This window comes from Crotalus tigris, unplaced genomic scaffold (assembly GCF_016545835.1).
Source record: "Crotalus tigris isolate CLP2741 ecotype Arizona unplaced genomic scaffold, ASM1654583v1 scf7180000017611.44802233496:7321179, whole genome shotgun sequence".
In the NCBI taxonomy this organism is placed as follows: Eukaryota; Metazoa; Chordata; class Lepidosauria; order Squamata; family Viperidae; genus Crotalus; species Crotalus tigris.
Window position 1 is genome coordinate 1,832,805 of NW_024096511.1, and position 144,179 is coordinate 1,976,983.

Consider the following 144,179-nt stretch of genomic DNA (forward strand, 5'->3'; position numbering starts at 1 on the left):
GAGAAATAAGAAACATTGTAGATGCATGCTGGAAGACCTGAAGGACCAACTTGGAGAGACAGATCATCCTGGAGAAAGCCTATCTAAAGTCGTCATTAAAAGTGGACACAGTTTAAAGGCATGTTATTAATCAAATATAATACAGCAATTACAGGGTAGCTACCCAATGTTTTGATTTAGTGCCAATAAAGATTGCCTTAGTAACTTGGTAATAAGAAATATGAACTTATCTAGAATTCAGTGAATAGTTAATACTATCAATCTGTTGTGCTTGATATACTGGATATATTCTGCAATACTAAACTAAACCATGTTTATCTAAATTGGGCTGCATTTGGTGCATCAGCCTAGACTGATGAAAGATGATGGCTAGTGGGACCTTTGTTAAATTATCCTACATATCTTTTTTTAAAGAGAAAGCAAATGTTCAAGCATCATTGATCTCAGCCACTCTAAAATACATATACCTGGGAATATTGCTACAGAATACATAGTCAGTATCCCCTAAAAATATAAGAAAGTTGAAGGCAATAACATATCCAAACCATCTGAATTCTATCTCTGGCTATGTATTCTAAAATAAGGATTTTTCAATGATGTTCCAAATAACATGAGAAATTTTTCTCTCTCTTCAAGCTGGCTGATTGAAAGGATAACCTAGTGTGTGTTTGTCTGTTTGTAAGAAACACATAGCCAAATGACATTTCTATCGGGTATTTTTGGCACTGTTACAATCTTTGCATATTTCTGCCTTCTAAAAAGCAGCATGGGAACAAGAAAGTCAGACAGAATGAGAAATTACAAAAAGAACTCTAGTCTTGATGACAGAACAAACTTCAAATACTGAAATCGCAACTGTCGGTCAGATTTCATCTCCTTGTTTAATGCATGCAAAAGAAAGGATTTTCCAAGGAGGTAACTTTGGTCTCGGTAATCCAATTTGTAAGAAACTGGCAAAAAAATAATAATTCTTTTTCCCTGTTTTTGTCAAGCTCTGGACCTTAAGCTCAAAAGAATATGCTGGGCTGACAAAAACAAAAAAGGTTGAAAGACAAAGGAATTGGGGCAGAAGTAGCAGTGAATAAAAATATACTGTATATATTGTATTGTCTGAGACGTAACAGGAGCAAAGGGGAAGACCAATGATTCCTTTCAAGGATAAAAATTGGAAGATTCTGCTCATAAAGGAAAAACAAGAAATATGCTATGTAGAGAATTTCAAAGAGGTACAAAATCAACGATGGTCAGCCACGATATATTTTAGTGTATCCAGTCCTATATGTAGACCTGGCCATGATCAAAGCAAAACTAAGCAAGCAATAAGAACATTAAAGAATGACAAAGTCTCTCATTTACCCCAGATCACAACAGAACTACTGAAACCTAGTGGGAACAGCAAGGAATAAGATTAACAAGACTGCTCAATGAATGTTCGGCAAAAATAGTGTGTCTCAGGCAAGTGGAAAAATTGAGTCATTATCAAATGGCTAAAAGGGGAATGCCACCAACTGTTACAACTGGAGAAGCATCATATTCCTTTCAGCTCCTAATGAAGTTTTTTTGTTTTATTCCATTAAGGCAGCTTCTAGATGCAGTGGACAATACATAATAGAAGTAGTTTTAGATCTTAGTCAACACCGTTGACCAAGTGTTTGTGCTGTGCAACATCACTGAACAAAGTGTTGAATTCCAACATCTATTCTCAATCAATTACATTGATTTCAAAAGCCACTTGACACCATACACAGAGAATCACCATGGAACATCATAAGAATGTATTTGTTATTGTTACTTATCTAGAATATAGCTTCTGCTTGAATTCCAGGTGCTGTGTGAAGACTGATAATAATATCAACTGTTTTTCAACATTAATACTACATTATAGCAATGGTGCATAATCTTGCAATTATTCCTTCTGACTGTAGAATTTGTCATGAGAAAGGCTGAATGAGACATATGTAAATATCCAGTGGTGGGATTCAAATATGTGAACAACTGGTTCTCTGTGTGGATGCCCCTTCTGGGAGTCCATTCTGGGCCTGGGCAACAAAAAATTAGCTACCAGTTCTGCCAAACTGGTGCAAACTGGTTGAATCTCACCACTGTAAACATCCCATGGAAAAATTATTACAGGTTTACAGATTTGAACTTCATGGATTAAACTGTACTATTAAAAAAATGGATGAATTTTCACAGGACCTGCCTGGCAATGTAGAAGTAGCCGGTGGGGATAAATCCTTACAAAACAACAACAAAAAACTGCATCTTGGAAATGCAGAAAGGAACAAATAGTTGGATGTTGAATGCCAACCCATCATGAATGTGCAGAGGTTCACCTATCTAGGTAGCATACATCAGATCATGTAGACACTGAGCCAGACAACCTTACTTCAAATTTGAAAAAGACATCAGTATACTGAGGGTAGTCTTCTTAGAACTGCTTTAATGATTGTTCAAGGTTATGATGGACTTCAAAAAAGCAACTTATGACCTGTCCTCAAAGTTACGACTGCCCCCCATAGTCACATGGTTGTATTTCAGGCAGCACTGGTTCCATTTATGACCAGTTGCAGTGTCCAGTGTCCAGCAAAAAACACCCATTTAAAAACTATGTGATTTGCTTAACAACCATAGTGATTTGCTTAACAACCATAGTGACTCACTATATGTCCATTGTAAAAAAGGTGGTAAAATCGAGTCTGTTCATGTGGTGCCTCAACTTATGACTGCAACAACTTATGACTACAATTCCAGTCCCAAATGCGGTTGTGAGTCACAGAATACTGGTAGTATGACTACCTCAGTATTGCTGGCACTGCAAAAAACATCCAGCTTTACAGTGTTATTTTATGAGCAAGTGAAACTTGGAAATTACCATATCAACAGCACAAAAGCTCAAAATATTCTACAAGCATTGCTTATGAAACATGTTACCATATTTCTAAAATCATATTTCTAAAAATGAGATTTTAAAAAGAAGTTGCTCATACCAAGTATTTTGAGGGTAATATACGGTATGTTTTGCTGGGCCTATCCTATATCTGCAAGATAAGTATTATCCAAAGGCTGCCATGTAATGCAAAGCAACTGGAGGGAAAAAAGAGAGGCAGTCCTAAAAAACATTTAAAGTCTTAAAAAAATTGGAATCTTAGGGGAAGAAACAAAACATTGTACCTGATTAAAATCATTGAAAAAAATCTTGTTATCAGAAAGTCCAGGTTTCAATTTCTAGAAAAAATTCAGGAAATCCACAGGAAATTAGTGTGGACAATGATGTTCTCTTTTTATTTCTCTGGGATCATTTTAAAAAACATTACCACTGTGTAAGATCCACAAAGACGTTTGAAGTTCACAAGTGACGTGCAGTGTTAGTGAAGTGGAGATGTAATTTCCATATTGATACTCATAACTTCAGAGTTAGATAATTAGAAACGTATATACAGTAGTGGGCAGATAACTGTAATCTGCTTATGAAAGGCCTGGATACAGTATTTGTTATATGCTCAAGTCTTTGTAATATTGGCTTTCATACTTGTGTGAACAGATTGCTTGCATAATTTATGCAACTTTGTAGCTTCTTTTAAATTCCTATACAATTGCAGTATGCATTGCATTTTCTTACATGATGCTATATGTGTCTCTACAGTATAGGCAGTATGACAATCTTGTGTATGTGTTCTCTGTGTATTTATTTGTAAAATTGGTAGTTTGTTTGTAAAAGTGCATATTCACTTCAATTTAAGCCCTAGGTTCAGTGGAATTCATAGAATTATAGGCCAAGAGGTAGTGCTGGGTTTTATCTGTACCAGTAATCCTCGGTTTGCGACCACAGTTAAGTCCAAAATTTCCGTTGTTAAGCAGGATAGTTGTTAAGTGAGTTTTGCCCCATCTTACGACCTGCAGCTGTTAAATTAGTAACATGGTTGTTAAGTGAACCTGGCTTCCCCATTGATTTTACTAGTCAGAAGTTCGCAAAAGATGATCACATGATCCCCGGACACTGCAACTGTTATAAATACATGCCAGTTACTAAGCATCCAAATTTTGATCATGTGGCCACTTTTTTCAGTGCCATTGTAACTACAAATGGTCATTAAATGAATGGTTATAAATAGAAGACTCTGTATAGGAGCCTTCATTCTACATAAGAATTGGATAATTCAATTTTTGCATAATCTTATTCATATATGACCCTCCACAAAATATTCCTGTTGGATTTTTAAGACTTTGGGAACTTTAAAAGCTTAAAAAAAGATTGCCGTGATAGAAAGAAAAATGGCTATTTTGTTTGATTTTGTATAATAATTCTATTAGATTTTTATGCTTATTTTCTGTACGTGTGATTTCTGTACCTTTTACTGTCATTGTAAGAAAGTACCTGATATATTTATCCAAAAACATCTTAAAATATAGAAATGAGTCACATTTTGAAATACATCAAATATTTAAATTTCTCAAGGAAAACTACTTATTAAATTTATACTGTTTTTGGCTTTTTTTGTTTAAATGTACGTATGTGTGTGTTCCTATGAAATCAGTAAGATTTCCTATGTAGTAAATGTGTTTAGGACTGACTCTCATGAAATTAGTGGGTATAAAATGCTTGTTAAATGACGATGCTATCAAGGCTGAATATGGGGTCTGAAGTGCAGCTACACAGAATGAACAAGTAAATCCATAAATACGGTATGGCTGACTTACATGTTAGCAATTCCTCATAAGAAATGAGGAAATGCATGTATTCAAGCATATGGAAAAATGTTTTAAAAATACTGAGCATCATAGAAGACTCTGCAAATAAATAAACAAATGGAATAAGAATAATGTACAATTCGTTAACCTGAAGCTGAAATCAGACTCAGCTCTGATTTAAAATACTAATTACCGAATGCAGTTATCAAGCATAGTAGTCAGAAACAGAATTCCTTTGAAAGAAACTTTATAAAATACAGAATTTCTGTAAAGAAACAATATATAATCTATATATAGTTTGCCATGTATAGCAGTTCTGGTCATAGGATTTCCCTTGTGGGCACATGTGTGGGAAGTCATGGTTTTCAGCTTCCTAGCATGTGTGTAGTTCATGTACTATTATGTACTAGCAGCAAACTCCAAGCATATGGGGTGTGATACAATTTATAGAGTACATTACAATCAAGTTGCATGAGTTTCACCCTAATGAAATGGTGCAGAATGTAGTGTAGCTAGAACACACAAGTTTTAGTGGAATTCACTTCCATTCAGTGTGCTTAATATTGGACTGTGAGGCTCAATCAATTCTGCAAGTTTTGCATTTGTTACACAAAACTTCACAGCCCAATGCAGTACAGTACATGGAAGTGAATTCCACTAAGGTTCGTGTGTTCTATTAATGCATGGTTTAGAATTGTACACAAGTGCACAATCCATGCTTACAGTTCTTGGCCTATTAACTCAAAAACAAGTGTGGTCACAATATTATGAAATATTCTTTGCATTCGGCTTTGGAATTCACTCTAAATATCCAATGATTAGAAAAGAGGATTGGAAGCCACAGGTTTAATCACAGAAAAGGAAATGGGGCAACTTTTTACCTTGCATAATTTCAGTAGCCAGTGCTGTGGTCAGATACTGATTGCAGAGGCGGTAAGATATTCACGTGAACCTCCCATTCTATTGCCATCCATAACAATTTTACTGATTTTCTATTGTTTTGGGAAGAAATAGTACATTCCTGTGTCTCATTTGCTAGGATATCATTGCTAGGAATTTTTCTTCGTATCTGCCGGGATACCCGCAATGTATTGCCATTTTCCAGGGCATCTGGTTTTGTTTCAATTATTTCTCTTCAGTGGTTTGGAAATCTCCACAAGATGTTCACAGATTCAGTTTGTGAACATGAGGGTAAACATCAAAATATAATAATACGAAAGTAGAAAACTGATAGTAGCTTCCCCCATAGTCTATCATTTTTCTTCATTCACCTGCTTAGAAACAATTTTCTTCAGATTCACTAGTTTGTGTCATCTCTATACCTTTTAAATAGGTTATGAACGCCTTTCATATATTTAATAAAAGGGTGTGTCGTAAACAATATTGATTAAAACAATAGCAGCAGAGTTTATTTGCTACACTTGATCATAAGGTATAGTTTAGAAACCACAGTGGCTTTCTATTAAGCAAAATAAATAAATCCACTGTATCGTGTAATATGTTCATGTGAATCTGGTTGTAGGTTGGATGACTCCACATCAAGCCTCAAAATCCAATAACTAACAAAAAAAATCACTACTTCCACAAACCCTGTGGAATTTACACTCTTCTACTTTAATCAATGAATTATTTGAAGAGTGTTTAATGGCGTTAAAATCCAATTGTTTACAATATGCTGTAGAATATTTTACTGGATACCTTTAATCTGTATTCATGTTTTAATTATAAGATGTAATTTATAAGTAATATAACCTGGTGATATAAATAATAAAGGTTTTGTGGCCTTTGAATAAGCATATTCAAAAAGTTGCATATTTGGCCATGCCTAACAAAATTAAAAAAGGTAACAGGATTTTATCTCTTAGTTAACAGTCGTCTTTTCAATTTATTAACGTTCATTCAAATTCCAGTACTTCACTGATTGATCAGATTTAAGAATTAAAGACTGTGGATTGGATACCCCAATTACTGACAGCAATTTCAAAAAGAGAAATTATTGTTAACATATATACTTAGAGAAATTGCAGGTGAAGCACCCAGCTTAGAAGAAACATGTTGTGACATATATAAGACAAAACTCTATGCTTTCAACTTCAAAACAATGTTTCTTTACAAATTCACTCTGCATAATGAAAATGCCAAGATACCTTGTACTATAATCAATTAACTTTTCTTTACCTAGGTATCTACTCCAAAATATGTGTTTTATTATATATTACAGTGTAAACAATTGGTCAGAGATCAAATCCATAGCCTTACCTTTAGATATTATTTAGGGTTAATATTTCTTTCTCTGTGGATACTATCTGGGCATTCAGCTGAATTCACTAAGCAGTGATGAACCTAATAATAGGCATGCATAGGCCAGACAAGCGAAATACAAATGTTATTCCTTTATATTATTCACATGTTCCTAGAGTATGAACGGTCTATATTCAGTACTGTGCAGGTTCTGCTTTTGACCTTCAGATGGCTATTGTAAGGTCTGAGAAGATACTTTCAGATATGTAGAAGAATGCAACCACTGTAGATAAAGAGTGCAATATGACTAGCTTAAATGAGTCTATGCAATCATTCTGTACAGCTGAAAAAAATGTGTGATGGTTCAGCTGTGCTTATTTTTGAAGCGTATTCACCTTGAATGTTATAGTGATATAATATTATAATGATATACTGTTATGACTCTTAAACTAATAGAGCAGTAGTACATATAAAACTGCAACAGTGAAAGAAGGAGCAATGCACTTAAAAGTTAATATAAAAGTAATACAAGAATTATTTTATCTTTTAACATAGTGGAATATAAAGCAGAAAGCTGTAGCATGCAATGCAGCATGCATTTTTGCAATGACCAAAATGGGAAAATTCAATTTTCCACACACTACTGGATACAATGTCGGGATCTCCATCAGCCTGGTACCTTGCTGGCGTCCTGCCATCAAAGGGGAAAAGGAGGAGGCATTTGGGGCAATCCACACCTGTGTATCTAAGGGTGGAAAATGGGGAGGGGGAGCTGACATGTGAGGAAGACCAGAGCTGTTTGTATTGGTTACACCAGGTATCTTCAAGGCTGCTTGCCCTGGGTGTGAAATTCTAGCAGTCTAAACAGCCCAGTGATCCCGGATTGGGTGGCAACAGACTGGACATTGGGGGGAGGGGTGGGGAACAATGGTTTGGCTCTTTGTATCAGTAAGCGGGAAACTTCAGATTCCACCTCATCTTCCTGCAAACAATATCTTTAGTAAAAGTTCTTTTCAATTCAATCAATTGGAGTCAAGCGTCTGCTTTCCTAAATGATTGTTTTGGGGCAGGTCTGACATTATTGCTATTTTATTAATGGATTTTAGCTTGGAAGAATTTGTGTCCATAAAAGTAATATAATAATACAGCTTAAAGCAGCAAGAAAAAGCATTGATAAATTTATTTCCTTAGGGGTAAATCATGTTAATCTGTTGCAATTCAAGCAACTCAAGCGTGACATTTTCATGTATCTCACAAATCAAATTCAGTCCATGGTTATAAAACAAATGGGCCATGAATAGTTCAGTCAATTTTGCTATTGATTTTAGTTCTGTTAATCCATCAGACAAAATTAGGTGAAAACAAGTTGTAATTTAAACAGCGTAACCCAGTTCATACTTAATGCCATGACACAAAACCTTTGCAAAATAAATAGTTATATTGACAGTATTTACCATCATGTTGATTAACATTTCTTTTATTTGTTAACTGAGATACCCTCACATCACATATATGTGATCTATAATTTAAATGCTATTTTAGTACTACTGTTCTCCAAAGAGCCATCCAAGGTGTACTCCCAACTGCAATGCAACAATATAGTAACAAGAGAGCCATTAACAGCAGAAACTGAGCAGTACTGGAAGAACATATGGGAGAAAGAGAAGACGCGTGATACCAGTGAAAAGTGGCTGCAGGACTTGAGAGCAAACCACAGCAATTTCCCAAAACAGGAACCAGTCACCATCACAATAGCAGACATCCAACAGTGGGTCAAGAACATGAAGAGCTGGACAGCATCTGGCCCATACATGATCCACACTTACTAGCTAAAAAAACTAATACCAGTGCATGAACGACTAAGCAGCACAGATGAACCATCTGTTAGTATCAGACTTCCACCTTGTCTGGCTAACTTAAGGAATGACATTGCTGATCATGAAAGACCCTCCACACAAGGGAATAGCACCCGTCCAACTATTGACCAATAACCTGCCTCCTAACAACATGGAAAGTCCTATCAGGCATCATAGCTACCAGACTACAGGATCATATGGCCCAGTATATGAACACAGCTCAGAAGGGCATTGGGAACAACACCAGAAGCTCAAAACATCAGTTTCTCATAGATAGAGCAGTTGCCCAAGACTCAAGATCTAGACAGACCAGTCTGAGCACAACCTGGATTGACTACAGGAAAGCCTACAACTTAATGCCATGTGCATAGATCTGTGAATGCCTGGCATTATACAAAGTCAACAAGATATTAAGGGCCTTGCACAAAACCTGCGTTGGTCTGTGGAAGACAACACTGGAAGTCAAGTCAAGATAGCTCATGCATGTGGCCATCAAGTTCAGCAGATACCAAGGTAATGGTAGAATTGCCACTAGTATTCCTGTTGGAAATAAATGTGAAATGGAATGCTTTGAAGCTGGGTTAGAGGCACCATTGATTTTTACCTGATTCATTTTGTTCTTGTAATAGGGTCTCGGGAAGGAGGAGGAGGAGGAGCACATGCACCCATCCTGCCTCATCAATAAAGTCGTCCTATCTTTCAAGTGAGATTGTTCTATTACTTTGAAAAGTCACAAAGTAGTATAAAACAAGAGGAAGGAAAATTATCCATTGCCACTCTATTCCACATGGCAATTACAATAGCTCCTAGTCATGCTAGCTGGAAGAACGGCTTCTGTGCTTTTTCTTGGGGACAAACTGTGCTTTGAAGAGACAGCAAGTATAGTATCTCCACAACACAAACTCAATAATAATAATAATAAAAAGCCTGGATTCAGTGCAGCAATCAATGCATAATGTACAACTGTACGTTTTGTAATGCACTTAATGCAAACATGCAAGTGGAGAGCTATTTGTCTTCTAGATTTGCAAAGGACAATTGGCAGGGAGAAGTTTGAAAGTGATTTCCCCATCATATTCTGGTAACTCTTTAAGATTCACCACCCACCTTTGTGTCTGTGACAGTGAAGGGGAATCCCTAATGGAAGACTTGATTCTCGTGCTACTTTTCACTAATGACCTATTTCTGACCTTCCTTTTACATGTCAAGCACATACACATATAATCTGCTTATTTACTTTTATCCTGCTACTTGTTTGTAGAAAAATAATATGATATGAATGAAGTGAATAAAGTTTTCTGCAAATTGGAAGATTCAGCAAATTTTTCTAAACAACGGACCAATGTGTTTTTCAAATGTCTACTTTTCATGTTAATTTCCCCTGGCCTAATATATGTGTTAACATGGTGCTGATTATTTCTAGCTTCTTCAATTACTTGAGGTAGAGACTGATTTAGAAGAGGCAAAAAGAATCATATTCCCATTTCATTGTGAAGTTTATTAAAATACTTTATGTGGAGAATCTCTAATGTATATATTCATTATATAGTCACAGTGGGCATTCCTCAACATTTGAGAATCCTTTTGGTGCGCAGAATAAATTTAATCATTAAAGTTATTAAAAGTTAGTAACATATTTACTTCTTGCCCCACCCTGATCAAATTATTATTTCTATTTGAAGGAGGGAGGACCAGTCAATTTTATTATTCTTTTTAGAGAGTTGCAATATTGCAGTTTGAGAACGACTACAGTAATGAAATGAGAATAGGAATAGGAATGTTTGATTTATTTTAAAAACAATACAATTCTATGCACATGTAACTGCATGCAGTAAAATTGTATGGCTGTCCCATGCCACAGTTCTGTTGGTGTTTTTAGAAGGTCTAGTCCAGGGGTAGGCAACCCAAAACACTCAAAGAGCCACTTGAACCCGTTTCCCACCAAAAACAAAACACCGGGAGCCGCAAAACCCTTTTGATATCTAAAATGAAGATAACACTGCATATATCCTTTTTTATCTTTATTATAGGTGTGTGTGTGTGTGTGTGTGTGAGAGAGAGAGAGAGAGTGTTTGTGTATGTGTGTGTGTGTATACACACACACACACACACACATACACACACACACACGTTAAAAATAAAAGTAAAAATATGACTCTTGGGAATATCCATACTATTAAAACAATGATCACTGAGAGAATGCTTTAAGAGAATAAAATTACATACACACACAGGTAAAAAAAGGATATATGCAGTGTTATCTTCATTTTAGATGTCAAAAGGGTCTCTCTCTCTCTGTCTCTCTCCCTCCCTCCCTCTCTGCCCTTGGTCTGCCACTCCTCTTCCCCCACTCTCTTTCTTTCTCTCTCTTTCCTCTCTCTCCCCCTCCCTCTCTCTCTGTCTCTCTTTCTCCCCCCCCCTCCTATCTGCTGCTCACCTGGCAAGCTTCAAGTTGTTCTCCAACAATCTCAGGGGTAGGCAACCTCGTCTCTTTTATGACTCATGGACTTCAACTCCCAGAATTCCTGAGTTAGCCTAGCTGGGCTAGCTAGCTCTCTTCTGCCCTTCCTGCTGAGACGCAGCAAAGGGAGGAGCTCCGCCCAGAAAGCTTTTCAGCTCCTCGGAGAACAATGTGAGTGCATATACATACATACATACATACATACATACATACACACATACACACACACAGAGAGAGAGAGAGAGAGAGAGAGAGAAGCAGGGAAGCGCAATTGCCTCTCTCTGTCTCTGTCTCTCTCTGCAAAGGCAGAGGAGGCTGGGAGCCACAGGGGAAGGCTCAAAGAGCCGCATGCGGCTCCCGAGCCGCAGGTTGCCGACTTGTGGTCTAGTCATACAAGCAGGGGATTTTAAAGCAAAATTAAAAAGAAAATATAAAAAAAATGACACCCTTGTCACACATTTCACAAAGGAAAGGGCACACTGTTAATGGTCACTTATTTGCAGATACAGAATATAAAACTTTTGGGAAAATCCAAAGTAAATTAAAAATGAAAAAAAGTCCAATAGATCACACCAAAGGCTTTCTCAGTTTCTAAATTATAGCTGGGGATCTTATCTATTTTGTTAGAGCAAGAATGCTGAGTAAAATGTGATATTATCATAAAGTCGATAACTTCATGTAAACCCAGCTGGTTCTGTGGGCATAACAGAAAGATATGCAAGTTGTAATTTCTGGATCAGAACAGCTGTTTAAAAGATAACATCAGCACCAGTCAAGGTAAAGTTATATAATTAGAATACATAGTAGGAACCTTGACTTAAGGTATTTGTTTCATTAAAGTTAAACAACGGATTTATTTGAAAATACCATATATCTCCACTTAAATAAGAGATACGTATCTAGTGTCTTTTTTGTAGTAATTCATTAGAAAATCATCATGTCCAGGAGCCTTTCCCAATTGCATAGATTTGATTAAAATACAATTTCTTGAAGTGAAGGAAGTCTAGTAGCATTAGTAATCTGGTCCCATTATATGGCAAATTCTTCTGCCAAGCAGTGTTTCTTCTTGTGCTGAACATTTGAATGTGTTGAACTTCCTTGAAATAATTTGGGGAAAACACATCAAATCTTTAAATTTCTCTTTTAATTATTGGAGTTGAATGGGCCTGCAGTAAAATTTATTAGTCATACAGGGTCATATTTAAGCTATAGCCAAGTAAGCCCAAGCCTTGGATGCCAAAGTTTATAGGGTACTAATACTACCCCTCTTTTTGAATCATTCTAAAAATGCAAATCTTCACATCAGTGGGACGTGGTGCCGTTAGTCACTGTGGCCTTGGGACACCACATGCCCTTGAGCTGTGTGAGCAAGAGAAGCTGTAATGTGAAGAATCCTCTCAATACTGAACAGATAATCATCAGGCAAAGCAAACATTTCCTACATTAGAGTTTTCCTACAGAAAACTGGGTAGTCTTTCTTAGTTTCTTTTGGAATATCAATCCTGCATAATTTGGCCTAGTGAGAGTGAAATTCCAGATATTTTATTTTGGCCAGAAACATCTTAATGTAATAGAAAGTTAATATAGTCCACTGACTTCTAATTTTCAGCTGAGATATTCCATTTTCTATCATCACATCACTATTAAATGTAATTGTCCTGTTAATGGGTAAAGGGTGGTAGAACTTCCATGGACACTAGCCAAACAAGCCATCTCTACCATGGTGACATGTCCATCCTACTGTTCTTGATCTCTCAGTAGATTTTGATATTCTGCACCATAGTATCTTTCTAGGCTGGTTACAGAGGTTAAGAGTGGAGACATTATGCCTTAGTGGTTCACATCCCTTTTTAGCAGTTGTTCCCAGTCAGTGTTGATGGAGGTGGGTGGGAGAGATCATGTCCATGGCCCCTCAAGGCTTGACACTTTTTTGTCTCCTGTTCAACATCTACATGAAACTACTGGAAGAGGTTACCCTCCAGTTCAGATTTTGGTATCATCAGGATCCTGATGATACCCAGTTCTGTGCCTCAAGCCTGAGTGACACAAGTGAAGCTGTCCTTGTTATTGACCCAGTGTCTGACAGCTATTTGGTTGGGAAAGACTTCAGTTCAATACTAACAAGACTGAATGGCTGTGGCTATTTGATATATCAATGCATTATAGTACTGTATATCTGTGGCCCCTGTTTTGTTTGATTTTTGTTCTTTATAAGATTGCTTTAGTCTTGGCTGTCCATTTGGATTTTGTTCATTGCTTTTATGGATTTTCCAGTTTTGTACACCACCTACTGGAGTTGAGTGCCTAATAAATCTCAATAAATAATCAAATAATGTATGTAACCAACTTGTTTCTGTTCATTTCTTTATGAAGCAATTAAGTGATTATTGTGATGAAAATATTATAGGGGAGCCAAAAGATACTAACACCCATCACTGTCTGCTTTACCAGAACATTATTATTTTGAAGAATCTTCCAAAGCCCTTTTTAAACAGCCAAGAATTTTGAGTTAAGAGGGAGAAAAAAAGACTTTAAAAAGGAAGTTAGTCTTTTTCCACTCTAATATTCTCCAGCTATGTTAGACTACAGTTCCCATCCACCCAGCCAAATAAATATTTCTAGGTTAATAATTTTGTGTTCCCACCCTTGTTACTTGTAGTGATGTTATATTCTAGACTATTCGGGCTTTGGTATCCCTCTTAATGGTTTATGACTACTTATTACCCATATCTTTCAGGAAGAAATTATCTCATTTTTTTTTCTAATCATGTTTTCACTTGTCCTCAAAAACATGTATCTGCCAACATCTGTGTTTGATGAAAGCTCTTTCTATATGTTTCTTTTCCTTAAAGTGTTATGTAGATTTCGCTATAATCTTCATTGTGTGAAAAGTAGGCCATCTACTGCTGGTTTTAAGTATGAACTTTAAAATGAGTTTGCAACAGCAGTCAGCAAGCTGAGTATCCATATTTACAGTATTATTATATGTCATCGTATATATTAATATGAATAGATTGTTCCTGGTTTTTATTTTATCCATGTTTTTTCTTAAGGGGTGCAATGTAGTCTAGCCGCTTCATTATGCACCCCGGGCAATGTGACTTGGGCAGGGCTAAATGTTGGTTGCTGGATCGCACAAGGATTTCTCAGCAAGAAGCAGCAGCATGAATACCGTACTGGTACTAATAGTAGGTAGTACTTCTATTAACTCTTCCACTTGGAAAAACAATCTTTGACAACATAGGAGGTTTGTCTACTTATTTCAGACTAATCCATATGGATTCTTTCCCATTTTGATGCAATGAATAATTCATATTGAATAACAAATAATACACTGATGTACAAATTCTTGACTTAGCCCAGACTCACTAAAGAATGATGGGGCTTGTGTCTTCATTTTATTGATAGCTGGTGGTCCGTCAGGAAGCTCATCTAAGAATTTTCATTGAAATTTTGGTGGTATAGCCACCAAGTTCCTCAGAGTATGCAGCTCTGCTCTATGGGAAATGTATATTAAAAGTTTTCTCATTTGATCAAATATAAAATAGCTAGGCCAGCACTGAAAAAATAATCCCGTACTTTTGCCAAAATGTTGCAGTGGTTGCAGATGAATGATCTTTACAATGAATAGGTAGTTCTTCCATATAAATATTTTTAATATAATCCCCTTTATTTATATTTAAATATTTATGTATTTCAGTGGTTCTCAACCTTTTTAATGCCGCGACCCCCAAACGGTCGTAAGTCGAGGACTACTCAACCGGTCATAAGTCGAGGACTACTCAACTGGTGCAGCACCGTTTGCAGAATGGGACTTTTGGCGGGCTCAGCAGGGCAGAGACAGCCTGGACAATTCCTATTGGCTTTTGAAAGCCAATAGAATTAGACTCTATTCAAGAAAGTCTATTCTATTGGCTTTCAAAAGCCAATAGAATAAAAGGAGTAGCACAGCTAAGGAAAAGGGGAAAAAAATGGCGGACTGCATTGTTTGGTGACCCCCGTGAAATGGTCATTCGACCCCAAATGGGGTCCCGACCCACAGGTTGAGAACCACTGATGTATTTGTTTAAACAGTTTAAATGTCTCCCCATCTCCATAACAGTGACTCTGGGTGTTGCTTAGAAGAGTAAAACAGATCTAATAGAAAGTGATGATGATGACGACCATGAATATTTTATTCCAAAAATGATGGCAAGTATCCGTCTTAATTTCGGGGTATAATTGCATTGAATATAGTGTTCTTGATGCAAAAGCAATAGAATGCTCTTCTTTGTCAACCCTGAAATATCAAATAACAGTTTCAGCATCATTTGTTGAGACATATCATGCTGACCTCAATGGTTTATTTAGGTCATTATATGCAAGCCACGTGATTTGCTCTCTGAAAAGCATTTTCACATTTTGCTCTCCATTTCCATTGGACAGTTTCCTGCAACAACTCATGTAGTGGTTACAGAAATGTGGCTAGGATGACAAGATTTGTCCATAGTAATTTAACAAGTCTGAAATAAATAGGTGACAATGTATTCACAACTGTGTTGCATCAGCCATATTTCAGTAGGATTGAGGTCATGCCAATATTGTACAGTAAGTACTCTACTGCCTGTTGAAGAAAGTAACTCTTGAATAATTAGAACACCGGTTATCACATCTAGTAGTGCTAAATGTTCATCCATAAAGCAAGCAGGGATTAAAGTATTATCCAGGATGCACACTGTACAACCTAAGCTTTGCAATACTTGATCCATTGTTTTGTATGCTGAAAAACTGCAGGAATGTTGAAATCCCCAAAGGAAGTCTTTGATACTGATACAGGCTTTTGTTGAGTGTTTAGGTACTGCTCTAAGACAGAGACCAAATCTAACTGCTGATGGCACGAGAAATCAGTTTTTCCTTTACTGGATTTGCCTCCAGTCATTGGGACAATAATATCCTGTGTATTTGGTACTGGTTCTGATTCCAGATGATAAAAGTTTACATTGTAATCCCCAATCTTCTTTAGAAGAATTAGAGTTAGAACTGCTCAATTGCTATGTTTGACGCATGACACAGTGCCATGATACTCCATTCAGTCCAGTTCTCTTTCTACAGAGAAGGTAAAAACAAAAAATGTTATTTACAAAAAAATGATCTTGGCACCAGGATATAGCTTTGAGCTTTTTTATGATGCCATAAACTTCTTCCTTAAAATAGGCAGATGTATGGTCAAAGATGCCTGTGGTGGCGGTGGGGGGGTGGAATGACTAAAGGAACATTGCCCATCACAGGGCTGCAAGCTCCAGCCTTTTATATGTGGTAATTTAGGAAATGAGTGAAGTTGAGTTGTGATGTCATAAAACTTGTTTTATCAGATTAAACAGATTCTGTGGATGCCTCACACATGTCTGATGTGGGTGTTTATAACAAGCCTTATGGATACTTTGAAATTGGGTGTTCAGCAAAGTATTTATTTAATGCATCTACCATCACTTCTAACACTGCTAATACTCACAGAATATAGGTTTGGCTCCCTGGTCTTTGAAAAAGCAAGGAAAGAAATACCATACAAACACATTGTACCCTTGGAAAGTGTGACATTGTATAATGTGGTCCTGCCTCCCACAGTGTGACAAGTAACTAATTTAAAGTGGCAAGTGTACTTTAAATGTGTGCCCCATCGCAATACATTTTTTTTTTTACTTTTAATGAGGCACTGTACATTTGTCTATGGTGTGTGATGCTCTCCATCCAGCCTACTGGGGAGATGCTATTATATTACGTACATAAACAAATATGATTTGCATCTCTCAAATCTTTCTAAATAAGAATCAAAATCCTCAGCTACGGTAGAAATTTCTGTAACTTGACCAAGAGCCGCACTTGTGGCCATTAATCCTTCACATAAAATGTCCTGCAACTTCCCACTTGCATTGTAAAGCAAGCCAATGGATAAAAATCACTCTTGTGGACAATGCAATAATTTTAAGATCTTCTTAAATGTCATCCTAAGCTTGTGCTCTGTGCTCTTATGAGTACGCTTCTAAAACAGTAACAAGACTCTTGATGGGAGTAACTTTATTCTGAAATGTGATACAATTTAATTAAAATGAATTCTGCTTGCAAACGTCTGATTAACCCCACTTCCAGACCTAAAATGGCCACAAGGTCATCTTGCATACCAAATGATGTCTAGAAATGAACAAAATGCTGTCCTTTACAAAAATGGCTGCACAAGCCACAGTTGGTGGAACTTGGAATTTTGCATTTTTGATTCTTACTCTTCTTCTGAGTCATATCTGGACAGTGAGCTGAGAAAAAAAAATTCAGGCTTGGTAATGTTAGTGTTAAACAGCTATGAGAAGACAAATATTCTTCCCCTTGCTTCAGCTGTTATGAATCAACCAGTTCTGACTCTGTGAAGTCTTAATCTATTGACAGTATCCCAGCAAGATCAACCCAGTGAGGTTTTCTAATTCCTGTACCAGAGTTTCATAGCTTTCTTCTGAGTGCTAGATATGCTCATCGTGATAAAAATAATGCATAGTACATGGTACACTATTTTTCCACTGAAATGCAAATAGAAAGCTTCAGGGTTTTATATCTCTAGGTAGGTAATTTTGCTTTGAATTCAAGGCAAGCTCCTGAAAGATCACCAACTAGGAAAAAATATTCAGAAATATTAAATTCAGGAAATATAATATTGATTTATTCATTAAAGATTTGCAGAATATATTTCTTGTTATCTGAATGGTTCAGCAAAAACACATCTAACTGAAGACTACACAAAGAAGTAATAAATAATGTTTGGGTGGTGGTGATTGTGTCTAAAAGCATGCTTCTTCCCAGTGCTTTTTTTGTAAAAAAAAAAAAAAAAAAAGTGCCAGAACTCACACATGTCATACAACCCGCCTTACCTATCCTACAAGGTTTACCTTTGTAGTTGAAAAAAAAACCCTTCAATTTTTAGCGTATCTAAAAGACTAGGATTTTGTTCAAGGTAAGTTAATACTATTAATGTTACCATGCACTATGTGGCTTTAAATTACAAGAAGGCATTTTATTAATCTTTTGGGACATTTACCATTGGCATACCCATTTAGTTTAATGAGTGGAAATGTCAGCTTTCTATGTGGAATGAAATTGGCTCAATAAAAGAAATGGGTTGCTTGTAAAAGATTGAATTATTTTTAAGAAGTTGTCATACAAGGTGGGAAAAATTACATTTGAAGTTTAATATGGATATTGACTTGAAACAAATTAAAATGGAAACTTTGTCAGTGAACAGATTACTTTTAATTTACCTTTAAGTTAAACCCAATAAATAAATATATACTGTAGGTCTACCTTTACATCTGACCAATACATAATTAATATATATTATTATTAATAATAATACCTCCAAATCAGAAGACATTGACTTTATTCTTATTCTTCCCCTCTGCAGTTTGAATATAAAGTATAAAAGACTAAAAAGAGATTTTCGTAGACATCCCAGCCTTTGAACTACCCAAGGAACTGAAACAGCAAAGTTTCGCTGTCAGGCAAGCTTCCACGCCAGCCGCCTTTCTTTCCTCTCACTTTGCCCTCTTTTTAACCTCACACCCCACCTTCTGTAAGGGAAAGCAAAAGGCTCATTCACCCTCTCATTAAAGATGGCCTCCATGTTTATGTGTCTCCCACCGCCACCATTGGTTTCCACATGACATGTCTGACTCAGCCAATCAAGCCACCCTCTGACTGTAGTGCTCCGGCGCTCCATGGCTCCTTCTAGTGGAATCAGACAGTGCCGGAAGGGACCCACTCGCACCGTACCACCAGCAGGGCATTTTCAAAAACAGAAGAAGGGAAACAATAGGAAAAGAATGCAACTCTGGAAAATCCATCGGAAAAAGGTGCTGGAACTCCGTTCTGGTGCATTCTATGACAAAAAAAGCCCTGCTCCTTCCTGTCCACAAAACAGAAGAGAAAAGAACAGAACAGAACAAACCAAACCAAACCATCATAATATGGAAGAGAATCACACATTTATCTGGATATTTTATTTGCCCAGGCTGGACAAATAAACAATTAAGCTCAAATTTTCTGTTACTAAATGAGACAGTTCCCCATTGACTTTGCTTGTCAGAAGTTCGAAAAGGTGATCACATGACCCCGGGAAACTGCAACCGTCATAAATATGAAGGAGCTGTCAAGCAACTGAAATTTGATCATGTGATTATGGGGATGCTGCGGTGGTCGTAAATGTGAAAAATGGCCATAAGTCACTTTATTCAGTGCTGTTGTAACTTTAGTCACTAAACGAACGGTTGCAAATTGTAATTCCTACTGCTGAAAAAAACAAACTGCTGTTCTATTTAAAATAAAGCATATATTTTCAGAGTCGAAATTGCTGTATTTAAAAGAACATGCAACATTTTGGTTGGGGGCTCTTTCATGCATATTTGTTTCTCTTGGGGTAATAACCATTCTGCTTTGAATTATTCAAATTCAAGAGGACTAGGGGCTTGGATCTTGCTTTTTCCAATTTTTCTAGTATTGTTGTCCTATATAATAGTACTGTTGTAGAATAGCAGGTTTCAGGTGCACTTCATGAATGCTATAAGGGGCAGTGAGGATCAAATCAACAAGAAAGCAGTCAAAAAGAGTAATAAATAAAATAATGTCACAAGGAAAAAGTGAATCTGGTTATAAGCTACAATACAGATTAATATCAATCAGCTTTGAAATTATTTAAATGGTTTCACAGAAATTTGACTTTGGTTTCATTATTCAGTAATGAATAATTACTACATTTTGAATCTTAAAAACCAAAGAGAATGGTGTATTGTTTCGCTGTAATCAACTGTTCAACAGAACTGATGTCTTTTTAAATGCAAAGCTACATAGTGAAATCTCTTTAGAATAAGAATGAATATGGAATCATGCCAACTATACACAAAGACACGTATTTAAAAAAATCTCTTTTAGCATTATCACATCACACAAGGTCTGCCAGCTATTTCCAAGTTAATCTTACTGCTGAGCTGTTCCCTGCCCGCAATCCCATATCAGAGAACCAAGATTTTGTTCACCAACTAGCACAATTTTGCTGTCAAAATATAAGCAATCTGATCCTTGGCAGCCAACATAACAGGTGTATTCCCAATTCCAAAGAACAGTCTCTGGAATCAGGAAAAATTATACTTGCTTGCATTCATTCATTCAGCTTTTTAGGCCCTGCAGAATTTCAGTCCTGAGCTCAAAGGAAAGGCAAAAATAAGTGTAATTGGCATGTGGAAGACAGGTTATTTGTTTATTTATTTTTATCCTGTATTTATTTTTATAAATAACTCAAGATGGCAAACATACCTAATACTCCCTTCTCCTTTTTTTCCTTTCAACAAAGCACTGTGAGGTGGGTTAAGCTGGGAGAAATGACGGTTGTCTCCAAATTCCTGAAAAACTTCATATGGATACTAAATTAGGATGATCAGAACAGGGCTGCAAAAATTTGGATAGCAGCAAAGAAATAAAGGCAGCTAAAATATGTACCGTACTCTAATGTTTGTACAGATCTTTGCAGTATCTGCTGTGAGGCCAGAAGGAAACAGCTGAAGACCTGACAGACCAAGTGACTTCCATATGTCACAAAGCAAATGGTGAGAAGTCCATTACTATGTAAGGATCAGTGGATGAGATGAAGTTTTAAATCCTGGGCCTATTTTAAAAAGAAGGTTAATTGCTTGCTTCTTTAGTAGTTTATCTTCATTGTTAGATCTTTCTGTATTTATAGTAAGAGTAACTTCTTTAGCCAAGTCATGCCCTGGAGTCATTGCTGCTTGCTCCTGAGTTTGTGGATTTTTAAAGAAAGTTCTGTTGCAGAGCTCTGGGTGAAACTCTGCCATCTATTAGCCCTAATTAGGTAACAGGGCAGATAAAACAGAACCCTATAGGATTCCTCAGTACAATTCCTAGAAAACTAAGCCAAATACCTACAGTGCTATCTTTGGTGTTTCTGGAAGGAGAGTCATAGAGCCACCACAAAGCTTCAACCTTAAAGTTCTCTGCAAGTTACTGTGGTCAATGATATCAGAAGCAGTGGTGGGATTCAGCCAGTTTGCACCACTTCGGCAGAATTGGTAGCTAATTTTTTGTTACCCAGGCCCAGAATGGACTTCCGGATGCGGCATCCACATAGAAAACCGGTTGTTCACATATTTGAATCCCACCATTGATCAGAAGCCAGGATAGGTAATGCTCTCCCAAGTTGTTTCCAGCATAGATCATCCATTCAGAAAATCAAATTTGCTTCTATGCCAAATCTGGATCATAGCATTTGCTGGAAAGGCTCTTATCAGCAGTTTCATTAAAAGCACTACTTTCTTATTTACCAATAGAGCCTAATGTGGAATGTTAAAATGTTCCAGGTTGAAAGATTTTCTTAAACAAGCCCACATCACCAATCTCCTTTAAGGTATTAGAAGACTCAGTCTGTAATGAACATTGGCAAAACTGGAGCTTTAGAGTCCAGGAAGGAGCCAACATACAAAGAGTGGAGCTGAAATCTAAGAACCTGATCCACCTTCTCAGGAAACAAAACTATAAAACAAACTCAGACTATAGTATTAGGCCGTGTGGTGGACCCTCTATGTTTTTGTTCAAAGTAACATCAAACTTGGCATGAATATAAGCCATTTGGTAATGGAGGTCAGATGGGGCCATCTGCCTTACAGGTGAAGAGAGTTCCCTTGGGTGATTCTCTGCAGATGCAGAGGGAAATGAGATCTCTTTTCTCACTACTGCATAGGTCTCATGTTAATGCCTAATTACTCATTCTTGGAGCACTGCCACACTTGTTTTGCCCTTAGTACTTCATTACTCAGAACTATTCATTTTTCAAAAATACTTTTGGTGTACTACATGCAATGAGAGAGAGGCACTTAAACAACACCATCTTGGCATCTAGAAGAACTTTGTGCGTGCATGCGTGCATGTGTGTGTGTGTGAAAACTTACCTGGAATAAAGCAGGAATGGCATCAAGGCCTGTGATAGCTCCTAGATCCTTGGGTAGCTAAAGGAGGTGAAAAGAGGAACATTTACAGCAGAAAGGATCCTACCGCCTCTCTTTCAGCAATGTCAGCCTTTATCCATATTATTGAAATAGAAGCACTAATGCTCCTGGAAGAAAATTAAAAACTCACACTGAGGCCATAAATACAGATGCACACAATGGGCACTTTTTGGTAAAGGTAGGTAAGAGAAATAACACCCCCACCCCCACCAAATACAACAATATTGAATGTTATTGAATAACTATGTATTAAGAGAAGTAATTCCAGGTCTCCTTAATTAGCTCCAGGCCTTAACATTCTAGCCTGCTAAATTTCCTATTTAGCCAGTTCAATCATGCCCACTTCTCAGAGACTGCCAGGACATGCGCCTGTAGTTCTTTCTTGGCAGGGATTTTCAGCAGTGGTTTGCCACTGCCTCTTTCTTAGGTCTGTAGGAGCAAAGGCCATGTGTATTGAAAACCACTTTTCTTCTTTCTTACTTTCTCTGCAGCTGGTCAAAGATTGGCTAATTCTTGGAAATAGCCCTGAGAATTTCAAGGACGTGCTTCGGTAGGAATGACCATTGCTTGGGTGAATGGAAGAACAAGCCAAACAGTAACTATCATCTTTCTTAACGTTATATAATTGAGATGAGATTTCGGAACTTTTATAGTAGGCATCTTGTTGCTTTCAGGAGGCTGTTCATCTCTTTACGTTGCGGCAATTGCTTGGGTAAACAGGAGGTTTCTCAAGTATTGTAAATCATATCTTACCATACAGCTGTGGAAATTCAAGTCTGCAAAGGCCTGCCCATTTTTTGCTGCCATTCTTTTGGAATTTTCCCATTAAAAGCCTTTCCTTTCTTTCTCCACTCATTCATTAGGCGTATGTATTATTAACAAGTGCAAGTCAGAGTAACAGCTATTTTATTTTCAGCATCAGTCTCCCGTTTGCTTGAGATTTACACATGCACACCTGCCTTCCAGCTCCCACTAAAAAGAAATTTTCTAATCCCACCCCACCCGCACTTTTTGGCACCCTGTATTGGCAGACCTTTTAGATTCTCAGGAGTCTATTCTATGCCATCTGCTTTCCCATCTTCTCTATAGTTCCTAGTACCCTGAGGGCCACCCTATACTTTATTTACCGTTTCCTTTTGGTGTTTAAAGGATTGTGTGATCCTATTCTCTTCTTGGACAGCAATAAGAATTATAAAATGTTTTCATTTTTTTTCTTCTTTTTTGGAAGAAACTAACAGTGGGTTACCATACTGTACTATTATTTTTTTTCCATTTTTTTTTACCCTTGCTTTGGAACCTCAGCTTCCTGCAGCAATCCTATATAAATAATGATCAAAATAGCATTAAAAAACCTTGCTTGGAGAAAGGATCCTCAGCTAGAGTTGGCTCCAATTAAACTATAATGTGCAGCTTCAGTTTTCTTCCTGGCTGATGAACTTAATAAGTAGAACTGTTGTCTCCTGGCTGGCACAATCCCAGACAGAGCAGTTGCATTATTTGATATATAATAGAGTATATGGCCAAGCATTTAGTATAAAACAATCACAACATTAAATAACAACAACAACAACAACGATGATGATGGGACCTTGGAGGTCTTCTAGTCCAACCCTCTGCTTAGGTGGGAAACCCTATACCATTTCAGACAAATGGCTGTCCAGTCTCTTCTTTAAAACTTCCAGTGTTGAAGCATTCACAGCTTCTGGAGGCAGGTTGTTCCACTGGTTAATTGTTCTGTCCGGAAATTTCTCCTTAGTTCTAGGTTGCTTCTCTCTTTGACCAGTTTCCATCCATTGTTTCTTGCCCTGCCTTCGGGTTCTTTGGAGAATAGCTTGACTCCCTCTTCTTTGTGGCAGCCCCTGAGATATTGGAAGACTGCTATCATGTCCTTCTAGTCCTTCTCTTCATTAAACTACTAGACACACCGAATTCCAGCAACCGTTCTTTATATGTTTAATATAAAGATGTTTAATTATCTTTGTTGCTCTTCTCTATACTGTTTCTAGAGTCTCAACATCTTTTTTACATTGTGATGACCAAAACTGGATGTAGTATTCCAAGTGTGGCCTTACCAAAGCATTATAAAGTGGTATTAACACTTCACGTGATCTTGATTCTATCCATTAATGCAGCCTAACACTATGTTGGCTTTTTTGGCAGCTGCAGCACACTGCTGGCTCATATTTAATAACAACAACAACAACAACAACAACAACAACTTCATAGTTACTACTCTTGAGCAAGGTACCCCTTATACTGTACCTGTGCATTTGGTTTTTCTTGCCTAGATGTAGAACCTTACTTTTTTCACCACTGAATTTCATTTTGTTAGATAGTGCCCAATGTTCAAGTCTGTCAAGAGCCTTCTATATCTTAAGCCTGTCTTCTGGAGTATTGGCTATTCCTTGCTTGAATTGCTTGAATTTACTTTGGGCAAGGATTAATACTGAACAGTTAGGCATCTGGTCATGCAGTGTCTCTTAGTGTTGCTGTCTTTTTCTGTGCTTTATGCATATCTATTCTAAGGATCCTGTTGCAATGTGTATAAAACACAGTGAAAGGAGAGAATCTGTGTCACTGATTCACAAATGGGTAGACACAATTGGGTAAAATCCTATAAAGACCCAAGTGAAAAGTCTGATTGACCAAAGCCAAAATAGTCAGTATCTGTGGGTCAATCAGGTGATGACTATGGAACATAAAAAATTGTGACTTGGAATATAAAAGAAGGAAATAGATGAATTAACAGTTATTTTCCATACTCTGCTTTCAAAGTGGTAGATTGTATTATATTGTATTATAGTAGTAGCAATAGATGTAGGACCTAGTATGCTTATAGATTTTGGCAAATAATAAATCATTTTGATTGCTTTGATAGCTTCTATGAAGTTGGCGCAGTGAAGCTTGTTTTATAAATCAAAATTAAATTAATTATCTATCTATCTATCTATCTATCTATCTATCTATCTATCTATCTATCTATCTATCTATCTATAATTGATTTTCAATTTATTTGTCCTTATTTTCTGAAAAAACTTTCTCATCCCCTGGTTAACCACCTTCCAGATTAAAACATTTCTATCCTATCTCAAGTTCAACCAAATAAATAAATGAAGAAATAGAACAGATTAAAACTTGTGTAGACCTAAATAAAATGTTGTTATTTCAGCATCATTTTCAGATCGCAAAAGGACATGAATTAATGGAATAGAATGGAGGGATAAATTGTGCATTTCTGAAATCAAGATAAAGGGGAAGTATTTATTAGATAGTCTGTAGAATGGAGTCAATAAATACATGCATAAAATAAAATTGTAAATTTAATTATGATGCAAAGGTTACCATTTATGTCAGAAAGCATGAACCTATGCAATCTAGGTTGTTATCCGAGTGAACGAAAGTGAAAATCCATATATGACGGTTGCTGCATGTTATGCTTGAATGAATAGTAAAAATGGAAGAACCTGGGAAGAATTTTGGAAAAAATTCCCAGTGAATCTAATCTATGCTTTTTTTTTCCTGCAAGGTGACAGGCAAATTCAGAAAAAAAAAAGTAGCTGACTATTTGAAGCCCTAAGAATCATTGTTCATGGTGACTGGTGAATATCTTATTTAAAGAAAGCTTGTTTGTTTCATAGAATCATATAGCTATAAGAGCATTATAGGTCATCAGTCAAAATGGTCTATTTGAAGATCTTCAGTGACAGATAACTCATTTCTTCATGTAGCAATTTGTTATTTCAATAACCATGTATGAATTCCAAAATGACATCTGTTTTTTTTCTTTGTCGAAAAGAAGAAAACGTAGAAGATAGAAAGGTTTTTGGCTGTGTAGACCACAGCAAATTTTGGTGAGTTCTTAAAAGTTTGGGTACACTGGGAAACCTCACTAGTCTATTTAAGCATTTGTATGATGACCAGGTATCAGGGGTTAGGGCACTCTTACATATTTCAAAGTTTGGAAGCACATAATCAAATTAGTAGATCTTATTTGTGGCAAGGTCTGTGATGAGTATCTTTCAAGATGTTGTTAAATCCTCATTAATTTTACTCAGCATACTAGTGATGAGAGATGATAGTTTTAGTCAGTCACATCTGGAGGGGTGATCTGTCCCATAATAATATAACTTGACTCATAGACGTAGCTTTCCTTACTTGAGCAAAATTTAAAGAATTCAGATAATTGAAATAGTAGATGCTATGTAGAATTGGTAGAAAAACATTGTTTGGGAGAGAAGAAGATGGAGAAAAATTAAGAGAAGAAGGATTTCTTCCAAGATTATTACTACCTCCATAATTAGTGGTGACTTCTGTGTTATTCTAAGGCATTTGAGTAATCTAAATCTATAACATTTCTCCAAAAGAATATAAATACTGTTATCTAACTCCTAATTAGGAAATAAGGCTTCATTGGCAACATAGAGATTGTTTTATATTGAATTATACTATTGAACAATTTAGTATTCCATTCTGGCACAGAACTCCAAGGCTTCTTGGTACAGATTTTTTTCTTGGTAGAGATGTATCTGAAAATACTAAAAACTAAGTCAGCAATTCAAAACATACTTTCCAGGCCACTGAGTATTGAAGAAGCTAATTGTCTATTCATGCTTCCTAATAAAAGATATAAGTTCTAGTATAATAAACAAAGTTCTGAAAGATTGAAGAAAGTGTTTGGAGGAGCTGAAGAAATATAATGACAAGAAAATTAGGACTATGTTCAAAGAAAGTATAACCTAAAATAATATTTAGGAGAAATAAATAGGTGTAGACAGAACTCTAACCTGATTATTCTATTTGAAATATGTATCCACCTATTTGGTTAAACATTTTTAAAAATAAATTCTATTTGGAATGCGTTTCCATAAACTACTGACTGAAGAAAGATAATTTTAAATTGGTATATTTATATTTTCAATGTATATCCATGATTTAGAATATTTACTCCTGTCGGTACTGGAATTTCTGCCAGTTTCAGAACCAGGAATTTTCTAAGGATCAGGGTAAAAAAATATGGACCATCAGAAAATATTCCAAGCCATTGTTTTTGTCAGAGGAAAGGAATTTTTTGAACTGATTGTGCATTGTTCAACACCTTCTCTCAACAACAGATGTCATGCTAGTATGTGGCTGCATAATGTTAGAAGTTATTTTTGTTAAATATCACACAGTCAACATGTCAAGGAGCATCAACAGGAGAAAGTGATATCTTATACTTCTGATACTGAAAAAAGTAAAACCTGCAAGGCACTCTTTAATCCATGCAAGGAAGGGAGTGATGGATCACAATGGAAGAATGCTTTATTTGAGTTTAATAATCCACCCTTACAATAAAACTTTTAAAAAGGTTTATTAAAATTTGAGAGAAAAGAGATGGTAACAAGAACAATTCTGTGACCACAATTCCACACAGAGTTGTACATTAATAGCTGGTGCTTAATTCTGCTCTGAATTTCTGTTTCTATATTTATAACAGGGATAGTAAACCTTGGATTCCCCTTTACCTTCTTGCATTGCATGACAGATGAGATGAACCGCAGATAGTCCTCGACTTATGACCACTATTGAGCCCAAAATTTATGTTGCTAAGCAAGACAGCTATTAAGCCAATTTCCCCCCTTTTTACAACCTTTCTTGCCACAGTTGTTAAGTGAATGGCCGTAGTTGTTAAGTTAATAACATGGTTGTTAAGTGAACCTGGCTTCCCCATTGAGTTTGCTTGTCAGAAGGTCACAAAAGATGATCACTTGACCTCCAGGACACTATCATAAATATGAGTCAGTTGCCAAGTGTCTGAACTTTGATCATGTGACCCTGGGGATGCTGCAATGGTCGTAAGTGTGAAAAACGGTCATAAATCACTTTTTTCAGTGCCGTTGTAACTTCAAATAGTCACTAAATGAACTGTTGTAAGTTGAGGACTACTGGTAATTAGTCAGGGGCATAGATTAGGGAAGGTGCCAGCTCTATACCTAGAGTGGAGTAAAATACCTATTAGTCTTCACAGTCCGCACATTATGACAGATGAAGGTCAAAATTAGTTGGATCTCTGTTTTTATTCAAATGTTTTTTTAATCATTCTAATTCTTATACCTGTCAAGATCACTTTAGTAAACCTAACCATTTCCCAATAAATTTTGATTTGGAAGAGGTGTTGAAACGATATTTTGGCTGGATCAGAGTAAAAATCATCCCTGTGTTTTTCATCCCAGTAGCAAAAATAATCAGTTTTCCAGGATGGAGGAATCTCTTCTGTTCACCCCTTATTAATTTGCTTGAGTTGTTTCCTATCAAACATAGGACCCTATTTTTCTCAATTTTTTAAATGGGTGATTTGATAATTAGAGTTACATGGAATTATAGAAATAATATACACTTTTGTTTACTTTAGAGTTAGAATTTAATGTTGTTTTTTAAATCTATACCAAAGGAAGTTGGAAGTCATTCTTTTTCTATTTTCTTTACTTTTTCTTTCTTTTTTTCTTTTGGCACTTTTATCTTGCTTTCTTCCTGATTTTTCATTTATTTTTTTCTAGCTCATTTATCTTTTGTTTTTTTGAAATTCAGGAAAGACACATACACATACATAAAATTTTAAGGGACAACTATTAGCAAATGCTGATCTTCATAAAAACAATAGCAACAAAGAGCTCTGTTGCCACTTAATAGCATATTTATTAAAGGATTCTTTTATACAGATCACAATTTACTTCATGCAACTTATGCAATCAAGTGGGCTGTGATCTATGAACTTTTATGCATTAGCTTTCAAAATGCCACAGGTTTCTGTGGCTTTGCTGCAGAAGAGACATTGCTTTCCAGCTGAAAGCAAATATACCAAACAGAATTCTATTCCCAGTCTGCATCTCGGTGGGTTACTTAAAAGTGGGATTTTTTAAAAGTTTACAAGAACTTAGAAAGAGAATACCACTATATGGCTGTTGTGACAATTGTTTTCAGCATCTTATAACCAGATGAAGTGCCATGGAATCTACAATTTTTAGATTAATATTCTCTTATTTCTCCTGAAGGTTAGGGCCAGGCACAGTAAATTTTGGTAAACAATGCTCTGATACTAAATAAGGCCTGCTGGGATCGATAAACACTTGGTTATGTCAAGTCTACTTTTAAATTAACTAAACTGTACTATTAGATAGAAATTGAATCTTGTAGGATATTCAGTCCTCATCAAATGAAGACATTGAAGTTAGTCACTGACAATGTTCTTCCTCAGTAGCTCATTAAGCGCTATTTCATCTGTGGGGCCTGTCCTCTGGCACTATATTGTCAATAATTTCCTATTGTCTATCCATGTGGTTTCTTGGTAAAAATACAACAATGATTTACAGATTCCTTCTCCCATGCAAGATGAAATGATACCTTTGTCTTCATTACTAAAGTGATTATCTGCTTTCAGGATTTTCCTATATTGCTGCCCCTTGATACAGGTACTTTCTTGCTTTAGCTAGGCAGTTGGGATAACCTTCATGCCTGGGTGACCTGTGGGAATATCTATTCTTAATATGGAACACTGCCTTTTGAAAAACATCTTTGGGACATGGGTTCTTTGTTCATCCCTCCCAGCAACCTGCCGACCTTCTGTTACAGGTATTACTCACCAGTCATCATGCTGGTATGTCAATAAATTACATAAATTAAGTGTGCCTTGTATTGAAAAGTATTTCTCTTTTGTTACGCCTTAGTTGATTGGATTCTCACATCATACTAAGCTGTAATGTAGTTTGATTTTGACTTAGGAAATTCGTGAATCCAATTGCATCGTATTCACAAACCATGGTTAAAACATGCCTGGCATAATATGTGACACGGGCAATTTGTATCAAATATGGATCTAGTACATGTGTTTGAATTTACTTTTTCAGTTCTTAACAATCATTCTAATATCCCCCCCTTAGATACTTTTCTTTTTCTGAACAAAATTCAAAAATACTGTAGCCTTTCATTAGGAAGAAAATGCTCCAGTTTCTTAATTATTTGGCTTTTTTTAATGATTCAGGTTCTTTATGTATATAAAAAATCCCTTCACAAAACTTTTGTGCTCCAGTTTTTTATCTACTACATTCCGAAAAGGACGCTGCTGAGTGAAAATGTGTGCAGGGGAAGGGAACTCCTGTTGCAATAATAATAATATAAGGGTGTTGGGTGTGGTAACTATTAAAGTATATCACAAAAATGTCACATTTGAGAGGTAGACAATAAATCAAAGACTGAAGCCAGGAGGTAAAAATCAGAAAGTGATGGAAGTAATTTTCAATGTTTGTCTAAACACCCAAATAGTCCAATCATGTTAAGACCTGAACTAGTGGGAAATTACAGTTTTGTGCCATCATATGAGTGTGAGTATTCTTTCAGACAGACACACACACATACACAAATACATACATACACACACATATGCCATTGTTACAGTAACAGAAAAGAGAGTGGGGTTTTTCAAAATGAAAATATTCCAAAAAGTTAAAGCAAGTCTTGGAACAGGAAGCAAATACTATGCCAATTTAGGACTAATATTTACCTTTTACATCTGGCTTTCCTTCCTTTGCCTCAGAGATGGAAAATCACTCCCACCCCCTTTCACCTTTCAAATAAAACATGGAATTATGAAGACAGGCCTATTCTGTTGCTTATTGACTTCTAAAGCTATCTGATTCCACAAAATACCCTGATATTAACTGAGTCAAACTGATTTGAGTTGCAGATCCAGTAGTCTGGCTAGTGCTAATCAAAAAATAAACCTGAGGTGATTCAGAGTTTGTCGTGTTTTCTCTAGGATAGCCTCTTTTTTTGTTCTCAAAGTGTAAGTGATTTCAAGGCTTTGTATATTACGGAGTGATCTTTCTGAACCTCTACCTTTCGATTTTCAAACAGTCCATTTATGGCACAGTTTACTTTGAATATTTGGAGGCTTTTGTTCTTTAGTACATTGAAGGCACTCTACCTCAGGTTGTTCTAGCTGGCAGCCACATTCAGATTGTATGGATCAAATTCTGAAACTTTCAGCAGTAAGTTCAGATTGAAACCCTCATCCTCCAAGAACGTCCTCTTTCATCTGTTAGACCTTTCATATCTATCTATAGATTGTTTCCTTGTCTATCACCAAATTGTTATCATTTGTTTTGAGGAAACACATGGCAGTTGATTTCCTTTTAGGGTGACTGAAGATAAAATGCTATGTTATTAACATCACTATATGAATTTGTGCTAAAATGCACTCATAGGATATATGCTGTTAGAAAACTTAAAAATGGATATGTTAGGTTTTTCTATCTTTTAATAGTAATTTGAAGTAATAATTTTAAGTACTCTACATTTTCTACATTTCTACATTCTTGGATTGATGGCCCGGGTGATAAAGGTGTGGTGCCATCATTCTCTACTTTTCATGGACATTGATGAACAACTCTTGGGTCCTCAACCAGCAGTAAGCATAGAAATTTAATAAAGAAACAAATAAATGCCTAACAAACAATCCTTTTCTTCACATACTCAAACAGCATGCACTGCACTTTCCTCAGTACTGTAAACTTAGCTAAAAAATATTGGCAAGTCATAGCAGATTGACTTTTCTTGATATTCATCTTTAAATCCAGTTTTTACTTCTAGATTTTTGCATTTGAATGTAGCCTAAAACCTATTTTCATATGATTGGCTTCACATTTGTCTTCTGCTCTATGGTCAGTTATTTTGGGGGTTCTCTGGGCTCATTATATCCACTTAATCATTCAATTGTTCCTTTGAATTCTCTCTTGGTATAATTACATTCATCCAGTTCATGGAAAACTTTGAAGCTTTGGAATCTGAATCAGAATCTGTCCTCATCTTATGAGATAAGAGACTGACTTAATGACATGGGATGCATCAAAAACTTCACAGTACAAGCAAATGGGCTCTAAAAATGAGGCCCAAACCAAATATACATATATATATTTATGCTAGTGGTGTTTGGTATTTTAAAAGTTAATTAACACGCCTTGTATTAAAAAGTACTGTTTCAAAATAAACTTTGTGATGAGCCACTTTCTGGGACTTCAAAATGCTTTATTTTAATTACATTGTGCCTCTTTCCTTTACAAGCTACAACTTTATAGTTATTTCATGAAAAAGTTACTTTCCTTTTCTTGCCTTTCATCTCCTTACTTCTGATGGAACAAGTGTCATAATCTCATTGCCCTTCACCAACTCCCATAGCTTTTGAAACTGTATCTCTGCAAGTGGATTCCACTGTAGATAAACTATATTTAAGCCTTCTTGTTTCCTGTTGCCTAGTATATGCTTTAGTTAAAAAATTCAGTACACTTGAACGAACTCGTGTTTATCTGAGCACTATTCTTATCATTCAGTGGTGGTAAGTCCTAGACCTAGGTTGAATCCCTGGAACTGACACAATACAAGAGATCCCAGTTGTGGACCAGATGTTAAATGAATTGGAGATGCTATCTGTTCGAATGGGAAGCACTGGGCTAGATGGCATAAAAAACCCTGTGTCTGTTGGTCCATCCATCCACCCACCCACCCATCCACCCACCCTGTATCTAATTTATCTATTTCAGAGTTAAGCAATGTCCCTTCTTCCCATTCCTTACCAGATACTATTATAACATTATACCTCCTGGCAGGTTTTGTAACAAGTTGTTTACAAAAACAGAAACGTTCCTCTTTGGGTTTACATAAAAATGTCTGTTTTCTGAAAAGTCTGCAGTTAATTAGCTTGCGTTTTATGTGTTATTCAGATTATAGTCACAATAAATTTTACTGACATATATTTGGAGTGCAATCAGTCAATGTTATCCAAGAACCTATGAAAATATGATTTCAGTGATATTGTTCTTTCCATCATGCTCTGTGTGTTAGTTCTACAAACAGGTTTGTTCTGTGCTTTTCTTTCCTCATAGTTTTATATTGTCTGTGATCCCACAGCAAGCAAAGTGATAGAGTTATAGAATGTGAATCAGTATCTTCACTCGCTCTTATTTGGGAAGGATTGCATGAAGCTGCCTTTAGGAATGGATACATTGATAGAGCACGCATGATCTCTGAAGCCAAATGCCTATGTATCCTTATCTATTGGTAAAAAGGACGTAACAGTAATACCACACAATCTCTTGATATTGGCATAGTCCAAGGAGTTGTTGCATATGGTTCTTTCATAGAACATTCCATATTCCAATCTACTGGAGGAGAAGACACCCTCACCCAAATGGATGTAAACTCTATGATGCATCTTGTTTGAGAAGAATTGACATCTGGGGTTGCTTTCACAAGTTTATTTATCACACTGTTATTCTAATCTTCCTTCAAAGAGCTCATGATCTACACATGGTTACTCTTTTCAGTGCAGCATAGCAATTAGGTAACAATATGTACAAAGCCACCTAATGCAATCCACAAGTGAGCTGAGGTATGAAATTACTGTAGGGTTTTTGATAAAAAGCTGGACTTCTATAACCATTTATCGAAAAGTATTAAACTCATTGGAACACCGGCCTCTTACCCATTGTAAATTATTTTGAGAATAAAAAGGTAAAGGCAATGGTTTCTCTGTCTAGTCATATCTGACTCATGCTCATCTCTATTTCTTGGCTAAGGGAGCCAGCATTGTCCAAAGATATTTTCCATGTTGTGTGGCCAGCATGGCTATATGCCAAAGGTGCATGGAATGCTGTTACCTTCCCACGGAAGTGGTACCTATTAATCTACTCACATTTGCATGCTTTCAAACTGCTAGGTGGGCAGGAGCTGGAGCAAGTAACAGGAGCTCACCTCATTGTGCAGGGTTTTTAAGAATAACTATAGTGTAAATGCCATACTTGGGAACATTATTTGATGTAAGAAAAGAACTCTGATGAAATCCAACAAACATTATAGTCAATACCATACTAGACAGTAATCCTTACTCTACTTATAGGAAAATCTTATTCATTATTTAAAATAATGGAATGTACTATCTTTTTGAAAATATGGCTAACATTGCCAGAGTACTTTCTTTTGAATCTAGTTTGCTTGAAGAATCAAATATCTTTTACTCTACCATACTGGTCGAAAACACAAGATACCCTTTTGTGGCCTTCTGGGTGACTCCACAGGGAAAGAAGGGGAAAGTCTGATGAGAATATCACAGGCCAGGTGGAAAGTTTACACCTAAAAGTGCAAAGGATGACATTAGGGGCCTTGTAAGGCCCCATCACCTCTTTGAATTCTGACTCAAAATATCTTAGAACCTCCAAAGCCATGGAAATAGTATTATTGCTAAGAGGTGGAGCATTGCAGAGAGCACAATGTAAGCTGGGTTCCTTGGAAGTAAATGTTTTCTCAGAAATTTCTTCAAAATGGCTATTTAACAAGCACATGTGGAATATAGATGTGACATGGGATATAAGAATTGGAAGCAACATCTGTTGCAGCTTTCCTGATCCTTGCTCTAATAGATCACTTGGATTCCTGATCTTTACTCTTCATTTAAAGTATTTTTTATGCCTGTTCTTCAGAAATATTAGTATTTCTTTTGGGTCCTGAGAGTTTGATTGAACCAGATTGGCCTGGACTGATCTAACTGATTTCTCCTTGGAATCTCTGACTTTGGCTTATCAAGTTGCGCTGCTTAGCAGGACACACATATTAAAGCAGGAAGTTATTACAAGGAGAAGACCACTCATGTTTAGGTTTTTAAAGAACCATATTCTTGTGGTGAGATGGGCACCAAACAAATATATATACATATATGCATCTCTCTCTCTCTCTCTCTCTCTCTCTCTCTCTCTCTCTCTCTCTCTCTCTCAATATAAATAAATAGATAAACAAATAAATAAATATTCTCCAGCAGAGAGCTAGAGTTAGGAAAAGAAAGAGTGGAAATTGGGAAGTGAATAAATTTCTCATTTGGAGCTTTCCATGGTGCTTAAGGACCAATCTTATTTCTCTCATGAGTGCCTGCCAATGGATGAGTTCAAATGCCACAGACGTTGATGGGTGAAAAAGATCCTTGCACTGGTTCTTGGCTTGGTTAAAAAAGTGCTCCATGAGTTGAAGCATAATCATGGACTAAAACAGCCTGAAATAATATGAGCCTTTCCATGCTGCCCACAACACTTTGTTGTCTTAGTTGTTATGCTGGTGTATCTAGACAATTCTTCCACATATTATATTGGCAATGTCTCTCAAGTTCTGCTGATATAACAGATTGTAAGGTAGTTCATCTGGTAGAACTTGAATGTAGAATTGTTGTAAAAAAAAATAAAACAACAGCAATAGGGAAGTCCAGGTAACAATCTGGATTAAATCCAATTGCAGGGCAATACAATCTTGTAAAGTTGACAAAGTACATTTTGCCACATGCAGAGAGAGTATGATTTATCTTTATGTATTTATCAATGATGCTTAACATAGTGCTTAAAGAACTGAGGAAACAAATGATCCCCACAAGCTACACAAAGCTGGATTCCCTCTGAATGGTCATGATTAATAGCTCAAAATACCTTAAAGAACAGAAAGTTTTAGATCACCAATAGATGAAATTCCTACATTATAGTTTATTTGAAATTTATCCTGACCTCATCTGGGATAGATGATACTGGCCATCATACTGATCTTAGCTATAATATAATTTATTTGTTTGTTTTTAGTTTTTTGTCTTGTACAAAACAGAGCCAAAACAGTATGATTGCAAAAAGTAGTGTATGGCTTAGCATGTTGTCTGAATCCAGTCCTTATGACTTACTCAACAACACATGATTAAGGAAAGAACAGCATGATACGTTAAACCATACTGTCATAATGCTTCTTCTTTCTATTCATAGAGCGTAAAATGTGTTCTGACATTGATTTCCTGAAAAGAGCTAAATGCAATAAAACCTATTATGCTTTGGACCATTTTAAACCCTAAATATGGGGGTTAAACCTTGTATAAATAAATACAAATGTGTCTATAAGTCTTGCTGCCCATCAATATATAATTTATATCATGTGATTCTTGGTTTGGATAACAATTTAGCATAATACCGACAGTAGCAAAGAGAAGTAGAGGTATTATTGTATCCTAGTGGTGAGGGAGAAACTGCATCCCAGTCTTAAAAAAGAGAAACCTTAAAAAAGTTTCCAACTAAAGTATCAGGAGAAGGAAGCTCCCAAATCTGCCATTTGTCTTGCACTTAGAAGCCAAATCTACCAGGATGGAAAGAATGTACAGGTAGTCCTCAACTTACAAAAGTTCATTTAGTGACTGATCAAAGTTACAACAGCACTGAAAAAAAGTGACTTATGACTGCTTTTCACACTTAAGACCTTTGCAGCATCCCTATGGTCATATAATCAAAATTCAGATGCTTGGCAACAGGTTCATATTTATGACGGTTGCAGTGTCCTGGGATCAGCTTTTGTGACCTTCTGACAAGCAAAGTCAATGGGAAATCCAGATTCACTTAACAACCATGTTGCTAACTTAACAAATGCAATGGTTCACTTAACAACTGTGGCGAGAAAAGTCGTAAAATGAGGCAGACTCACTTAACAAAGATTTCACTTAGGAGCGTAAATTTGGGGCTCAACTGTGGTCACAACTCAAGGACTACCTGTAGTTCTTCTTTCTTGCTATGGGGTTAGAAAACTGGAATGTGACATATCGCATCACGGCTGGTTTTACTGGAGCCCAATGTTTTCTGAAGCATTCACTTGAAAAGACTTTAACCAGCTCCCTATTATTCTCTTGTTTTGATGGTTTAACATGTGTTTTGGCATGAATCACTCAGGAGATGGGATGGAGAAGAAGCCAGCCAGCAGGAAGGGCTTCTGAAATCTGCAGGTGTGTTGTGATTGTATGTGAATCCAACAGGCAAGAGATTTGATGAATGCTAAAATTTATTTGTAGCTGGAGGGATAACTGAGTGTACAAGAGTTTGTGTTTGAACTCTCTCTCTCTCTCACACACACACCCTGAAAGCCTGAAGGTTTGCTTTCTTTTTTCCCAAAGCAAAACAAAAGAATATTTCATGTAATTACAGGTATCATGTGTGACTATCAATTATAGCTTCATTAGGAAATCTTTCATTTTAACTAGTCAATAATAGTTTTTTTTTTGATACTGCTTGACAAAGGAGAATACATGTCTTTTTGCCCAAAGGTGTTGCAGGTACGAGACTGCTAGACCTAGAGAAGCTATGCTGTTATGGGAGAGAGACAGTCTAATTTTGCCAAAATAAATGGCTAGAAAATGGAAGACGGAAGGGAAGAAATGGAGGCTCACTGTTCAAACTGTCAAATTCCTTTTGAACAAATTAGCTGATTATAATCTTATTGATGCTTGGATGCCATCCAGGGTTTCTTTTATCCACTTGTAAAGAATCGGGTTTTTTTTTTTAAATTGAAGTTTTCTTTCATAAAATCAGCTTTCTATCCTGACCCTGAAGGGAAAGATTACTAGTAATGGAGCAAAATCCAAATCCAAATCCTTACCTTTGTTAGTATTCCCAAATAGTTGTAGATGTGTAGCTACATCACTTCATGAAGAGTTTCTGATTTAACTCCGGGTACATGCCCTTTTATTTAAAAACATCAGGAACTATATTAGTAATTTTCTAAACATGTGATGGCTGGCATAAAAATCCATTGGAAAAGTAATGGAGAATCTATGGCTGAAAGACCCCCATTTCAAAAGAGCTGCTTAGTTTGCCAAGAATAAAATAGGGTGAGATTTTTTCCCCCTTTATGTCTTCTCTGTTGATTATTCCTTTTTGGTTTCCCTTCCCCACTAGTTTCACCGAAAAGTCAGTACATTAGAAAATTAGAAGAAGCTAGTTTTTACCTTTTCTGAAAGATCAGGAGTTTGGCCTCCAGACCTTTTGATGAAATTTTTCCTTGATATACTTTGTTTTGCTCTCAATTGTCATCCCAGCCCAGAAGTTGCTGTAACAAGGAAGCTACTGGAACAACTAGCTTTGCAAAGTATTTCCTATAAGGCAAACATAATTATGATTCTAATTGTAATGTTTGTATTTCAGACATTTCAAAATGAAAGAAGTGACTAGGTTTTATACCTGCAAAAGAAATGTAGATAGCTATATTGCTTTGAGAGTAAAAATCTAAAGCACATTTATTAGCATCAATTAACATGATCATGAAAACAATCACAAGGTTTTTTTTCTGAATGGAAATGATCAACTAAGGATCAATCATGTGATCATAGTGAAATATCTCTGGAATCTATAGAAAGTATCTATACAAAAAACAAATCTAGAAAATATATAATGAAATGAAAATATATTATGAAATGAAATGATAAGAGTTTTTAAATCTGGGTATTTTTGGAAGTTTTATTTCATTATTTATTTGTTTGGAAGAGTTATATAGTTGTCTAATTTGCATAATTGTGATTCCAGGCAATGTAAAAAATAATAATAATAATAATAATAATAATAATAATAATAATAATAATAGACAATCCCAAAAGATCTCGAGCACTACTTGAACATCACTGGCATTGATTCTCCATAAGTCAATTACAGAAGGCAGCTGTACTTGGAACAACTTACATCTTGCAACGATACACTTAACACCATCACACAATGACATCTGCCTATCTCAGTTCCTTGGGAAGGACTCAGTAAGTGGATAAAAATGCCAAATCCAAGCTAAGCATCTGACTGACTATGCCATTAACAATAATAACACCAACAACAGACAATAATACAATAAAAACCATACTATATAAACAAAAGGGAATTTTTAAGCTAATATATCAACAACATCAAACTAGGCTCACCAATCACATCCCTCATCTCCCAGAAGATGGGCTAGTAGTCTATTTCCTTGGCTGTAAAGACCAGGGAAAAAACCAAGTTTTTAAAGCTTTCTGGAAGGTTAGTAAGTTTGGAAATGGGGACTTATTCTAAAGGTGCTGCAACAGAAAAGGCATTTCTCTTAGATCCCATCAGAAGAAATTGCCCCAAGAAGGAGACCCAAGCATGGACAACCATGTGATTGGTCAGAAATAACCAAAGATAGACAGTCTTGAAGATAACATGGTCCTATACCATGTAGGGTTTGTAAGTGATAGCAGTACCTTGAATTCATCTGGAAGGATGTTGGGAACCAGTGTAGCTTCCTAAAAGTAGTGTTACATGGACATATCATGGTATCCTCATATCTACCCATCCCACTGCAGTTTGGATGGTCTTCAATGCTAGTCTTATCTAGAACACATCACATTAGTTCCATTGGGAGGGGACTAAGGCATGGATGACTGCAAACAGGGTTTCCCAGTCCAGGAATGGTCACAATTGGTGCACCAGATGAAATCATGCAAAATCCTTCTTAGGTATAACTGCCAGCTACTCCTTGAGGAAGAGCTATGAGTCCAGGAAGATTATTGAAGTTCACTGTCTCCAGGAATAATGGTGATAAATGTCTAGTTTCTGGATTCAGAGGACCAAATCTCACAGCCATTTAGTCTTGTTAGGATTGAGTTAAAACCTGTTCTTCCCTATCCAGGTCTCCATATCTCTAGATACTAGGACAGAACCTTGACTGTGCTATCTATTTGGCCCAGGGCAGAAATGTACAACTGATTATTATCAACATACTGATGACAAACAATTTCACCCAGTGGAGAAAGTGTGGAGCTTTGAGGCATCCCATAAAACAGAGGTTGAGGGCTAGAACTTTCTTTCCCTATTGAAGAAAAGAAAGGAATCATCCTTACACCGTGGACCCTAAGCCTGACCTCCTGAGCAGGTCCAGAAGAATACCATGGTCAAGAGTATTAAAAACTATCAAAAAAAGGAAATGATTGGTCTATTAGTGGGTGAAAGTGGCAAGAAGGTGACAAGCAACAGGGAGAAAGCAGAACTATTTAACTTGTTTTTTGCATCTGTCTTTACACAAAGGGAAAAAACAGACCAACCTATCAAAAACAGTGCCATAAAAAACAGAATAGAAACACAAGTTAAGATAGGCAAGAAAATGGTAAGTGAGCATCTGTCCAGCCTAGACGAGTTCAAATCACCAGGACCAGATGGATTACACCCCAAGGTTCTCAAGGAACTGGCAGATGTGATCTCAGAACCACTGAACTATATTTTTCAAAGATCTTGGAGCACTGGGGAGCTACCAGAGGACTGGAAAAGAGCTGATGTAGTTCCCATCTTCAAAAAAGGAAAAAAAAATGGACCCAGGAAATTACAGACCTATCAGCCTGACCTCAATACCTGGGAAGATCCTGGAAAAGATAATCAAACAATGACTCAGCGAACACCTAGAGGCAAACAAATTCAATACTAAACCAACATGGGTTTGTCGAAAACAGATCATGCCAGACAAACCTTATTGCATTTTTTGACCAAATGACAAAATTAGTGGATCAGAGCAATGCTGTGGATATAATTTACTTGGACTTCAGTAAGGCATTTGATAAAGTAGATCACAACCTACTACTTGACAAGATAGAAAAATGTGGTGTAGACAGCATCACCACCAAATGGATCCGTAGCTGGCTGACCAGCTGTACTCAGCATGTGGTCCTCAATGGAACTGCATCTACATGGAGGGAAGTGTGTAGTGGGGTGCCCCAGGGCTCTGTTCTGGGCCCAGTGCTCTTCAATATCTTCATCAACGATTTGGATGAGGGGATAGATGGGAAACTCATCAAATTTGCAGACGACACCAAGCTGGCAGGAATAGCCAACACTACAGAAGACAGACTTAAGATACAGAAGGATCTGGACAGACTTGAACACTGGGCACTATCTAACAAAATGAAATTCAATGGTGAAAAAAGCAAGGTTCTACATTTAGGCAAGAAAACCAAATGTACAGGTATAGTATAGGGGGTACCTTGCTCAATAGTAGTAACTGTGAGAGAGACCTTGGAGTCCTAATGGACAATCACCTAAATTTGAGCCAGCAGTGTGCTGCAGCTACCAACACAGTGCTAGGCTGCATTAACAGAGGGATAGAATCAAGATCACGTAAAGTGTTAATACCACTTTACAATGCTTTGGTAAGGCCACACTTGGAATACTGCATCCAGTTTTGGTCACCGCGATGTAAAAAAGATGTTGAGACTCTAGAAAGAGTACAGAGAAGAGCAACAAAGATGATTAGGGGACTGGAGGCTAAAGCATATAAGGAACAGCTGCTGGAATTGGGTATGTCTAGTTTAATGAAGAGAAGGACGAGGGGGGACATGATAGCAGTGTTCCAATATCTCAGGGGCTGCCACAAAGAAGAGGGAGTGAAGCTATTTTCCAAAGCGCCTGAAGGCAGGACAAGAAGCAACGGGTGGAAACTAATCAAGGAGAGAAGCAACCTAGAACTAAGGAGAAACTTCCTGACAGTTAGAACAATTAACCAATGGAACAACCTGCCTCCAGAAGCGGTGAATGCTCCAACACTTGAAGTTTTTAAGAAGAAATGGATAGCCATTTGTCTCAAATGGTATAGGATTTCCTGCCTGAGCAGGGGATTGGACTAGACAACCTTCAAGGTCCCTTCCAACTTTACTATTACTACTACTACTACTACTACTACTACTACTACTACTACTACTACTACTATTATTATCAAAAAGATTAAGAAGGTTGTTATACCCCACTTCTGAGTCCACCATAGGTTGCTGAGAATGGAATCAATGCTGCCTTAATACTATGTTCTGGTCTGTTAGGCCAAACTCGATGGCAATTTCTAGTGAATCTTAGCTAATGTTAAAAAGGTAAGCAAGGAAAGACTTGGTTGGTACTTGGATGGAAGACAACCAGGAAACCCCAAGTCTATAGACTAGGCAATTGAAAAAAAAAAAGCCAGGAGAGGGCAATACATATCAGTTCAATATTGTTACTATGAAAACAATATGGACATGTCCATGAAATCAACAACAAATGAACCTGACTCATAGATTTTATCTTACCTTTCTTTTACTGTACTGTGGGCAGTTAATTCATACTAAGTAAAGTGGGTAAAATGTGTAATTAAACTTAACAAAAAATATCTGGGGGTGGGAAGGGAGAAAGCATGACAAAGAGGGAGGAATATGAATGACAGAATTCTGGCAGATCTACAAAAGGAAAGAACACAAAAAGAGAAGGATTAGTGAAAATAAAGATCAAGAGAGGATCAAAACGTATACTGGCTAAATTCCAAGAGGCATTTCCTACAATTTATAAGACACTCTATTCTTAACTTTTGGAACAGAGGAACTAGTTGATCTTCACCTAAAACAATACTGACCACCCTCTGTGTTAGTGAATGAAAGGTCTTAGAGATGCCTAGAGAATCCAAAATGTAGTACAATTGTCAATTGACTGATGCCCTTATATACATTAGGCTAAACAACTATCCCATAGGATAGCCTAATTTCTTTGACCAACATTGAGCATATGGACAACTCCCCAAAGTTTTCCTTACTGGGAAACCAGATTATGTTGTGGATTGTACAGCATGTTCTGGTGCTGACTTGAAATTCTGGGATTTGCAATCCCAACACATTTGGAAGGAACGGCTGTCCTAAGATACTCTCTCCTTTCATATACACACACTTTGTGGCTTTGCAAAAACTCAGTAAGCCACCAAACCCAGAGCTGTGCTGGATCCCTGAAGAGCAAAAGTTGCAGTGCCTACAGCACATGCAATGAAATATAAACAAGGCTCTCAATGTTTAGCTTTTTAGTACTACACAGAACAAGAGCTGCCATAGAAGCAGTAGCTGTTTTGAACTTGAAAACATATGGCAAGAATGTGGGTGGAGGGAAGAGTGGGCATGCAAGCACAGCCCCCATTGTCTCCTTGCTAGCGGACTGTAGTGCACTGAGCCTAGCGCAGAGGTTCCAGGTGATTTTGGGTAAATGAACTCAGAACTTACTCTTGATACAAAATCCTAATAAAATAAGTGTAGGGGGTGCAGGGAATGGTCTTGAAGGACAGGAGAGAGAACCATGACCAAGACAATGGTCAGATAAGAGGAGCTTAAACCTCGGCCAAATGTCTCACCAAAGTTCTCCCTTCAGTTCATGCAAAGAAGGAGGCTAAAATTGGAGACTAAAACATATAAGGAATGGTTGCTAGAATTGGGTATGTCTAGTTTAACGAAGAGAAGGACAAGGGGGGACATGATAGCAGTATTCCAATATCTCAGGGGCTGCCACAAAGAAGAGGGAATCAAGCTATTTTCCAAAGCACCTGAAGGCAGGACAAGAAGCAACGGGTGGAAACTAATCAAGGAGAGAAGCAACCTAGAACTATGGAGAAACTTCCTGACAGTGAGAACAATTAATCAGTGGAACAGCCTGCCTCCAGAAGCAGTAAATGCTCCAACACTGGAAGTTTTTAAGAAGAGACTGGACAGCCATTTGTCTGAAATGGTGTAGGGTTTCCTGCCTGAGCAGGGGGTTGGACTAGATGACCTCCAAGGTCCCTTCCAACTTTACTACTATTACTATTACTAAAGATAAAGTGAAGGTCCCTTCCAACTTTACTACTATTACTATTACTAAAGATAAAGTGAGAAAGGGGATAGCACATTTAGATTTCTACGATTATGCAGACAATTCTTGCTTAACAAGCATTCGTTTAGCAACTGTTTGATGGCACTGAAGAAAGCGATTTATAATTGGTCCTTGCACTTAAACGACCCTTGCAGGCTTTCCACAATCTCTTGATTGTGATCCAGGAGTTTGGCAAGTGGCTCACACTGGTGACAGTTGGGAGTGTCCTGAAGTCATTTGCGACCACACACCCCACTGGCTTCTGACAAGGAAAGTCAACAGAGAAGCTGGCGGGAGAATGCAAATGATAGCTTGCTTAATGACCCGAGATGATTTGCTTAATGAGTATGCCAAAAATGTTGTAAAATTGGGTGCGGCAACATGATGCTCCACCTAATGACAGTGCCGCTTAACAACAAACTTTATAATCCCATTGTGGTCGTTTGTCGAGGACTACTTGTAATCCAATATGGCATTGGCAACTGGCTTGCACTTACAACAGTTGGAGTGTCTTGCAGTCATGTGATCGCCCTTTGTATCTTCCCAGTTGTTTCTGATGAGCAAAGTCAAGGGAGCTGTTTGTTGGCAGAAGGCCGCAAGTTGTGGTCATGTGATGTTTTGCTTAATGATGACGTGTAATTTGTTTAGCAACCTTGGCAAAACCGGTTGTAAAATCGGGTGCGGTCATATGATGACTCACTTAATGACCACACCACTTAATGACAATCTTTCCAATTCCTATTGTGGTCCTAAATTGAGGACTATTTGTGGATGTTACTGTACAATAAACATAATCCAATATGGCATTGTCTTCTTAATCTGCTCTACTTTGTAGGGCTGACAAAAAGGCTTCTGAATGTGTAAAGGCATCAAGGCACATTCGGATGGATGTGCAGAGAACCCTTTAAACTCAGAACACTCTCAAAGGAAGGCCTGCAGGTGTATCTTCAGCCTAGACCCTCAGTCTTTGTGCATTCAAGCAAAAGTTCAACAGTACTACTACTGGTATACTTTTCTGTAACAGAGTAATGCTGTTTTAAAAATGGAAACACCTAACATCTTATTCTTGCTGATGACTCAACTCATCTGGAATTGAGGTCCTTACAGAAAGGAAGAATGAGATCTGTAGTTCAACTAGTGGATCACCAGATCCTGCTCCTTAGGTTACAGCCATAGAAAAACTTCCAAGTATACAGTTTAAGGCCAAATATACTGGGATTTTTCTCCCATTAGTTTAACCAAGAGTCTTTTCTTCCAAGCTAGTCAATGGTGATTTCAACCTTCCCATCCTTAACTCCTTCTTTGGTAACCATGATTCAAATGATTCTGAAGTTAGACTGGAACTTTTAGAAAGTGGGGGTGGAGGTGGGGTAACGGCTTTATGTTCTTGTAGCAAATATGATTTTACTACTTAGATATCTGTAAGCTGTGTTTTAATAGTTTCTGTTTAAGTCTGAAAAAACCTTCAAACACGGTTATAATGCAGTTGACATTAAGGGTTCACCTACCCAAACCTACTCCCTGTCACTGCCAATGACGAGATCCCTGGAAACATCACTCAAGCTGGGATCAGGTCTGATTGGAGATTTGCAGGGCTGGAGAAAATAACCTTAGTGCCTATCTTTTGTGTGGTTAAAATAATTTAAAAAACCCATATCCTCTTTTTTAAAACTGACTTTCAATTCCTTGCTGACTCATAAGAAAAGTGTTGACAAAGACTAGGAAGATGATGCAGAGTGAGCTTACGTACAAGGTGTATGGACTATAAGTACAATGAAAGTGTCTCGGGTTGAAAGTCTGTTGCAGTCTTCTCTCCACAAAGATTTTCGTCATTTCCTACCCTGAGAGATCGGAAAGGTACCCTCCCTGATCGTATATAGAAAAGCAGCTGAAACAGACTTTTTTTTTTGTTGCTGGAATAGTTTTATCATTTATATGAAGATTGATTGCTTTTGTAGATGGCCTTTGATGGGATAAGGACACGGTGATTCTCCTGTCCTGCTACATCTCTGCCAATTTCATCAATTGTGATATTCTTCAGGGCTAGTTGTGAAGGTTGTGTCTGGAATGTCTGGATGATTCCAGTTGATGGTGGAGAGAAGTCGAACCACAAGCATTCTGTTGTGGTATGCTCACATCATGGCCCTTACCCCCCTCTGCTGTTTAACATTCACATGAAGTAGTGGGAACAGTATCATGAATATATGGATGATACCCAGTTCTATATCTGCAGCCTCAGGTCAGGCAGAATAGGCAGTCAAAACATCATCCCTCTGTGATACCTTGGATGACACTAGTTAATAATCCAGTCCTTTTGAACTTAAGGTTCCTTCTAGAATAGTAGATAAAGGGTGTGGCCAAAAATGCAGTTGCATTTGGTTTGGTATATGAGTTGAGAGCCAGTCTGGTCTAGTGGTTAAGGCACCATCTAGAAACCAAGAGACAGCAAATTCTATTTTTGCTTTAGACATGAAAGCTGGCTGGGTGACTTTGGGCTAGTCACTTTGTCTCAGCCTATGACGTCAACTTTGGTGAAAGTCGGTTGGTCAATTCCTGTTGCAACCAAATGGATCAACACTCAGTGGACCCTGCACTTGTGGGGAAAATGCTAGAAAATTTTGCACGTTAGTTAAAGCTATTTCTGAAATGGGAAACTGCAGAAATCACTTTATGTCTGAATACCGCAATTCAGCCTATCTGGGAGCTACTCTTGAAGACCATTTGGAAGTGTCTGCTGGTTCAGCATGAGGTGGCCAAGGAAGTTACGGGTGCCCATATTAATTCATGTAAATGTTACTATGGAAACTTCATTGGCTACCAGTTAGCTTTCAGGTGTAATTCAAGACAATGGCTATCACCTTTAAAACCTTAACATGATTTTAGATCTGGACATGTCTAAGATGATCTTTTCTGAGAAAGAAGGCTTGTTTATAACCTTTTGTATTTATCTTGTTATTATATGACATTATAATTATATACTATATATATATATATATATATATATATAATTTATAATATACAAAGTTATATATTACTCAATATATGGTTGTTTTTGAATCAATAACAAGTTCCATCAGTGCATTTTGTCGGGAGCAGTGATGCATTTTGCATTTTATTTATTTATTTATTTATGAGACTTATATACCGCTTTAAGTGCGAGCACTCTCTAAGCAGTGTACACCAGTAAGCAATGTATATATATATTTACATTGCCCCCAACAATCTGGGTCCTCATAACATTTTATATCTCATACAGCAGATATAGAATATGACCCTCAATGATCTATATCCAAACAATTCAGACCATCATGTTTCCTATTCTTACTTATTTTTGCCTCATACAAATATTAATTATTATGTTTTCATTTTCTTTCCTACCATGAGTCTTTGTTCTTTAAATTAAAGGTAATCAACTGCTGATGCAAATCCAAATGAATATGCATTCTGTAATAAGCATCTGGCAAAAATTTCCGTTTCAATTTCATTCCTCTAAAAACATACCTAGGACTGCATTATCTTCTCTGATTTGCAAGGCTGTACCACCTGTAACACACTTAATTTCTAAAGTATTTTTGCTTTTATTATTCCAACCACAAATGAAAATTCTGATCTTACAAAAAAAAGGTTCTTCTTGAGAGCTACTTGCAGTGTACAGTCAGATATTAAATAGGGAGGTTTCACAATTAATATAGGCAATAATGACGAAAGAAGGATGCTATACAAATTACAAAGATACAATACTTCTGCAAATGTTTCAAATGCCAATGCTCTATTACTTTTACATTTTCATTTTGAGCAGTTGTAGTATGGAAATAAAGTTTAATTTGGTAAGTGCTGACTCTTTTGTTGAAATAATTAAGCCATTAGAACTTGTCCAGTCTAAATTTTAAAGGCAATTTTTCAATATCCACACTGCATCTCTAATGCTTCACTACGCATAGAAGCTACAATGGTCAGAGTGTAGATCAGAATTAGGCAAGCTATACTATTCTGCTGGGTGAAGTTGATATTTCTCCTTACTGGTATTAGAAGATAAGTTTCAAAATGGGTGGAACCAAGCAGTTTATAACAAGCTTTCCCCCCTGGGGACTCTCTCCCACTTATCTCTTATCTCTGGTCTATGAGCAGGCAAGAACCACACACAAGCAATATTTATATGACATAGACTGGCAAATGGATGCGGGAAATATGACTCAGCTTCCCATGATGGACAATCAGAGATGCATCTTGGGGCTAGCCAAGTATCTCACACATCTTAATATTCCCAGAGAAGGAACATATTCTTTTATACTGTTTTACAGAGCATCCCAAAATGCCCTAATTGCCCCACTCCTGACTAATAAAACAGGATATAATGACCCAACAGGATAAGCAATTCTTACTTTCTTTTATTAACCCTGCAATAACACATAAGATTGCCAGGTTCTGTGTGGTGGCGTGTAAAATAAGAAAAAGAATTATTTATTTGTGTAGCATATGGCGATGGTACGTTAGTCAGGAGACTACAGTGTTAATACAGAATAGTTGTTTGGCTGCCTGACTGATAGTCCATTTGGTTCACACTCGCTCCCTATGCAGAAGTGCATCACAGAGGGTGAACTAGCTCTGCATCAGAATGGCTAGTAGCATTTTTCAGTGTTATCCGGGATTTTTCCCCTCCATTAATGTTGCCTTGCGTTTGCGTTCATACTTCCTTACAAAGCACTGTTATTTTTCCCACCCAAGTGGCACTTATTTATCTACTTGCATATAGCATGCTTCCGAAGTACTAGGTTGGCAGAAGTCGAGGCAAGTGACAGGAGCTCAGCCTGTCTCATGATGCTAGGACTCGATCTGCTGGAGCACAGACCTTCTCAAGCGTCTTTAAATCCACTGAGCTATCACACCTCTTTAGAAAAAGAATGATTAAAGTAATTAAACACAGGGCTTTTTTTGTCATAGAATGCCCAGAATGGAGTTCCGGCACCTTTTTGGGATGGAACCTTGTAGGGTAGGCAAGGTGGGTTGTATGACGTGTGTGAGTTCCGGCACCTTTTTTTTTTTTTTTTTTATAAAAAAAGCACTGATTAAACTTGTTTTAGTAGGAAATGGTTTTGCCTCAGCATTACACACTGGTAATTGTTTTTTTATGTTAGCTACCATACTGTACTTTCCTCAGATTTGTCAGGGGCTCTATAATTCTAGATTTTAGGTTAATTTTAATTAATAAGAATAAAGCTTTTTAGCATATTTTTCTATGTGTCATTCCTCCTTATTTATTTTGGATGTTCTGGATATTTGGAAACTATTTTCTTCTCTTTTTTCTTTCCTGCTGGTTAATGACCACAATAAAGTTATTTGAATATTTTTATAATTCAAAAACATGAATTTTCATAACTATTTGTAAATTAATGGTAGTGCTCTTATGAAATATATTATGTATTCAGTCTTTCCACTAGGAGAAATGACAAAGAGGTAGCAGATATTTATTTAAGCACTATCCTAATACATGTGCTTTTCATGGTAACAGAATGAACACAATGTGTTCCAATCTCTCTCTCTCTCTTTATAATAATTTTATTAAACATTAGAATTAAAAAGATAAAAACTAAAAAAGGAATGAATAAAAAGCAAAATAGAAAGTGCAGAAGAGAAAAAAATGCAATAGAAAATAAAGATATAATAAAGAAAAAGAAAATATATAAAATATGATTTTCCCTTCATCAGAACAAGTATACACAAAGTAACTTACAATACTACCTTCTCCCAAAATACTGATTTCTTCTTCGTATATTTCACCTCTTATCTATAAACAAATCCCTAAAATCTCATTGTTCAGCCCTACCAGCAAAAGTCTACTAAAGGTTACAGAAATAGCAAGATATCTATTTTAACTTTGATTAAATAAACCAACTTTATATTCCTTGCTTTGTTAAAAGTAAAAGTTTTGATCTTTAGTCCCATCAGTTAATATCTTAGAACTTTTCTTTTTATTTTTTCTTTGTCTTTCTCACAAACTGGTTCAAAGCTTTATCAAATCTCTTTTGTAAATCCAATATAAGAAAATTATCCAAATTACTCATTGGTTTTTGTTTTTTTTACACAGACATCAACTGGATTAATTTATATATTCAGTATAAAATCTTTTTCTTTCTTGTAGCCTGTCATTTTAAAATCCATTTGAAGATCACTCTTAGTCTTGTCTGGTAAAAGCTATTCCTCTTCCGTAGTATGTTTTAACGCAGTTTATCTTTAATGGCAGACACTCTTAAAATTAACTTCTGGGTCCATGGTTGATAACTACCCTTCAGTACACCCAGTGTTAAAGTATTTTGCTTCCATGTGTTGGTACAGGTAGTCCTCGACTTACAAGGTTCATTCAGTGACCTTTCAAAGTTACAACATCACTGAAAAAGTGACTTATGACTGTTTTTCACACTTATGACCGTTGCAGCATCCCTGTGGTCACATGATCAAAATTCAGACACTTGACAACTGATTCATATTTATGACAGTTGCAGTGTCCTGAGGTCACGTGATCAGTTTTTGCAACCTTTTGACAAGCAAAGTCAATAGGAAAACCAGATTCACTTAACAACTGTGTTACTAATAATTGCAACGATTCACTTAACAACAGTGGCAAGAAAAGTCATAAAATGGGTCAAAACAAACTTAACAAACGTTTTACTTAGCAACATAAATTTTGGGCTCAGTTGTAATTGTTAAGTTGTGGACTACTTGTAAGTCAAATGTAAGTGTCCTTTGTCTTTACTTTTAATTTTTAGTTTAGTCCCTTCTAGTTCCCTCTAGTGTCCAGCCTAGTCCCATCCTATTATGTTTCTTTTAGAATTCAAAACAACAGCATTTTCTTGTGGGAGGGATTCTTATAATTAATTTCAAAATTTTATTTCAAATTGATCTGGACCTTTAGTCTGTTTGCAACTTTTCAAAATCAACCTTGTAATCACCCTTTTGCCATTTATTCCAAAAACAAAAGATTTTTTAAAGTCTTTAAACTTGTATTTAAAAGATTTTTCTTTAAGGATTAAAGAAGACTTGTCCAGTTCTATAAAGACTTGTCATTCCAAAGGTTCCTAATAGCTAAAAAGCAATTAACAAGTAAATTCAGAAAGTGATTAGAAAATCAAGTATGTAAACCCAGTGCCCTTTGGAAAGGCACCCATTGTGGTTTGAACACAAAATGGCGCTCCCTTATATCCCAGAGCTCTAAACTCACTGGAGACCACTGGCTTGCCGTCTTCTCACAAGTAGCAACTATCTGTAGCTCCTGTTGCTAATGACTGATCTCAAGTCCTCTCCTTCTCAGGTAAGGAACCTTGAAGAGCCAATTCACTCACTGACATGGTCTCAGCTATATGTTTAACAGATTTATTTTCAGTTTCTCATTTGTTCCCTGGAAGTCACAATATGTTTCCAGTCTCAAGAAGAAAAGCATTTAATTTATCTAACAAAGGCAACAGAAATCCCTCAGCAAAACTCAATCCTGCCCAGAGCTCTGTTTTAAACAATAAATAAAAATGAAATTGACTCATCTACTGGCTTTCCCACATTTTGCCAGTGGTGCACGGCAATACAAAATTGCTTTGGGTGAGTTTTTATCAATGAGGCTGTTTCCAAAATCATAATCTGGAACAGAACGGTGTTTACTTGAACCTAAAGCAACTGCCAGTAACCCCTTGGCAATTCCTCTGTTGAGAATTGGATTAACACTTTCAGCTGAGGACACAACATGAACGTTCACCTGTTTTGCACACTGTGCCATAAAATATTCAAATTTTCTGTCATAAAAGAATCAGGATTTTGTTGTGAGAAAAAATAAAAATGAACATAGCTCGGCATTCCTAGTCGGGCACAAGTTGTTGTTCCTGATACCTACTTATGGGTATTATTTGCCATGTGATGATGCTTACAAACATATATTTTTATAACATGAAGAAACTACTTACTCCTAGAATTAAGTGTGTGAGAGGTGAGTCAGCGACAGATTATAACTAAACATACAATATGGAGATATCTCTTGAACAGGCTGACAAATGTGTTACTCTTCTATCCATTCATTACCCCAAATTAGGTAACTTTCCCTTCAATGTTGCTGATTTAAGGTGACTGTATGTAAATAGTGTTTAAAAATGTCGAGTCTTGTCAACCTGTTCATCTCTGACATTTAACGTATCTTTTAACAACAACAACAAAAACTCTCACATCAAAAGGTTTCAGCAGTTAAACAGAATAATTGACTCAATGCTGAACATGTGAATACAGAATCTTGTCTTGTTGTGCTCAGTGGGAGTCCACCTTAGGATTTCAGCTTTGAAAATAGCTCACTGGTGGCAGAATAATTATTTCTTTAATGCCTGACGTTTATTTCTTCTTTGATTTTTTTAAGAAAGACACTTTATTTGTGGAAAAATTAAAACACCGTATGCATAAACACTGAATCACAATGTACAGGTAGTCCTCAACTCACGGCTGTTCATTTAGTGACTGTCTGAAGTTGCAACGGCCCTGAGAAAAGTGACTTATGACCATTTCTTTCACACTTATAACCATTGCAGCATGCCTGGGGCCATGTGATCAAAATTCAGACACTTGGCAACTAACTCACATTTATGATGGTTACAGTGTCCTGGGGTCATGTGATCCCCTTTTGCAATCTTCTGACAAGCAAAGTCAATGGAGAAGCCACTTAACAACTGTGTTAATAATTTAACAACTGCAGTGATTCACTTAACAACTGTGGCAAGAAAGGTCACAAAATGAGGCAAATTCACTTCACAATTGTCTCACTTAGCAATATAAATTTTGGGCTCAATGGTGGCCATAAGTCGAGGATTACTTGTATTTATGATAAAACTGTACAGTAATATCACGAGAGATAGACAACCACAGAATTATCAGTAATGATTTGTTACACTTAAGAAAATGGGTGTAATTTGCCTTATAAAGGCAAAGCAACTAGTGCACAAAAATAAGAGTATTCCAGTACTGAAACAGACACTATGTAACAGGGTCTATTTCTGAACACTCCCCACCAGTTCTGAAGTGACTGTAGAAAGGCTTTTCAGCAAGATCTAGCGACGAGACAGGTTCATGCAGTCAGTATTTTAGATGCCAGCAATTCTTAATGTTGCTTACTTCTTTGGGAATCCTAAGAAGGTGTTCTTTGTAATTATTTAATATATCAGATTGTGGTTCTGTTTGTTTTTGAAGGTTTTTAATTTTTAATACAATTTTAAATTAAATTAGTGATCAGTTTTCATGGAGAAATTGTTGGATTTTAAAAAGTTTTCTTGCTTTTTATACATTGTTAAACTGTTTTGTCTTCAACAGGTTATTTATTTATAGACAGACTAATTAACATAAAAGATGCTTCCTCCCAAGACACAAAATCTTCCTATCAAGTATAGTGGATCAAATTGGAGAATTAGTTTCATAACAGGGCTCCATTGAAAACTTTATACCCGGATCACAGACTTTAGTAAGGAAATCTTTGATTTCATCTCCTTGTCTTACATCATGAAGCATTATGTAAACATTATAAGCCTCATAATGCCTGTAGTGACAAACCACAGGTAGTCCTCGACCACAACTGAGCCCAAATTTTATGTTGCTAAGTGAGAAATTTGTTAAGCGAATTTTGCCCCATGTTATGACTTTTCTTGCCACATTTGTTAAGCGAGTCACAGCAGTTCTTAAAATAATAACACGGTTGTTAAGTGAAAGCGGTTTCCCCATTGACTTTGCTTGTCAGAAGGTTGTGAAAGGGGATCCCATGACCCCGGGACACTGCAACCATCATGGATGCGAGTCAGTTATCAAGCATCAGAAGGTAAATCACATGACCATGGGGATGATGCAACGTTCGTAAGTGTGAAAAATGGTCATAAGTCACATTTTTCAGTGTCGTTGTAACTTTGAACATTCACTAAGCGAACTGTAAGTTGAGGACTACCTGTATTCAATAAACTTAGTTTTCAGGTATATATTATTTGTTAACTACATGCTTTCATCTACAGTACTACTTTCATCAAGACAAGCAGGAGCCACAAATTGATACCGATGGCAATGGTCATTCTAGACCAGGGGTGTCAAACTGCCGGCCCACGGGCCGGATGCATCATCCGGAAGCCGTGCCCACACCATTGCCGGCAATGGCAGAACCGACCCAATACGTTGCGCAACGTCACTAGACTGTACTTTACCACCAGGGAGAAATTCTGTTTTCAACCACTGTATTATCATGATGACCTACAGAGTATTTGTTTCCAGACGTGTTTAAAATATAGCCTTTTTCAAAGCTCTACTGTCACCTGGCTCCACTGTTGCCAGAAAAGAGAGATAGCCAAGACAGGATTCAATAAAGTGCATTTCTACCCAGCAAGATCCAAGGAATTTGTTAGAGAAATTGTGGCAAAAATGCAACTCAAGCCACAGGTTTAATGTAAAAAAATACATTCTAAAGCTTCGATGCATTGGGCCCTTAGTGGAGCTTGGCTACGCTCACAACTTTTATTCAGAAGTAAATATCACAATGAACTGAGTTAGTCATTTGGTTAACGCTGAGAATAATGTATGATTTTCTTTAGCTCTTACATGCAATGTATGTGATTATCACTTCTCATTTTCATTTTAAAAACATTGAAGGATAAGCTTGCCGAATTGTCACATTCATTATTTAGATACGTAATATACTGGGGACAAGGGGAGTTCTTACCTCTTTGGTCACACTGGCATTACAATATAGGCTAAAAAGCATTTATTAGTATGTTATCTAACGATAGCTGCCCATCTAAGAGGTATTTTGTCCATACATGCGTTTTTGATGAAAAAAAAATACTGAAATTGCTTCCTATTTATGGTTCTTTTACTCCTTCCATCTATATCTGACAACTTAAAGCTATATAGTTCCCTTTTTTTAGGTTACATCCAGGTGTCTCAATTAAATATTTAAACAAAGACAGCTCTATTGTCTCTTTATTCTTCACTGCCAACATAAGACATGGTGGGTTATGTGTGACTGATGAGATACAATCCTTCATACTTTGACTTCAGTAAATAGAAGATTTAAAACACTTTCAACAAAAAACTTGGCTAAAAATCATTTGCAGAATGAAAATCTATTTCATCTTAATGTCCTCAAATATCCTGAAATACATGTTTAAATGCATTATGCCTTTAGTATAAAGCAAAATAGTGCTTTAATATTAATCTGTTTGAAATAATCTTTTTGTGCAAATTAAAAAAATGTATCTGGTCTCTTCATTTCTTAATAGTGAATAATTTATTTTTATTATATTACTGTCTGAAGTAATTTACCCTGGCTTGTAGCCAAAAAACTTCCTAGCGTAGCTTATAAGAAGTCAGTTCATGCCTACAGACTTACAATCTAAAAGATACAACATAAAAAGAAAAGGGATTAGGAAAGAAAATGAGAAAGTAAACTTAGGCATCATTAGTTAACATTTATTATTGTTTGTTTTCTTATAGTTATTTTACTGTGCAAACTAGCATATTTCCAATCTGATCTATGAGTAAAGCACATCTCAGCAGGAATTGAAGGTTCATCCAAACCCCTCTATATACTGTACTCTAAGTGTATATAGTGGAACTTATGGAAGTGAAGATTGATTTAAACTAAGATATACATATATAGAGCTTGCTTTCTTCTACTGTGACAACAGGAAAAAAGTGAAGCACCAGTCTAGAAATGAGCAAATGGTCTGTGTGTATACTACATTGTTAAAGAAGACTATGTAATTTTGAACACAATTTCTCTGCATTTTGAATAGAAGCCCTTCAATGGTACAGCTTTAGAGTACCTAGTTGCTAGATTTTGCTTTCAATTGGTATAGACAGAAAACCTGTTTCGTCCACTATTTTCAAGGTACATAGTATGATGTGACTCAATCAAGATTTTTCAAGAACCACAAATGGACAGAGACAAGTAGAATGTGAACATGGTTATATTAGGTGGCACCCCGTCTGCAAAACTAGAATTCTTGTGTCCAAATTCACAGGAAAAATTTCAGTACAGATCCCTATAGGTAGTCCTCAACTTACAACCAAAATTTGGCCTGGAATTTCAGTCGCTAAGTGATGGTCGTAAAGCAAGATGTCGCATGACTACAACTACAATCCTGGCAATCTCCGTTGCTGTTAGTAAGCAATTTTTTTACCAATTATTAGCTGAAGACTCATCCCAAGGCCAAAGGGCACCAATGGGGGAATCTAGATAAGTTGGTCAGTTGCAGTGTTCCTGCAGTTAAAAGTGTGGGGGCTGCCAAATACTCACTTTTTGATCAAACAATAGCAGGGCACTGCAATGGCCATAACTTTGGACACAGGTCATAAGTATCTTCGTTCAGCACCTGTGTAACTTCTATCACTGAACAACTGATGTAAATTGAGGACTAGTTGCATATCAACTAATGACATAAAAAGATCACAAATACATAACTGTCCATGAAAACAGACTTTCCTAACTATTTTAGATGAATAAGAATGCAGCAGCAACTATTTTTTATTTTGCTATGACATCAAAATTTCAGTTATTTTGGTTTCATACTGAAATTAACCCGAGAGAGAATATTCTGCCCAGAAAGTCAGCACAGAATTACTGTACCAAGATTTTAAACAAACAAGAACTCATAGTATTTTCCTTTCCTCACTTTTTGTTTCTCAATCCTTGTTCATTTCCAAGACTTTAGAAACAGCTTAAAAGTGGAGTGGTGCAACATGACTAACACTGAAGAAACTTCATGTGGAACATAAAAACTGCTATTATATCAGATGGCTATTATTCTTTTCCTCTTGAGACAAGGAAGAAGGATAAGATGTAATGACTTATGCAAGCTGTCCAAGTGAAACTATTTCTCATCTTATACTTTTTTACAAAAATGTAGTGAAATAACATCATGAATATATGCTAACATTTATAATGTATAACAGCATGAGCATTTATTTTGTCAGATGCACTAAAAACATTAAGTACGGTATAATGGTTCTTAAAGGAGTGTGTAATATATTTACAAATGCCTGAAAAGGTTTTTGAAGAACGAGGGGTGAACAGTTTCTCTTAAAGTTTGTGATAATGTGCCTCATTATCAAGAGCTTGCATATTTTCAATATCCACCCAACTCTGTGGTATTATTATAATTCTGAAAAGGTCAGACTGACGAAGATGTTGATATAAAAGAATCATCATACTGCAGGCATGAACTTTGATCAGATAGGGTTTCAAGTTGATTTATAAAATGAAGACATATCTGACACAGCAGATTAGTCTTTAAATGGTATTTGTTTTATAATGAGCAATTAAACTTTTATTACAGATAAATTTAAATAATAGAACAAATCATTTGTTCTATTGTCCTTTGTAAGTTGATATGGTGAATGAAAGAAAGCCTAAATTATAACTCTGAAATAATTTATTAAAATACTGTGTTCTTAACATTGTCTCTAGCATGTCTGTCACGATATCTTACCATCTCCTTTTTCTTTCCAAGAACTGTATCAGATAATATATTATCCCATTCTATGGCCAGAAATACTATGATAGATAACAGTGACATACCCAGTATGACAATGGTTCAACTGAGATCAGAAATATCTGGCAGGAATGGAAAACCTTGTGAAATTAGATACAGGTAGTCCTTGACTTAATAATAATTGAACCCAACATTTCTGTTGCCAAATGAGGCAGGATGAATTTTGCCCCGTTTTACGACCTTCACAGTTAAGTGAATTGCTGCAGTTGTTAAAATTAATAATACAGTTGTTAAGTGAATCTTGCTTTCCCCTTCACTTTGCTTGTTAGAAGGTTGCAAAAGGTGATCACATGACACCCCACAGGACACTGCAGCTGTCATAAATATGAACCAGTTGTCAAACATCTGAATTTTGATTATGTGACTATGGGGATGCCGCAACGGTCTTAAATGTGAAAAACGCTCACAAGCCATTTTTTTCAGTGCCCTTCTACCCTTGAATGGTCGCTAAATGAACTGTTGTAAATCCAGGATTACCTGTATTGAAGATATACTCACAAGCAATTGCTACTAGAAAGAAAAAATGGACAGAGCTAGTAGGTAAGGTACTCCTGATCCCCTAGTTTACATCACACTTTTATAAACTGAATCACAGCAATCTTTAATCTGGACTCTCAGATGCATTAAGACAGAATTCTCAGCTCTACAGCTGAAAGCCGAATGATTTCCTTCGAAAACAAAAATACCAAAACCGTCGACCTAGCAGTCCGACGAACAAGTCAATTGATTAGCATTGCGCGAGAGACAGCGATCGTGAATCTTGGCCGCGAGAGAGCCGCCAACCCCACCGACCCGATGCAATCTAGAGAACGACGCCCGGCCGAAAGGGGGCACTACACCACCTAGCTTCCCCTAGCCTAGTCCGTGAGTCGACAATCGTTGAGGACCGGGGGGGGGGGGAAGAAAAGCACCGAGATCACGCATGCGCAGTCAGGGAAGGCAAGGGAGTCAGCGCAGGCGCAGAAAACCCGAAGGAGCTGAAGGCGGGGCGGCAGTAGTAGGCCCAAGTCAACAATATGGCGGCCTGGGGTTGCTACACTACCCAACTTTGAGGGGTTTCAGAGGCCTCGCCTCTCTCTTCTACCTCAGATCTTCCTCGGCTCGCCCGCCATGGCCCGGCACAGGAATGTCCGTGGCTACAACTACGACGAAGGTAGAGCGAGTTGCTATCTCTGTGAGAGCTTGTTATTGTCCTCCCTTCAAAGCGCCCTTTTTGCTCTCGAGAGGGTCCGAGCTGCCTTCCGAGGCCGGTGCGAGGAGCGTTAGTGACATCACATAACGGTCAGCCTGGCTTTTGCGGGAGGGGGTGGGGGGAGGGCAGCGACCGGGAAACGGCGAGGAGCCAAAGGAGGTCAGGCTCCTGCACCCGAAGGGAGGATGCTTGTTATCAACTAGGCCGGCTTACGTGGATAAGTGCTATTTCGGGAAAAGGTGGCTTTCAGCCCGTTTTTACTTGTTCCCTTGTATCACCGAAAGACCGAGAGGCTCGATGATTTGAAGCCGGACAGAGTGGTCTCCATGCTCAATCTGGCAGACTACTTTCTTTCGGTTTGATAATGGTCAACAAAGTACGGTGTTTTGAAAATAACTCGACGTTTACCCGGAGCTTTCACGTGGGATGCCTTTGATGAATGAATACTAGAAGGAGAAGGAGAAGGAGAGGGGTGGGGGCGGAGGGTCGTGCGTGGATGTGACAGTGTTATCACAGCTGAGTGTAGGAGGAGGACTTTGGTGGCCTGTGTGGAAAGCAAGCGGAAATAACATCTTGTCCATATAGTAGAGGCAACATTAGAGCGAACAAATCAGATGTCGTCATAAGTCTTGCTTCTGTTTGAGTGTTCCCTGTTTAAGACATTGGGAGACGCATTCTGTATTGTAGAGTTAATGGTAGCTTCTTACTTAAACATTAAGCTGGTTCAAATTAGGCACACATTATGATACATTAAGAAAAAGATGCATGAGTGTAAGACAGATTTTGGATTCATGGGCAAGTGAATATTAAAATAGAGATTTAAATTCAGATGTTAAATTTTATTTCTAAATCTTGGCCAATGATTGCAATTGCACCTTTTCAGATTATTAAATATGTCCTTAATACTGGGTTAAATCAAGTGACCAAAAGGATCCTTTAGTCCACCCACCCACATATCTTATTTTTAACATAATGGTTATTTCATCCGTTATTATTCTTTTACATTGTGACTATTTTAATCTACAGTATTTTATTTCAACATATGCATAAGAGAAAAATATTTTAAATCCTGATCCCAAGTTCAGGAATGTAATAGTTCCATACTTAGACTGTGAAAATAAGTAATGATTTTTAAACTGAAGTATTATGCTCCTATTAGATTATTACAAGTGATATTACATTGACTTTAAAGATTATTATCAAGCAATTGCCTACTTGCATTTAATTTCTCCCTACATGTCCTCTGAAATTAAGGAGAACTTTTAGTATACCAGATACACCAGAAGGAATATCTTCTGTGCATGCAATATGCATGTCTAGGCGAAACAGGTGTCCTCTGTCAATAAACCACTATGGCTGCTTCCTGGTTGCAACTATCAGACAGAGAAAGGTATTTTGCTTGTGAAATAAAGCACTTCAGTTGGCCTGATCTTTTGAGATTGACTTATTGTCAAAATCTAAATATTAAGTTTGAACTTTTAAAGTACTTCAAATTCTACAATTAGAAAATTAAGTTTATATTATATTAATATTTATTATTCAAGCTTATTTCCTTAAACAGAATATATTTTGCTGTAAACAAAGTGAAACTATATTGGAAAAATGAAAAATGCTAAAATGGAGAATTTGGTATTTATTTTGTATTGCTTTCTATGGGCAAGTTATAAATTCTAAATGTATTGGGATAAGAAATATCTGAAAAGACCTGATGTATTTTCAGGAAGAAGACATAAATAAGAGAAGTTTCAGAAATTAAATTGTCTTTAATGAATATATTTAAAAGAACTCAAATGGAAATGCTATTTAATTACAATGTATTCTGATGCTTGCTAGAATAAAATAAAACTATTATTCAAAATTACAGTTATGAAAAGGTTGGTTTTCTTTTTGCCCTTCAGATTTTGAAGATGATGACCTTTATGGGCAATCTGTAGAAGATGATTACTGCATCTCACCATCAACAGGTTTGCATTACATTTTGCCATTATTGTTTTATGGTGTAGGTTTGTGGCATTTGATGTGTAGCCTTAGGCTGCTCCCTCTGTGTAGTATGTGGACTAGAGAACCCGTGGCCTGTTGGGTCATTGTTTCAGAGATAATTCCTTACGAGATTGCTCAATATCTTCACATGGCAGAACTTGGAACAACCTGCCTCCAGAAGCGATGAATGCTCCAACACTGGAAGTTTTTAAGAAGAGACTGGACAGCCATTTGTCCGAAATGGTGTAGGGTTTCCTTCCTGAGCAGGGGGTTGGACTTGATGACCTCCAAGATCCCCTCCAACTTTTTATTATTATTATTATTACTACTACTACTACTACTACTACTACTACTACTACTACTACTACTACTACTATTATTATTATTAGAGATGTATTTGCCTTGAAACTAGTCCATGTTGAACTGTATAGCACAGTCAAACAGAAGTTTCACAGGGAAATGTTAGGACATTTTGCATTATGTCATAAAATGCTTTATGGTAATTTTTATGACATAAAATGTTTTATAAAATTTTCTAAATTACAATTCCATAGGAGTCACGAGTCCTGGATTTTCAACTCTTTCTATAAGTTAATTCATTTGAAGTACCTTGATTGAAAAAGGTTTCCCAATGGTGTACTATTTTGCCCAGTTAAAGGTACAGATATTTTAGAGTGACAGTTTTAGTAATATATAGATGGATAGATGTATATAAAATAACTTGGCATAATACTCTGATAAGAATGAAGGGAATAATGAATTGAGGCAAAAATTCCTAGTACAGCTTATTTGCTTATGAGCATTTTAGAAATTGGATTGGAGTTGATATTGGTAAAATCAGCTTATTTGAAGAATACTACTGTTCAAGTCTGAATTTCCAATCTATATGTTAGTAACCTTCTAAATTTTACTATCATGTATATCTCTTCTCAAACCCACTCAGCCAAAGCAAAAGGAATAGAAATAATGAAACTTCATACATAATATAATTAGATGATATATTTAAAAGGATTTTTGGGATTATTAATACCATATGATTATGCTAAACAAATACTTTCATCATCTGTAATGAAACATTTTAATTCATATGAAACATTTAAAAGGTAAACTAATTGTGCCTCATAATTAAACAAATGGCCAAGAATAAAATTATAGAACTTAGAATCAGCTTTGCAGAAATGTCTGTTGTGAATTGGTGATAAATATTTGTACGTTTTGAAAAGATATCAAAAGTTTTAAGAATAGAAAGGCAAATTTATTATGGACATTTCACCCAGATAATCCTTGTTCTGTTCTTATTTTATTCTAGCTGCTCAGTTTATTTATTCAAAACGAGAAAATACTTCAGTCTCTGGCAAACCTTTAGAGGAGTATGATTATGAAGATTCTGCACATAGCAATTTTATCTCCAGTCACCAGTTGACTGGACTTGAAAAAGGTATTATACAAATAATAACTTTCATTCATTTAATGTGTATACATTGTGTGCTCTGTTTATTGGTTTACAGAAATACTTGATTTTCAATAAACTTGTGTACTTGGCTGACATCTGCATTTGAAAGAACTGATGCAACAAGTTAAAATTTATGTAACACTAAGCAAATGATGGTAGAAGGTGGAAAGACAGAAGGATGGAGCAAGGAGACTTGGTATCACTCTGTTTAATCTATCTTGTTAGATCACATCATTTCAATAATTCCCAGTGAGAAGTACTCAGAAATTACTCAGAAGCTACTCTGATTTACTCTAGTAAATGTATGATTTCAAGAATTTGACAGTTTCTATAAAGGGGCTAGTTGTTCCACTGCCACTAATTTGTATTGCATTAGCATGCTTCTTAGGCCACTGGACATGCTAAATATTTCTCTATAAATTTGCAGAACACTATGAACTTAAATATAACAAAGATTTATTAAGTTTATGTTGTCATCTTAAAAAACATAAAAACTCTGGACAACTAACAATACTTAAAAACAGAATAAAAGCAACGTTACAAAATTATAAACAACAAAATACCAGCCGGAAGCTAACCCATCACAAGAATTAATATAGCCATCTGATGGCTATCCCATATCTCTGTGATCTCAAGCTTGATGTCAAAACCAGGTCTTGTTAAAGGTCAGTGGGTTGGGATAAGTTTGATCTCCAGGTGACTGATATTCCACAGGGTGCATACGGTGACAGAAAAAAATCTTTTCATGGATCCAGCTGGAAGACACTTCTGATGGATGGAATATGGAGCATGCCTCTCCTGGTGGATCTTACAGGATGGGTACATACAATTGCGGAGAGACAGTCCCATAAGTAACCCATCCTCAAAGTTGACTACCAGCACTTTGAATTAAAATCAGAAGCACATTGGCAGCCAACGGAGCTTATGGAGCGAAGTGTCTGTGGAGATTCACAATCATCCAGGTCATGGTTGTCTAAAAGGTGCTTTTTTTCTTCAAAATGCAACTGGACTGCTTTTTCCTTGAAGAAGAAGAAAATATTTCACATTATATCCCAAAAACTTCATCAGTTCTAATGTTGGTGATGGAATGATGGGTACTGACAGTTGAGACTGGATGTGTCATGCCTCCGTCAGAGTCTGACTCTGAGGAAGTCATGGAGTTCCCTGTTGAGGCCCAGAAGGGGGTGTCTGGCTTTGGAGGACTATGGGGAGGAGCAGGCTGAGGCAGGCCAGGGCCCTTCAGGTTTGGAACAGGGAAGGCAGAGTTCAGGCAAAGAGCAAGGCCCCTCCCCATCCTAGAGCAAGGAGAACAGAGAGGAGGAGGGAACAACGGAGGCAGGCTCACTTGCTCGGGAGGAGAGCATCGCTCCCCACTCCACAAGGCACACCTGGGGAGTAGGATTTAAGGAGATGCTGTGGGGTGGGGCATTTGCCGGGAACAAACATGAAATCTTGAGATAGTGTGACTCTTGTAACCTGGACACTTTGTATTCTGGACCGGTTTGCTTCCTGCTGATCTCACCTTGCAGTCTACAGTTTGCAGTTTATAGGCAAGCTGGGAGTTAAAAGGATTATACGTTTGCTTGTTATCTGTCTTGCTTTAAGAACAGTGTAAACTTCCCTGGCTGTTTTGTTTGCCAGCATATGTGGGGGCTGTTGGGTGAACATTGGCAGTGATTAAAAGACTATTGCTCTGGCCAGCTGATTGCTTTGCCTCCGTTCGGGGTCCTGGGTCATCACAGGATGGTGGAATGGAAAGACAGGTTCTGATAGGATTGGGGGGGGGGATGGAAGGATTGTATTTCTTTGCAGTCATCTGGTCGTTAGCACTCTCTGAGAGCTGTTGAGGCCACTTGGGGGTTTATCTGTGCTATCATAGTCACCTGAATCAGGATGCATTTGTTTGTGGAATCTTCGAACTGCTGCAAGTGCTGAGTTGTAAACTGAAGATAGGTGGTTGAGGGATGGGTGTTCAGTTCCAACATAGATGGATTCTTTTACCCTCTTTCAAACCAGTGATACTCTCTGTCCAGAATGTGGGCTTGCTGTCTTCAAAAGAGTGACCTTTGTCTTTCAAATGCAGATGGACCACTGAATCTTATCCTGATGGGTTTGACCTTCTGTGTTGTGCTTTGCATTTGTGAAGTGGTTGTTTTGTTTCACCAATGTACAGGTCTGCATATGTTTCGTTGCATTGTATATATATATCACATTGCTTAGTTTGTGCCTGGGTGTTTTATTCTTGGAGTGAACAAGGTTCTGCCTTAGTGTATTCTTGAGTTAAGTGTACATGTACATTGTGTTGGTTGAAAATCCTCCTGAGCTTTTCAGATATTTCTGCCATGTGTGGAATGACAATGTTGCTATGTTTATTATTCTCTTCTTTGTAATGGAGGAGCTCTTACTAGGTCTTTTTTTTTTTTTTTGATTTGATAAAGGCCCAGTTAGGATAATCACAAGTTCTGTGGGATTCCTTGGTATGTTTTTGTTCTTTTTCTTTTCCCTCTTTACTGGTAGGTAAAGTCTCAGCCCAGTGGTGTAGGGTTCTGATCACTCCCATTTTGTGTTCCAGTGAATGGTGAGCATCAAAATGCAAATACTGATCTCTGTGTGTGGGTTTTCTGTAAATTTCAGTGTTAAGACTTTTGTGTTCTTTAATGTACACAGCACAGTCCAGGAAAGCCAGACCGTTTTCTTTAACGTCTTCCTGTGTGAACTTAATGTGTTTGTCCACCAGAATTGATGTGTTTGATGAAGGTGTCCGCTTCCTATGTTTTAATCTTGACCCACATATTGTCCATATACCTATAGCAGTGACTGGATGGAAATTGGCTTTGGTTTCTACTTCTTCTATGTAGAGATTGGCCACAATGGGGACACATGTGAACCTATGGCACGGGCGTGTTTTTGTCTGAAAAAACCTTCATTGTATTTAAAATGAAATAAAATTATGCAGCAGAGGTGCTGTGTGTGCCAATGATATGCACACTGCTGCATTTTTCACAAGCCGAAGTTTCAAATACTTTCAAAGGCAGACCTGTGAAGTCCACATTGCAGGGGTCCTATTTCGAGAAGACCAAAGCATGAGTGACTGTGGTCAGAGCTCCCAGGTCGGGAACAGTTGCAATTGGCACACAAATGCAGCTATGCAAAGATGCTACTGGCCATGGCTGCCATTTGCTCTTTGAACAGGAAGTCCTCAAGTTGAACGCAGATTTTGCCCAGGATAACTGAACAATCTAATCAAAGCTGCGAGTTTTGCCATCTCTGAAAATTCTGTCAACTTCACTACTAGGAAGTTGATCATTATAGTTTTAGCCCATCTTTTTAATATACTGTATATGTATAGTGAGGGGAAAAATTATTTGATCCCCTGCTGATTTTGTATGTTTGCCCATTGACAAATGATCATTTTAATGGTAGGTTTATTTTAACAGTGAGAGACAGAATAACAACAATAAAAATCCAGAAAAATGCATTTCAAAAAAGTTATAAATTGATTTGTATTTTAATGAATAAAATAAGTATTTGACCCCTTCGCAAAACATGACATTACTTGGTAGCAAAACCCTTGTTGGCAATCACAGAGGTCAGACATTTCTTGTAGTTGGCCACCAGGTTTACACACATCTCAGGAGGGCTTTTGTCCCACTCCTCTTTGCAGATCCCTTCCAGGTCTTTAAGGTTTTGAGGCTGATGTTTGGCAGCTCGAACCTTCAGCTCCCTCCACAAATTTTCTATGGAATTAAGGTCTGGAGATTGGCTAGGCCATTCCAGGACCTTAATGTGTTTCTTCTTGAGCCACTCCTTTGTTGCCTTGGCCGTGTGCTTTGGGTCATTGGCATCCATGACCCATTTTCAATGCCCTGGCTGAGCGAAGGAGGTTCTCACCCAAGATTTGATGGTACATGGCCCTGTCCATCATCCCTTTGATGCAGTGAAGTTGGCCTGTTCCCTTAGCATAAACACCACCAAAGCATAATGTTTCCACCTCTATGTTTGACGATGGGGATGGTGTTCTTGGGGTCATAGGGAGGATTCCTCCTCCAAACATGGTGAGTTGAGTTGAAGCCACAACACTTTCACCCAGTTTTCCTCTGAATTATTCAAATGTTCATTGGCAAACTTCAGACGGGCCTGTATATGTGCTTTCTTGAGCAGCGGGACCTCGTGGGCGCTGTAGGATTTCAGTCCTTCATACCATAGTGTGTTACCAATTGTTTTCTTGGTGACTATGGTCCCAACTGCCTTGAGATCATTGACAAGATCCTCCTGTGTATTTCTTGGCTGATTCCTCACTGTTCTCATGATCATTGAAACTCCATGAGGTGAGATCTTGCATGGAGCCCCAGACCGAGAGAAATTGACAGTTACTTTGTGTTTCTTCCAATTGCGAGTAATCACACCAACTGTTGTTACCTTCTTACCAATCTGCTTGGCTATAGTCTTGTAGCCCATTCCAGCCTTGTGTAGGTCTACAATTTTGTCCCTGACATCCTTGGACACCTCTTTGATCTTGGCCATGGTGGAGAGTTTGCAATCTGATTGATTGATTGCTTCTGTGGACAGGTGTCTTTTATACAGGTAACAAGCTGAGATTAGGAGCACTCCCTTTAAGAGAGTGCTCCTAATGTCAGCTCGTTACATGTATAAAAGACACCTGGGATCCAGAAATCTTACTGATTGATAGGAGATCAAATTCTTATTTCACTCATTAAAATGCAAATCAATTTATAACTTTTTTGAAATGCGTTTTTCTGGATGTTTTTGTTATTCTGTCTCTCACTGTTAAAATTAACCTTCCATTAAAATTATAGATGGATCTTTTCTTTGTCAGTGGGTAAATCAGGGGGGATCAAATAATTTTTTTCCCTCAGTGTATCTTTATTATCTCAAGGTGGTGACCGTACTTAATACTCCTGCCTCCTAATTTCCCCATCATATCACATTAGATAGCAAGAGTGACTGGCCCAAAGTTATCCAGTCAGCTTTCAGGCCTAAGAAGTATCTAAAACTTAGTCTCCTGGTTTCTAGGGCAGCACCTTAACCACTACACAAACTGGGAGTAAGCGAAATATCCTACGGTAACTATGATACCAAATTTGACTGTAGCATGAAATTCGATTACTCTGCTTTGTGTCTCTCTTTCAAATACGTTGACTAAATACATTGATCTTCAAATCTGCACTCACTTTAATCTATTTCAATAATGCACTTTTATAACCAGATTGTTGGGGGCAATGCAAATATATATATACATTGCTTATTGGTGTACACCGCTTAGAGGGTGCTTGCACTTAAGCGGTATATAAGTCTCATAAATAAATAAATAAATAAATAAAATAATAAATGTATTAAAAAGATATTGAATAATAAGTTCAATGTTGGAGCTACATGTATGCCCACGTTTGCTCCAAAATATCCTATTGCCTTCCAGTCTGAAATGCTTCCAATCTGAAATGTACTATATCTTAAAAGGGCATGAAATATTTATTTTTTTCGTCCTGGGTAAAAATGGTAATTATTTAAAAGAAATTAGAATATCTATTTTCAGCTGTTTGCATGATTTTTTTCTGCAAGATTTTCTCCGTAATAATTCATTATGTCATCCCATTATTTAGGTCAGCTAAATTCATGCCTTGATCGTATGAAAGAAGTACTTGGAGATTCAGTGCCAGAAAAAATACTGGTGGAAGCAGTACTCAGCAGTAACTTTGATATACAGCAGGCTTTGGACTCTATCCTTGCACAAGACAATAAGCAAAATGTGAAGACCAAGAATGAGGATAATGTAATTGTAGGAAGGCCAACTAAAGGTATGTTTATATTTATATTTGCAGAATTATAGGTAAAGTTTTTAAAAGAGCACTTTCTATGTATGTGTGTGCTTTTGACTCAGTCTAGACCCCTGGTCATTACATGGGCAAGTTCATGCAGTCTTGGCAACATTTTCAGAAGCACTTTGCTACTACCTTCTTCCTAGAACTAAGAGAGAGTGATTGGCTCAGAGTCACCTAATTAGCTTTGTGCCTAAAGCAGGGCTTGAACTCAGTATCTCCTGGTTTCTTCAGCGAGTACCCCAAACTGATTGTCTAAGAAAAAGCACTTTTTTTCCTGTAAATTGAGTAGCTAAATAATACATATAAATGTAACACAAAAGTGCTACTTGGGATACAATTAAATCTTCCTCTTACAACGATAAATACAATTTGGAAACAAACTATGTGCTGCATTAATTACTTTAACTCAAATAGCAATTTTAGTTAAATTGAACATATATGTGAAGCTGAATTCATGAACATATAATGTATTACTCTAAATACAGTTTCAATAATGTTTGTTAATTAAATGCCTTTCATGTTCTTTTTTCTTGATTTTGCTGTTGCCTTTCCTGCTTGCAAATTGAAACAATCTGTACTGTGACCTTGCATCTGTCTTGGAATTGTTGGCTGTTGTAAGGTAAGGCTTATTTTGTTCAGAAATATTTTCTAATATTAATCACTTGACTAATTTGGTTGAAAACATTTCTGATTCCACTGGTTCCTCCTTTAGTTTTAATGGTCCAGTTGTCAATGCTGAATCCACTTATAATACTTCAGTTCCAAGTGATAAAATTTTCTTCAGATCCAAATGTGTGAAAACTCCTGCTAAAAAGAAATCTTTCACATCTACATGCAAAACCTTGGAAATTTTTCCTTTATCATTAAGTGATGGCAGTGAGCAATCCATCAAGTGTGACACTCTCTCAAAAGCTGGGAGCAATAGCACTGCAACTAGGGAATCTTGCTTTGAATATGACACTTGCTTTAATTCAGGGGCTGAATTGCTTAAAGACAAAAGACTATCAGAAAAAGCTTCTTGGAATTGGTCTGAGTTTAAAGACCTTAAGGACTTAAAAGACATACTTAATGAAACAGGTGATTCATCAGATGCACAAGCTGGTTCATTAATCATGCCACAGAAAAAAATTGATCGTGGACCCAAAAGCCCCTTGGATAGCTATTTTGATAATTTAAAACTAGACAATATAAGTAATGCATCTAATAAAATGACTGAATCTTTTGAAAGCAAAAACAAGAGTAGCAGTTCCTCAAAGGTTAACAGCTCAGCATTTTCAATGTCTGAAAGTCTATCACTGGCTGATCTTCTGCAGGAACACCAAGGAAGCAATTCAAGCAAGCCTGGCTCATTGCATAATCTTTGCAATTTACCCTCAGCAGACTTCACAGACATGGAATTAGAATATTCACCGTTGTCTCAGCTAGCCAACCAACTTCCAGTATCATCTGGCATGACAGAACTCTCAGGATCCTTATCTTCCTTGACACATTCTAAGTCATCTCCAGTAAAAGAGCTTGAGAGTTTATCACTTTCAGATTTAATTGCAAAATCTATTGCAGTGGACAGCCCTGAAACAATAAACAGCCGTTCAGAATTTTATTTAGCTAAAAAGGTGCAGCCTTCAGTTGTACATTCAGATATTGATCTAAGTGTACTTATTAGAAAATCAGCATTATTACCAGAGCCTGAAGGAGTGCAGTTAAATACAATGCTTCCAGAAACTAAAGTTTTATTTTCAAAGCAGGGACAGCAAATGCTTTTAACTCAAGGAAGCAAGAAAAGCAAAAAAAAAGTGAGGCCATCTATTTTAAAAGGCACCTTTTCATGGTCAAAAACTTTGTGTGCAAAACCCTCCGCGTTTGCTATAACTTTATGTCTTCGTTACCCTTCAAAGAGATGCAAACATCAAAGTGTAAATATTCACAAGGCTTTTTTGTATAGCAGGCAAATACAAGAAGCAAAAGTTAATGAAATTGGACCCTTAATGGCAATCCCTCCATTTGATTTCAAATCACCATCTCCTGATGATATTGTAAAATCAGGTCAAAAGAAGGCATTCACTAGGTAGTGCAATGAGCTAATGTTAATTTTGATTATTTCTGAAGTCTAAACTATTTTATACAAGATTATTTTGGATTCCAAATTGGAATATATTTTGTTAAAGCAAAGTAAATTTCAGTTTATATTGGGTAGCTCAATTTTTAGTAAAGGTTTTAAAGGATGCACTGGATTCTGGTCTTGTTATTGTTTTATTGCTTACTGAATTATTTTGGGTTTTTTTGGAGAAAATATTGTACGTAGTAGTTTTGAAAAAACAATATTCTATGATTTCAGGTTTAAAAATAAGTAATGAAGACTCTGTAATAGTGTTTAAACACTATTGGGTATAGTAGTAAACAATTTATAAACTCTAATGGAACCAGCTTTACTTATTTGAAAGCCAACCTTGTAAATAAGTTCTAAAAGACAGTACTGTAAACCTCTTTTTTTCCCCATCACATAAAATATTGTATAGCCAACAATGTAAGATAAGATAATGCTTATAGCATATGATAGGTCACCCAGCCATTTTTGGTGGGGAAGGAGAGCAGAAAAAAACAGATCCGTGATATCAACTTGCTGGTTGTATATGCATCATTGGACATTAACAGTTTTTTAAAGATTATTTTTCTTTATTCTTTCAATTAATGAAGTAACTTTTTTTTTTTTTTGCCAGAGTAGGTATACATGGTAGGAACTGTTGCCAATCTTTTTTTTTTTTCTGGACTGTGTATTTCTTATCTATGCATACATGTATTGAAATATATTAAAGGTGCATGCTAAATTTTTTAGATGCATTGCTAAAAAATGAAATATATAAAGTAGTTCTTTAAAAAGATTTGAAACTAATGAAAGCACTGTGTTTTTCTATATCGATTAATAAAGATATTTATCCTCCATTTAGTAAACTTAGTAAGTGACTAATACCTAATTTGGCTTAATATGGCCATATTTGGACACTTGAATCTTGAGAGGATAAGAATTTTTTTTAAAAAACTTATTGGTGCACACGGATCCTTCATTTCTTTGTATAGTGGGCAAAACAATTATAGAATTTCTACCTTTAATTTCCCATATTATCTTAATATATGAAACTCAGATCATCAGCTTTATTAGAATGGTTAGAATTCTTCAGAAGAAGTTGTAGAATGTGGTAGAAAGAGAAGAGGAGAAATACATTTTTGTTCAAAGTCTCCTTACCTGCCCGCCTGTATATTTCCTTATATTTAGTAATACCATAGCTGAATAATATTACATTATTGTAAGTGGCAGTTTTATATATATATATCTATATATGCGAGTGCATATATGAGAGAGATATATATGATGTAATATATACTTTTTAGGTTATGTGATAATACAAATTCCATTCCATTGCATGTCAAAACAAATTATTTGTTGCAATTCAGGGAACTTGTTAAATATAAGTGTTTATACATTTTTAAGAAAGTAAGAAAAATGTCTTTTCCATAATTTTCTGCTCCATAAAATGTTTTTCTTTTTTCATTTTTGATAAATATTCTTACAATTTTGTATGTATTCTTGCAAAATTCAGGTCTCCCAATCTTTTGCAAACATAGAATTTTTCTCTGTTTCCCATAGAGAAACTCCTGAATAGATGAGAAAGTAAGGAAAAGATCTCTATGAGAGATATCGTTAGGCAGCTGTACACACTTATTAATTCAAATAAGTGATAAAGTACACAATTGTTTTAATATTGTGTATTTATCCAGATATATTGTAGAACAGCTATGTTGTATATATAAATAAAACATTATTGTGATAAATTCTTAAATATGATATTGATGTATATATTTAAATAAAAACAAATCTGTCCAAAGATGACATTTTATTTTCTTAATCTTATGATTAAGATTGTTATTTGTTTACTAGAATGTTTATTCTACATTCAGTTTTGAAAATATTTCTGATGTTAAATATTCTTTACGTGCTTTGACTATAATCTTTTTGTGGGGATTGTTACTTTCTAAAAAAATTTCTTTTTCCTTCCTCATCATTCATGATGCAGAAATGTAGTATAAACACTGGCCATGAGTTTACTGTGCCATATCACTGTTAAGTAAGCTATTTATCCACTTATTCTCCAGTATGTAAGCCTACAATTTAAAAGTAACCCAGAGATGTACTGATTTATAGAGCAGCATTCTGTAGGACTATAGGATAGGTAGACTCTTGTATGTTTAGTGGATACTGGCCTTCTATTGTAGATAATGATCAAGCTGCAAGTTGTGTTTAAAAAGGGGGATAAAATTGCATCTCTGGAGGAATCAAACATGGATTTTGTGTTCACATTTTATTAACGTTTTAATATTTTAAAGCTCTATGTGGATAAATGTAGTACAATTTTACTTTTAGTTTGTATTTTTTAAACAATCCTTTAACCAAAATTTCTATGCTTATTTGGGAATATAAAATGGGCTAAAAATATTTAGTTTTCTGAAGTCAGCATCACTGTTGTTTTATGCATTCAGTGTTTTAAAGTAAACTTGGCTTGTAATTTTCTTCATGAATTATATTCACAATAAAATTAAGGTTTACTCAGTTGGTTCACACTATTCTTTTGTGTATTTTTTGGACATCCAGAGTAGCTGTTTGATTGAAATTACATTAATTAATGCAGTTTATTATATGTAATTGATGCTAGGAATGAGCTAGCATCCTGTCTTTTTTAGGAGGATTGTTACAAGCAAGCATAGTAGAAGGGGAAATTGTTGTAATCTTTGGAGGGTATTTAGTATATTCTTGACATTTTTTCGTATGTATCCTATTTTATATTTATTTATTTATTATTTAGTTGGGGAGAAAGGACAGTCTGAATTGGTTGAGGCTTATATGCTTGTCCATTTGTACAAAATTTTGATCAATTTCTACTCATTTCCTAGCAATTAATTAATTTTATTATAGTTGTGTGTTGTCCATTCCATCTAGAAACGACTCTGGTTATTTCTTTAGACCAATTATTCAGTATTCCAATGAGTGGTAAACTAATTTTTTATATAGGAGTAACTAAATATTCAGAATTCCAGTAAACAGAAATTAAATTATTTTTTCACAAGTAGTTAAATTATTATTATGTAATTCCTTAATTCTTGATTAAACCATCCTAACATAATTGAATTCTACTAAAAACCTGATTTTTTAAAATTTTAGATTCAGTCCTTTCAAATGGACAGCTTTCTCTTACTATGTTTTTTGAGGAGGAAAAGTATATTGGATTTGAATGTACAAAAAGCAAAAAACGACGAATTGCAAAGATATTCATGACATTTACACTCAGGAAAGAAGAAACATCTGAAGAGACATTCTTTCTGTTTCCAGTTCAAATATATCTTCATTATGTTTTTCTTTGAATCAGGGATACTGGTGGGAAATCATAATAGTTAATGGTTAATAATATTTTACATTCTCTTTTTTTTACAAAGTTAAACAATATACTTGCAATATGCCTAATGTATCTGAAAGCTTAATGGAAATTTGAAGGTGATATATGAAAGTGTATTTCTAATCCTAAACTATCATGCCCATGTGCCTTTAATTATATTCATAATATTTAAAAATATATTTCATATGCATTTGGAGAACAGGTATGCTTTCTTAACTGTGATATCAAGCTATCTGTCTGGCCTACCTTTTAAATCTCCATTATTTGTGGTTAAATGTAGAGAAAAACTTCTGCGCAAGCTATGTCTAATTGCAAATTCTGGTGAAATTTTAGAGTTAATATATATGTTCATATGTACTGGATTTCGGTACCAGGTACATTTTTCTTTGTTTTTATGCTTTTTATTGTTTTATTTTTTACTACTGTTATGAGCCACCCTTGGGTTATGTTACATAAGATGGTCAGATATATAAGTCTTATAAATATTGTTGCCCTCTTCATATACAATTAAGAATATTCTGCTTATAATTGTATATCTCCTACGTTTCTTGGCAAACTGTAGCTCTAATGAGTACAACAGTATGCTTGAAAAGGTGTGCACAAAATCTATTGAAGCTATAGGAGTTGAAAGTATACTTGAATATTAGGTTTAGATTTCTGAGTTCTATTCTAATATGACGAGCAAACCCTAACTTTGCAAAATAATAATAATTCAGAGTAAGAGAAGTTATGTAAATCTACATGTAACTTCTGTTTAATTGTATGTGGTAACTTTTTTGGTAAAGAATTTGGATTGCATTGAAGTAAATTACTTTATTATTATTTCTTATTAGTGTAGAGTTAAGTGAAAATACAGCGCTACTAAGCATGAACAAATGGTGTTAACATCTTATTATTCAGAAATCTTTTTTTCTGTCTTATGGATCGCAAAAATAGTTGCAAATAAAAAGTGGTCATTCAAAATAATGTATTTAAAACATGTAAATATTGAAACAGCTTATTCATTTTTTCATTATTCAGAGCAATAATATGTGGAGTATTAAACAGAATGTCTGCAGAAGTGTCTCTTGGGACATTAGCAAGTCACAGAATCTGTTTGATATAGTGTGTGGGCTTCTGAAAGGAAGTGGCTTATGTCAGAAGCAGTGAGAAACATTTTTTAAAAATAAAAATCAGTTTATATACACCTACACTGGAAAAAATGACACTCCAAGATCTTTTCCCTAAGATGTTAAAGCCAGCATGCTGTGTTTTGGAAGAATATTGCTTAGAAAATTGATAGTGGATTTCTTTGATATGTATATCAACCGATAATTTACATTTTTTTTAAATAAAAAACCAGTAGGTTCAAGGTAAGATAATTTAACTGGAACAAAATTTATTTTTTGATGGTTATTTCACCTAAGGCTTGTTTTAGTATTTGGAAGTCCCATTGCAGAAAAATATAATCTTATCTGATAAGGGAATCCCACAAACACATAAAATAACAGTCTTGTGAGTTATAACTCATATTTCCATAATAAGATTAGATATTTGATAATGCAGAAAACTTGATTTTTTAAGGTTTTATATTCATCCTAGATCAGTGATGGCGAACCTTTTAGAGACCGAATGGCCAAACTGCAACCCAAAACCCACTTATGAATCATCGGGTGCCGGGTGGTAGTGGTACTGTCTATCCCCCATTGTTCTACCTTTCCCAGAAGGTAGTAGGCATTTATCAAATGCCTACTACCATCTAAATATATCTGCAGCATTTCCTTGGTCCAGTAATTTAGTCATTTTAGCAAAGAAGGCAATAATATTTGTTTGGCATGAGTTCTTAACAAACCCATGCCTGCTTCTAGTAATCACCTGGTTCATTTCTAGGTGCTTACAAACATGTTGCTTGATTATCTTTTCCAGGATTTTCCCAGATACTGACATCAAGGTAAGTGGTCAGTAGTTTCCTGGATCCACTTTTTTCTCCTCAATTCTTTTCCAAGCCTCAGGCAGTTTTCCTGTGCTCTAGAACAGTGGTTCTCAACCTTTTTAATGCCACGACCCCAACCGGTCGTAAGTCGAGGACTACTCAACCGGTTGTAAGTCGAGGACTACTCAACTGGTGCAGCACCGTTTGCAGAATGGGTCTTTTGGTGGGCTCAGCAGGGCAAAGACAGCCTGGACAATTCCTATTGGCTTTTGAAAGCCAATAGAATTAGCCTCTATTCAAGAGAGTCTATTGTATTGGCTTTCAAAAGCCAATAGATTAAAAGGGAGTAGCACAGTTAAGGAAAAGGGAAAAAATGGCGGACTGCGTTGTTTGGCGACCCCCGTGAAATGGTCATTCAACCTCAAATGGGGTCCCAACCCACAGGTTGAGAACCACTGCTCTAGAAGCATTCAAAGATTTCATTCGGTGGTTCAGAGATTACATCTGCCAGCTCCTTTAGTAACCTGCCATGTAACCGTTTGGTCCAGGAGACTTGAACTCGTTCAGAGCAACTAGGTGTTCTTTAACCAATTCCTTATTTATTTTGACCTACATCCCTCTTCTGTCCCCCAGGTACTGCTTTTGACAGATATGGCTAATTTTTCCTTTTGTATAAAGACAGATACCAAAAAAGGAATTGGATATGGAAAAATATCATTTAGCTTTTTCATAGTTTGTATAGATTGTTTTCTCTTTTCTTTTTCCGTCTTTTGTTTTCTTTCTTCTTTTTTTTTCTTTTATTTTTTTATCTTTCTTTCTTTTTCTTTTTCTTTTTCTCTCTCTTTCCTCTCTTTTTTATTTCTTTTTTTAAGTACTTTTTTAATGTTTATGTTATGTATATTTGATTATTAATTATTTCATAAGTTGTAAAAGGTTTTTTAAAATTTTAAATAAGCCTATATTCAGTTCTGGGAAGTTTGGGGAGGGGGGAGGGGGGTGGGTTTGGGAGGGATTGGGTGAGGGTTGATTTGTAAAACTTTTAAAAAATTTTCAATAAAAAAAAAAAAGGAATTAAGTACTTCTGCCTTCTCCCTGTTGCCCATCCCGTTCTTTTCCCACTAGTGGACCAACTATTTCCTTGACTTTCCTCTTGCTCTTTGCCTATTGAAAATATGCAAGCCCTCTTGTAACATTTTTCATGTTTGTCCCTTTTGTCCTTCAGCTTGCCCTTCAGCTTGTCAAAATGAGCTTTTTTTTCCCAGACATTTCTTGTTTTTTATTTCCCTTTATTACCTTGTTTTTCAGAGTTTCCTAAGCATCCTGAACTTATTTTTCCCTCTAGGATTTCCATACAAGAAATCCTTCCAATTCTTTCTCTTAGTTTGTTGAATTCGGCTCTCTTAAAATCTAGAACACTATTCTGACTTTGTTCGATTAGCCTTGCTTGAATTATGGTGAATCCTTGTATAATATGGTTACTCTCTCCCAAAGTTCCTATAACATCCACTCCTTTAAACATTTCATTCCTGTTAGTATCAAGTCCAGTATAGCTGACCATCTAGTTCCCCCCTCCACCTGTCAGGAACCTCAGCTCTTTAAGCAAGACCTGTGAATCCAAAAGCATTCCAAGTTTATGAGCCATTTCCACATGAAAAGTAGTCCCATCCACAACAAAGATGGAATATCCCTGTAATTAGGTTTCTGTACCCAAAGCCACTCTATTTTCCTGGAATTAAGTCTGTGCTTGTACTTTTCCATCTAAACTCTCAACAGCCTTCAGGCACCAGGATAGGACTTCTCCCATATCATTTGTTCATCATGGGTCAAAATGTATAGCTGGTTATCTGCATACTCCATAGTATCTAAAACCATGCTGGTGAATGATCTCCCCCAATAACAATAATGTTAAATAACAGGAGCAAAAGCATTGAAAGTTATCAGAAGAATAAGGGACATGATTGCTCCCCCTTCTTATTGATTGGAACCTCCCCTTCAGGAAAGACCATTGTGAAAGAAGGTCTACCATACCCAGGTCTGGGAGGGTCAATGCAATTAAGTGGTTTTTTTTTTTGGTTTTTTTGCAAATTAGATTTATGTCAGTGTTCACAATTTCACATTTAGAGTTCAAGGGTTTGTTTCTATAATGTAACACGTTTAGACAGTAGATAATGGTGAAGAATTTATTCAGTATTTTTAAATGTTCTATTAACTTGGCACTATTACTGGCACTTATGACATATAAATAAAAAACTAATATGCCTTTGCACATAGAACCATGAATAAAAACTAGCTTTCACAAAATGGTATTGTGTCCTAAACTGAATGCTGCACATGGCATGGCTAAAAGTTAAGTGTTATACGAAAGTTTTGACCAAAACTATGAAAGCAGAAAAGATCAGCATCTATGGGTACATCTGATAATGACCATGATACACGGAAGATTAGAAGCACATGATTAAAAAACATGTAGAAGCACATGATAAAAAACATGAATTTAATTTATCACATGAAATCAAAGATCATAGAATAACAGAGTTGGAAGGGATCTTGGAGGTTTTCTAGTCCAATCCCCTGTTCAGGCAGGAAACCCTATACCCGTGATGACGAACCTATGGCACATTTGCCATCACGTGCCATAGGTGTCACGCAGAGCCCTCTCTGTGGGCACACGTGCCGGCACCCCAATCCTAGGCCTTCAGCTGGGTTTTATAAAATCTTTTCGCTTTAGGCCTCCGCCACCGTGTACAAAAAAAAAAGGTTCAATCAATCAGTCAATTTCAACTTCTTGCAGGAAAAAAAAAGATCTCACAGAGTTGGAATTGATTGACTGAACTTTTTAGTCCCACCTAGTTTGCCGTTACCATCGAAGCCATGCCCACCCAATTGGCCACACCCACCTGGTACCCGATGGTACATAAATGGGTTTTGGGTTGCAATTTGGGCATTTGGTCTCTAAAAGGTTCACCATCACTGCCCTATACCATTTCAGACAAATGGTTGTCCAGTCTCTTCTTAAAAACTTCTGCTGTTGGAGCATTCATAAATTCTGGAGGCAGGTTGTTCCACTGATTAATTATTCTAACTGTCAGGAAGTTTCTCCTTATTTCTAGGTTGCTTCTCTCTTTGGTTAGTTTTCATCCATTGCTTCTTGTCCTGCCCTCAGCTGCTTTGGAGAATAGCTTGACTCACTCTTCTTTGTGGCAACCCCTGAGATATTGGAACACTGCTATCATGTCATCCCTAGTCCTTTTCGTTAAACTAGACACACCCAATTCTAGCAACCATTCTTTATATGTTTTAGCCTCCAGTCCCCTGATCGTCTTTGTTGCACTTGTCTGCACTCTTTCTAATCTAGAGTCTCAGCATCTTTTTTACATTGTGGTGACCAAAACTGGATGCAATATTCCAAATGGGGTCTTACCAATGCATTATAAAATGATATTAACACTTCACTTGATCTTGATTCTATCCCTCTGTTAATGCAGCCTAGAACTGTGTTTCCTTTTTTGGCAACTGCAGCACACTGCTGGCTCATATATGATTGTCCACTAGGATTCTAAGATCCTCTCATAGTTACTACTATTGAGTGAGGTACCACTTATACTGCACCTGCTCATTTGGGGTTTTTTGCCTAAACGTAGACCTTTTTTCACCATTGAATTTTATTTTGTTAGATAGCTCCCAATGTTCAAGTCTGTCAAGATCCTTCTGTATGTTAAGTCTATCTTCTGGAGTGTTGGCTACTCTTGGCAGCTTGGTGTTGTTTGCAAATTTGATGAGTTCCCCATCTATTCCCTGATCTAAATAATTGATGAAGATGTTGAAGAGTAGTGGGCCCAAAACAGAGCCACAGCATACTTCCCTCCATGTAGATGCAGTTCCATTGAGGACTACACGTTGAGTGCGGTTGGTCAGTCAATTACAAATCCATCTGATGGTGATGCTGTTTAATTCATCTTTTTCTATCTTATCAAGTAGTAGGTTGTGATCTACTTTATCAAATGTCTTACTGAAGTCCAAGTAAATTATATCCACAGCATTCCTCTGATCCACTAATTTTGTTACCTTGTCAAAGAATGCAATAAGATTTGTCTGGCATGATCTGTTTCTGACAAACCTATGTTGGTTTTTGGTTATGACTTTGTTTTCCTCTAGGTGTATACTGATTTGTTGCTTGATTATCTTTTCCAGAATCTTCTCAGGTATTGAGGTCAGGCTGATAGGTCTCTAGTTTCCTAGATCTATTTTTTTTTCCTTTTTTGAAGATGGGAACTACTTTAGCTCTTTTCTAGTCCTCTGGTAGCTCCCCAGTACTCCAGGATCTTTGAAAGATATAGTGCAGTGGTTCTGAGATCAAATCTGCCAGTTCTTTCAGAACCTTGGGGTGTAATCTGTCTGGTCCTGGTGATTTGAACTTGTCTAGGGTGGGCAGGTGCTCACTTACCATTTTCTTGCCTATTTTAGCTTGTGTTTGTAATCAGTTTTTTACGGTACTGTTTTTGATAGGTTGGACTGTTTTTTCCTTTTGTGTAAAGACAGATGCAAAAAATGAGTTAAATAGTTCTGCTTTCTCCCTGTTGCTTGTCACCTTCTTGCCACTTTCTCCCACTAATGGACCAATCATTTCCTTGACATTTTTTCTTGTTTTTTACATGTTGAAAAAAGATTTTTTTTTTGTTATTTTTGACTTTTTTGCAAACCTCAGTTCATTTTGAGCCTTAACTTTCCTCACTTCATTTTTGCAGGCTTGGGCTATTTGCTGATATTCTGCGTTAGTTATGTATCCCTTTTTCTACTTGTCCTTTTTGTCTTTCAATTTATCAGAGAGTTCTTTATGCAGCCATGCTGGTTTCTTTTGAGAGCTGTTATTTTTCTTCTTCACTGTAATTGTGTTAGACTAGGCATTTATAATCTCACTTTTCAAAATTTCCCAAGCTTCTTGAGTTGTTTTCCCCTTGAGGATTCTCATCCCTGGAATCCTTCCCATGAAAAAAGTTGTTGTGCATTTGTAAACCTAAATGAAGGGGGAAATTATAATAAATCTGAAAGATAGTAGTTTGATCTTCTACACTGGAATTAAACACATGCTTGGAAATGAATGTTTATGTTCAATTATGAATGAAACGGCTAAGATGTATGGCTAAATTGGCACCATTTATATTGCTGAATAGTTAAGAGGCATAGTTTGGTCATAGTTGCTGTTGTGCTCCAGTGTAGAATGAATTTGAAACGCTTATGCATTTGGGGGAGGTGAACAATGTCCTGAATAAAAGCAATCTGAGATAATTTAATTTAATTTAGTCAATTTATTAATTTACTGACTCCAGGAGCATTTTAGATGGCATGAATGGATGGAACTAGACAAGTGAGTCCAGAAAAAAAAATGTTTGGGCCAAAAATAAATGAGAGCTGAGTCTTAGTAATTTCTCTGAAAAAGTGACATAAAAGTGAGCAGGCTTCAATTTTTTTCCTTATTATTATAATGCAACAAAAAAGGAACAAAATGCAAAGTAAAAAAATAAAGAACTATGATAACCGCACAAAATACAAAAAACGTATATTCCGGCGTATAAGGCGACTGGGCGTATAAGACGACCCCCAACTTTTGAGAAGATTTTCAGGGTTTAGAAAGTCGTCTTATATGCCAGAAAATACAGTACAATATTGAATTTCTGTTTATAGATGAGCACCATAGGAGCTCCATTCCTTTGCTGTTAGAAAGCGAGTGTTGCCCACCACTGCTTCCCTAATGCTTCCTGAACTCAGTTGGTATTTTTCAATATTCAATATTCATATTCAAACAAATGTTTCTTTTTTAAATATTCTCTCTGGTAGATCCCATAATCTATTTTCTTAATTTTCACTTTGATCTTTTTCCTTTGACCAGTATCTTTCTTAATCAATGTGATTTGCTGAATCAAAAAGTTTTTCCATATATTCATGACTGCTGCTATAGGTATAAGAAGTAAATCAAATGTTTCTTTTTTTTTTTGTAGATGTAATGTCCTTAATTTATATAGCTTACTGTTTTTTACTATTTAATTGCTTTTCCTGAAAAAGAATAAAGTGATGGGCGATGTAGAAAAATGTATGCTTTGTCCTGTTAGTGCTTATTTCTGTAAAAAAAAATAGGGCTGGCCACTAGGGGGCAGATTGGTTTTAAATTCAGAGAACAGCTACCTGTATATTCCGGCGTATAAGACGACTCCCAACTTTTGAGAAGATTTTCAGGGTTTAGAAAGTCGTCTTATATGCCGGAAAATACGGTACTTATATATCATTAAAAGCTCAATTAAACAACAAAACTTTGCCCAGATGTAATCACATTGTCTTGTTCTTCCATTGTAGCAATAGACTCAAAAGCTATGAATGTGTACACATTTCATCAAACCATCTTTTTATATTTGGCATAGAGATATCTTTCCAATAATGCATATACTTTTTGGGTAATAGTGGAAGCACAGCAGATCCATAATTCTTCATAAACACATTAATTCTAACTTTTTAAGGATTTAATGACAAATATGTACATAGAAAAATATTTTAAATGCAAAAAAGCATATTAAAAGAGCAAGGAGCAGTTCAAAAGAGGCAGAGAAAATGCTGAGCTATTTAATGGAAATAAAAGAAATGTTTTGGAAATAGATGGAGAAGACTAAAGAAAGAGCTTCCAACAGAATGAGTAACTTAAAAATAAAAGTGATAACATGCTTTGCAATGAAATATAGTGAGTGAATGATGGAAGGAATATTTCAAAGATTTGTATGTTTATGGCAGGAAAGATAAATTTAACAAAAAATTGGGAAAGAGATTAGTTATCAAAGATAATAACAATTTAAACTTGCTGAAAATACAGCAGTGGCAAAATTAATGGCATATGTTAACAGCATGCATTAACAAAAATAACAAAATTTGAGCAAGAATACCTTCCTTACATATTACACAACAAGGCAAATTTGTTGGTTAAATTTAAATTTGCCTTGTAGGGTATGGCTTTTAAGAGCAAAAAGAGCTGACTAAAGAGTTGAAATCAAACATACATGTTTTTTGTTGTTGTCTATAAATATTGTAGATATACCACAATGGGCATACTGTATATGCCGGCGTACAAGGCGATCCGGCGTATAAAACGACCCCCGTCTTTGTCGCCGAGCCGCATTCCTAGAACGTCGTCTTATACGCCGGAAACTACCAGTATTTCCGGCGTATAAGACGACTCGGCATATAAGACGACCCCCATCTTTGGCGCCGATTTGAACGCTTGCGGAAGTTGCCTTATACGCCAGCATATACGGTACTACTTTTGAAATCTTGCCAAAAACATATTCAAGGTCTTAACCAGGCAGTCTACAAATAGTCCTTGCCAATGACCGGTTGCTTAGTGACTGAAGTTACAGTGGACCTCCCCAGAACTACGTATGACCTATTTTTGAAGTTCCGATGGCAGCCCCTCACCCCCACCCCGGCAGTCATCTTATTGTATTTAGGTGCTTGGCAACTGGCTAGCATTTATAGCCATTTGCCGCATCCCAGGGTCATCTGACTGAGATTTTTGGAATGTTTTGCCAGTTTCTGATATTTATTTCTGGTGTCTGGCAAAACCAAAAACCCAAAAACTTATTTGGTGAAAGCGGACATGCTTAACAAGTGCAGTGTTTGCTTAGTGATTACTGCAAAATGTTGCAAAATTAGGCACAGTTACATAGTGACCTGCTTAACAGGGCTCAATTATGTTCATAAGTCAAAGACTACCTATACTGGAGTCAACACTGACTGGAAGTCACTCATTATATCACAGGTTTTCATAGTTTTTTCCCCCTCTTTTTGTGTTTTAAGCAATCTAGATTTTAGTACTTAGCTTAGAGATTTAAATTCTTACATTATTAAAACAACTTAATATACCTAAATGCAACTTAATGTTTTCTATGGTAGTTTCAATTCAAATCTACACTGAACACTAACTGTACAATCTCAGTCTTGGTAATTCCTTTGTCTGCTTATAAATATTATTTATGTACCAATTAAAAAAGAAAAAGAAATAGAATGATACAACAAAGGATATTGAAACATTTTTTAAATATAAATAATATGTCAGAAAAAAAGGAAATTGTATTGAATCATATTGTTGAAAATTATAAATGTATACAGTGTAACCAGATAAATGTTGATGATTTTTATTTATGGAGTAGCTCTGTAATATGTTTAACATCTGTGTGAGAACTGCATTAGTGCCTGACAATTGGAAGGGTGCTGTTAAATAGAGGTAAACATAACCAGGTTGAATGCAAAACCCACATAGAATTTAATTTTTTAAGTATTTCTGGAACAATTTTTCTATTTCTATGAAAGTGTATGAATGTGGCACTAATGAGCAAAATTTGAGAAGTATAGTGCTGTTTCATGTTAGAAACTGGTCTATAGGCCAGAGTTTTACTCTTAGAAACTCACTGAGAAATGCATGAATATATGAAAGAATGGTTAATGTATTTTATTTGAATTAGGAAAAATATATAAGAAAATGAATAAGCTTGAATTTTTGAATGTTTTAAATGTTGAATTGAATATTTTGCAATATATGGAATTGAAGACTGCTGAATATGCTGAAAGAAAGAATGTCCAGTCAATGGAAACAACTAGAATGCTTAGCAAATGTTTCAACACCTAGTAACAAATAAAGCAATAATGTGTGATATTTCTTCGGCTGTTTTATATATTTATGCAAACATATAATAAACACATGTATGACATTAGAAATATGTTAGTTGGGGATGTGAATTCATTTGTGTGCAAGTGCTGTTGTTGGCTGAGATTTTGAATTATTTGTAGCAAATATTAGATTATATGATGCAACAGTTTAGATCTGATAATGCTTTAAAAGATCAAGGTAACTGGTTGAAAACAGAACTGAGTGAATATTATACTTTTGTTGCAAAAAACCAGAGCAGGTAAATGATTTATATTTGCTAGAATATTTTCTAAAGATGTGAACATTTTAGGAGTTAAGAAATTTTAGGATTAATAAATGTTGCTAGAAAGGTTGGATGGTAGTATGTTGTCATTTGCAAAGAGTGTTATGTTTTTGGGAGAAGCAAAAATGACTTAGATCATGTTATTGCCCAGTTTATTTTATGAAGTGAGAAATGAGCATGTTAGGAAAAATCTAAGTGAATGCACCGTATAGTATTGGTTTAAATTACACTTAGTTAGATTTCTTTTTCTTTTATAATTAAAGATGGAAACTTAATTTCTGGCTTACTACAACTTACTGTTTTTCTGTACACATTACATAATGTTGATTATTCTAAAGGAGGGGTGTCAAACTGCCGGCCCACGGGCCGGATGGGTCACGTGGAAGCCGCGCCCACCCCATTGCCGGCAATGACAAAACTGTCCCGATACGTTGCCAACTATAGTAATGCATGCCCCCTCTGGATGGTATTTTATTAAATAGTTATTTTGCTATTTTATATTTCAGTAGGTGCAATTGATCATCTGTTTGTATTTGTACACTTCTAAGGTGTGTGTATTCTGAGTAAATTTTCCTTTGAACAGATTTGTCTAAACTATTTAACTATAGTACTCATTTTATGTGTAGAGAAGTCACATCCAGTATAATAGTATAAGATAAGTAGCATTTATTTATTAAAGTTTATTATCAAATACCTAAAATCTAATTTTACAATCTGAGATAAAATACTATACAGTTGTTATGTTAGAATTTTACAATTTACTTGTAAGATAATAAAACTTAAAACAATAGCACCATCCTCTGGTATCATAATGTTAGTTTTAGTGCCAGATAATATGTCATTTCTGGAAACATGAATAAATTGTAGTAAAAGTATCTGTTCGTTAGATCTTATACTTTCAGTTTTACATACTCATAATGAACCAGATACTCAACAGAAATTCTGCTGAAGAACATCAGCATGGACTATATATGCTCTCAGTTTATGTGCTGGAGAAATATTAGGTCTACCCAGTATTTTTAATTTATTATAATATATATTTATGGTCACTAACCTGTACAGAGTATTCTAGAATATATTCTTTAATTGCTAAAGAAATAACATTACATTTTATCTGAAGTATTTTTAAGATTGTAATGTATTGTAAAATAGAAAATAAAAACTTTATAATAACAAAAAAGAAAAGAAATAACATTACAGTCATTTAGCAAAATTTGGTGTCTAAGAAGACATCACAGACACTTGAGATTATTTTTGGAAGGTGAAATCTATATGCTGTGGAAGGGTACAGAACAAATATATTTAGTGCACAAGTAATTGCTTTTAAAAATACTTAAAGTGAACTTGAACTGAACTCATTTCACATAGTACAAAGCTTTAATTCTTCTTAAGACATTTTGAAAATTCCTGTAATGTTCTCTTTTCCCTAGGAATCTTCAAAGTGATGAACAGCTGATAACTTGGAGAATACTTAGCTGTATACTTTCTTATCCATTTTTACTTGATTTTCGTTTTATTACTTGTTAATTTGATTAAAGTATACATTTAAGAAAAAAAATCTCATAAACTTGATCAGAAAACCCTTGATTTTAGCTATAGGCAAGAATAGAGCTGGTGAAGGATTCCACAAGACTGGAGGAAAGCATATTCCTTTCTTCAAAAAAAAAAAAAATAAGTAGGAGGACCCAGAAAATTACAGAGCTGTTATCTTACATTTATTGAGCAAATTTCTGAACACATTATTAAACTAAATTATTATTTCCTGATGGTAAGAGCAGTTAACCAGTGAGCTCATATAAAATGTAAAATATCCTCATGTCTGTTATCAGACCCAAAGGACTTTTAGTCATTTTAGCTGTTAATTGCTGCCAGGTGATTGCCTGGATAGTTACTATAGAGTTGTAAATCTTTAGGGCACTGAACAGCTCATTTTAAACAAACAATATAGAACAGTATATGAACTTTGTAAAGAAACAGTAATTGAAAGCAAACAGGGCTTTTACTTGGAAACCCCCTTTCTGTTTAGGAAATAACCTTTTTCTAAATAACTCATTGTTCTTGCTTGGAAAGTTATTTAGAAATGATTTGCAAAGAGCTGAACATTTTTGAATGGTTAGTATAATGCTGACTGAGTCTTTTCTAGTCAGACACATTGATTCTGAGCTCAGTTCACTGTTAGCAAACATAATTTAGAAGGGAGTATATGTAAATATGTGGGAAGGATACCTCTTGTTGATGCATCTTGCTTAATGCTAAATCTTTTGTAGTTCTGAAATATGGTATCTAAATCAGCAGAAGTTAAATAAGAAAATGAAAAAATGTGGATGGAAGATGAGATTTTTAAAACATTCTTAGAATTAGAATCATAGAATCACAGAACTGGAAGGGACCTTGGAGGTTTTCTAGTCCAATCTCCTGCTCAAGGCAGGAGCCCTTATACTATCCCAGACATATAGTTGTCCAATCTTTTCTTGGAAATTTCCAGCGATGGAACACCCACAACTTATGGAGGAAAGCTATTCCATTGATTAATTGTTCTCACTGTCAGGAAATTCCTCTTTTCCAGGCTGAATCGTCCTCTGACGGGCTTCTACCCATTGCTTCTTGTCCTGCCCTCAGGTTCTATGGAGAATAAATTGACCCCTTCTTCCCTGGGAGAGCCCTTCAAGTAGTGGAAGACAGCTATCATGTCACCCTCTAAGCCTTCTCTGTGTCAGACTAAACATACCTAGTTCTCTTAGCTGTTCATCGTACGATTTAGCCTGCAGACTCCTTATCATTTTTGTTGCTTTCCTCTGCAATCTTCTTAAGGCCTCAGCATCTTTTTTATATTGTGGTGACCAGAACTGGACATGGTTTTTCCCAGTATGGCCTTTCCAGCGGAGTATGAAGTGGTACTACGCTTCCCATGATCTTGATTCCATCCCTCTGTTGATGCAGCCTAGGACTGTGCTGACTTTTTGGGCAGCTGCAACATACTGCTGTCTCATACTTAAGTGGTGGTCCACCAGGACACTTAAATCCCTCTCATAGATACTATTGTTCAACCGCATACTGTCTATACTGTACCTGTGCATTGGATTTTTCCTGTGTGTATGCAGGACCCTATTTTCTCACCCTAAACTGTATCTTGTTGCACAGAGCCCAATGCCCAAGTCTGTTAAGATCCTTATGAATCTTGAGTCTATCTTCCAAAGTGTTACAATTCCCCCTAGCTTGGGTCATCTGCAAGAGTGTCCCTTCAGTCCGCTCATCTAGGTCATTTATAAAGATGTTGAAGAACATTGAACCCAAGGTAGAATCTTGAGGTACCTCACTGCAGGCTTCCCTCCAGTTAGATGTAATGGCAAACACAAATTGAATTAAGGAGATTCATATTCTATGACTAAAATAAATTTCACAAATTTGTTTAATAAACATTTGTTTTGAACATTATTTCCCAAACCTCAGAATTTAGGGATTTGGTTTTTAAACTGGAAAAATATAGACTGAAATAATCTGAAAATTGTACAGAACTGCATTCACATTCTGAGCTAACTATTTAACTTCAGTATATTCCCAGAAAATTTTGCTCATTTCCATAATAGAAATTGACTTGAAAAAACTGGATGGTTCTTCCCCTTATATTAATAATATCATAATATTTGCATTTCAAAAATTATAACAAAAAATAGAATAAATGTTAACATGATCAACAGTAGGGACGTAAGATTTGGTTTATTACAGAGGAAATCAGAAAAGCCAAAAGTCTGCAAAAAGAAATAATGTCTGTAAAGTAGTATCTTATTTATTTTATGTTGTGTGTGCATATGCTATATTTGCACATAGTATTAAACCAGGATTTATTTTATACATACTTATCAAAGGGCCAAGTCAATCTAAAAATAAGCAAAGTAATTATAGCTTGTTTAAATATTTTTGCTTTTTCTAACTTCTATCCTGATGGAGAAGAAACATATGTGGCGTAAAGACCAGAAATAAGGCAGTATAACAAAATGATAATTTGTGATTAAAATAAGCCACAATATAATTTAAGTGAGAAAGTGTTCTAAATTATAGTTTGTTGTTAGAACTAAATCATAACTTACTTCTGTGACTTGTCACAGCACACTAATAAGCCACAAAAAGCCAATACAATATTAAGATGATTTAAAGGGCTATATATGATATAAATGATCTAGAGAAGGCCTTTGGATAATCTATGGAAATAGATACAGTATTATTTAGTTTGGACAATACTGAGTCAAAAGAGAAGCAAGACATTGCAATTATCTGAAAAATAATTTGGAATTGGGGATGAGAGGGATCTTTTTAAGGGTACTTCAAAGTTTAATATACAGCTTAACAAATTTTAAGTTAAAAATAAAAAACGGGGTTTTTCTTGGGAAAACTGGACATTTTGGGATTTTTTTTTTAATGACAATATTTTTGATATTCAATTCCTGTTGATCATGGGTGTCAAACTCAATTTCATTGAGGGCTGCATCAGCATTGCGGTTGTCCTCGGGGGGGCAGGATGGGCGTGGCCTACTGAGTGGGCATGAGTGGAGTGTGGCCTACTGGGTGGGCATGGCCAGCTCTACATCGTTCGCGTCAAGGCTGCCTGTGGGGGCCTGGGCAGGAGTGGGACAGATCTGAGGGTCTCTGGCAGAAGGAGTGGGACCAGGGCAAGCACCAAGGCATGGTCCACTGGAAGAGCCTGCCGAAACCCCACCCCCAGAGCCCATCAAGCAGGATATGTGAAGTAGGCAAGGGCCATTTGCTGTTTCCAGATGGCCTTGTGGAGCTAAGACTGAATGCGTTTCAGCATAGATTGCCACCATAAAATTGTACATTGGCTCCCGGCTGGCCTGGGCCGGGGCCAAGGCAGCAGGGGCTGTTCCCTCACTGTTTCCAGGATGGCTTTGCGGGCCACATAAAACTACGTCGCAGGCCGCATCCGCCCCCCGGACCTTGTGTTTGACATGTCTGCTGTTGATGGATCAGACCCTCCAAGCAAAATCTGTATATGGAACTGGTAGAAAGGGTTATAGAATAAGGAGAGAAGGAGAAAAGTTGTTAGTGGAGATAAATTACATGATAATTGATTTCACCATTGCATGCCAAATTTCATGGGACCTGGTATTCTGTAGGTCTTTGTCAGATCTCAAATTAGAAAGCACGTATTCAGAATGTTATATATCAGACATGTCAAACAAAAGGCCCCGGGGCCAGATGCGGCCTGCAACCTGGTTTTATGTGGCCCGCAAAGCCATCCTGGAAACAGTGAGGGAACGGCCCCTGCTGCTTTGGCCCCGGCCCAGGCCGACTGGGAGCCAATGTACAATTTTGTGGTGGCCGTGTATGCTGAAACGCATTCAGTCTTAGCTCCACAAGGCCGTCTGGAAACAGCAAATGGCCCTTGCCTACTTCACATATCTGGCTTGATGGGCTCTGGGGGAGGGGTTTTGGCAGGCTCTTCCAGTGGACCATGCCTTGGCACTTGCCCTGGTCCCACCCACTTCTGACAGAGACCTTCAGATCTGTCCCAGTCCTGCCCAGGCCCCCACAGGCACCCTTGACCCGAACGATGTAGAGCTGGCCATGCCCACCCAGTAGGCAACACTCCACCCATGCCCACCCAGTAGGCCACGCCCATCCTGGCCACACCTACCCAGCCCCTCGAGGACAAGCACAATGCTGACGCGGCCCTCAATGAAATTGAGTTTCGCCCCACGTTATATATCAACTTTAATGTTTCATATTTTCTTGTTCTAAAGTTTTAAGAAGCTATTTTGTATTATCTGTTGTCAATCTATTATACAGACCAATCTAGATATCTAGTCAGTTTCCTCTATTGTTATGGTTTTATTTTTTTCTTATCCTGCTAGGAAAAGTGAAAGATTCTCAAGCTATCAAAACAGATTCTGACATTGTGCCAAAAGTTACCAAAATGACCGTGTCTGGAAGGAAGCAAACTACTGGCTTTGAAGTCCCATGGTAAGCCCTTACTCCCCTCAAAATACATTTCTGCTAGCTCTACCTTCAGAATAGTGAACCTTTATTGGCTTTTGTTTTGTTCTGCTTTTTGGTAAAGATTTATTATTATATATGTCATTGCATATATAAATAGCATGGCTTCTTGTTTCACGTGTTTAAGCTTATATAAAAGGCATCTTGCATTTGTGATTTTTTAAAAAAAACTTTCACTCTGTAAGTAGAACAACAATGTCATTTTGAAATATCTTTCTGTAGATTGCCAGATTTTTCTGAAGTGAATTCAGATTAGAATTCACCTCAGCTGTAAATTAAGTTCTTGGCCAGATAATTTATGTGAAATGCAGTCAATCCAGGATAAAAAGGAAAGACATTTGGGTCATTTTTCAGATGCCCATGTACTATACCACATTGTATATGTGTTCTCTGTATGCCTTCCTACTGACTGATCTCTTGACTGATGGGCCAGTATCTGCTTTGCTACATCTTATTTGTTATGTTCTATTTTCTTGTAAAAATAACTATTCTATTTACATGCAGTACGTTATTTAAGAATTTGGTAGATAAACCTATGCATTCTGAGTCTCTAATGGTGGTGTGTTTACAAATGGAGAAAATGAGTATTGTTCTTGGCATGGAAGAAGCATCTTGTGGCTTGAGGTTCAGCTGAACAGTTTCAAGCAAGGTGTAGTAGAAGAGAATCCTGGAACATTTTGGTTGTTCCAAATGTTAGTTAAAATGAACATGAAAGAATCTAATGGAATGAGTAGGGCAGGGCTGGTTCACCTCATCCCTTTCATCTCTTCTCTATGCGACCTATGCATCTGTCTTTCGGATCTTCCTTCCTTCCTTCCTTCCTTCCTTCCTTCCTTCCTTCCTTCCTTCCTTCCTTCCTTCCTTCCTTCCTTCCTTCCTTCCTTCTTTTAGTTTCATGCCGCCATTGTTTCTGCTCTACTTCTGTTCAACCACACCTTACTTAAATAACTGGGCTTAGGCTGGATATGGCCTATCCTGTTCTGCACATATCCAGTTTTTACTATCTGGATAATAAAATAGAGAGTTACATATTATGGTTAAATGTAACTTTAAATGAAAGGTCATCATAAGAGAAACACAAAATGTTTAGTGAAAAGAAAGTTCTAATTAATACACCAATAAAAGTCTCCTTATACTCGATACCAGCAACTAGTATAGAAGGAAGGAAAACTGAGTGTATTTTAAAATTTAAAATATCAGACAGAGGCCTCACTGATAGAAATAATTGAACAGAAACATTAATTTGTGCCAGAATGAAAAAAAGGAAAATAAAGGAAAAAGCTTCAGGGTTTCTTAATGTATCATATGTGAACAAAATGCCATCAATTGCTAATTCCTACTGTAGGTCTGAATATCATTGGGTTCCTGTTTCACAAAAACAGCACCATTTCAAACACAGAGGTGAATGGAAGGGACATTTTCACCTGCTGGAAACTTGCCTTCTATGTTGATTCCATACATTCTTGGAAAGAATGCAAGACTAAGTGAAACTTAGTTATTCTATAGGTATTTAAACTTCACATTCTTAAATCAGAACATATAACCAGACTAATTTAACACAGAGAATTTGTGCCACAGAAGTTAAGATCCTGAATATGTTGTCTTGTTTCCTAAATTTAAAACATGGATTAAGGGATTTTAATAAAAACGTAAGACAAAAGTAAAACCATTCCTAATGAAGCAGATTTTTAGCTTTAAAGCATGACATGAATTTTTAATATTTCTGCCTTTGTTTTGACTTCAAAATCAGTATTTACAATAACGATAAGTGTGCTACCTTATAATTCCATTGTAGCGCACATTTTTTCCAAAGTGTTCCACCATATATACTGAAATAACATACCTTGTTATTTCAAGTTTGAAACAATAGTACATTTTAGAATTGCACCTTGCCACACCTTGGAATACAAGAAAAATGTTTGGTTGAGATGAACGAGAACTCCATGTGGGCTGTCCCCACAGGGCTTGTCCCTTCAGAAGCAGCTCTTTATAACTCGTTACAGCCACATAACTAATGTATTACAATGTCGTTTATCTTTCCTAAGACTGCATCTCAAGACGAGCAACTTAGTGGATAAATGGAGGAAGATGTTTGTCAAATAGTAACTTAGCAGGTTTATCTAAATCCTTTTTTGTAGCATAAAGGAAAAAACACCCACATATTTCTGCATCTTATTCGAAGCTTAGTAATAAAGTAATATACTTTTTTGCCATAATCCCATAGAGAAGAACTTATAAAATATTTATACAGTAGTTAAATCACTGTTGTTTTGTCTTCCATATAAATACATATATAGATAATTTTATCTTGATCTGTAGTCTTTTGAAATGTGTATTCTCATATTCATTCTCTGTTTTCTGTAGTGCAAATGTAGAAGAGAATGGACATAATACCTTTATGCCACAAAAAGGATTCTCTGCTGGAGATACCATTGCAAATATGGGGATAGCTGAGATACTACCTAAACCAACTTTTCCCTCTCAGACCATTCAAGCATCAGAAGACTCATCAGTGGTACCAACTCCTGTGAAAAAATCTGGAAAATCCAAACAACAGTTAGATATAAAAGCTGAGTTGGAGAAGAGACAAGGAGGAAAACATTTGCTTAACCTTGTAGTAATAGGTATATTTATTTTGGTGCAAAAATGAAAAATATGCGTAGTTCCTTTTTTCAGTTACAGATGTAGAATGTCTTCTAAAATAAACTAATCCGTGATAATAATGTGTTTCTTTTTAGGACATGTTGATGCAGGAAAAAGTACTTTAATGGGCCATTTGTTGTATCTTCTGGGTAATGTGAACAAGCGAACAATGCACAAATATGAGCAAGAATCAAAGAAAGCGGGAAAAGCATCATTTGCTTATGCATGGGTTTTAGATGAAACAGGGGAAGAGAGAGAAAGGTGAGAAAAACTACCCTTTTACATGAAAATTGGCTGTGGTAGCAGTGGTAACAGCAAAGTTGTTTTTGAGGTTTCTTTGTACTGTGTACTCAGAATATATATATAAAATCATATATGATTAAACTTTGTCTAATTATGATATAAAGCTATGGTTTTTACAAGAAACCTATTATACATAATTTTAGGGTAGTATTTCTGCTTCCAGGAAATTTTATTTTACTGAGAGACCCCAGAGTAGATCCAAATACAATTAAGTGATATATTAGTTAAAAATCTCTTGTGTGGTAATAACTTGTTCATATAATGTAACATGTAGGTGAAAATGGCAGATCAGTGCATGTTTATTCATATCACAATTATAATTGGTTTTCTCATATCATATGCGCTTACCCCTAACTATGATCATTTATTGCACCAACTTTCCCAACTTAGCTAAATCATTTAATTTTGATTTTAAATACGATGGTTTGAATGCCCTCACTATCACATCAGTAATATTTATATTTATTTACTCTCCTGCTTAACTCTCACATTCTGTGGGATATTTTTGACACTAGGTGATCAAGAAGATGTGAATATATGAAAGACTAGAAACCTCTTACGGACTTTTTGCTGAAAATGGGAAAAATGAACTGGAGATTTATAAATTAAAAAGGGCTGAACATGGGAAGAAGTGTATTAACATGTAACATGTAGGCGAAATACTAAAATGGGAAATAGCATTTTTATATTTTATTTCTTTTCTTTCTGTATTTCTTTTCATATATTTTATTATTTTTTCCTTTCTTTTAATCTTTATATTACTTCATCTTTTTATTTCTGTGAAAATATATAATAAAAATTATATATAGAAAAAGGAGATAGGATATACAGATTAATTTTGAATATAATTATAAGTTATCCATTATTTGCCTGTTCATTATTTGTAGGGGAGTGACAATGGATGTAGGTATGACCAAATTTGAGACAAAAACAAAAATTATTACACTAATGGATGCTCCTGGCCATAAAGACTTCATTCCAAATATGATCACAGGAGCTGCCCAGGTAAAGCCTTTCCTAGTATCCTTTATCATACATAAAGCACTTACAGATTGAATTGTAGTAATCACAGGCAGTTTGATTTCCCCAAATTATATATATTACATCATGGTTGCAAATTTTATTGTGACAATGGGAATAAATTATTCTTAAAATATTATTACTTTACTGGGGATAGTGTAAAATGTTATTTTTGCACGTTATAATTCTATCAACAGAATGAGAAAATGTTGTGGTGTTCCACTTGAAGTGATTTAAGTAAGCCTATCTTTATGATAAAACAACAATACAAAAAATGTAAAAGCATTTTAGATGTATCTAGAGTTTGTATGATTAACCTATGCCCAAGAAATACAACTAATCAAGTGGTTTTCCTTAGGCTGATGTGGCTGTATTAGTGGTGGATGCCAGCAGAGGGGAATTTGAAGCTGGTTTTGAGACTGGTGGACAGACAAGAGAACATGGTCTTTTAGTTCGATCGTTGGGAGTAACACAGCTAGCAGTTGCAGTCAATAAAATGGATCAGGTATTGCCTTGATTTCCCCCCCCCCCAAACTTCTTTTATAAATACAGATTTGTTTTATAAATACGCATGAAGAGAACATAGAGAGAGGAAGAGAAAGGTTTTAGATAATATTCACTTTGTAGTTAATCTATAGTATCTTTTGAAAAAAGATACCTAAAGCCTAAAATAGAAGAAAATGGTGTAAGCAGGATATATTAATAAAGTATTTGCTTGCATTTCCTGTTAAATGATAGATTAGCCACACTGATACTAGCCTGTTAATTTCTTCAGTGTGCTTAGTTTTTTTGCTTTGTTATACTATTATTAATCTAATATTTAAAATTAAGAAATAAATTTTAATGCTTAAATTTTGTTATGAAACATCGCTTGATATAGTTAACCTCCTAGAATAATCATTCTATGTTGTTATATAGTTGCAATTATTACCATTCCTTAAGAAATGTTAAGTCCACGTCACCTGCATTTTTAATTTAGCTGGCAGTTGAATACATTTTAAAATGTAACACATCACATTTTCTACTACATTGCCATCTTAATTGGATAAAGAAAAGCAGCAAGGGAGAGGTTCTTAATGATAGTGATATTTCTTGGTTGATAAAAATAATTTTCATTTGTACTGGAGTAATGTCCAAATACATTCCTGTTCCTCAATAAAGTATTATGTTTATATTATAGGTCAATTGGCAACAGGAACGATTTCAGGAAATTGTTAATAAACTCGGACAATTCCTTAAGCAAGCCGGTTTTAAGGTAAACAAAAGGTTATAAAATAAAATAAAAAATAAAAATGTAAACAGATGCAGTATCATGTTAAGAATTCTTAGCTGACAGTTAAAAACTTGATTAAAAAGAGCCAGTTTGGTCTAGTGGTTAAGGCACCAAGCTAGAAATGAGGAGACTATGAGTTCTAATTCTGCCTTAGGCATGAAAGCCAACTGGGTGACTTTGGGCCACTCATTCTCTCCCAGCCCAAACCACCTCATAGGGTTGTTGTTGTGAGGAAAATAGAAGGAGAAAAGTGTGTTCACTGCCTTGAATTATTTGTAAAAATAATAAAGGTGGGATACAGACAGAGAAAGAAAAAGAAAGAAAGAAAGAATGAAAGAGAGAGAGAGAAAGAGAGAAAGAAAGAAAGAAAGAAAGAAAGAAAGAAAGAAAGAAAGAAAGAAAGAAAGAAAGAAAGCCTAAGGGGGTTCTTCATGGGAGAAATGTCCCCTTAGATAGCCAGGTCTGATTCATCAGGGCTTTAAAGGTCAATACCTGCACCTTAGATTGTGTCTGATAAACAAGTGGAGGAATCACAATCCTGGTATTTTGTGGTGAGTAGCAGTAGCTGCCACATTTTGTATGATTTGAAACATGTATCCCTTTCAAGGGTGCAAAGTGTCCTGTAGTCAAAATGGGATATATAGCCAAGGCATGGATTAGATAACCAAATAAGGAATGATTGCAGTTGCTTTCCTGGCTATAATTGTTAAAAATTACTTCTCACCATAGCAAGCACTTGGGAATTTAATGACTGTTGAGGATTTAATTAATGAAATAATTAATATAGCCACCCATCTCACTTATGTGACTCTAGGCAGAGTTCAATAAAACACCAGATAAAACAATGATAGAATAAGAATATAATACAACAGTTAAACATTTAAAACTGTTTAAAACCCAGATATAAGTAAGGCTGTTGAAGAATGGATCAGCATCCTACATATAATACATGTGACTTGTGGGCTTGCTAATTCCTGAGATCTCCAAGTTAGTTGAAACAACCAGGGCTTGAGGGATTTCCTAAATGCCAAGATGATTGGTGCTAATCACACCTCAGGGAGAATGATGGTCCACTGGATCAAGGAACACTCCCAAACAACTGACTTCCTTTGCTAGAGGGAATATAAACTCATCCAAAGCAGACGGCACTATTTACCAAGAGTGCTACTGTATTATCAGGATTTAATTTAATCTCATTTTTTGTCTTGTAGCCTCTAAACTAACTTAGAGAATTTCAAGAGTATAAATTACTTCATTGGGGTTGGATAGCAAAGAGCCGTAGAAATAGATGTCACTACCATATCCACCATGTCACCTTTCAGAAATTGAATCAGTCAGGACAAAAATGCCTTTGGTACAAGAACATGAAATGCTGCAACTTTTAACAGAATATGACCCTATCAACAGTGCAAGAGACAGGGATTTGAATGATTTCTACAGCTCTGTGGCTTTTTAAAATGGTCTTAGTTGTCTCTGAATTTGAAACTATATCAGTTAACTTTAATATATGAGGTTTTAACAACTCTCATGAAAAAGCAGTTATTCTTAATTTGAATTTCAGATGCTTGTACTTAATAATATAGAATTAATTATTAATTTTACATTGCAAATTGAATATTTAATGCAACCAGGAATCAGATGTAGCTTACATCCCTACCAGTGGACTTGGCGGTGAAAATCTTGTCACAAAAAGTCAAACAAGTGAATTGGCAAAGTGGTACACAGGAAAATGTCTGCTGGAACAAATTGGTAAGTATATACATCTTTGAAGATTTGAAAACTGCTGCAAACACAGTACCAATAAACCATATTACACTCCGAGTAAAATATATGTCTGTTAACACAATATATATTGATTTATTTATAGATTCTTTCAAGCCACCTCAAAGATCGGTTGATAAACCATTCAGATTATGTGTATCAGATGTTTTTAAAGGTATGTAGTAAAATCTTCCCAAATGGATTTATAAAAGAGGTTTGTTAAAGTTTGGATAAATCTTATGAGAGGGGGGAAAAAAGAATGAAAAAACAAGTTCTGCATTACTTGAATGGACTAAAATTAAGATTGTTAGAAGTAAAAGGAAGGAATATAAAGTTGGTTTGTTTGATCCAGGTTAAAAGAGATATGTTGTTCCTTCCTTCCTTCCTTCCTTCCTTCCTTCCTTCCTTCCTTCCTTCCTTCCTTCCTTCCTTCCTTCCTTCTTTCCTTCCTTCTAATTTTTACTAATGCAATAATAATCTTTAATAAAAATATTTTTAGAAGTCTCTCCAAATTTTTTTGTAAACATCTGAAAGAAGTATTTTACAAAAAGCATGTTAGAAAGTGCTTCTCTTTAAATAATTTAAGCAACAACATTCTTTGCAAGATTTGTGCAGCTACTTCAAAATCTGTCCCTGATTATCTGTTCATGGAAGCGCAAAATGTTCCCTGGAATGTTCTATTCATACAGAGATATATTTTGCATCTACCTAGAGACATCTGGAGATAACTTTCAAATCAGCTGTCAGGCTTTACAAAGAACAAAATTTTTCTAATTCTTGACTGATCATTTAGCCAGCAGGCATGCAACCTAGCTCTCTTTATAAAACTTAAGTTTCTCTTTTTGTACAGCTAATCCCTAAAACCTTCTAAGAATAATAAGTGGCTAGAGGATTCAGAGCTTATTTTGGTGTTTGTGATAGCAGCACAAAATTATTTACACAGCATAAGAGCACCATGTATACCTATTTGCAATTTTTGGTAACGATACTACAAAGTACTCTTTTTGTGTATGAGAGAGTTGTACAAAGAAAAGAGCAGATGAACTAAAATACATTCCTGTCTTACTCCTCCTCTTGCTACTGTTGAAAGTCTAGGTGGTCTTCAAAGGAAGATTCGTGGGAAGCTAATTATAGCACCTTGCTTGTAAGGTGACAAGAGCACATTCTAAAATCTCATTATATTTTATATACAATGCTTAGTGCTTATAAGTATAAAACAATTTTTCTGTATGATACTCCTATGGAAAAAAAACTCCTTTTCCTCAAACTGTTTCACTATGCATAGAAAACAAACACACGTAAATGTAATTTGGATCTTTTTGTCTTAATTCAGCGCATTATGATGGCAGTCGGGACCAGTATTTCTTTTGCCAAATGGTGCGATTCCAAAGTGCAGCATCGCATAACCCCATCACTTAGCAACAGCAGTTCAAGCAGTCCTTGCTGCTGTTGTAACCTTAGAACTCTGTGGGTAATTTAAGTGAGGATGTCATATGATCACAATTTCTGATTTCCTGAAGGCTTTTCCATTTACTTTGTATGTGGGAAGCCAGTAGGAAAGTCATAATTAAGAACCGGGCATGAAGCGTCTGGTTGATGATCATATGACTGCAGGGAGCAGTGATGGCAGGAACTCTGAGAAATGGTCATAAGTGCTGTTTGTTCAACACCGTCATAACTTTGAATGGTTGCTAAACAAATGGTCATCACCCAAGCAGTGCTTCTATATATATGCTAAACCAAACTTGACGAAATGAATAAATCTATGAGTAGACTGGAAGCAGAAATTCCCAGGATAATTCCAGCAGAGTAACTTTATTTTAAAAAGATTTACAATGTGTCAAATTGTGTATGAATTGTTATTTACTCTCTGAAAGTAAATAATTTAGGTGTATGTGTACGTATTGGGGACCAAAAGCATATTTCAAATAGCTAAATGTATAATAATAATAATAATAATAATAATAATAATAATAATAATAATAATATAAAAGTTGGAAGGGACCTTGGAGGTCAAATGGCTGTCCAGTCTCTTCTTAAAAACTTCCAGTGTTGGAGCATTCACCGCTTCTAGAGGCAGATTGTTCCACTGATTAATTGTTCTAATTGTCAGGAAGTTTCTCCTTAGTTCTAGGTTGCTTCTCTCCTTGATTAGTTTCCATCCGTTGCTTCTTGTCCTGCCTTCAGGCGCTATGGAAAACAACTTGACTCCCTCTTCTTTGTGGCAGCCCCTGAGATATTGGAACACTGCTATCATGTCCCCCCTCGTCCTTCTCATCATTAAACTAGACATACCCAATTCCAGCTACTGTGTCTTTGAGTCAGCATTGACTTCTGTGAGTGCCTGGACAGGTCCTTGCATTTTTCTTGGCAAGATTTTGGTAGTGGTTTGCCACGGCTCGCTTTCTATTTCTGAAAGCGAATGACTGGTCCAAGGTGACCCAGTTTCATGCCTAAGGCGGAATTAGAACTCCCAGTCTCCTGTTTTTAGCCTGATGCCTTAACCCAGGGTAGGCAACCTTGGCTCTTTTATGACTCGTGGACTTCAACTCCCAGAATTCCGGAGCCAGCCAGCCATCCTGGCTGGCTCAGGAATTCTGGGAGTTGAAGTCCACGAGTCATAAAAAAGCCATGGTTGCCTACCCCTGCCTTAACCATTACACCAAATTGGCTCTCAGGAGGCAAAGAGAAATTTTTATTATTTTATTTTTTATTATTGAAAGTTTGAGATAAAACAAAACAGAACAGAACAACCTACAATGGACTTCAGACCCAGTAAACCTAAATTGAGATAATGGAAGGAGGAGAGGGAGAGAAACATGGTCAGAACACGGGGAAAAGATTTCTGTAATCAGTGTTCAGTTTTCATTGTAAAGCAAATCTGATTAATTTTGCAGTTCTGTTCTTTTGAAAACTCGATCTTTACTAGCCTGAGTTGAAATCAATAGTGTTACTTTATCTTCAGTTAATTTTCTCAGACAAATGTCTTTGTTCCAGATCAAGGATCAGGATTCTGCGTGACAGGTAAAATTGAAGCAGGATACGTCCAAGTTGGGGAACGACTCCTTGTCATGCCTCCTAATGAAACTTGCACTGTGAAAGGTACAATATATGAATTGAAGGGTTTTTTTTTCTCTTGGATTACATAATAAACAGTTTCAGAAATTGGTAACTAAAATTATCAAAAGCAAAATCTTACGGATAAGCCTCGACTTAGGATCACAATTAGGACTCAGATTTCTGTCACTAAGCGATGTGGTCGTAAAGGAAGACATCATGTGACCACATGACTTAGTAACAGCAGTCGCAGTTGCCATCATTAACAGAGAACTGAAGGGAGAGAGAGAGAGAGAGAGACAGACAGACAGAGACAGAGATAGAGAGATAAAAGAAATATTTTTCTGGTTATATGTACTTAAGGTATATATTATGCTGTTACTCATTCATTTGTTTTGTTTTCATGTTCTTTTTTCCTTTGAGATAGGTTTTGCATTTGTATTATCATAAACATATACTTAATGTTTCTTAAGATTATAAGATCTATCCTAATTCTTGGACAGAAATGTTTGAATTGGAATGTTTAAATGGTACACATGATACTAGAATGAAACGTAACATGTTATAAGAGGAAATCAGAGGTTTGTATAGAATTAGATCTGCGTGATTTTTGATGTGTAGGCTTAATATCCAGAGTTTATTCAGAAAGAGAGAGAAAAGGATCTAAAGATTTCTATAAGAGATATCATATTTGCATTTGATTATCTTTATATATCACAGAAATTCTTTAATCATTCTTTCAGGGGTTTTTTAGAATACAATTTTGTGGCCTGCATTATGCACATGTACATGTGAAATGACATACAGAAATGTTTTCACTTATTTGTGGAAAAATGAAAGCAGATAACTCAGTCTAAAACTCAGTTTAAAAAGCTGTGGACTTGTTGTATACCTCTGTGTTGTGTGATACCCATAAAAACCTGGTGCTGTGACTTGCAGAAAACCCTGAATAAGCAAAATATTTATAGATAATAGAAGTATCTGAAAATAAAATGTTTCTCTGATTTTAGTCAACAGGCTTTCCTATCACTTCATTCATACTGAAAACTGAGGAATAGCAGTTGATGCAGCAGAGTTGCAGAAACAGTTCTTTGTAGCTGTTAAACCAAAGTAGTTCACTATTTAGTACTGGTTTTACTCATTTCTAGGAATTGCTCTACATGAGCAGCCAGTGGATTGGGCTGCAGCTGGAGATCACGTTAGTCTCACTTTGACTGGCATGGATATCATCAAAATCAAGTGAGTGCGTAATAGTGTTTGACTAAGCAAACCGTTTATGTTTAACATAACCTCTTATAACCGTTGTGTCTGGTAATAAATGGTTTAACAGATGCAGAAGAAGCATGTGGGAAGCTTACATGCATCTTTCTACCCATGATGGTGCAGATTCACTAACTGACGCAAAAGGCACTTTGAACTTGGTAGTGTTCTTGATCCTAATTAGATTTTGGCAGTTGTTTGACTAAAAAAAACAAATGAAGAGATACTTCACAATTTCTTATAGTATTCATCTTAATCTGTAGGCAACAGTATATAAAGTACTCAAAAATACTGAAGTAAAACTGGTGTTTAAATTCCTTGCTGCTGAAAAACAGTTAATTTAAAATTGCAGGTAGACTTAATTTGCTAAGGAATAGAAACATGACACTGCTACCAACTGAAATAAGTATGAGAACTGAGCATATCCATGATGAGTTGTTTCACTGCAGCAACGTTTTGAGGGAAACACTCCCTCAGAGGTGCTTTGTGATGCAGCATAGCCACCTTGCTTCTAAGAAATAGAGAACAAGCTGTGAAGAACCCAATACATTTTGGCCAGCTTTGTAGAAGAGGTACTGCTCACTCTTTCAAAACATTTGACAGGTGCAGGAGCTGATATCCTACTTTGCCTTCCCAGACTTCTTGCCAAAAAGTTTGGGAGATTGGTCTGGAGGAGGTGAGCTGCTTTGACAAGTGATACAGGGGAAATGTGCTGCACTCCATATCTGGCATATTTTGGCTTGTCCCAAGCTGTGGTAAACCATAATAGGGAATATGTTCCTCTGCCTGCCATACTCTGTTCTCATGTCATGCTGTCAGTATGAACGTGGACCCTTTTCTAACTATAGTATGAACCTGGAAGGAAAGAATCAGGGGCTTTAAGACAGGGGTCTTCAAGCTTGGCCCTTTTATGACTTGTGGACTTCAAGTCCCAGAATTCCTCAGCCAGCATGCCTCGCTGAGGAATTCTGGGAGTTGACGTCCACAAGTCATAAAAGGGCCAAGTTTGAAGACCCCTGCTTTAAGATAATGCAAAATGCTTAGTTGAAGTAAATGACATTGCTGCTTTGCAATCTCAAGAAAGAGATTCTCATTGTTTCTGCAGTTGGAATCTCTTCATCAAAGTTAAATCTATAGTTTAAAGGGTTTAATGGTGATTTTGCGTTCTAGTATAGGCAATATGGTTTGCAACCCATTTTTATAAGTAAAACACATTTTGCGCAACTCCAAATATTCTTTCTCTTGGTTAATGCATGTTTTCTGAAATAATTATGAACTGAAGGGCACCCTTTGGTTCAGTATGGTAGACTTCAGAGGAAACTAGCTGCCACATCAATTGATGTGATCATGTGACCTCCTTAGACTTATAATAGCATTGTGTCAGGGCACCAGCACCACCACTCAATATGGGTAGTCCTTGTTTATTGACTGCCTCATTTAGCAAATTTTCAAAATTACAATACTTGGTTGCAGTTGTGATTTTCTGTTTAGTGACCGTGGCACTTAGCTACAGAGTTGCATGTCCCATTTGTGATCACCAGGCAAGAACAACCTGTAAAGTGTAATTGCAGAGGCAAAATAACTGAATCTATCCTTTTCCAAAAGAGTGAAACAAGAATATATTCTTGCTCCACAATTATTTAATAATGACATGACTGACAATTTTTTCTAAGGCAAAATTTCATCCTCTCTTTCTTGCTCAGTTTATTTATTTATTTATTTATGAGACTTATATACCGCTTTAAGTGCAAGCACTCTCTAAGCGGTATACACCAGTAAGCAATGTATGTATGTATGTATGTATGTATGTATGTATGTATGTATGTATATATATATATATATATATATATATATATATATATATATATATATATATATATATATATATATTTACATTGCCCCCAACAATCTGGGTCCTCATTTTACCTACCCCGGAAGGATGGAAGGCTGAGTCAACCTTGAGCCGGTGAGATTTGAACTGCTGACCTGCTGAACACAGTCAGCTAAAGTGGCCTGCAGTACTGCACTCTAACTGCTGCGCCACCTCGGCTCATTTGTTGTCCTATTCCTGTTCTTCTGTATGTTGATCATGTGGCCATTGTATCTATAACAATAGGTTGATGTTTTAAAATGTAGTTATTTTATTGCTTCAGGGAGCACTTTGAAATTAATTATTCTAAAGCAAATGTTAATATTGACAGAGGGCAGTAGGAAGGGAAGATTCTTTCAATCTTGCTTTCCGTCACGGCCCATAAACCTGGGCTAGCTGATTTATGTCATGGCATGTCATGGTATCATTAAAAATATACAGAGAGTCATTATCAGTATATATTTCATGTGTTGCTCTGTTGTCTCTTGCAGTGTTGGTTGTATATTTTGCTGTCCCAAGGAGCCAATTAAAACCTGCACACGCTTCAGAGCTCGTGTTCTTATCTTTAATATTGAAATACCCATCACCAAAGGATTTCCTGTGAGTGTAGCATTTTGGGGAAGGGATTTCATTTATATTTTAAGTATTATTTTCCTGAGATTTTTAAAATGGACTCACGGTGCCGACAAAATTTTACATCCTAATGTTTTCTTGCCATTCTGAGCACAAAGTACAAAGATTATAGCAGTCTAGATGGCTGTACTGGTAGTCCTCAACTTACAGCAGCAATTATAACTGGATTTTCCATCATTAAGTGATGCAGTCATAAAGCACAATCACTTAGCAACAGCAAGCCCTGGAGACCTGGTTACTGTCACTAACAAAATTTTATTGTTGTTAGGTGAGACAACTTTCTGCCAGCTTCCCACAACCAAATTAATGGGGAAACGAGCAGGTAGTTTGCAATCAGGCTGGCAGGCAGTAAGTAGTTGCTATCAGTGGTGGTGGGGGGCAGCAGGAGGTGTTTGAAGTTATGAGGGAGGCTTGGGGAGGTTTTGTGTGAGGGAGGCACAATGAGAGTGAGGGTGTGAGAGAGGGAGGGGAATAGGTGTCAGGATAAGAGTGAGGTGCAATGAGGCTTGGGAGGATGTGGAGGCATAGCAAGGCAGGTGGGAAGGCATCAGGGAGAATGTAGAGGGATGCACGAGGCTTAGGAAGGATGTACAAAGATGCAAGGGGATGCATGAAAGTGTGAGGGAGATGAAGCAAGACTCAGGGAGGGTTCAAGAGTGTGCCCAAGGCTATGAGGGAGATTTGAGGATCGGGAAGGGGGTGAGAGGCAGGATGAGGCTTGGGAAGAGTACACAAAGGGGCATGGGTGTGCATATGAGGCACAGTGAGGCTCGGAGGTACAATGGGTATACGAATAGTGGAGGAGCCATGGTGAGGCTCAGGGTGTTTATGCAGAGATGCACAAGTGGATGGTGTGACATGAGGCTTGAAGGGCTGAGGGAGGATGGATGGATGGGGAGATTTACCTCAGTGACTTGCGACTGTCATTGCCAGTTTCCTCATTGACTTTCAGAGGAAGCTAGCAGGGAAAGTCACGAATGACAACCGCGTGATGGCAGGGTGCTGCAGCTGGTCGTAAATGTAAGCTGGCTGCCAAGCACCCAGAAGGCAATCATGTGACTGCAGGGGTGCTGGGATTGCCAGATTCTTAAGGACCTGGTCATAACCATCATTTGTTCAGTGCCATCTTAACTGTATTCGCTGATGGAATGGTTGTAAGTTGAGGACTACCTGTATTTATTACAATAATTCAGAGGAATTTCAGAGTACTGATAATTGAGAAAACAGGGAAGTGTAATTTTATATTGTACAATGAAATAAAAATGTAGAATTGATCAACAGGATTAAGGTAAAATCTCCTCTTGTCTTTTTATTTTGTATTCAAGACCCTTTTTTTTTTTCAGGAAAATCTGTATTTTGTCAATTGTTGATAATGGTTAAAGAATGTGAATTAAAATGCAATTTTATTTTAGGTGCTCTTATATTTTCAAACTGTAAGTGAGCCTGCTACTATTAGAAAATTATTGAGTGTGCTTCATAAGAGTACTGGTGAAGTTGCCAAGAAAAAACCTAAGTAAGTATGTTAAGGTAATTTGTTACTGTACAAATATCAATGTCATTAATATAGTTTAAAATCTTTTGAAAATTGAAATTATGAATTAATTAAAACTGGTACAAAGTGAATGTAAACCAGTAACCATGATGTGTGTTAAATAATTACTGCTACATTAATGCCTACAGAGTATTTTATTTGTATTGATAAGTGTAAATGCTAAAGTATAAGGTATATTGGCAGAACTGCCCTTTCTGAATTATTGAAAGGGTGTGGCTATACAAGTAAATTATAAATAGTACATTGTCACAGACTCTGATTTCAAAGTGAGACGTGATTTGATAAGATTTAGAGATGCTATATTATGATTATGCTTTGGCTGCTTCTAGCTTATGTATTCCTTGGTGTGTGGATTTCTGGGAAAAATATGATTGAAATGAGAAAGAACCATAAAAATATCACCAGATTTTGCAGTTCCTAGCTATTTAGGAGAGGGAAATGATATTCTTTGCAGGTGGAAGCGATACTAAATCTTCCATTCTGTATATCTGAAAACACAAGCATACGGAATCGGATGGCCTTTCACAGTAATATAATTCTAATAAATACTAACAAGTTTCCTTTTCCTTATAGGTGTCTGACAAAAGGGCAGAATGCTTTAATAGAACTACAGACCCAAAGGCCTATTGCTTTGGAGCTTTATAAAGACTTTAAAGAACTTGGAAGATTTATGTTGCGTTATGGAGGATCCACTATAGCAGCAGGAGTAGTTGTGGAGGTACAACGTTTTTGTGAATGCTTTTATAAATGCTAATTATGAAATCATAGTCTCTGTCTCTTGTTAACCATTTTTTAAAAAATAAACATATGCACTATTAACATTTGAGTAACCCAGATCTGACAATGCTAATATAGTTAGTGTGAGGACATGTTGTTAAACATCTTTAATTAAATATACATTTCTTTTTAATAAAATATAAACACTATAGAAATAATAACATTGTAGTTCCCAAAATTTATCTAGTAAAGATAAATTCTGTTTTGTCATCTTCCTTTTTTCTCAAGCCTGATATCTCCTTAAGCTGGTTTATAAGTAGGGATTGGTTACCTAGCATTGCATCTGCTTTTTGCAAGATTTTAATCTGTAGATTAGATTGGATCAATCCACCTCTCTTTAGCTATGTATCTGTTTGCAAAATTGGATTGTCTCTCTCAGGATGCAGAGGCGTGATTAGATATGTTTTGTGCTTCACTATCTCTATTTAAAAATTTATTTTAGTGTAAGCATATATGGCTCCTAATTTGAATCAGGACCATTTTATGCAGAAAGAGGAATGTAATCCCTCTCCCTAGAAAAATGCATTCAATGGGTATAAACTCTTGATCTAGATCTTTCTTTGAACTTCTTCTTCTTCTTCTTGTGCCGTATCCGTTATTGGATGTTGGAGATCATGTTGGCGATCCTGTTTTTATTAGCAGCCGCATGAAAAAGTGCTGCTGAGTTTTGTCCAAACCAGTCCCTTAGATTTTGAAGCCACGATGTTCTTCTTCTGCCTGGACCTCGTTTGCCTTCAATCTTTCCCTGGAGGATTAAATGGAGTATGCCATATTTTTCTGGATGTCGCATCACATGTCCGAAATATTCTAATTTTCGTTTTTTAATTGTTTTGATGATTTCCCTTGGCTTCCCCAGGTGGCTTATCACCTCCTCATTTCTTTGAACTTACCCAAGGAAAATATACCATTTGATCTGATTATCATTTTGGACTGGGGCCTAGATTTTACGCATGTCTATATGTGCATTGATATTTAATTTTAAAATATTGAACTTTGATTGATAGGCTTGGTGAGACAAAACTGGAACCCAAAAGTCTAATATTGCATTTCTGCATATGCCTGAACAGCTGTAAGGACCAGTGTCCCCTCGGCACTTAATACAACATTACAGATTAACACTGCAAGCTTGTATATTTTTTGGGGAAAAAAATCTCTTCTCAAAGTATAATAGAGGATTTTTTAAAATGATATTTCTGTTTTATTTCAGATTAAGGAGTGATAGTGTGCCAGGACATCTGCAATCCAGCCAAATGAAATCATACGCTCAAATATATTTCTTTGAGGAATCCATTTGTATCTGTTGAAGGAACAAAGACAATTATGTATTGGCAATTATGTATTGGGTATTCTGCAAACATTTCAAGGCCATTGTTGCTGTAGAACAATTTGCCAGCAAGGAAATACTCATTGCACTTTCTAACTGCACAAGTTTCAGCATATTCCCAAACTAAAATGTCATCCCATTAATAATTGTAATGGATCGTTTTCAAAAACTGATTGGAATAATGTATTAAAGGGTGGTGATTCATCATGGGAAAAAAGGTTACTTCCAGCCTTAAAGTTTGTTTACAATATATAGGGAGAGCTGATTCTTTGCTGCATGGTATTTTATACATTACACATCAACTGAGCTAAAATATTCGAAGTTTTATACAACTGTTTTCAAAGAATCCTGTTTCCTTTTGTTTCAGAAAACATTATGTAATGCTGCACCTACAACCTAATTTCTTTCCATCCTAACTTTATTTAAAAAATTAAGTAGATATAGCTTGTCCAATAATGATTAATTTTATTTTTTAAATTGTAGAAGTATAATAAAGTAGTCATCTGAGCATAATCATTTTGGCTTTTTACATGGTCTTTTATAAATTAAAATCCTGACAAAAAGAGTTGGTTCTGATGGAACAAAACATATCCTCTACATGAGTTCTGTAATCGTTGTATTTAAATATAAAGCTGCTATTGCAACTCGCCAAACCCATGTCAAAACAAATAACTTTATAAAGTATAATTTTATATGAGTATTAGAATTGAATGAAGTATGTAGTCCTTCTGCATAAAAATATATTAACTGTTATTTAAAACTTCATTTCAGTAATATGTGTATGTACATCTGTGAGTACATATGAGGGAGGGAGAAAACAGGAATAATAAATAAATATTGGAAATTGGAAATCATACTACATGTACTATAATCAGCGGTTCTAAATACAGTATGTTTGCCTTGAACTAGATTGCTATTGACACCTCATTTTTATCTTTAATTTTTTTTTCACACCTCATTGATAAATGGCATCCCCCCCCTAGAAATGCTTGGAAGGAATTAAAAAACAACAACAATCCAATTCCCCCTGGATACAGTATAATTTTACCCACTCCGCATCATGTGTTACAGTACAATAAGCAAACATACTAAAACAGAAATAAATCCTCAAAATTACTGCCAGTGTTACGGTTGAAGTAGAATCCCCCCAGAACACTCATAAATATGATGATGAATCCAAAGGGATTATAATGCCTTGGTAAGGCCACACTTGGAATACTGCATCCAGTTTTGGTCACCACGATGTAAAAAAGATGTTGAGACTCTAGAACAGTGATGGCGAACCTTTTAGAGACCGAGTGCCCAAACTGCAACCAAAAACCCACTTATGCATCGTCGGGTGCCGGGTGGGTGTGGCCCATTGGGTGGGCGTGGCTGCAGTGGTAACAGCAGACTGGGTGGGACTAAAAACTTCAATCAATTCCAACTTTGCAAGATCTTTTTTTTTTCCTGCAAAAATTGATTGGTTGAACCTTTTTTTTTGTACATGGCGGTGGAGGCCTAAAGCGAACAGGTTTTATAAAACCCAGCTGAAGGCCTAGGACTGGGGCGATGGCGCGCATGCCCACAGAGAGGGCTCTGAGTGCCACCTCTGGCACCCGTGCCATAGGTTTGCCACCACTGCTCTGGAAAGAGTACAGAGAAAAGCAACAAAGATGACTAGGGGACTCTCCATATAAGGAACGGTTGCTGGAATTGGGTATGTCTAGTTTAATGAAGAGAAGGATGAGGGGGGACATGATAGAAGTGTTTCAATATCTTGGGCTGCCACTAAAAAGGGGGAGTCAAGCTATTTTCAAAAGCGCCTGAAGGCAAGACAAGCAACGGAGGAAATCAAGGAGAGAAGCAACCTAGAACTAAGGAGAAACTTCCTGACAGAACAATTTAACCAGTGGAACAACCTGCCTCCAGAAGCAGTGAATGCTCCAACACATGAAGTTTTTAAGAAGAGACTGGAAAGCCATTTGTCTGAAATGGTATAGGGTTTCCTGCCTGAGCAGGGGGTTGGACTAGATGACCTCCAAGGTCCCTTCCAACTTTATTATTATTGTTATTATTATTATTATTATTATGCCATTTTTATAAAGCATATAAACTTTATTGATGAAATTGTTTACGGGATGTGTATAATTATAGTTCATTTGGCTTAGGCTGCGGATGCATGTCATTTTTTGATCCAGCCAAGGAATTATTGCCAAAAGAGGAGGAGTTGAAGCTGGCAAATAAAGAAGTATGCTCTGTAAATCACAAACTTAGTTAACAGTGCTTGGACAGTGCAAACTGAGTTGCAATGTCCACCTCTCAGGCTCACTTGATTTTGGAGAACTATATTGGTGGCCAGTTTGTACCATGTTCCTCATATCTAGATTCGTATGACCCATCTATTGGCGAAGTATATTGCAAAGTACCAGATAGCGGCAAGGAAGAGGTGAGTTCCTACAGAAATTTATATTCAAACTTTTCACGCTTTTGTGGAGCTGTACTATATATATATATATATATATGAATTGTTTGTAATAATTGTGAACATAATAGTCCTGAAATATTGGCTAGTTTTAATATAATATTGAATTACATTTTTGCCTGTATTTCAGTATAATAACACAGTGTGTCCGCAGCCATAGACCCAGATCAGAAGCAACACTATTTCCTTTGAATGTCTTGTATGTGCCAGAATGGGAATTGTGTCAAACTTCCAGGCAAAATAAAAAGAAAAAAAAAAATTCACAGCTTTTCTTATTGGCTGCTTAATTCTTTTAAAAGGCCCAATCAAAATAATAATTGTATGATCTAATGACTGAGGTTGGAAATATAATACTACTATTCTACACTTCTACAACTTTAACTTTGACCTTTAGCATTCAGTTCCAGTCAATCGAATGTTTGCTTAAGGATACGTAACTAGTGGTTGAAGTATAACTAGCAGTTTTTTTCTAAACTTACATTGTGGAGCTTTGCTCTCTTATAACTTATTTTTGTATGTAAACAAAATGGATTGTATATTAGATAACAGAAAAAAAATGTTTAGAGAATAATCTTGATATAGTGGTCAACAGGACAAGAAAGCAGGAAGTTTGATTTTAGGCTTCTTGTAGTATCCAGTATGTTTCACCCTCAGCACTGTATTTAAACTTTGAATCACATATCAAAGGCAGGATCAGGACAACCAGTTCAAGCATAAAATTTGAATTAATTTTGAATTCAGTTAAATAATGAATTAAATTGATTTATTATAATTAAATTAATGGTATTATGTATATTTTTCTTGTCTTAGATAGCCTTTGATAGCAAATTTTAGATCAGCTTCGGGGAAGGGCATGTGCTAGGCATGAATGCAAGCAGGCATAGCACATTGAATGCTACTATACACTGCAGAGAAAATTTTGGTTACTAGTTAGTTTGAAAATACAAGTCTGTAAATACTATGGCACCGCTTAAAATGAAAGACTGACAATTCTGCAGAATTCTGCAGGAGTAACAGCTCAACAGTGCTGCCTAGTGGCTGTAATTCTGAATGTTAAATTGGAAAGTAAGCAAGTAAAAATTACCAAGAGAACTAAAATGATCCTTGAAGGCAGCGGTGGGATTCAAATATGTGAACAACTGGTTCTCTGTGGATGCTGCTTCCAGAGGTCCATTCTTGGCCTGGGCAACAAAAAATTAGCTACTGGTTCTGCCAAACTGGTACGAACTGGTGTGAATCCCACCACTGCTTGAAGGGATAATAAAAACACATACAAATACATGTGTCTATATATCAATTGGGATGCCTTACTCTTCTAATTCAAATACATTTGGCATAACTTGAATAGAGCTGTTCAGTTTCTACCTATAATAGTCATATGTCTAGATCAGTGATGACGAACCTCTGACCTATGTCAAAGGTGACACATCACCACATTTTGGGTGACACACGAGTGTTAACCAACACCCTCCAACTATTCTTGGAAAGCATACCCCACTCTCATTTTTGGAGATTGTGGAGGCCACATGGAATGGGGTGTGTCTCTCATGGTCTGCTGATCCTCTGGAAGTTGTGCGAGAGGGTCTTGGCCTTTGGATTCTCCAAAAATCATGTGAGAATAGGGCATGCTTTCGTATGATTTTTGGAGGCTTCAGAGGCTGCTTCAAGAATAAAGGCCTTGTGTGACCTGGAGCAACTTTAGGTAGATGGCAGGGAACCTGTCAACAAAAAGAGAGCACCACCTGAAAGTTAGCAATGCATGGCAGCACTGAACTGTGGGAAGCAATCACGCCTTGGGGAATGGAACGACACAGCTTTTTTGAGTGGCAGCTGTAGCACTAGCGCTATAGTCAAAGCTCAGGCCTTTACTTCAGGCTCAACTGTTGTGTTGTCACTGAGCTCTGTTGTTCAGTATGGCCTAGATGAGGGGGAGACAGAATTGTTTCTGTTGTTTGGAGAGGAGCGTGACATGCCATCAGGGTTCAGTTCAGTATTTTCCAAATTTTTGACATGGCAAGCTCAATGGTTTGCCATCACTGGACTAGATCAAGCTTGCCCAGGAGATAGACATTATTCTGTATTGCAATTGTTAGGATGACAAACATCCTTTCAGCTTATAACTAAGGATTATTGATTTTTACCTAACCCAGGACATAGCAGCCTTCCCTAGGTCTGCTATGGATCTGAACTTTGGCCTCCAAGAAAGCTGTATTTTCTGCTTCCTTTTAGTTTCTGTTAATATCTAGTATCATACAGGCTTTTGCTGATGCAAACAGGTGTTTATCTGTTTTTAAGGTGGAAGCTGCTGTCAAAGCGGCCCAAAATGCTTTCCCAGGTTGGTCTGCCAAAAGTCCACAGGAAAGGTCAAAAATAATGAGCAAGCTAGCAGATCTTATTGAAGAAAATCTGGAGTCATTTGCGCAAGCAGAGTCAAAAGATCAAGGTAAAGGAGAAAACCTGTTGATTTCTGCCCCTAATGATAATGGGTTAAGAAAATAATAGCAACTCTCAGCACCAATGCCTATAGGACCAAGAGTCCATTATACTGAGGCACACCCCACATTAATTCCATATTCAGTTTCAAGACAAAGGCAATGCTTTAAGAAATTAAGGATACATTTCTTGCTAGTGACATATATCCAGTGCTTTTTTTTGTAAAAAAAAAAAAAAGGTGCCGGAACTCACACACATCATACAACCCGCCTTGCCTACCGTACAAGGTTCCATTAAAAAAAGGTGCCGGAACTCCGTTCTGGGCGTTCTATGACAAAAAAAGCCCTGCGTATATCCAATCTCTAGTGCTGTCTATAGTTACAGCCATTTTGTCAATTGTTCTTTCTGCAAGAATATAACTAAAATTCTCAACTGACTTTGTAAATAAGAGGGAAAGTGGTTTTGTTTTTATTTTTAAAAATGTGAATGTGAGAAAAAGCCAAATTCCAGTTTGTCCATTCAAACAAGGAATAGGCAAGTTGTATTGTTCATCTAGGGTTAATGAAAACTAGATGCAGTACAACAAATCTAGGTAGCTACATATTGCCCATCCTTTAAAATATGTGACCATCTAGATTTGTTGAATTCCATCTAGTTTTCACTGACTCTTGATCAGGGGTGTCAAACTCACCACATCACATGTCACGACGTATCACGACTTTTTTCCATTGCCAGCAATGGGTTGGGCATGGCTTCCGTATGATGAAACTGGCCCGTGGGCCAGCAGTTTGACACCCTGCTCTAGATGAACAATATAACTTGCCTATTCCTTGTCTGAATGGACAAATTGGAATTTGGCTTTCTCACATTCACATTTAAAGAATAAACAAAACCACTTTCCTTCTTATTTATTGATTTATCTGGATTTGAATCATTGTGTCTTTAGCTATGTATTCAAGTGTTGGATTACAATTATTGCTTCGTTTTGTTGAGCTCCTTATATTTAATGCAACCTCAGACAGATACAACATGCTGGGAATAATTGTACCAATTAACTTAGCCCAACATAGATTCTTCATAATTAAATTTCTGCATGGACAAAAGTTATTTTAGAGATGGATCTCCTTGTCTGTATTGATGTAAAGATCTACTCTCATGGTCAAATGTGGCCAGAGAGATTTATATGGATTTGCCCATAATCCTTTAATTTCTTCTTGCTTTCTTGTGTTTTTGAAGTTTTATTTTGAATATTTAGATTGTCTTCTCCCCTCCACTGCTTAATAACTGGACAAGTTTCATTTGCATAAAAACTGTTCTTGCAAAAACTATTTAGAACATGAAACCTATTGGAACAATTTGTACATTTCAAAAGCATTGGAGCAATATCTTCAAGTATAAAACTATTTGGTAAATATCCTTCTGTTCCAGGAAAAAACATTACTTTTGCCAGAACAGTGGACATACCCCGAGCAGTATATAATTTTCGCTTTTTTTCATCATCTATCCTTCATGAGACAACAGAATGTACACAGATGGATCACATGAGCTGCATGCATTATACTGAAAGATCACCAGTGGGAATTGGTAAGTCTTTGTCAAAGATCTGCAGATGGTTTTTCAAAAAAAGAAAAATAATCTTTTTAGTAAATTTAGCTTTAGCATATTGCTTTATTTTATACACAGTTGTTGGAATGAAAAAAAAAATTCTCGTTTTGAACTATAAAGCAGGGATACTTAGTTGCATTTGGCCAACAAAATACGGGTATCGTTCCCCAGAGTTGTTATCAAATTATGATTTTTAATGTAATAAAAGGGGGAAATATTAAATATATGACTTCTGCATAATCATAGGAAATTAGCTTTTGTTCTAGCTTTATTCACTAGTTTTAGGAATATAGCCCTTGGCATGCCATTTAAAGACTTATGTAGTCTGTAGTGAGGACATCATGTGATCGCAATTCCAACTTTCTGCTGGCTTCCCCAGTGACTTTGCTTGTGGGAAGCCAGCAGGGAATATGGGAAATTACAATCACATGACTGCATCTCTTTGAAATACTGTAATCATGAGCCGGGTGCCAAAGCACCCAGATCATGATCATGTGACTGTAGGGATGCTACAACAACCAGAACACCAAGTATCTGTTGTAAATCCCTTTGTCCAATACTGTAACTTTGAATGGTCACTGACCTAATGGTGACAACCCTAGAACTACCTGTAGTTTAAACAGTTCAGGGCTGCAAGCATCCAGATGACCACTAGATGTCGCCATTCATTTTTCAGTGTCTTTTTTTCCCTGCAGTTTAATGATCATAGACTTTTATATCTCAAACCTGGTAGCTCTTTAGTACAGCGTTCCCCAATCTTTCCTGGTTGGCGGCCTGGTATGAGGGGGAAGGGAGGGGAAGGTTTTTGTGTGAGGGTTAGGAGGGGCAGGCATATGTGCGCACAGATTCATTGGTGTGAGTGGTGGGTGCGAATGCCTGCTGCTCGAGCGAGTAGGGCTGTGCACTAGTATAGTGGGCTGTTGCTCTAGTATAAAGCACAGCTTGAAATTTTCCGTGTTTTTCTCTAACATGGGTAAGTCCATTATAATGAGGTTGCTCAATTAGAACATAATTAATGGGCAAAGAACTATACTTTTAATAATGAGCCAAACCTGGTATCGGGGCATGGCCTGCCTTGCTCTGCCTAATGATCCAATACCTCATTATAGAACCTGAACAGTAGTTATTATTCAACATTTCCATTTACTTATCTCCTTTGCAGATTGTTTAGTATTTAGAATGGGTGCTAAAGCAAAAGATTACTGAAACCTATATAGAGCTGTCCTGCTCTGTTATCTAACTGGGTATCAAAAGAGGATCACAGATTTCCTAAGTATCAAATTTCTTGTTTAAGCATATTTGTTCCTTTTCCCTATCTTTTTTGAAAGCTGGTTTAATTAGTCCTTGGAATTTGCCACTTTACTTACTGACCTGGAAAATTGCCCCTGCTGTCATGTGTGGAAATACTGTAATTGCCAAACCAAGTGAAATGACATCTGTCACAGCCTGGATGATGTGTAAACTGCTGAATAAAGCAGGTATGCCTGAAAAGTAGCTCCAGTAAAATAATTAAACCAGAATACATATTGGTGATTCAGGATACAAGTGGGTAACACTATGAGTCAAAGGCTTATGTATGAAATACGCGATCAATGTACGGTAATATTCCATTGGTACCATGTTTTCGAACACAATTGTAATGAAATATGACAACAGATTGAAAAGATATCGTATAACAAGCAAGGAATATCCATCATATATAACCCTTGCGTACTCTAAAAATAGTTAGGATCATGGTATTGTATTAAAACAGTGGTTCTCAACCTGTGGGTTGGGACCCCATTTGGGGTCGAACGACCATTTCACGGGGGTCGCCAAACAAGGCTGCCCGCCATTTTCCCCCCCTTTTCTTTGGCCACACCCCTGGCATCTGGTGATGTATAAGTGGTTGGGGGTCACCACAACATGGGGAACTGTATTATGGGGTCACGACATTAGAAAGGTTGAGAACCACTGTATTAAAAGTATATGTTTCTGAGCTGCCAATTAAATGGAATATACTACATTAGCATGGAGTTTCATCTGTTTATGTGATTTTCCTCCTCTGCTGCCTACGAGGTTTTCCTCCGGGTGTGATAAATGTTGTGTTCGGAAGTGGGCCCAAAGCTGGAGATGCGCTTGTTTCCCATCCGGCGGTATCTCTGATTTCCTTCACTGGGAGCACACTCACTGGCCAGCAAATCATCCAGAGGTCTGCTTTGTACTGTAAGAAGCTTTCCTTGGAGCTAGGAGGCAAAAATCCGGCTATCATTTTTGAGGATGCCAACTTGGATCATTGTATTCCTGCCACTGTAAAATCCAGTTTTGCTAACCAGGTATAAACTGATAGTTGCTTGCTCATCCCTCTGCTAATGCGAGCTTTGTTTCTGAAGTTTGAGAAACTGTGGGTCCTCGTAACAGACTCTAATATAAAGACTGAGTATATTATTCTGAATCAGATAATTCATTTTTTTACTTACTGGAATTGGGCAGCTAATAAATTGCAATAAATAATGATAACATTTTGAAAAAGGGAATTTAAAAAAATCTGACTTAACAGGGCATCCTCTCTCAGTTAATGCTTATTTATTTAGCCTATGGCAAGTGAGTGTTTTGATATTCCTTGATAATGATGGATAAGTAAGCACCCTTTTTCTATCACAATTCATTTTGGAATAACTCTTTCTGGTTCATATCCTCACAGTTTGCCACTCTAAAGAGTTCTCTTGCTACTGTTCTACACAGAACACCCCAAAAGATCCAGCATATAAGATCCAGTATAAGAGAATTCTCCACTGACTTACTTTCCTACAATGGGTTGCCCATGTCTTTTGGTGCTGTGTCTTGGGGCTGCTCACATCCTGGACTGGGTACCAGGAGGAGAGGTAGTTAGTCTTTCTATAGCCTGCCCACTCTTCCTTGGAAATACCAAAATAAAATATGATCTTCCCTTTTGCCTGTTGGAAATGAAAGCAGTAGTCATAGAAGGAGTGAAACGTCATGCTCCAACAATTTCTTTCCCCCCAAATTTTACTTGTCATTTGGTAAAAATGGATAGGAATGCTAGCAACAAACTATACAACAGCTTGCTGGTATTTATGGCATACTTGTAAATCTTAAAACTTGTCAATTTACTGCTCTTACTAAAATCTCGAAAGCAAATTCTTCCTTCTGTAAACTAAACAGAGTTTCACTCTGACACTGATACACCTTTAAAGAACCTAAAAACTGCTTCACTGAAATAATGACTCCTTATTGACTTTCTCCCTTTTCTGTGCATTGTTCAATCTTGTCAGGGTGAAATATGCTTATGTACCAGCAGAATCTTTGTTCAGAAAAGCATTTCTAAAGAATTCTTGAGAAGGTTTGTCGAAGCTGTTAGAAAATGGAAAGTTGGAAATCCTTCAGATCCCACATCTGATATGGGAGCATTGATAAGTAAAGATCATTTAGCAAAGGTAAACAACATTGGAAATAGCTTTAAATTTGCTAAGTTAGCTGCAGATACACTTCATCCTCCTCAGAGAAAGTATTGCAATATATTGTGATAGAGATTTTATTGTATCTTGGTAAATTCAGAGTGGTTTTTTAGACAAAGAATAGGTCTTGTTTTAAACATGTTGAAACACTTGTTTTAAGATGTTTCAGGCTCAGGGTATTTGCTAAAGCTTCCCTATCAAAATTGTTTACCATTATGTAATTTTGCCAGTTGTCAGGTTTGCCTGTTTTTTTTTTGTTATTGTGCACACTTGTAAGTAGCAATGTGACTAGCTGAAACATCTCCTTAGTGAAGTCAGATCCACTGATGGGTGCATCCAGATGGAGAGAATCTGATATTTCCTCTTTCCAACTTGCTTCTCAAATATATTGTCAGCAGAATTGAAGAATACATTTCAGATTCTTTTTCCATAGCTTCAGATGTTGAAGTGTCTAAGATTTTTATACCTTTCTTAATGTAATACCGTATTGAAGGTTTAATTAATAATGCTGCATGAAATAATCACACAATGTTCCAATGATAAAATTGCATTGGTATTTTCCTGCTATAAGATGGAATGTATGTTTAAATAAATGAATTAAAGCAAATCAACTTTTAAGAAGCTATTTTTTTTTAAAAAAAAAATAGCGTGTGAAACACAGGAGCTTGTATGCAATATGTCTAGGTCAGTGGTTCTCAACCTGTGAGTCGGGACCCCATTTGGGGTTGAATGACCATTTCACGGGGGTCGCCAAACAACGCAGCCCGCCATTTCCCCCCCCCTTTTCCTTAGCTGTGCTACTCCCTTTTATTCTATTGGCTTTTGAAAGCCAATAGAATAGACTCTCTTGAATAGAGTCTAATTCTATTGGCTTTCAAAAGCCAATAGGAATTGTCCAGGCTGTCTCTGCCCTGTTGAGCCCGCCAAAAGTCCCATTCTGCAAACTGTGCTGCACCAGTTGAGTAGTCCTCGACTTACGACCGGTTGAGTAATCCTCGACTTACGACCAGTTGGGGGGTCGCGGCATTAAAAAGGTTGAGAACCACTGGTCTAGGTATAGGTGTTATATAGTAGTATATGTGGGTGTGAGAGTGTGTGTTCATATGCATTGGTCTTTTATTTCCTTATTGTTATTAGAAATTACTGAATTCTCTAAATATGCTTCCTCTTTTGTTGCTGCTCCCATTAGGTGAAGAAGTATATCCAGCAGGCTCGGGCAGAAGGGGCCAAGATCCTCTGTGGAGAAGGAATAGACTCACTGGATCTTTCTCCAAGAAACCAGAAAGGCTATTTCTTGCCTCCCACAGTTATCACAGAAATTGATGATAATTCTTGCTGCATTCAGGATGAGATTTTTGGTCCTGTAGCTTGTGTAATGGTGTTTGACACAGAAGAGGAAGTGATTAGGAGAGCCAATGGAGTCAAATATGGCCTGGCAGCCACAGTCTGGTCAAACAATGTGGGCCGGATACATCGAGTTGCTAAAAGACTGCAGTCTGGATTGGTGTGGATCAACTGTTGGCTTATCAGAGATCTGAATTTGCCCTTTGGGGGAATGAAAGCCTCAGGGATAGGTAGAGAGGGAGCTAAAGATTCCTATGAATTTTTTACTGAGGTGAAAACAGTTACCATAAAATATACTGATGTGAACTGATAGGAAATAATTTGTGCCATAATTCTCTGTGTGTGTTGCTTTGTCTCTCTTGATATATTGAGAAAAACGATGGCCATGGTTTATACTTTTATGTTTGCTAAATATACTGGAGAAAGGGGCATGTGAAAATAATTTATAAGAGAGCTTACAGCTGGAAAATATATGGCAGAGTCTTTCATTAGCTTTGTTTTAATTTTAAAAGAGCTGATGAGTTTTATCTGGTTTAGTGTGCTGTTTTAGATGCTGATGGGACCTCAAGCAAGACATCCCCCTTCTCACTTGTATTCTTCAACAACTGCTTTGGGAACCATGCTGTCTTTGAAAATAAAGCTAAAATATGGTGCCATAAACAGGATTGTTCACCATGAATTTGTCTAATTTTTTAAAACTTTTCCAAGTTGGCAGTTGCCATTACATCTTGTGGTAGAGAATTCCATAGACTAGCTATTTGCTAAGTATGAAGGGCTTCCTTTTAGCAGTCTTAAATTGAAAATTCATCTTCATTGAGTAATTCAAACTGTAGTATGCAGCTTTCCCCACTATCTGTCCTACCTCATTTAACTTGGATAATTTTAGTAGACCTTTCTAGAAACTTCTATAGGTCTAAGGTCATTTTTGAGACAGTGATTAGACTGAACATGATCTTGTAAAGTATTGTGCATTAAAAATTATATAAAGTGCTGTATATAATTGATTCCTTAAGCCCAAAATTTCTGTTGCTAAACAAAACAGTGGTTAAGTGAGTTTTGCCCCATTTTACAACCTTTTGTTGTGGTTCCGGCTAATGAAACATTCCAAAGAACTTCCAGGCATTGATTTTCCTAAAAGTCTTTTATTGTTACAAAATGTCGGCACAGGCACAACAGAGGGATGCTAGGATCTAAGTTCTCTTCCTCTCAGCATGTTCCCTCCCTAAATTAGCTGTCATATCTCACATTACCCAATTAGTGTGAAAGTCAAATGTTTTCTTCCTCTTTCTTTCCCGGACTTTACCCCCAACCCCTCTTCTTCTCTGTATTAACCCCATAATTACCAGACAATTCTACATATTGTCAAAAGCAAGAATATACAATATTTGCAGCGTTGACACCTTTCTTGCCATAGTTGTTAAGTGAATCACTCCATTTGTTAAGTTAGTAACACAGGTGTTAAGTGAACCTGGCTTCCCCATTGACTTTGCTCATCAGAAGGTCGCAAAAGGTGATCACATGACCTCGGGACACTGCAACCATCATAAATATGAACCCGTTGCCAGGTGTCCGAATTTTGATCACGTGACTATGGGCATGCTGCAATGGTTGTGAGTGTGCAAAACTGTCATAAGTCACTTTTTTCAGTGCCGTAGTAACTTTGAACAGTCACCAAACAAACTGTTGTTAAGACGAGGGCAAGCTGTATAACATTTTCTACCGCAGCCACCCACGAGATTGACATTTTCACAGGGCTATCTTGTACAGCCTTGAGATCTCTCTTCTAAGCAGTAAGGAAAGGCCATTTTCAGGGACAAAGGAGGATAAGAGGGAGGGGAGGAAAAAGGGAATGGAAGCATGTTGAAATATAAAAGACCCACAGTGAATACAGTGTCCATTATGTCCATTAGAGAGCAGCAAAGTGCATTAATGCCATGTGCACAGGCACACATAGTAACTGTCTGTTTTGAGAAGATAAACGTAAACTTGCTTTAGGATTAGGGAAACCTTAGAATAGTGATGGCGAACCTTTTAGAGACTGAATGCCCAAAACCTCCCCCTGTCCCTGCTCCACCTCCCGTCCTGCCTGTTCCGCCCCCGCCCGCCCCCTGCCCCACCCACCCACATACCGCCTCCATGGCCCACTGGAGATCACCCAGGCAGCCCTGCAGCGCCATGGCAGTCACACCCTCCACCCACACCCACAGCATCATCTGTACACTATAGGGCGCAAGGGTGGAGTCTTGTCCCTGCTGCCCGGCTATGTCCTTGGCTGTGCTGCTCCGTGCGGGCTGCGCCCGGGGGTGAATCTCTTCAAGAGGGGCTGCTGGTGAGGAGGGGGCTGCAGAGGGGAGGTGGTGCTGGGGCAAATGTGTGCGTGCCACAGAGAGGACTCCAAGTGCTGCCTCTGGCACGTGTGCCATAGGTTCACCACCACTGTCTTAGAACTAAGTAGTGGGAAGGTAAAGAGATTTGTTACAACAGACCCACTTGTGGGATGCAGTTTAATAACTGCAAAAATCTTGAATTTTTAACAGCTTTTTCAACAGCTGTCTTATCCTACAAAATTGCATAACCATCATGAGGATTTGGTTTAATCATTTTATGTCAAGCTGATGAGTCAATTCATCTGTTAAGCCCTACAGATGGAAATGAATGCCAATCTGATTATTTAGTTATTGCCAGTTGATTCCCTGTGTCCTGAATCTAGACATGTACACAATCACCCAAAGATTTAAAATTGGTATATCAGAATAACGTCAGCATTTTTAATAGTCAAGTTTTGGCTCAAATTCATTGTTTTCAGAAGTGACATTGATTTAAATTAGAGAATCTTTAATGAAATATGTGGGAAACTGGTGGAGATGAGCAACTGCATCCAGTAAATTATTGGTATGCATGTGAGGAGAAATTAAAAGGAGAATTGAATTTCCTACAGCATTCCTATAGACTAAAGGAGGAAATACTTGGACTGCATTTTAATATGAACTGATCTAATATACACTTCCTGAGATAAGATATGAACTAGAAGTGACATCTCCAATTGCATATTTTAAAACGATTACACACAATTCATACACTGAGAAAACTGGATGCAAATAGTATATTATTTGAACATAACTTTTTAAAAAAAAAATTAAATGTATAGAAAGCAAAATGGGTATGTTATCTGTACTACAGACAAGTATTATCCAGTCTGGATAGTATTAAGCTCTCTGGGGACAGAAGTTTCTCTTTTCATTGCATCATTGAGTTGGATGGACTTCCAAAGATCATGTACCACATCTAGAGATAATTAAGTTGCCTTGTGGCAAGTTGGGGAGGGAAACAAATTTAATAAATGTAATACTATTAAATTTATCAATAGTTTAATATTAATTATTAATATTATTAATAAAAATATTCATAAGAGCACCTGGGGTGCAAAAGAAATATAGACCACTAGATGGCACCTATTTCTATTTCCTGCCGTCCAGTTACTGTGGAGAATTTTGCAAAATATGACTCCTTTTTTGCTTCAATTTTCCTGATAGAGAGCCATCTAGGTTCTATATAACCATGGTTTTCTTCCCCCATCCTAAATGCTGTAGTAAATGAAGAGATAGTGACTGGCCCAAAGTCATTCTGGGAGCTTCATGGCTGAGGAAAGATTTGAACCTGGATTTCCCAGTATTGCAGTTCAACACACTAACTACAACACTTCACTGGCTCCCTCACAGATCTCCAGTGGAAGGGGACTTGAGGCCTCCCTACCATTGACTTCTTCATCTGCCCTTATCCAGCTTCAAGCTGACTGAATACAAGGGACAGGTTTATACAGGAATAACCAGAAAGCAAAGTTCTGATTATCTCTGGAGTGGCTGGATGCTTTCTGAATTCATATGCTGTTTTCTGAGATTTTGTATTGCCAGCTAATATGGAATGTGCAGGCTGGATGCCGAAGCAGGAGGAGAATAAAAGAAATGCCAGGATCAAACCAAACAGCATCATGTTTACAGTATTTAAACTGTCTCCATTAAATACAGCATCAGGAGCTCTTCCTCCACTATGGTCTCCAGAATGCAACTCACAAAATGGCTGGACAAGTTTTGTAGCCTCGCAGCTTCTCTTACCTCCTCTACTCCCAGAGTTGTTCAGTTTAGGCATCAGCAAAGGAAGGTTAAATAGTTATGAGGATTTAGTATCTAATAGGTACTAGGTGCCTGCTACCACAAATGGAAGAAAAAAAAGATCTGATTGGGATTAAAGATGGAAGTTCGTTCTCTCACAGCTTGCTAGGGCAAATAGGAAGAGCTAGCTTATCTAAACAGCCTCCTTTCCAGGAGTTTAATTTAACAATGCAAGTCAATCACAAGATATATGCTTTTGACAGAAAGAGCGTGCTCAATCTTGAGAAATGCCTCTGCTCATTCCCATCTGTTCAGTAGTGATGACTTTTGTGTTATATACCTCTAACACCAGTGGTGGGATTCAAATATGTGAACAACTGATTCTCTGTGTGGATGCCGCTTCCGGAAGTCCATTCTAGGCCTGGGCAACAAAAAATTAGCTACCAGTTCTGCTGAAGTGGTGCAAACCGGCTTAATCCCACGCCTGTCTAACCCCCACTTCTGCCTTAGTTTTACTTTCCTTGGGAGAGGAGAAAGAAAATGGAAATCATCTACCCTAAGTTGGCAAGTAATTTAGGGTATCACTGAAACTGTATTGGGTGTTAAATATTATGTAATTGCACTTGTGCGGTTGAAACTTAATGGCTTCATTCCAGTTTCCTATTTTCTCTCACGCACCTTAAATACTTTGACACAGCTAAACCTATTCTTCAAAGCTGAAAACATAAGGCACCTTTTAGCCCATCTAATCAGTAGAATTGTTTCTCTTTATAGTAACACTGATTCAATTGGGCCTTCTCTGTAGCTGCTTCTGATCACAGGCATATGCTCCCTATAGAGAAAAGTTTAACATTTCTCTGCAGGGAGGTTTTAGTCAACATCTCAAATGTGTCATGGTTCCGATAGATGAAACCATTTAAAAGAACTTCAAGGCAAGGATTTCTTCCTTAAAGAACATTTTATTTAGGAAATGACATTGGCACATACAAAGGTGAACCCAAGACTAAAATCCCCTCCCTCAGGCTACAAAGTAACAAGTTGCAATTCCCACCCCAAATTGCTGTCATAAATCACATTCACCAATTATTTCAAAACACGGGTTCTCCTCCCAGCTTTTTAGCCTGCCAAGACTCTTATCAGCACTGACCTTGATTCTCACACAGAAGTATGGCTAACTGAGAAACTTAACACTCCCCCTTCCCCTCCTTCATCTAAAATCTCTAAGCTGAAATGTGGCAACCAAGACAAAATGAAAAATGGCTTCAGTTCAGTTTGTCACATTGTTGACAAAATGTTTTTGAACTAAAGTATGGAAATAAAATGTAATATATAGAAATACAATGAAACATTAAATTGTCTGGGTGTCACTAGATCTTACAGCTGATGGGAGGTTGTGTTTCTGTGTCTGGGGACGGGAAAGGGAGTTTTTTTTTCTTATGTCCACATTTTCTTTCCTGCTGTGTGGACATTTTTCCATGTATAAAGCATTGTTTGTTAACTTCAGCAGGTAACTGTATCTGAATGGCTTTGCAAGTAGAATTGGCCCTGGATTGTACTTGGATGTTGAAGTAAAAAAAAAAAAAAAAAAACTCTGAAGAAGGAAATAGCAAACCATTTTCAGACAATGGTCAAGAAAACTATGTGTTCATGAAGGTACCAGACATTGAGTTCAACTCAGCAAGACTTTGTCTTATCATCTATGAAAGCTTCTTATGGGAAGTGGAGATTTTCTCTTGTTAACTAAAACTATACTGATAATATCTTTAGCTCTTCTTCACCATCATTGAGCCAAACCATGTGCAACAAGTGATTTATTTTCATCTCTGCCCTTGGTATATTAGGGTACGCTTTGCTATCAACACAAAACATCTTTATTGCTTTTAGACATAACTGAGGAAGCAATAAGGCAGGATCCCCACCAGAGATGTATATCATCTTCTATATAACAACAAGCTTATATTGTCATAATGATGGCAAGGAGACATACTAATGTAAGCCACTAGTGGAGAAATGCCTTTATATTACCAAAACCTGCACTTTCATATTCAATATTGCCAAATTAATCTGCATTTTCATCAAATTTCTCCACACAGAGAGGACAGATTCACTATACTGGTATTACAATAGAAGAAAGCTTACAAATTCAGTATTTGTAAAAATGTAATCTCTTTTGTGTGCTTTGCTTTTCTCCCTTTGCATTCATCTTGTATCATAATGGGAAGCTCCACTGAATGGCTATGTTGGGCAAAGATTCTATTACAACATACAGTACGGAATTCCTGAATTTATATTCTATTTTGTATGAAAATGGGTGAAGGAGTGGCAGAACCTGGGGGCAGGGTGAAAAGGGGGATCAGCCTAGAATCCCTAGATTGCCAAAAGCTAGGTCCAATCCTCCTTGAGTGTCATTGACTCTTATCTAACTCTAAGCAGGTGCTGACCATTAGCTGAGAAGATTCCTATGCATAGGCTTTTAGCAATAAATCAGTTTAATTGAACCTTCATGTTTGTACCTGACAATGAATTTTCTATAAATTCCCATTAAATTGTGGGTCCTCCACTGCTGGAGGTTTTTAAGAAAAGCTTGGACAACAATTTGTCTGGGATGGAATAAGGACTCTTGCCCTGGACAGGGGGTTGGACTAGAAGATCTCCAAGGTCCCATCTAGCCCTATAATGCCATGATTCTATAAGTTGTAGTTTTTGCACTCAGCTCAAAGTGAGGTCTGATTTCTGAGATTGTCAGGATTGTAGAAGACAGCTTTCTGGCAGTTTACAAGAGAAGGGATAAAATTAGTTTGAAGATTCAGAGTTCAAGAGCTATTTTATATTTGGCTCAAGATTTGATATTCGGACACCACCCAAAACTTCAAATCAGAACCAAATTTACTAACCATTTAGAACGCCATCCTCTGTCTCCATTGGATACCTCTATGCCTCAAATTTATCACACCGTGATCTCATGCTTTTTTATTTGCCTCTGAATTTGAAGACCATTTGCCCCTAGAGCAGGGGTGTCAAACAGGTGGGTCACGGGCCGGATCCCTCACTTGCAAGCCACGCCCACCCCTGCTCTGCAAAGGCAAAAAACTTCGTGATACGTCACCCTACGTCACGTGATGCATTCGAGTTTGACACCCATGCCCTACAGAGTGCCTCAGAACAGAGTGCACTGCCAAATATGAAATTAGGGATTACTCTGGAAGACCATTTTCATCAATATCAAGTTTATTTTAGTGGTTAAGGTGCTGGCCTAGTAACAAGGAGACTATGAATTCTATTTCTGCCTTACGCATGAAAAACTGACTGGGGTGACTTTAGGCCAGTCATTCTCTGTCACTCCAATCCACCTCACATAGTGGTGGGATTCAGCCGGTTCGCACCACTTCGGCAGAACCGGTAGCTAATTTTTTGTTGCTCAGGCCTAGAATGAACTTCGGGAAGCGGCATCCACACAGAGAACTGGTTGTTCACATATTTGAATCCCACCACTGACCTCACAGGCTTGTTGTGGGCAAAATAGAGGGAAGGAATATTAAGTATGTTTTCCTCCTCGAGTTAATTATAAACAATAATAATGGGAGGGTAAAAATAAAATAAAATAATAAATAAAATAAAAAATTTATTTATCAGCAAGTAGTGTATCAATGCTCTTGCTGTTTGTTAAGAGGCAAACTTGCCTCAGGCTAAAATGTGAGAAGTGCCTTTGCATTTAGTCCAGGCTTTACTGGGTGTTAGCCTAAAAATTGCCGAGCATAATCATAGGTGGCTAGTATAAGCCCAAACGATGTCACAAGTGTCATGGAGACAGGGAATGAAGATATCATGATGTTCATGATACCATTTGCTCATCCCCTGTATACGGTAGTCACATGGTATAATTCATATTCTTTTTTCAGGGGGGGAAAGGGAGTGGAAAACAAATCAAGATGGTGGAGGTAGCTTTTTAAAAATGGTTTAAACAGGTATTATATGGAGACATTGGTAAATTAATTTCATTGGAAATTTGATATCTGTGTTACTTGCTATCCAGGTAGGACTGGGATGGAGGTGGGGATACTTGTGTGGAGAATGTTGATCTAGTTGTGATATCACCTAGCCAGGGGTTTGGGATTGCAGAGATTTCTGATCATGTGACTTTTGTGTGATTTTTTAAAAAAACCATTAGAGATTGTTGTCTATGGAGATTCTCAGACATCCAGGTTATGATTGTCCCAAAATTGCTTTTTTTCAAAAGGTAACTGGACTTCCTTTGTTTTTCCTTGAAGACATTTTGCTTCTCTTCCAAGAAACTTCCAAGGAGTCAGAACTGAAGAAGCTTTTTGGATGAGAAGCAAAACGTCTTCAAAGAAAAAGTCCAGTTATCTTTTTAAAAAAAGCAACTTTGGGACGTTGGAGATTATACTATCACTTATGCACACAGTTGCTATTTTTACTTATTGTTTTATTCTTTTGATCTTGTCTTTTTGACTTGCAAGTTGTTTTGCAGGGTAACGTTATCATGCCGGGACAGTAAATTATGTTCCCTTTTGTTTATGTTGTCAGGAGGAGCTTTCTCATCTTGTGCCCTCTCTGGCCCCTCTTTCCCAGAACAGTCTCACCGAGGTTAACATCAATTGTGATTTTGGGGCAGCTGTCAGATAAGAAGAGCTGCACCCTTTCCTGAGGATGTGTCCCTTTCCCTTGTATCAGTCCCACTCAGGTTCATCGTCTTGCTGAAACGTTTGGACAAATGAAGACCTTCCCTACTTTATTTTTGTTACCCTTTTTATAAGTTCTATGAGCCTGAGCAAATGTTCTTAAAATAAAAGAACCTTCCAATTGTCCATGAACGCTATCATTCCAGTGGAAATGATGTGTGAGGTTATTTTTGTTTTTTTAAAATGGTTCTGACTCGTGACAGCCTTTTTTCGTAACTTGTATTGTGCTCCACTGAACTGCGGTTGCCAGGAAAAAGTGATCCGAGATGGGGTAGAGTGAAATCAACCATGTGATATAGTGAGAAAGGAAATACAGTTCAAATTATGGACATTTATGGGAATGATTCACATCTAATGCTGAAGCCAGGTGGGTGTCCCGTGAGAATGTTGTTAAGGCCATTGTTTTAAAGTGAATTTGTTTTTGAAGAAAGTACAGGTAGTCCTTGACTTACGGCTACAATTGAGCCCAAAATTTGGAATTGGGTATGTCTAGTTTAATGAAAAGAAGGACATGGGGTGACACAAAAGCAGTGTTCCAATATCTCAGGGGCTGCCACAAAGAAGAGGGAGTCAAGCTATTCTCCAAAGCGCCTGAAGGCAGGACAAGAAGCAACGGGTGGAAATTAACCAAAGAGAGATGAAGCCTAGAACTAAGGAGAAACTTCCTGACAATTAGAACAATTAACCAGTGGAACAACCTGCCTCCAGAAGCTGTGAATGCTCCAACACTGGAGGTTTTTAAGAAGAGACTGGACAGCCATTTTTCTAAAATAGTATAGGGTTTCCTGCCTGAACAGGGGGTTGGACTAGATGACCTCCAAGATCCCTTCCAACATCATTATCATCATCATCATCATCATCATCATTTCTGTTGCTAAGTGAGACAATAGTGAAATGAGTTTTGCCCCATTTTATGATCTTTTTTTGACACATCTGTTAAGAGAATTACTGCAGTTCTTAAGTTAGTTCTTAAGTGAATCTGGCTTCCCCATTGACTTTGCTTGTCAGAAGGCTGCAAAAGGGGATGATGTAACCCTGGGATACTGCAACTGCCATAAATACATGTCAGTGGCCAAGCATTCAAATTTTGATCACATGACCACAGGGATGTTACAATGGTTATAAGTCTGAAAAACAGTCATAAGTCACTTTTTGCAGCGCTGTTGTAACTTCAAACAGTTACTAAACGAATGGTTGTAAGTCGAAGAATACTTGTATATACATAGTTTTTAAAATCAAAAGTAGATATGTTATTGTTCAACCACTTGTTTAGGCCCAGACCTGCAAATCCACTCCAATAGAATGGCTCCACAATTAAAACAGCCCCTCTGAAGAGAATTCTTGAGTTTCAAGCAGCAACATGTTTGTGATTATCAATTCTTGATGTCTTCAGTCAAGCTTGCATTCCTCTCTCAAGGATATTTTAATTTTCAGAAACCACATATTCTCTGCTGAGGCAAATAGATGAATTCCCCAGTCAACACTGTGATTACAATGCTCTCTCTGGAATGTGATTCTAAGAGTGTCATGGTCATCTCTAGGAAAGTTGCATGATGACCCTACAGAGAGGATAGATATCTCCTCAAATCAGAGTCTATCCCCAGAACAGCCTTGTCCTGCTGAGAAGACACTTGACTTACCATTTACCAAGGAGATGGCCTTTCTATGTTGCCCCTCTATCATCATCAAACCCATTGTTTAAACAGTTCCTGATGTTTTGATCTGGAAGTAATGGCTTTCCGTGTTATGCTGGCATAAGATATTCCACATGGATATTTAAGCTTGAGATGGCATGGTTGGAGCCGGCATCCTAATCAGCTGCAATTGGTCCAGGTGATCTGTATCCCACAGCAGAGAAGTTATTTGAAACTACTTCCTTTTGCCTGCTCCTCAGGTTCTGTGCCTGTTCTGCAGCATGGTTTGGGAGTGAGGAATTCTGTGTTCTTTTTATGGCTCAGTTGACCAATTGATCCAAAAGTGGTCATTGTCTCAACCGGCAGACCATGTAACACAAAGCATCTGACAGATGGACACTCACATACCACTGCTGTTCTTGAATAACATAGAAACATAGAATTATCAAATCATAGGGATGGAAGGGACCTTTGAGGTCTTCTAGTCTAAGCCCTGCCCAAGGTAGGAGTCCTTATACCATCCTGACAAATAGTTGTCCAATCTTTTCTTGAAAACCTCCAGTGATGGAGCACACACAACTCCAGGAGGCAAGCTGTTCCATTGAGTAAACATCCTTACTGTCAGTAAATTCTTCCTTATTTCTAAGTTGAATCTTCCTCTGATGAGCTTTCATCCATTACTTTTTCTCCTGCCCCCAGGTGCTATGGAGAAGAAATCAACACCCTCTTCCCTGTGTCAGCCCTTCAAGTATTGGAAGACTCTATCATGTCTCTCCTGAATCTTCTCCTCATTAGGCTGGAACATACCCAGTACCCTTAGCTATTCATCATAGCGTTTAGCCTCCAGACTCATTAGCATCTTTGTTGCTCTTTTCTGCACTCTTTCTATGGCCTCAGCATCTGTTTTGAATTGTGGTGACTAGAACTGAACACAAATTTCCAAGTGTGGTCTCACCAGTGCAGTGTAAAGCGGTATTATCACTTCCTACAATTTTGATGCCATTCCTGTGTTGATGCATCCTAGAACGTCATTGGCTTTTCTGGCAGCTGCAGCACACTGCTGACTCATAGTTAAGTGGTGATCTACCAGGACACTTAGATTCCTCTCACAATTATTACTGTTGAACATGTACCTCTTATTCTGTATCTGTGAATTTGGTTTTTCTTGTCTAAATGTAAAATCTTACTTTTCTCACCACTGAACTACATCTTGTTGGATAGGGCCTAATGCTCAAGTCTGTCAAGATCCTTCTGAATCTTGGCATTTAGATCCTAAAAAATTATCTTGTATGTATTCCAACATACAGCCCAAATGTTGGAGATGTGGCAATAATGATGCGACATACTTTCATATTTGGTGGAATTGTAAAAAAGTAAAGGCTTTTTGGATTATGATTTGGTGGAACATTCAAAAGATTTTTAGAAAGAAGATAAAGTTTACTCCTCAACTATTTTTACTTGGTATTTTTGTTGACTTAAATGAAAAAGAAACTACTTTGATGTTGAATTTATTAACTGCAGCAAGGTTACTAGTAGGTCTATATTGGAAGAAAGATTCTTTGCCTACTTTAGAAGAATGGATATTTAAAGTATCTAGTTTTGCAGAAATGGCAAAAATTTCTGCTTATTTAAAGGATCATACACAAGAAAGATATATTACTGTATGGGGAAGGTGGATAGATTATATTCAGAAAAAATATGGAATTAAAAAGTTTTATTTATTTTATGAATGAATATCAAATATTATAGAGAATTGTTTTATAAGTTATGGAGTTAAAGGTTAATTATGATATTTTTTTTTCTTTCTCTTTTTTTTTCTTTTTTTTAATTATTATAATTTTCTTTTTCTTTTTTTTTCTTAACCCTGTATTCTGCTCTGGGAAGTGAAGGGAGGGGGGGGTGGGGGTGGGAGGGAGGGTAAGGGGGGGGGTTCTCTATTTTAAAATTTTATTGTATTTTTATAAATGATTGTATGTTTTTAAAAAAATAAAAATTTTCAAGATAAAAAAAAGATCCTTCTGAATCTTGAGTCTATCTTATAAAATGTTGGCAATTTCCTCAAGCTTGGTGTTGTCTTCAAATTTGATGAGTTCCCCTTCTGTCCCTGCATCTAGATCATTTATGAAGTGTACAAGTTGAGCTGCATGTGTACGCTTGCACACTGGCCTGCCACTTGTGCGGTCTGGTTGTGAATAGGCCACATTTCAGTAGCAGGCCACGGCCTGGGGGTTGGAGATCTCTGTTCTACAACACATTCTGTGCAGCAAATCAATGCCCTGATGTTGTTGTGGAATACAGCTGTTGTGTAGGGTCAGCAGCACAGAATGACCCCACCCCAGATGTACCTTGAGGGTGGATAAGATGTGCATCAAAATTTAGGATTAGAAGATTTTTTTTCCTTCCTCTGAGATGGAGAAAATGGCAAAAAACAATGGGTGGATGAGTCTTCAGTTTATTCCAGGGATCTCCAACTTTTCTGGCTGAGGAATTCTGGGAGTTGAAGTCTACAAGTCTTAAACTGGCCAAGATTGAGGGCCCCTGGTTTATTCATTACCAAACAGTTCCAAAGTCTACTGCTGAGTGAACATATAAAATATTTTGAAAATACTGTTTGCAATAGGAGACAATATCCATAGCTCAGGCTTGAACTGTTGAGTCTTTGGAAGTCAGAAGAAGAATAACTCAAGCAAAGATGATTTCCTAGGGAAAATTAGCTGCTCTCAAATACATCAGATCTTTGCTTCCCCCATTTTTAACAACCGGATATGGGATTGTATTGTACAACTGAAGGATTATTTATATCTTCCTCTGAATAGAACATTTGTTTCCTTGAAAATTATCAGGTGTGAAATTGGCTATTTTAGGAATTCTTTACGAGGCTCTAAATATAGCACTTCAGAAGGGTGGCTTAAATTTCACTGATGATTGATCAGTAAAGGGCAAAGACAAGCTGTGGAATTTTGTGTCCCTCTTTTGCTTTATGATAAACAGTAGTAGTGCACTTGGCACAGTATATATTTTTTTTAATTGCATTTCTTTTTCACCACTCTAGTTATAACTCTTTAACCTCCATCACAGGAATTTTTGCACAGCACATAAAAAGTGTTAAAGTTCAGAGTGTTTCAGTGCAAGGATTTGCCAGTCAATCCTTACTTCAAATACTCCATTCCATTGTCCTCATACAGTTGGTTTTCTTATCCCCACAAGTAGTGGTGGGGTTCAGCTAGTTTGCACCAGCAGAACCGATAGCTAATTTTTTGTTGCCCAGGCCCAGAATGAACTTCCAGAAGTGGCATCCACACAAAGAACCAGTTGTTCACATATTTGAATCCCACCACTGCCCACAAGCACCGGATGACTTTCTGCCAGATTTCTCATAAAATGATTGCCACGGACAAGACCTGTCCATTCACAAATGCCCACCATAAGAGAAGCATGACTAGTCACAAAACATCCATTTATCAAAAGGCAAGCAATGGGACTGCTCTTTCCTTCAGCCCTCTCTCCATTCCAGTTGCTTATTACATTAGAGCTGTGGTAGCACAGTGATTAGAATGCAATATTGCAGGCTCAAGGTTGACACAGCCTTCCATCCTTCTGGGGTTGGTAAAATGAGGACCCAGATTATTGGGGACAATATGCTGACTCTGTAAACTGCTGTAAAACACTATGAAGCAATATATAAGTCTAAGTGCTAGTGCTATTAGCTCACTTTGCAACCCAAACAAAGGCATAACCAAACAAAGCCTCAGACTCTAGTTACTCAAATTATCATTTCTTCCGCATGTGATAGGGTTGGTGTAGAACCTAGAGCTACTTTGTAAATAGAAGTAAGCCTAAGAGTCTGTTTTGTAGTATATTTGTCTCCCTATACATGAAACAAGATGTCAAGTGCACTCAGAAGCTACAAAGCTGAATTGGTATTTGAACTCATATCTCTTAATTCAGTCTCAGACTTCAAGCTTGTTTCCCAGTAATTAAATGAACAACAATATACTTCACTTTAGCACACTTTGCTAAGTCATACTATAGTTTACTAACACTACAGGGGCAAAGAGAAACTGGGAGAACATGTACTAAAACATTATTTATCTCATCCCACTTTAAAATAATACCACAAGTAGCTTACATAATAATAAAAAAACAGAATCACCTTCTTATCACATTGCGATGGGGGTGGGTGGGTGAGTACCTGTAACAGTGAGCTTCTTTTCCCCTTCAGATTTCTGCTTCCTTGCTGTCATATCATGGAAATGGAGGACTCAACATATCCTCCTAAGTGGGAATACACAACTTTGGAGGGACTTGAGGACTCATTTCACTTTTGCATCTTGTGCTGTGGGTCACCCTTTCTAATCTTCTCTCACAAAGAATGATACTAATGTGGAACAATGAACGATCACTAGAATAATGATGTGTCTGCATAATTACTGGAACAGTGCTATATGTAATTAACCTAATGCGCATTGCACTTGGATACAATGTATGTAGCAAACTCTCCATTGTATACTCGTGTATACCTGTGAAACGAACCTAATGTATTACAAAGTGTATTTCAATGTGCATTCCTTTGTTCCTGAGAAAAGGAAAGTATAAAACTGAAGTCTGAACCCGCCTTCGGGGTTCAGAATTGCTAGTTGCTATTGCTTCTGAACCTGCGCAATAAATCTCTCTGCTAAAACCCTCTAGAATTCGTAAGAGTCCTTTCGTTTTCCACAAGAGTACCTTGATACCAACATGTAGACCCTGGGGTTGCATCTAAGACTTTTAAAGGACAACTGCAACTTTGAGACTTGATACACTTGTTTTGTTTCGTCTTTGGATAGAAGTTATTGTCTTCAGCTACTTGCTTCGCACCACATATGAATATTTTTGTATATGGCAAGATGGGTGGCAGACAAATTTAATAAATAAATAAAAATGAAATAAAAATTTCCACTGGAATTACTGTAACACTTTTTTTGAGTCACAAGTATATCTTGATTTAACAGATACTCATACTTTAAAATTCTTTACATACAGTATACAAGTAATTAGGAATAAAATATATATTTAATATTATTAGGCACATGGTTTCCCCCAAACATGGTAGCACTAAAAAATAGGAAGCAATTTCTGCTACATCTGCCAAGGGGAGGAGGGTTCAAAAATAGGACTGGACTTTGTTCTTCCCATTTGGCCAAAGGTGTTTGCAGGGCATGGTCAAATGGCAGCCATGACTATATGATCAAACTCCCACTTTTTATGTTTATTGCATGTCCTCTATTCTGCTCTCTAATGTCAGGCAGAAAAAAAATCAGATCTATTGTACAAAATGGGTTATTAGCTCATTGATTGTTTTCATGATTTCCAAATGGCTGTGAGTCACAGTCACAAAATGTGATCTTTGATGTTGATCAATAAGTTGAATCATTTAGTTGGAGGAAGAGAAATTATAAGTAATCCAGCTTGCAATCTGTTTGGTTCAGAAGATCCAGGAATTAGATCATCTCCAGCCGATGGCTATCCAGTGTCTGCTTGGCTACAAGTACTCTAGTAAAAAAAAAACCTCAATCCACCTAATTTTTACTTTCAATTCTGGCACTTCCAACAATTTAGGAAAGAACACTGTGTAATCAGACAGACAATGTCAGCATATGATTGTTATAATTAACTCTTCTCAGCAAGAGGTTTGGGAATTTTTAAGCACTATTGCTAAAGCGTAATCATCCAGTTGGTGTAAAAAGTCACTAGATGGCTCTGCAGTATTAGAGCGCATGTGGTTCCTTTTTTAATGGACTAATTGCAGGTTGGACTCTGCAAAACTGTCAGCAAAGAGGCCACTGTCTGAACTGAAGCATCAGACCTGCTTGCTTTGGTCTGCAATACACTTTCCTCCAAATAAAGTGTAATAGATTGAAAGCAATTCTCGGCCCTTTGAAAGATTTAGTTAGGAGAGAAGTGATGAAACAGGAAACAGCCATGTTATTTATACAGCCATCTATATTCAAATCACTTGCACACATTCATGTTAACTAAATCTTTAATATTATTCCTGTGTCAGTCTTTAGAAACAGAACTGAGACTGAGAGAAAAGTCTTATTTACTCACTTGATTGGAACTGAGTCTCTTCTGGGGGGGGGGCAGGGGGCTGCCATTCCCACCAGCTTAGATAGATTTAGGTGGAATGAGTAAACACTCATCCTGCCATTTTGCCTATATCTAGGCAGGCTCAGAAAGGATATTTTTTAAAAATAGTGGTTGGCAAGTGGGGTAAATTATCTCTGGGTCAAAAGCCTATGCAGCAAATAAATATATTAAATTCCTGATCTACTTCAAAATAGGTCCCAATGTTCAGTTAATCCAGCCATAGAATATATTTGGGCGGGGGGGGGGAATGGGAATTAAAACATTTGGAATGTGTAGAGCAGGGGTAGGCAACCTCAGCTCTTTTATGACTCATGGACTTCAACTCCCAACCTGAGTCAGCATAGTATAGCTGACTGGACTGTAGAGTATATCATGGCTACTCTTACAAAATACCTACATTTTGTATGGTAAGTATGCTCAGTTATGTATCAGCCAATTCCCAGAGAAAGACAGACCATGCTATTTTTTGTTACCCTTGGCTGTTATCTACAGTCCCTGTTATTTTGTCTTATTTTTCAGGATAGGTACACATCCAAACAAAGCATTTGAATACATTTATACCCACCATTTTTTTTTATTGTGTAAGAACACTTTGGGACCTCAGTTTGGCTTTGAAACATTCCTATAAATAAAAATGATACTACTTTTGAGTTCTTTGCTTTATAGCGTATCAGCTTCAATTTTTATTTTTAATTAAAGAAATATTACAAAAAAAACCCAAAAACTTTAATTGTGGGAGCTTATATTAGCAGATTCCATGCTAAATATAGCAATGGGTTGACTCTGTTAATTTAATCCAAACACAACTGTGCATAAATTTGGGGTTATTTTGATCAGTTTTAGGTATTTATTTATTTTTTTGTTATGTCCCAAACTCAAGTCTTGCCATTTGGCATCTTTACATGCAATCCTAAAAACAGTTGCTCTAAAATAAGATTTTCTTCAGGTTTGCTTAAGACCACATTTTTATATTACTATACAGTATACTATACTATATAGTAAGGCTATATAAAAGCTGACGAAGATTAGTTATACTGCCTTTGAGAACTTCAAAAATCTTACTGTTCATCATATTTTAGTCATGTTTGTAGTAAAAAAAAAAATGAAGTGAAAATTTTTGGAAATGAAATCAATAGGATTTATTCCTTTAATAGATAACCCTGGCATTAAGGAAGTCCCAAAGTACAGTGTGTCTTTACAGATTAAATTTCCTGAATAGCTAAGATGCTTATAAAATGTTATATAATGCATATTTTTTTTCATACTATCTCTTGGCAGCAGCAGTGGCAGGAAATCCTAAAGGCAATCTTTTTCGCTATTTTAGGCATCTCTTTTTTCCTTCAAGGAAAAAAATTGAGGCAAGATGAAAAGAACTAAATTGTCTCCCTTGCTTCCACTTTTCTCTTTATAAGTCGGTTAATCCTTTAACATATTGGCTTGACTGAACATCAGAAGAAATATTAAGGGTAAGGTACCAGTTCCACTAAGTGTCTTAGCCAATTCAATGGCCCTGATCCAGTATTTTCCATAATGAAATACTTAGCCTCTGTGATAGATGTGTATCACAGTGTGATAGGTGCATACTTAGTTGTGATAGGTGTATTTTTATAGATGAGATTTTGTCCATTGAACTGTGTTGTCAACTCAGTAAAATGACAAAAGAATTGAGAAATGCCTGTGAATTGGATGGACGAAGGAAGGTTGGACTAGATGGTTATTAAATAGGGAAAGGCAGAAACAATCTATGCAATCAGTCCATCTTTTACACCAGTGGCAAACAATTTTTTGAATTTTGACTGCCATAATCAACAACATTTCTCAGGAGTCAAGGACTACCAGAAATGGAATAGTGGATTTTTATTTCTTTCTGCCAGAAATTTAAAGGAGTACCTTGGATTTTCTGCCTTTCTGAGAACAACTTACATCTTAAACACCATCCAGATGTTTCCTGATTCAGAATGTTAGGAATCCATACAATCTCAATTTTACACTTGTGGTTACTAGACCTATGGAGATTTCAAGAAGAGAACCTGAAGTTGTATAGAGGCTTGGATCTTATAGTCCACCCAACTGTATGTTATTGAAAGAACTTGGATAACTAAATGGTAAACTATATACAAATAATTAGTACCGCTTTTTCCCCATTCTCCAATTCACAAGATTTCAAGATAATCATTTGGAGCAGGTATTAAAATAGGGTGAGTGAATGAGGACATGCAAATCACTTGACCTATTTCAGGAAAGAGGCTATTTGTGAGAGACAACTTTCCATTTTCTTTAAGTTTTGGAAAACAGCCAGAGGCTTTGGCAATGACCGTAGTGCTCTTGAATATGCTAATGTCTTTTCCAGAACAACTGGAGTGAGTAGGAGAAATTTTATAGAATTAACAAAACAAAAACAACACTTGAAAAGATTTCCTCTTTCTCTATACGAGGGGTCTTCAAACTTGGCCCTTTTATGACTTGTGGACTTCAAGTCTCAGAATTCCTCAGCCACGTTGGCTAAGGAATTCTGGGACTTGAAGTCCACAAGTCATAAAAGAGCCAACTTTGAAGACCCTTGCTCTATACACAATATCCTCCCTTTGAGCTACAGCATTTTATTTTTGCTCCCTATCGGTGGTATTACTTAGAACAGTGGTTCTCAACCTGTGGGTCGGGACCCCATTTGGGGTCGAACGACCATTTCATAGTGCTACTCCCTTTTATTGTATTGGCTTTTGAATAGAGTCTAATTCTAGACTCTTGAATAGAGTCTAATTCTATTGGCTTTCAAAAGCCAATAGGAATTGTCCAGGCTGTCTCTGCCCTGCTGAGCCCGCCAAAAGTCCCATTCTGCAAACGGTGCTGCACCAGTTGAGTAGTCCTCGACTTACGACCAGTTAAGTAGTCCTCAACTTACGACCGGTTGGGGGTCGCGGCATTAAAAAGGTTGAGAACCACTGACTTAGAACAAGGGTCTTCAAACTTGGCCCTTTTATGACTTGTGGACTTCAAGTCCCAGAATTCCTCAGCCAGTGTACCTGGCTGAGGAATTCTAGGAGTTGAAGTCCACAAGTCATAAAGGGGCCAAGTTTGAAGACCCCTGACTTAGAATGTATTCCTCTCCCTGTCTCCAGAGCTGTAGTAGCAGGTAGAAATGGCCAGAAGTATAAGAAAAGCACTTGGCTGCACAAAATAGTTTCTTTTCACCTTCAGAGCACGCAGGGGAATGGGATATGTGGGGTGAAAGGCAGCTATGAAGGCTGAAAGTTTTTTCTCTTAAGAAAAGTAGCTCAGATCGCTACTTTTTGGCAACTGAATCCACTCAATGTGAACAAAAATGTAGATGGAGCACCACTATCAATTCATTATATTTATGTTTTGTGTGCAGCAGCGATAAGGTGGTTTTTGTAGCTCCAGGATTTGCAGTGGGTGCAAGAGTAATTGGGTGTCATTTCCTCCCGATCAGCTGGCTATGCATATGGATTGGCTCATCGTATTCCTTGCATGTTGTTAGCATTTCGAGACTTGGAGAATTGGACAATGAAGGCAGATCCGCTTCAAACTGCATTATGGGGATTGGACATGGGTAGTGTTGGCATGAAAATACCCCTTGATTATTGTGAAAAGGAGCGTAGCTAGCTGGCTGGCTGAAAATATGAAAAGGAATACATCCCAGTCCATACTGGAAAAATTTGGCTACGTGTCCTACTTGTTCTTTTCTAATGTTCAGTTACATTTTTATGTTGATTGTTTTTGGTGAGTTATGCTGACTTCATAACTTTGAGATCCTTTCTCTTCCTTTCTTTCTGAGAAGTCTCTGGCCCTAGCCTGCAGCAAAGACTAGCTTCTTTGAACTCACAGAACTCTCTCAACTCTCTCAACCCTACTATTCTTATTCTATTAGATATTATTTAGGTTGTCTCCACTCAAGTATACTGTCCATGCAGGCAACTCCATTATGGTTTGTAGTCTCCGTATTTCAGAATTTTCAGTCTAATTTGCATTAAACTAGAAATTGAAATTCAAATTGCCTTTGGATTTGAACAAAGTGATGCTATCTGTCTTGGTTTGAGTGGTGGCAAGCACTACCTTTAAGTGCATTGACCTGGTTTACTGAACTGCCATTGTTTGCGATAATCACTATGGAACCTTGGCCTGATATTAGCTTGGTCATGTCCTTCGGTTTTATCAACAATCTTGTACATCAGATTGGCTTATGCCCAGCACACCCCTTGTAACTCCCACTGGTTGCATGATGAAAAAGAGTTGGATGAAATTCAGAAGAGCTTTTAACAGTAGGCTGGCACTGGGCCTACTTAGGTCATGACTATGATGAGAGACTCTTTTCCAAGCAGCTTTTTCTGATCAGCTTGCCAAAAATGGGGCCAGTGGTAAATCAGAGTGAATATATAAATCCAGAGTGAGAGCTACTTGGGCTCTTCTTTCTCTAGTTTTGACTTCTGATTATACATCCCATTTCTCACTTAGCATCCAGCAGGATTTAATCAGGCAGTGATGACAAAGACTAACATTATAGGGGTGGGCATATAAATGAATAGTCTTAAGTTACAGGAAGGCAGATTTCCAATAGATACTAAAAAGCATATGTAGTATAGTTATGTATAGTATAGTAATAAATAAGAGTAATTTGATAGTAGAACTGATTAGTCAGAGAGCTGGTGAGTTTCCCTTCACTGGGATACTTGATTTGGATTTCTGGGTGGAAAAGCAGGGTTAGAATCGGTGGCCCTTCCAAAATGTCTATGAATCTGTAACTTGAATAGAGACACTTCTGTAAAAAAGAAGCAAGACTTTGATCAGCCAATCATGCCACTATTTTGATTTTTTGGGATTTACTATGGATTTACCTGGGTGATCTTGCATAAGTTTAAATAATAAAAAAGGAGGAGAGTGGCTGCATTGGTTTCATATACGTCATAATATAAGCCTTGGTGTAGTAGACCAAAGGCTCACCTTGGCATACTTAACAGAATAACAGTGTTGGAAGGGACCTTGGAGGTTTCCTAGTCCAACCCCCTGCTCAGGCAGGAAGCCGTATGCCATTTCAGACAAGTGATTGTCCAGTTTCTTCTTAAAAACTTCCAGTGTTGGAGTATCCACAGCTTCTGGAGGCAGGTTGTTCCACTGATTAATTGTTCTGTCAGGAAATGTCTTCTTAGTTCTAGGTCAGGGGTCCTCAACCTTGGCAACTTTAAGATTGGTGGATTTCAACTCCCAGAATTCCTCAGCTAGCTTTGCTTTGCTGGCTGAGGAATTCTGGGAGTTGAAGTCCACCAGTCTTAAAGTTGCCAAGGTTGGAGGCTCTATTCTAGGTGGCTTCTCTCCTTGATTAGTTTCCATCCATTGATTCTTGTCATGACTTCAGGTGCTTTTCTGACAATGAAAGCACAGAAAAAATGAAGTATCTACTAGAAAGCATATAAAATAAAAAAATAGTAAAAAAATAAAAATATCCATAGAGAAATGAAAAAAAAAAAGATTTACCCTGAGACATACATAAAGAAAGACTCCATTAACCGATTTCCAAGTATTTAGTAGCTAAAATGGCATCATTCATACTGAAGCAGAAGGGATGTTTAGAAAAAAATATTTGCAGGAATATAAAAAAAATGAGGAAAAAGGTGCACAAATCTGTGACAGTCAACAAACACCTACCCAAAGAATGTAATAAAACTGAGAATATTAATGAGACATGGAATAAAGTAGTGATTGACTATGGGAAGATAAAATCTGATTTATGGTGCTACTGATTTTATGCAGTAAGATAATCTGATTTCTTCACCTAAATGAGAGGAAATAATGTCACTGAGAAAACAATTCATGATACTGTTGAACCAGAGACACTGAATCTTTATTATTATTAAATTCTAGAGCTGGATGTTTGCAGTAGAAAAATCTTAAACCTTGCTCAGGGTTTGCTGAGATGGCATTCTAAAGATAATTGCAGACTTATTTTGAACAGACCAAGGAAACAAATTGCTGCAGGTCAATTAAACCTTTGTCAGCAACATATTGTCCTGCCCTGATTAATTTGGAACAACCACAGATAAATTTATTTGGTAGTCCATCTGCGGTAATCCCCGGAGCTGGCAGACTTTCAGTTTCCAAATGCTTTTTTCTCTTCCACATGTGATCTGCTCAGAGATTAGCTCCTGCAAGGCAAATAATCTCCATGAGTTTGCAATATTGTGTAAGGTGATTGCAAATAGGGTATTGGCGGTCATTCAGTACTAATGGCTGAAGTCCAGATCAAATGAAGCATTTTTTGCAACCTCATTCTTTGATTAGAGAATATTTATTTACACTTGTTTTTCATCTTCTGTCTGCTGATTTTGTAGGCATAAAAATACCTTGCCCAACTTCCTGTTTGTTACAATACCTTTGGAAAAATCGAATGAGATGCACAAAATCACCAATGTTTTATTAATTGCTGTTCATTAGTCAGAAAATATATCTAGCAGGAACAAAATCAAAAACTCAAATCAGGTATTATTTTTGTATGTTCATTAATGTTTTGTTTGTTTTGAATTACTCGAAGCCTGTCTGAACATTTAACTAGGAAAATGAGCCGTGGGCACCTTCAATATTTAGCTTTAGAAAATATAAGCTGTCAATCTAGAGATCAGCAGAAGCCACACCACATCATTATGCAAAATGAACCAACTTTTTCCAGAGGCAGCTGATGATGGTACAGAGGTACATTTCTGTACACTGATGATGATATAGAGGTATATTTCCCTAGACTGGAAGACAATGGTACATATTCTAGGCAGCCTTTTCTGTACTCCTTACTGCTAACCCTCTTCAGATGCAGCAGAGAATGCTGCTTCCTTGCCAGCATCAAAATATTAAGGAGTTCTATTGTTTTTGTAAATGACACTGGGTTTTTTTAAAATATATTTTATTAGAATTTATATGGGTAGGGAAAAGGTGGGGTCGGGGTGGGTACAGGGAAATCGGGATAAAGGGGACAGGGTGTGGATGGCTACAGTAAATACGTGATTCAGCGAACAAGCTGTCGTCCATGTCTTCATATTGAGTATTATTGTTTATATAATACTAGACATTTATAAGAATAAATCGGTGTAGTTACAACTGACTTTTGGTAAAACAGTAATATTCCTTTAAATAATTAACATAGTTGATAGCATAGCAGCTATTTCCAATCATCAAGCTTAATACTTAATATAATAAAGCTCTAAAATCTCTTCTAATGTGTTTCAACCCACTGATAAAATTTTCCCCAGGTTTTATAGAAGATTGAATCCTCTTTCTCCTTCATCTCTGACGTTAATCTGTCCATTTCTGCACAATCTAGGATTTTCAAAATTATAATCTGGTCTGATGGTAGGTTTTCATTTTTCCAAAATTGGGCGAATACTATCCCTGCAACTATCAATATGTGTAATATTAAATAATCGTTTTCTTTGCCGTAGTTAGGCCTTAATATACCTAACAGGAACAGTTCTGGTTTAAATAATGACACTGGGTTTTTAATAGTGGTGGAAATGTGCCATAGTTACTTTTGGTTTTGGAAGCAGTGGTGATCTTTCCCGCCTTTGGTGTCTGAATTAGGCATGGTTGGCTGGGGAATTCTGGTTATTGAAATCCATACATCTTAAAATTGCCAATATTGAGAAATACTGCAGTAGACAGTGGTCAAGAATAAAGGAAGGTATAATCCAGCCACTTCTGGAAGACCACCCTGCTGTAAAGATACGACCTCTGATTTGTTAGCTGTCATATGCGGGCATAAAAGTCTCCCAGTTGGGTTGTTTGTATCTTTATATAACTCAGATAAGAGATTGACAGGCAAACAATATAGTGCCCCATGAGGGCTCTATGAAGAAAATGCTAAACATTGTATATATGAAAACTCTCCCTTTTCCTCCATCTTTCTTTATCTTGATATGTCATAATGTAAAGGAAAAGGGGGGCTCACGACTGCTTTGGTTTGGATCAGAGAATTCTATCTACACAGGACACACAAAGCTTTATGTTAGCTCCAGAGGGAATGATAGTACCGTTCAAGATATTTCAGTGTGGGAAGGAAATAAAGGACTGCAAAGCAAGCTAGTTGATAGAATGGATTTATTGCTATTTTTCTTTATCTAGCCAGAAGCAGTACAACCTGCACTGGCTTTTCTTGTGAACTGTGGGGAGGTGCCATTTTATTTTTCTCAACAGGAATGATGTCTCTGTCACCTGAAGGGAATACTAAAAAACGTGTCTTATCTGTTGATGCTGCATTAATACACCTCCCTGAATTTTAAACGGAGACATGCTGAAAAGAAGGATAGAGTGTTTTGAAGCTTATCTTGCAGCTCCCACATAGTGGCATAAGGAAAATTAGTTTCCTCTCTCCTCCATAACTGAGAAGAGCCAGCTGAGTAATGTGACAGCTTTAAATTCAATTTAACACCTCAGGCTATAACTGCAAGGAATCAACCTCTTCCCTTTCTAGAGTTCAGGAAGCAAGAAGAAATAATGAAAGACTGAAGAAATACAGTACAGCATCATTAGAAATTGTTGGAAAACTGAAGATAGCTGTGGTGTTGTTACATTCTCTGCCTGTAAGAGGCAGTGTCTTCAGTAAAGATTGTCCTAAAAGGAAAGCGAGAAAAGAAAGTCTGTAAGAAAGGAAAGGGCAGCCATGATGGCTTAGCAGTGCTGCCTGTATTTCTCTATTGAGTCTAGTCCCCACTGTAAA

The 144,179-nt window shown here is 36.9% G+C and overlaps 2 protein-coding genes across 3 annotated transcripts; both read left to right on the plus strand.

Annotated features, from left to right (window-relative positions):
* Positions 1–58,257: 58,257 nt before the first annotated feature.
* On the plus strand, positions 58,258–108,438 carry HBS1L (HBS1 like translational GTPase). 2 transcript variants are annotated; one of them, XM_039323586.1, is made up of 18 exons: positions 58,267–58,465; positions 60,403–60,468; positions 61,794–61,922; positions 67,559–67,753; positions 89,973–90,081; positions 92,479–92,738; positions 92,853–93,018; positions 93,948–94,065; positions 94,439–94,585; positions 95,261–95,335; positions 96,985–97,102; positions 97,221–97,289; positions 100,112–100,216; positions 101,320–101,410; positions 103,793–103,901; positions 105,347–105,447; positions 106,060–106,204; positions 107,471–108,438. In XM_039323586.1, the coding sequence occupies exons 1-18, from the start codon at positions 58,423–58,425 to the stop codon at positions 107,480–107,482; spliced, it is 2,058 nt and encodes a 685-aa protein (XP_039179520.1). In that variant the 5' UTR covers positions 58,267–58,422; the 3' UTR covers positions 107,483–108,438. The 2 variants fall into 2 exon arrangements, with proteins under 2 accessions (XP_039179528.1, XP_039179520.1); XM_039323594.1 differs by lacking the exons at positions 89,973–90,081; positions 92,479–92,738; positions 92,853–93,018; ... (9 more) ...; positions 106,060–106,204; positions 107,471–108,438 and adding an exon at positions 68,402–72,389 and having other exon boundaries at positions 58,258–58,465.
* A 1,116-nt stretch (positions 108,439–109,554) lies between these two features.
* On the plus strand, positions 109,555–119,551 carry ALDH8A1 (aldehyde dehydrogenase 8 family member A1). The gene is made up of 7 exons (XM_039323606.1): positions 109,555–110,015; positions 112,347–112,494; positions 113,913–114,068; positions 115,418–115,567; positions 116,148–116,404; positions 117,365–117,526; positions 118,737–119,551. The coding sequence occupies exons 1-7, from the start codon at positions 109,878–109,880 to the stop codon at positions 119,199–119,201; spliced, it is 1,476 nt and encodes a 491-aa protein (XP_039179540.1). The 5' UTR covers positions 109,555–109,877; the 3' UTR covers positions 119,202–119,551.
* The last annotated feature ends 24,628 nt before the right edge of the window (positions 119,552–144,179 follow it).

Coding starts and splice junctions, on each gene's coding strand:
- HBS1L (XM_039323586.1), top strand. CDS start 58,423: ATGGCCCGGCACAGGAATGTCCGTGGCTACAACTACGACGAAG. Junction 67,754..89,972: donor TGTAGGAAGGCCAACTAAAG/GTATGTTTATAT, acceptor TTATCCTGCTAG/GAAAAGTGAAAGATTCTCAA. Junction 103,902..105,346: donor CCATCACCAAAGGATTTCCT/GTGAGTGTAGCA, acceptor ATTTTATTTTAG/GTGCTCTTATATTTTCAAAC.
- ALDH8A1 (XM_039323606.1), top strand. CDS start 109,878: ATGTCCACCTCTCAGGCTCACTTGATTTTGGAGAACTATATTGGTGGC. Junction 112,495..113,912: donor AGCAGAGTCAAAAGATCAAG/GTAAAGGAGAAA, acceptor CTTCTGTTCCAG/GAAAAAACATTACTTTTGCC. Junction 114,069..115,417: donor AAGATCACCAGTGGGAATTG/GTAAGTCTTTGT, acceptor CTTTTTTGAAAG/CTGGTTTAATTAGTCCTTGG.